The sequence below is a fragment of the Mytilus edulis genome, chromosome 3, assembly GCF_963676685.1.
Source record: "Mytilus edulis chromosome 3, xbMytEdul2.2, whole genome shotgun sequence".
In the NCBI taxonomy this organism is placed as follows: Eukaryota; Metazoa; Mollusca; class Bivalvia; order Mytilida; family Mytilidae; genus Mytilus; species Mytilus edulis.
In genome coordinates this window covers 594,980-722,362 of record NC_092346.1, presented here as the reverse complement: position 1 = coordinate 722,362, position 127,383 = coordinate 594,980, and the positions used below count along the sequence as shown (strand labels likewise).

The window sequence follows — 127,383 nt, the reverse complement described above, 5'->3', positions numbered from 1 at the left end:
GTATCATGTAGTTGTGAAAATATGACAGAAATATGCGGAGCAAACGATTGTGTGCTTGAATCATCCATTTGTGTTAAGCAGTTCACAAAAAACTGATAACTTGTACAAAATATCTGTACAAATTATAATTTGAAATATTAGCGTTTTTGTAAGGGTGAAATATCGTGTCAAATCTTGTAATGCCTTTGTGGTCTTTTGATTAGGAAAACCAAGAATTTGAATTTATAGGTCGTCAGTTTTGAAAAAGCACAATTTTTCGTGTCACTTGTAAGAGAATTATATAGATGTAACTTTCACTATTTATTCATATGTAAGTAAGTTTCAATGATTCCCGTACATTACATTAGAAATTAGTTTGTTCTGTTCCGCTCAGTATAGAAATTCCTTTGCTTTTAAAAAGAGTTGAGAAATGTATTTTTGTGTCAATTACAAAGGTGCTTTCCTGCTTGCATACATAGATATACTAGTATAAGAAATTGTGTTATGAGTGCCATTGAGACAACTCTCCATCCAAGTCATAATTTTAAAAGTAAACCATTATAGATCAAAGTACGGTCTTCAACACGAAGCCCTGGCCCACACGAACATCAAGCTACAAAGGGCCTCAAAATGACAAGTGCAAAACCGTTATATAGCGTATTTAGAATGTTTCCTTTGTCACCAACGTAATATGTCAGGGTATGTTAATAACCACTTGTTAATATATTGATCGTGTTATAGGCTCATACAAAGTCTTAAACAGAGTCTTATCTTTTCTTTCTGAATCAGGACTGAGAACTACGAGTTTGAACTTAATTCCCGAATCATGATCTTCAACCATATAAATATATAAAACTAACGTAAAGACATCAGACCATCAATCCTATATATTATCGTTCTTCATGCACTATACGAACAAACAGAAGATGGCCATGAATAACATGAAAATAAAAAAAATGAAAAATGAAATGAAGTTTAGAACAACAAAAAACACGATGACGCAAGTTGTTATGTGTTACACCTTTGTCCTTGTAAAAAAGGGGGATTTGCCCCAGAAAATATGTCTAATACCCGGACATTTTATGTGTCAGTCTATAGTCAGGAGCATGTAATTTAGTAGTTGTCGTTTTCTGCTGTACATCATTTGATATATGTTTTCGTTTATTGTTTGGTATATTAATTAGGTCGGTAAGTTTCTAGTTCAAGTTGATTGTGTTACATTTTTATCATTTATATCACGAATTGTGGAATATAATTGTTAATTGTTGAATGCTTTGATCTCTAGACATGTGAAGAGTTGTTTCAATGACAATCAAACTAGTCTCCTGCTTCTCGTTTTTATACAATCTGACTAGATTGTATGCGTACGAACAAAACGGTAATTTTGTACCGCCCGTTTCAGTAGCCGGACCGGAGGTACATGAAATGTAATCAAGTTGTCAAATTATTTTCCATCAACGGATTGTTCCTTGCATTATAAAACATTCTAAAGATTGTAGAAATTATATGATGACTCATTTAATGGACTACATGCAAATGAAACCAGAAGAATACAAAAATAACACTTAAAAAAACCCACGAAAAGCACAAGACGACACTGAAATTGAATCCACAAACGATATTTCGATTTCCTCACTATGGACACATTCCTGATGTTATTGACTTTCTAAGAACATATGGACTTATTCAATATCATACTGAATCTATCGATACGGGTAGTTTCCCATCAAAAAGTCAATGGAAATCGATTGTTCACAAAACAGTTAACGAACAACAGTCTGTCAACTGGTTAAACCGTATTGCGATAGATGTCAATTTTATACGTTTTAGAAATATTCACAAAACAGTTTCTATGACAAACTTCTGGAAAAAAGCACAATCGTTTGCAGAAATACGAAATTCATATTTTATTACAAAACTGTTAGCTGATTTACCAAATTCATCAGGAGATAAGTGCGGTGCATGCGAAAAGGACTTTAATGATGTCTATGTACATGCATGTTGTTCCTGTATTTGCACTACAGAGCTGCGCGACTTGTGGTGGGATATGATTATCGAGAACTTTTCGCTACAACTTTATTGTGGACTAAGTGAATATGATGATGAGGATATATAATCAAATTTTACTAGGAAGAATTCCATTGAATTTAATTGCCGAACATTCGGAGTTTGAGAGGCTATGTCACGTTCACGTGGTTCAGTGCATAGCAATTATCATATGGACGTTGTGTCAGGTTGGGCAATACATGATATGTCATCAATCGAGATTATATAAGGCCTTAATGCTGAGAGACTAAAGTGTATATATTTGTCTGTACAAAATGTATATGTAAAAAAAACTGTTTTTGTTCTGTTCCTATTTCGTTTATTCTTTTTGTTGTCTGATATTTTGTTAATTGTATGTATTCATAGTATCTCAATTATGAGGAATAAAGACATGAATGAATGCAAGAGAATTACATCTATTCATATGTAAGTATGTAAGTAAGTTTCAATGATTCCCGTACATTACATCAGAAATCAGTTTGTTCTGTTCCGCTCAGTATAGAAATTCCTTTGCTTTTAAAAAGAATTTCGAAATGTATTGTTGTGACAATTATAAAGGTGTTTTCCTGCTAGCATATATACTAGTATAAGAAATTGTGTTATGAGTGCCATCATATCACAGGAAAAATTGCAACATATGTTCTTAAATAATTCTAATGCAACAACGTTTGTAACGTTCATTTTGATTGGATAACGTCACTTTCTTACATGGCATCAATTGACAATTGATGCTATGGGACGTACGCGCAAGCGCAGACAGCATATGACAGATTTTAAATACATGTTTTAACGTTGTTTTCTGTCAGTTTCATTAGAATGGAGATAACAATATTGTATTTTAAGCTCCGACGGCATCAATTTGGGATTTGATGGTCGCAAATACCCGTTTACTGTCTCCGCTAACGCGTCGCCAGTAAACTTAATTTGCGACCATCAAATCCCCAATTGATGCCGTCGGAGCTTAAAATACAATACAGTTATCTCCTAAATGCATTTGAAAAATGAAAAATAAAAAAAAAACATTAAAAAAATATATATTTTGGACCAATATAAAAACATATGAAAACATATGTTTGGGCCGAACATATGAAAACATATGTTTAGGTCTGGGATGAAAACATATGAAAAACATATGTTTATAAAAAACATATGAAAAACATCTCAATTTTAAGATGTTAAACCACAGCCATTTCAGAGCCTCACACATTATACTATATATATGTCTCCGATTCAACCAAAGCTTTGCAAAGTACATTATTTATAAATACTTGTTTTAATAATCTATTTGTAATGTTCAAGTTAAAGACTTGTTTATCTTTATTGTGTGAACTTTTAATGCTTAGTTTTGCTGAAAGAGGAAAATGTTTACAGTTAATTATAATAATCAGAGTTATCTCTCTTCATTCACGAATATGACTTATATATATGTTGTGTACAAGATGTAAGTTTGTACAAATTATAATTTGTACAGAGTTTTTGTACAAGTTATAAGTTTTTTGACACACCTTCTTGCACCAGGTGATACAGTTTTATCTTCTAAAATGTACTAGTTTAATGTTTTAAATTCAAATTTATATACTTCAACCTAAGATTTAGTGCTATTCTCCTTGTCATCCAACTGGAAATGAGGATACCTGAATGGTTTTAATTTTAATTTTATTTTTCTCCTGATACCATATTCATATCCATAAAAAGTCTTTTTGTGGTCTTATAATGATTTTTGTATCAATGCTCAGTATTAGATTGTATCATGTAGTTGTGAAAATATGACAGAAATATGCGGAGCAAACGATTGTGTGCTTGAATCATCCATTTGTGTTAAGCAGTTCACAAAAAACTGATAACTTGTACAAAATATCTGTACAAATTATAATTTGAAATATTAGCGTTTTTGTAAGGGTGAAATATCGTGTCAAATCTTGTAATGCCTTTGTGGTCTTTTGATTAGGAAAACCAAGAATTTGAATTTATAGGTCGTCAGTTTTGAAAAAGCACAATTTTTCGTGTCACTTGTAAGAGAATTATATAGATGTAACTTTCACTATTTATTCATATGTAAGTAAGTTTCAATGATTCCCGTACATTACATTAGAAATTAGTTTGTTCTGTTCCGCTCAGTATAGAAATTCCTTTGCTTTTAAAAAGAGTTGAGAAATGTATTTTTGTGTCAATTACAAAGGTGCTTTCCTGCTTGCATACATAGATATACTAGTATAAGAAATTGTGTTATGAGTGCCATTGAGACAACTCTCCATCCAAGTCATAATTTTAAAAGTAAACCATTATAGATCAAAGTACGGTCTTCAACACGAAGCCCTGGCCCACACGAACATCAAGCTACAAAGGGCCTCAAAATGACAAGTGCAAAACCGTTATATAGCGTATTTAGAATGTTTCCTTTGTCACCAACGTAATATGTCAGGGTATGTTAATAACCACTTGTTAATATATTGATCGTGTTATAGGCTCATACAAAGTCTTAAACAGAGTCTTATCTTTTCTTTCTGAATCAGGACTGAGAACTACGAGTTTGAACTTAATTCCCGAATCATGATCTTCAACCATATAAATATATAAAACTAACGTAAAGACATCAGACCATCAATCCTATATATTATCGTTCTTCATGCACTATACGAACAAACAGAAGATGGCCATGAATAACATGAAAATAAAAAAAATGAAAAATGAAATGAAGTTTAGAACAACAAAAAACACGATGACGCAAGTTGTTATGTGTTACACCTTTGTCCTTGTAAAAAAGGGGGATTTGCCCCAGAAAATATGTCTAATACCCGGACATTTTATGTGTCAGTCTATAGTCAGGAGCATGTAATTTAGTAGTTGTCGTTTTCTGCTGTACATCATTTGATATATGTTTTCGTTTATTGTTTGGTATATTAATTAGGTCGGTAAGTTTCTAGTTCAAGTTGATTGTGTTACATTTTTATCATTTATATCACGAATTGTGGAATATAATTGTTAATTGTTGAATGCTTTGATCTCTAGACATGTGAAGAGTTGTTTCAATGACAATCAAACTAGTCTCCTGCTTCTCGTTTTTATACAATCTGACTAGATTGTATGCGTACGAACAAAACGGTAATTTTGTACCGCCCGTTTCAGTAGCCGGACCGGAGGTACATGAAATGTAATCAAGTTGTCAAATTATTTTCCATCAACGGATTGTTCCTTGCATTATAAAACATTCTAAAGATTGTAGAAATTATATGATGACTCATTTAATGGACTACATGCAAATGAAACCAGAAGAATACAAAAATAACACTTAAAAAAACCCACGAAAAGCACAAGACGACACTGAAATTGAATCCACAAACGATATTTCGATTTCCTCACTATGGACACATTCCTGATGTTATTGACTTTCTAAGAACATATGGACTTATTCAATATCATACTGAATCTATCGATACGGGTAGTTTCCCATCAAAAAGTCAATGGAAATCGATTGTTCACAAAACAGTTAACGAACAACAGTCTGTCAACTGGTTAAACCGTATTGCGATAGATGTCAATTTTATACGTTTTAGAAATATTCACAAAACAGTTTCTATGACAAACTTCTGGAAAAAAGCACAATCGTTTGCAGAAATACGAAATTCATATTTTATTACAAAACTGTTAGCTGATTTACCAAATTCATCAGGAGATAAGTGCGGTGCATGCGAAAAGGACTTTAATGATGTCTATGTACATGCATGTTGTTCCTGTATTTGCACTACAGAGCTGCGCGACTTGTGGTGGGATATGATTATCGAGAACTTTTCGCTACAACTTTATTGTGGACTAAGTGAATATGATGATGAGGATATATAATCAAATTTTACTAGGAAGAATTCCATTGAATTTAATTGCCGAACATTCGGAGTTTGAGAGGCTATGTCACGTTCACGTGGTTCAGTGCATAGCAATTATCATATGGACGTTGTGTCAGGTTGGGCAATACATGATATGTCATCAATCGAGATTATATAAGGCCTTAATGCTGAGAGACTAAAGTGTATATATTTGTCTGTACAAAATGTATATGTAAAAAAAACTGTTTTTGTTCTGTTCCTATTTCGTTTATTCTTTTTGTTGTCTGATATTTTGTTAATTGTATGTATTCATAGTATCTCAATTATGAGGAATAAAGACATGAATGAATGCAAGAGAATTACATCTATTCATATGTAAGTATGTAAGTAAGTTTCAATGATTCCCGTACATTACATCAGAAATCAGTTTGTTCTGTTCCGCTCAGTATAGAAATTCCTTTGCTTTTAAAAAGAATTTCGAAATGTATTGTTGTGACAATTATAAAGGTGTTTTCCTGCTAGCATATATACTAGTATAAGAAATTGTGTTATGAGTGCCATCATATCACAGGAAAAATTGCAACATATGTTCTAAAATAATTCTAATGCAACAACGTTTGTAACGTTCATTTTGATTGGATAACGTCACTTTCTTACATGGCATCAATTGACAATTGATGCTATGGGACGTACGCGCAAGCGCAGACAGCATATGACAGATTTTAAATACATGTTTTAACGTTGTTTTCTGTCAGTTTCATTAGAATGGAGATAACAATATTGTATTTTAAGCTCCGACGGCATCAATTTGGGATTTGATGGTCGCAAATACCCGTTTACTGTCTCCGCTAACGCGTCGCCAGTAAACTTAATTTGCGACCATCAAATCCCCAATTGATGCCGTCGGAGCTTAAAATACAATACAGTTATCTCCTAAATGCATTTGAAAAATGAAAAATAAAAAAAAAACATTAAAAAAATATATATTTTGGACCAATATAAAAACATATGAAAACATATGTTTGGGCCGAACATATGAAAACATATGTTTAGGTCTGGGATGAAAACATATGAAAAACATATGTTTATAAAAAACATATGAAAAACATATGTTTTTCATATGTTTACATGTATGAAAAACATATGTTTTTCATATGATTTTATAAACATATGTTTTTCATATGTTTAACATATGTTTTTCATATGATCAAAAACATATGTTTTCATGTCGGGCCTAAACATATGTTTACATAGGTTTTCAAACATATGAAAAACATATGTTAAACATATGAAAACATATGTCACAATTTTTCCTATGTACCTGCCAACTGTCACTATTTGCGGAGGATTTCCCCCATGAAAAAGCTCCCAAATGAAAATTTTAAAAGAACAATTGTGTCCACAATTATAACAAAACAGTTAATCTTACAATGGCTTTGGGCTTTTAAAAGTATGAAGAAGCCAAAAAAAAAAACACATCATTAAAATAGATTTGAAGGCCCCCTTGAAGGTTTTTCAGGACTATGAAAGCCATCTTGCACGTAAAACCCTATGGTAATTTTGAAAAGTTGGCAGGTATGTGCCATTGAGACAACTCTCCATATACATCCAAGTCATAATTTTTAAAAAGGAAACCATTATAGGTCAAAGTACGGTCTTCAACACGAAGCACTTGCCCACACGAACATCAAGCTACAAAGGGCCTCAAAATGACAAGTGCAAAACCGTTATAGCGTTTATAGAATGTTTCCTTTGTCACCAATGTAATATGTCAGGGTATGTTTATAACCACTTGTTAATATACTGATCGTGTTATAAGCTCATACAAAGTCTAAAACAGAGTCTTATCTTGTCTTTCAGAATCAGGACTGAGAACTACGAGTTTGAACTTTAGACCCGAATCATGATCTTCAACCATATAAATATATAAAACTAACGTAAAGACATCAGACCATCAATCCTATATATTATCGTTCTTCATGCCCTACGAATAAACAGAAGATGGCCATGACTAACATGGAAATAGAAAAATGAAAAATGAAATGAAGTTTAGAACAAAAATGAAACAACGACACAAGTTGTTATGTGTTACACCTGTGTCATTGTAAAAAAGGGGGATTTGCCCAAGAAAATATGTCTGATCCCCGGACAATTTGTATGTGTCAGTCTGATGCCAGGAGCCTGTATTATTCAGTGGATGTCGTTTGTTGCTGTACATCATTTGATATATGTTATCGTTTATTGTTTGGTATATTGATTAGGTCGGTTGTTTTCTAGTTCAAGTTGAATTGTATTACATTTTTATCATTTATATCTCGAATTGTGGAATATATTTGTTAATTGTCGAATGCCGTACGATGACCTATATAAAACAAGAAGATGTGGTACGATTGCCATATGGTTGTTTAATCATACAAAAACCACAAAAAGCGCAAGACGCGTACGACACTGAAATTAAATCCGTTGAAAAACGAGATTTCGATTTCCTCGTTTAACTCTTTATCGTTCATTCATTTGTATGCAACAATATTGCAAGAGCAAATCCGGCAGTTTTATACCGAAGGATTCTATGGTAATGTTGAGGAAAAGCGACTCTAGTTTAGATTTTTCGATGTTCACCTCTGTTCGTAAATCTTAGCCGTTGGAGAGTTCCCAATGAAGTTTAACATAAAAATTGACACCACAAGTCTCTATACTCATATTCGTAAAATCACAAATATACCCAACTCCGAGGAAAGCTCAAACATATCAAAAGAACGCATAATAACTGTCATGTTCCTGACTTGTTACAGGCATTTTCTTATGTAGAAAATGGTGAACCTGGTTTTATAACTAGCTAAACCTGTAACTTGTATGATAGTCGCATCAAGTTATATTATATTGACAACGATGCGTGAACGAAACAAACACACACAATAGTAAAAAACGTCAAAAATAGGGTAACAGCAGTCAACGTTGTGTTATAATCTTTTAAAATCACTATAAAAACAAACAAATATGTAACAAAGAAGCACAAAAAGGCATATATTAAAGGTAACAACCTCATTCATTTTATTTATCGTAATATTAGTATAAATGATTCATATGTATCTAAAGTTTATTAAATGGATAAAATCATCGCGAACAAATTGAACTTATAAAATGTTAAGAACAGGCAATGAATCATGATCAGGAAGGTACCATACATTTTGTTTTTGTAAGATTTTTTATTAAACCTCAGACGGGTGATTGGCAGTAAACCTTTTAAGCTTCCCGACCATTTCGTGGCATCTCATAGCGCTTGGAATGTCATTAGCCAATTCATATGCTCCCCTTAAATACTTGTAAGAAATGTATCGGAAATACGGATCCGTGACTGTTCGATTATTTTCTACAGCATCTTTTAAATCTAACACTGCCTTACAGCAACCGGAATTTTCGTTCGTACCGACATAACACAAAACCCTTTAAAAATGTACTAGAGTTTCTGGTGGACATGTTATGTACTGTTGCGATGGAACAGTGAAAAGCCAGCTTATTCTGTTGTCAAGATATTTGGTGACCTCTTTTTCTGGCGATTTAATCTGGATAAAAGACAGCATTGTGCATTGTCTCAATTTGCGAAAGAAATTGCCCCTGAACACCATATTCGTCTGAATATGTTGTCTTAAATCCGCCATCTTGAGATGTGTTCTCCACCAAATCATTATTTTATTTCTGGTACACTTTAAAAGGAAAAATTCCAAAACAGTCAATGCTTTTCTATATTGCCTATTGATATAAAATACCAAAGCAAGGCAAATCCACCCTGTAACTGCGTGGACATTTATGGTCCATATGGCTTCAAATTGACGCCGCCTCTGTTCTAGGTAGCTAAGTTTGTTATTTACTACATAGGAGGTGTAAAGTGTTGACCGGGCTCTCTCGTATATACTTCGAACTAAAAACAAGAGGTTTAGATTTTTCTCTTTTGTTGAAGTCGAATACATTAATGCTTTAATACATTTGTCCGTGATTTCAAGATTCTTCTCTTGTGGCTCAAGTAATTAGGATGAGAGCAGAGGCAGCAATGCAAAATCAAACGATGTCAACCCAATAGTGTCTAGTTTAAGTTTCAGGAAACCTGATATTGATGTACATTGTAATAAATATTCAAGTCCATTGGTGCTGATATCATCCAGCAAGTTTGACAAATAAGTAAGTGACTGTTCAGTAGCAGTGTACTTAATCTTATCTTACCTCCTATACATTTCCAGGAATATTATTGGTTAAAAGCGTCCGCGTGCAAACCGTGTATATTTGATATTAGGTTAGTAGGGAGGCGGGGCGTATCTCATACACGGTTAGTAGTGGAGTTACGTCCCTTTATATTCCTTATTAGGTAAGAAGGGGGCGGGGCTTATTTCATACACGGTTAGTAATGGTGTTATGTCCCTTTGTAAAAAACAAAACGGTACTGAGAAAAAATCTTAAAAGTTCCAACAGACGAAGAAATTGATGATTAAGATTGAAACAAATTCATAAAACACATTTAAACCTTACATGTCGCTATTGTTGGCATCTGTTTTTGTAGGATCAATGGAAGTATTTTCTTAGCGCTAACAGTATTTTAGAATTTTGAGAATCACTAGACAAGTCTTAATTTCACACGTTATGATAGTCGGTAAGATAAATTCGTTACATAGTGTGCTAGTGACGTAATACGGTATATATGGGGTCAGTAAATTCCATATGGGGATTCGAGCTTCGCTCTCACCCCATATGGAATTTACTGACCCCATATATACCGTATTAGGTCACTAGCACACTATGTAACTAATAATATTGCAATCTGGTATAAAATGGTTTGGAAAAAAAACGGAATTTGATGTAATACGAGAGCCGTTTGATACATTGCAGAAAACAAGTATACAGATTTTCTGGGGACCATACGATAGGATCAATTTTCTCCGATATCCATAATAATGAAGTTTTCACTAAATCTGATGTCATGATGTCATCGTTTAATATTGGCCTTATAAACTCTTTCAACTTAATTTTTAAACAAGCATAGCAAACCATTTGTACATGGTTCCACGAAAGTATCAGATCTGTCTCTGTCATGGTTAAAGATATTCTCCATTCATCAGGATGCACGTCTATTGAATCTGTTTTGTTTCCCACTGGAACAAGTAGTATTCCTCTCTCCAATTGTCTGGTTATCATTTGGTCTGTGTAACAATTGTACGGTCTTTTACGGGAAAACCAAGGCATTGCAGAATCAGGCCAGGATTGGCAAACTATGCTAAATGCTTGGTCAAGTCGATTGCTTAAAATACATGGTCCGGTCAGGTCGTGTCGCCCATCGTACAAATGCACGAATTATACCGCTCTAGTATTACAGACCTGTTTTCGCCTTTCATCCAATCTCTAAACTGGCTACTTGAGAATAAAAGTCTGTCATTGGCAATTTTTATCCATGGATCTCTTCATTGTGGGTGGTTTTTATCGTGTATCCACAGTCTTGCATATCCTGGTGATGACATCTCATGATCCATAAATAGAACTGCTTTCTTCTTAACGATGTTTATCACGCTCGTACCCAATTGATACGCCATAAATTTAAACATAGTCCGCACAACATCTAGGTCGCTTCCATTCATAAAAAGTCCCTCTGCTGTACTGCCACTTCACATCTGTGTGTGAATTTCAGAAAATGGAGGAGAATTAAATACTTCATCATGTATCTTGAAAAAAAGTCTTCTATGTTCAACAACTATTTCTGAACCAACTATTTCTGCACACATCAGTTCGTACAAGTCTTTAGAAGTAAGCTTCATTCTGAAAGTACAAACAATTATAATTATTCAGTTTGAAATATTAATCCATAAACGCTTGGTCAAATGTCAATAAGATTAAAACAAAAATACACAACTCAATATCCCACACCCCTTCCGTGGATGACAAAATATAATTTCGATTTCACAACCCTCTAACTAGTACATAATTACTTGTGTGGTTGATTCAGACAATCATGATTTATTTGTCAGCAAATAAGCTCATCATAGATACCAGCACACAGAACAAGCAGCCTTTATAAAAAAATATATTTTGTTCACATTTTCTTTTTTTGCGAAACAGGTATTAACAGATATTGATTTTTTCCGATAAAATTTTCTTTACATGATTTATTTGTGTGTTGTTGTGGTTTGTCGGGATAAATCTTTCTATGATTTACAGTCACATTGATATTTAAATGTTATCTTTTTTATTTAAAATTTCATCGGAATCGAATAGACAATGAACCTTTTAAAAAATTTTAAAAGTTGGCAAGGTCGGTAACTGAACTAGATTTGAAAAAAATTAATCTGAAATTTGTCAGGTACATCAACTTTTGGTATCAGTAGTTTTAATTATAACTGATTTTAAAAACTCATCAATCGATAAAGAAGATACAAATCAAACAAACACTGGGGCAATCGTATAAACTTTAAAGCGAACGCAAGCTGGTACATCGACAGGATAAGCATCTCTTGATGTGTATGCATCAACCGTCATGCAAATCATAACTCAGTCAAAAATGGAAATAGGAAACAATCGTTAGATTTACCGATTGGACGACTTTTCTGTTGCCATAGATATCTACTAACTTGAGGAAACAATAAAAGCACAACACTCTGAAGAAATTTCAAAATAGAAAGTCCCTAATCAAATGGCAAAATCAAAATCTCAAACACATCAAAAGAACGGATAACAACTGGCACAATCCCGTGTTATCGGTCAATTAATTTGTGATCGTAATCGTATATCTCAGTTTTCAATTTTCAAAGCTTTATTTAAAGTCAGAATGTCACATGGACAATAACATAAGCTATTTGAGCTTTGTTAAAGGTAACAGTAGTGTACTGCTGTTCGAAAGTCATAAATCGATTGAGAAAAAAAAAAATCCGGGTTACAAACTAAAACCTAGGGACACGCATCAACTATAAAATGAAAACAACGGAACAACAGAAACACCAAAGTGCAACAAAAAACCAAACGACAATGTAACACACACAGAAACGAACTATAAGATAACAACTGCCATTTCCTGACTTGGTACAGGACATTTTAAGAAAAAATGGTTTTGTGGCTAGCCAAACCTCGCGCATTTATTGCATTGTTAAATATAACACTTTAATGACAACATTACATGACAATACAAATAAATGTAAGAACATTCAGGACAGATATATACATGTACACAATATCAACAATAATAATATTAAAACATAGAAGACATAAAACATATATTTTATGCACATTTAGGCAAGGCGGAACTAGTTTAAATACTATATATTATTGTATAGCAATATAATATTCCCCACAGAAAGTAACCAAAAGTTAGCGTGCAATAAATTCTAAGATTGCACTAGTGCAATAAATCTTCAAAATTCATGACGTCATCAACGACCAAATCTTAGTTTAAACAAAGTTTTACTTTCAAATATTATATTACTATACAATAAAGGGGTTTTTGCATGAATATTGTGGAATATTGTCCCTCGTAGAACATATATTGCACTCACAAGCTCGTGCAATATAAAGTTCTACTCGGGACAATATTCCTCAATATTCATGCAATAACCCTATATTATATCATTTAAATCCACGAGCATTAATCTAAAGCAGCAGCATACAAATGAAAGCACAGCAATTACAAAAATGAGTTTGAACCGACCTTCAAACTATCCGTGATTCCGTAATGAGGAGTACCCAAATTGCACCCATGCTTAAATTCACATTATTAAAAATCGGATAACAGATGTTTTGTTTTATTTTTTCAAATATTTAAAACAATTTGACATTTGTTCAAGCTCAATGTTAATTTTTTTTAAATGAATGTTTGTAACATTTCATTTGTTTTTTTGTTTTTAAAAGATGACTTTTTGTGAACGTCGCATGTCGACGTTTTCGTACATTTTTCTTTTCCAGTGAAAGCTTTATCTGTTGAGATGAATTATGAACGTTTAGTGAAAATTTGAATATATTAACTATTTTGTAAGACGTGTATAATGTCAAATAATCCAAATACAAACTGTTAAGTCTCAAAGAAAACGTTTAAAAATTTCTCAGCTGTTTATGTTGAATAGGTGTAATTTGGGTACTCGGTGCAATTTGGGTACTGCGACGTTAAATAAAGCGGAGTGCTCTTTCTTGTGCTTTTTCATTTTTTTCATTGTATTGTTTGCTTCGCTTCAGGAATGCCAGGACAATGATCAAGAGTTTGACATAATGAAGGAGTGATATAGTGTTAATTTTCCCAGTTTGTTTAAGTATTTGCCAAGTTTTTTTCCAACTTAGAATCGATTTCAGCTGTTTACATGTTGGCACAGTTTTTGTGTCAGGGGAACAACTTAGTTCATAGATTTAACTTTACTAAGTGTGAACATAACCACAGTTTGACTGTCCCTCTGGTATCTTTCGTCCCTCTTTGATAGTTATGCGTGTGTTTCTCTGTCCTATATGTTCTCCCATTTATTTGTATTGTAGTCCTGTCATGTAATGTTGTCATTTTAATGTTATATTCAACATTGCCATAAAAATGGAAGGTTTGGCTAGCCACAAAACCAGGTTCAATCCACCTATTTTCTTAAAATGTCCTGTACTAAGTCAGGAAAATGGCCATTGTTATTTTATAGTTCATTTCTATGTGTGTTAACATGGTACCTTTTGATAGTTATTATGCGTGTGTTTCTATGTCCTATATGTTCTCCCATTTATTTGTATTGTAGTCTGATCATGTAATGTTGTCATTTTAATGTTATATCTAACATTACCATAAAAGGGGAGGTTTGGCTAGCCCCAAAACTAGGTTCAACCCACCAGTTTTTTTCTTAAAATGTTCTGTACCAAGTCAGGAAAATGGCCATTGTTATATTATAGTTCGTTACTTGTGTGTTACATTTTAATGTTATGTTTCTGTTGTGTCGTAGTTCTCCTCTTATATTTGGTGTTTTTCCCTCAGTTTTAGTTTGTAAACCGGATTTGTTTTTTTCTCAATCAATTTATGCATTTCGAAAAGCGGTTTACTACGGTTGTCTTTATTTAAATATTTTGTTGTAATTGATATTGTGACAAGGTGATGGCTGCTGTACCCCTATTTTTACAATTTTACCTATTATGTCGGTTGTTCACGCATCGTTGTAAATATAATGAAATTTGATGCGGCTGTCTTACAAGTGATAGGATAAACGCTATAAAACCCGATTCAAACCACTATGTTCTACATGTCTGTCCCAAGTCAGAAATGTGTTTTATCATTTGATTTGCCATTTGATTTGGGACTTTCCGTTTTGAATTTTCTTCAGAGGTCAGTATTTTTGTGATTTTACTTTTTACGATAACATCATGGCACTAAATTCTTTTCTCTCAATCATATCTTACACATATCTTATCTTATATCTGGAGCACCTGAGATCACCCCTAGTTTTTGGTGGGGTTCGTGTTGTTTATTCTTTAGTTTTCTATGTTGTGTCGTGTGTACTATTGTTTTTCTGTTTGTCTTTTTCATTTTTAGCCATGGCGTTGTCAGTTTGTTTTAGATTTATGAGTTTGACTGTCCCTTTGGTATCTTTCGTCCCTCTTTTACATTGTGCACACTGCTAGTAAAGCAACGAAACTGTAATATTATTAAAAAATATTTCTTCTGTTTTCTGGAAATTTTGTGTGTATTGCAAAAAATGCATCATGTAATTATACACCTTCATTGTTATAACAACAGTTATGCAGAGGAATTTTACTGACCCTGCTTCTACATCATACACAAGGTACCGAAGTTTTTCTTGTGTCCCATGCGATATTTGACCTTAATTTATTAATGGAGAGTTTCAATCATATACATGTACGTATGTTAAAATCATGTCCTTTCGAATCATTATTTTCATAGATACCAGTATTAAAATATGGTACGCATGACGCGGGTTTATAAAAGATTGATCAGTGATGCTAGAATCGAAAAAGATGAAGAAAAAAAGAAAGTCAAATAAAGTACGATGTTGGACTTTTACGACACAAATTCTGTAAATTTTCCAACACAGATATGGTAATCTCTTCCTTCTTTTGAATATAGAAGACTCATTTTCAAGGTTTTTGAAAGTGTTTTCTATACTCTGTGCAGTGGAAGTAAAGCCGATGGACTTTTCATTCACGGAAGTGATCTAGATATTGTGCGTACAATGGTGAAATTAATCGTGTGCAAATGTGGTACGAAAGAGGCAAACAAGGATATAATGAAAGCCGTTCTATTTATAAATTATGATTCAGCATCACCAGGCTATAAATAAAGGCAACAGTAGTATATCGCTGTTCAAAATTCATAAATCGATATAGAAAAAAACCAAATTCGGGTTACAAACTAAAACTGAGGGAAACGTATCAAATATAAGAGAACTACGACACAACAGAGACACAACACCGAAACGTAACACACACAGAAACGAACTATAATGTAACAATGGCCATTGTCCTGACTATGCTTTTCTATGGATACATAATTAAAACCATCCAGAATGGAGTTACTCTTGGACACTTTTATCAAGCATTATTTTTATGGTTCATAGGCATCAGAGATAGACCCGGTTGTGAACAGACCTTTAATGTATTTAATCTTTTTCTGTTAATGCGAATGATATTCACCATTCGTCAGGATGCGCATTTATTGTTTCCGTTTTGTTGCCAATTTGAACAAGCAGGTACTCCTCTATTGATTTGGCTTTTTTCATATAATGTGTAAGGCAACGGTTGGTTCTTTTACGAGAAGCCTATGTCATGGCAGATCTAGTCCAAAGATTACAGACAATGCTTAATGCTTGGTAAAGATGAGATAACATTGAATAGAATTCCAAGACCATGACTTTACATTAATTGTGTTTTATAAGGTCCACGAGCCCTCGATTGTGCATGAACATGAGTTATATCGCTCAAGAATTTAGGATTTTTTTACGACTTCAATCCATTCTTTAAACCTTCTGCTTGATAAAAAGGTGCCCATCATTAGTTCTAGTTATCCCAGATATATTTATAGGCTTTGAATTTCGCCATTGTTCGCTTAACGTCTAGATCACTTCTGCTTACCAAAAGTCCCTTGGCTTTACTACCACTGCCTTGTGTGTAAATTTCAGAAAAAAAGGAGGGGTGTACAAAAACATTGTCAACAACTTTAAAAAGAGTCTTCTATATTCAACAATTTTCTCCGAACTATTTTTTTCCTGACAAACCAATTTGAAAAGATCAACGGAACTCAGTTATATTATGAAAAGCTCAAAACAGCATTGTAAACTGCAGAACTTTCTTGGAAAACTGTATGCATCTATTTAAACTTATTTTAAGTTATAACATGAGTTACATAAAGTTATTATGTTAAAGTAGATTAAAAAAATGTAAATTATTACCCGACTTGATTTTTAGATAGCGAACCTTCTATTTCCAAGTAATCAGTTAGTGTGAGTGATATCGAATGAGTATAACAACAGATAACATTATAATAGTTCAAAGTTCCCTTGTGAATTTTATGCGTAAGATGCACGTAACTGGTTTGACTTATTCCATGAACGAAGTGATATTAAGTAAGTATGAACGTAAATTCTGTAGACAACTAATTAATACTATTGACACATAATTGACATTTTCTGGCGGCGAGTGATGTCTTTTTCGATTTCACTAGTTAGGGGCGTGATGTCACCATTCATGAAGAGAAAGAGACATATTGGTTGTTTATAAATGAAACAGTTCTGTTTTAATTCTTTTAATTTTATCGTAAAAGGTTTAATGAGTCTAATTGCTTAGTATTTATAATTTTACACGAATATTTCTACCGTTGCTCTTTTAACTAAAATAACAACTTATTTGCTTTCAGAATGAAACCTTCGTCCGAAGAATTGTACACACTTATGTGTAGAGATATTGTTGGTTCAGAGACAATTGTTAATTATAGAAGACTCTTTTTCAAGATTCAAGATGACGTATTCAATTCCCACCCATTTTCTGAAAATCGCATACAGATTAGTTGTGGCAGTAAAGCAGAGGGACTTTTTATGACCGGAAGCGACCTAGATGTTGTGCGTACTCTTGCTAAATTTATAGCGTATACACGATGGACGACCGAGGAAAACATCGATACGACAAAAGCAGTTGTTTATATGGATATAGAGAGTGCATCACCAGGATATTCCTTTCTGTGGATACACGATAAAGACCACCCAGAATGGAAAGAATCTTTTATGAAAAGAACCCATGATGGGTTCCTATTTTCAAGCAGCAGGTTTAAAGAATGGATGAAAGCCGAACAATGGTCTACGATACTCGGGCGGTATAACTCTTGCATGTGCACAAGGGGTGCTCATGACATAAGCGGCCCTTGCATATCAAGCACTCAACTTGATCAGGCATTCGGCGTAGTCTGCAAATCATGGCCTGAAGCTGCAATGCCTTGGGTATCCCGTAAACGACCGTATCAATATCCCACAGAGCAAATTATTACCAGTCAAACAGAAAGAGGAATACTTCTTGTTCCAGTTGGAAACAAAACAGATTCCGTTCAAGTGCATCCTGAAGAATGGAGAATATCTTTTGCTAGGTCAGAGAAAGATCTTATTCATTCTTGGAACCACACACAAATGGTTTGCTATGCTTGTTTAAAAATTATTTTAAGGGAGTTTATCAAGCCAAAACCAGAAAATTACATTTTGACATCTTATTTGATAAAAACGTCATTGTTATGGATCTCAGAGGAAATAGAACCAGTCGTATGGTCCCCAGAAAATCTTTACATGTGTTTTGTACAATGTATTAAACGTCTTTCGTATTACTTCAAATTCCGTTTTTTTCCAAATTATTTCATTTCAGAATGCAACATGATTAAGTCTACCACCACAGAACAGTCGCTTATCAATTTGTATAAACTGCTGGATGATATTAGCGTCAACGGACATGTGTATTTATTACAATGTCCATCATTGTCGGGTTCCCTAAAGTTGAAGCTAGACTCTGGTATTCCGGATAGGTTGACACCGTTTGATTATGCATTACTACCTTTGCTCTCGTCATACTTACCGGAGCCACCTGAGCCTAATTTATGGGTCCTATATAAATGCATTCAAAACATAATGTATTCGACTTCACCGCGAACGAAAACAACATATTTGATGCTTTTAGTTCAATGTGCTTATGAGCATGCACGATCAACAATATTTAACAATTTAGCATTAAAAAACAAATACAGTTATATGAATCAGAGGTGCCTTCAGTTTATAACCTTTCTGTCTACAAATGCTGATGCCGTTTCAGGCTGGATATGCCTAGCATTAGTTTTCTATATCAATAAAAGATATAAGGATACTTTATCAATTCTTAAATTTCTTCATTTAAAGTGTACAAGAAATAAAATTATGATTTGGTGGAGAACATATCTACGAATGGCAGATTTAAGAAGTCATGAGCAAAACAAGGTGATGTTCAGTGGTAATTTCTTCTGCAAATTGAGACAATGCATAATGAAATCTTTTGTTCAGATTCAATCTCCAGTAAAAAGTGTCAGTGCATATCTTGACGACAGAATGCGGTACCTTTTTACAGCTCCTCCACAACAATACATAACATGTCCACCAGAAACTTTAATCCACTATTTACGGTTTCTGTGTTTTGCTGGTATCAAAGATACACGTGGTTGCCAAAAGTCAGTGATAGATTTGAAAGATACCGTAGAAAATAATGGAACTGTCAAGGATCCGTATTTCCCGTACATATCTTACCAGTATTTAACACGAGTTTATATGCTGACAAATGACACAAAAAGTGCGCAACGTTATCGTGCAAAAGTCGAGAAGTTTGAACAAATTGTTAATAGAAATCTGTCTATAGCTTAACACACAAGTTATTGTAACCGGCTACAAACAAACTTCATGAATCGTTATTTACTTAAAATTTATATATGTATTTTGTAATTACACATCTTGACATTTTAACTTTTCGGGCTTTTGTTTAGTTTATAGTTTGTCAGTGCAAAGTACCACTAGTTTTTAACCGTTGACTCATCAACAGGTTCAAAAGCCGATGTTTTATGCATAGTATTCAGAATAGGTATGGTGACTTTCCTTTGCATTGGTTTCTCTCATAAGATTAACATAGAAAAAAAGACTAAATCATTTAATATTTCTTTTATATATAGATATCAACTTCACAAATACTACATGATGGTCTTGAAGTGTAGATTCTATGTATTGACGTTGTTTATCATCCTAATAACGTGTTGTAGTGTTCTTTTATTTTTGTGTTTGTAAATTACTATCATCACTGTTGAGTCCATTTTTTGTAATATTCCTTTGGCATTGCTCGGTGCTTGTGCATCCCGTCATTCTGCTGTGCTGTGGTGAATATTTTTTATGTTTTCGTCTTTCGCTCTTGCTTGTGTGCTTTATATGTGTGCCGATTTGTTGTTCGTAGTTGCCTTGTTTGTTAGTTTTTGCAGTGATTAAGATTTCTTAATCGTTCTTTCTGTGTGTGTTACATTTTAATGTTGTGTCGTTGTTCTCCTCTTATATTTAATGTGTTTCCCTCAGTTTTAGTTTGTTACCCCGATTTTGTTTTTTGTCCATAGATTTACGAGTTTTGAACAGCGGTATACTACTGTTGCCTTTATATATAACACAATGTTGACTGCTGTACCCCAATTTTTGAAAATTTTGTCTTTCCTGTCTGTTTTTTTTTTGTTTACACATCGTTGTCAATATAATGGAATTTGATGGGACTGTTATAAGGGTGATAGGTTTAGCTAGATGTGAAACCAGGTTGTATCCACCATTTTCTGCATACGGAAATGCCTTTACCAAGTCATTAATATGACAACTGTGTTCCCCTTGTTTGATGTATAAATAAAGGCATTAGTATTATACCGCTGTTCAAAAGTCAGATATCGATTGAGAGAAAACAAATTCGACTAAAACCGAGGGAAACACATCAACTATAAGAAGAAACAGAATGTATTTGAGCTTTTGATTTTGCCATTAATAAAGGGACTTTCCGTTTTGAATTTTTCTTGGAGTGAGGTATTGCTGTTATTTTACATTTTTTCTATGTTGTCTTTTGTATGCTGTTTTGTCTTTTGGTTCGTTTTGCAGTTAAAAACGTTCAAACCCTAGTTAATAATGTTCTCTGAAGAAAATGACCTGATACCAATCTAAGATTTTTTTTATTGTTTGGAATAAAACTGAAAACGGAAATGAAGAATATGTAAAAGTGACAACAACCCGACCAAAGAGAAAAAAACAACCGAAGACCAACAATGGGTCTTCAACACAGCTAGAACATCCCGCACTCGAAAGCATGCTGGCCCCTAATGTACTAGTTCAGTGATAATGGACCGCCATACCTAACTTCAAAACATATATATGAACTAAAATCAAAAATCATACAAGACTAACAAAGGTCACAGGCTCCTGACTTGGGACAAGCCCAAAATATTCTGCGGGGTTAGTCATGTTTTATGAGATCTTAACCCTTCCCCTATACCTCCAGCCAATGTAGAAAAAAAAAACCACAACAATACGCACAATAATACGTAGTTTGAAAAAGTCCAAGTCTGATATCAGAATAGGTAACACACAGTGAGGTAAAAAAAGAAACTAAGCAAAATTACAATACTACTTACAACAACAAAGGACTGACAGTTACTGACATGCTCGCTACAGACCTTAATTAAACTTCTATAATGTCTATCATAAAAACTATTATAATAATAATTGTATACTTCACCAAAATATATTTCCTTTGTTTGTATTTCTTTTTACTTTATTCTGCTTTTAAGTTTTTACTTATTTTAAGTGCTAGTAATTTTTAATGCTACATTATTGCTTGCTAAAATGAATTTTGTATGCTTTTATGCTAGACTACTTCATTTGTAAACTATTGTATTACTTTTGTCGTCATATTGTGTCTGCAAAAACTGTAAATAATATGCATGCATGTCTTTAATTTATTTTGTATGACGGTTTAACAGCTTGCACTAAGCTTCATAATATGTTGTAATTTGTGATGTAACTCGCTGACTTCAAATAAAACTTTTTGGGGTGTTTCAGACATCTTTTCAAAACTACAAGTCTTTATTTTATTAAGCCCTGTTATCAGTTAAAATAATCATTCTCTTCAATTATTCACATGAAACAACCAATAATTTGAAGAATACATTCATGTAGTAAACTGTAAAATTAGTGGATTTAATTCATAAAATATTATTAAGAAACAAATTAGCATGCACATTCAGAATGTACTATAATTTATATTGAATTATTAAGACTGAGTAATATCTGTAATTTACAAAATAAGGCACATTTGAACTTATTTCAAGGTATATATACAATACGCTTGTGAACACATTTTTAGCAAGAAACCATATTCTAGTCACAATGCCATATACTCTCATAGTGATTATTTAATATGCAAATTTTAAGATAGTATTATGTAGATAAACAGAAATTGGGGGGATCCGGTCTTATTGCAAAAATATTAACAAAAACAGACAAAAAAGAACAACGGAAATACTAAGGAAAATTGACAACAAAGAGACAACAGTGATAAACCAACAAATGTCTACTTCCAATTTTGACTCTATAACTATTTCATCTAAACCTTTGTATATATCAAAAGGTAAACTATAGTGTAATGTCCCCATTGCTTTCCCTTTGTTAAAAAATTGAAAACAACACGTTCAATTTGCACTTTTCAAAGCTTTGTTTCAAATAAAGAACTACTTGGCATGATTAAAGTCATATCCTGTCCAGTCCTGAAGTTTGAGAAGAATCATATATATTTCTCCAATTCTTTTTAATACGATTCATCCTTTTCCTGACATGTTGCTTATGTTTATTTAATCAACGTGTGGTTATTTTATGAAAAAATATTTTGACTGATAGCGTCGAAAAACTAAAACCCAAATGTTCGCGCATACCTTGTAGTGTAAAATTAAAAAAAATAGTGCTATTGATAGCTTTCAGAAACTGAAATAAAACAGGTCTGACTCGGACAAAAAACTGTAACCCCTCCATTGAAGTTAAATGGCGAGCCAACAAAGGCAATCGTTTACTAACTCGATCAGCGAACATTATCTTGCTAATGGTTAGTTTAACAAATCCTGGTATAAATCATCGAAACTTTGATTGATAATATTCATTAAAATATGAATTGCTAAATACCAAAAAAAATAAATATCTTGATATTTCTAGGCTAAATGTTATGACAAGCCTTATATTACCTTTATATCCTTTAAGATAGAAAAGGTGAAGTTAAATGTGATCTACATTCCCAATTCATTTCTTTTATTATGAGTTCTTTTTAAGATTACGATGTGGCCTGGTTTCGATCTAGCGAGGTCACTATACTACAAATTATCTATGAGGTAATATGTATGCAAGAAATAAAATCGTAAGTTTATCGGAGATAACCAATCAGATGATATTGGCGGTTTCCGCACACATAATGTCTGTAATTCTAGTCCAGAACTATATAAAATCAACTTTTTGACTCTCTGTTCTTCATCTTTGTAGTACCCACAACTGATTTATCTTCTTTCATCATACCCATTATAAAACCCTTAGAATCAAGATTAGACATGATTTCACACTAGGAATGTCCTAGTAAAAATAAGGGTATGCGGTATGATTGGCAATGATACCAATTAGCAACCATAACCAAATGAAGTGAATGTAAGCCACTATAGGTCATCTTACGGTCTTCAACAATAAGGAAACGTTATCCCATTATCCCATTCAATATTGTTTTGTATATCCATCTTAATTTTTGTTGATTGCCAAATGAACGTAAATAAAATGTTTGCCACTGAATTCGGTGCAGTAATGTTATCAAGGAATAAAAGGATCGAAAGAAGGACGTTGGGTGCACAACATGCATGATGACCATAGCACATCATTAATCAAGCCTGGTACCTTTGCTAACTTTTTACACCACTGGGTCGATGCCATTGCTGGTGGACGTTTCGTCCCCGAGGGTATCATAAGCCCATAGAAATCAGGACTTCGGTGTTGACATGAACATCAATCTTATGGTCATTTGTATAAATTAACTGTTTGCAAAAGTATGAACTATTCCAAATACTAAGGATTTTCTTATCCCAAGCATAGATTACCGTAGCCTTATTTGGCACACCTTTTTGGAATTGAAGTTCCTCAATGCTCTTCAACTTTATACTTTGTTTACTTTCTACTTATAGCGTCACTGATGAGTTTTATGTAGACGAAATTCTAATGAATTTTATGACAGAATTTTATCTGTAATTTACAAAATAAGGCAAATTTGAACTCATTTCTTAGTATATATACAAATTTTTAGCAAGAAACCTTAATATAGGAATATCGCTTTATACACTCATAGTGATTGACCAATATGCAAATTTAAAGATAATTGTTCTCGAACAGATGAAATCACCCTATAATTATAAAAAAGACATTTCCATTTGAATTACGTGAAATAGTCAATAAAGATACCAAATATATATGGAACGATCCGTTCTAACAAAATGTATTTCAAATATTTCAAAAACAACATATCAAATAAAAACAATGGAAACACTAAAGAAATGGACAACAAAGGGAAAAAAGTGACTCGAACATAAACGCAAATGTCTACTTCCAACTTTGACTCTACAATTATATCATCTAAACCTTTAAGTATCTTAAAAGGCAAGCTATAGTGTAATGTCACCATTGCATTCCCCTATAAGTCTTTGTTAAATTTGCACTTTTCAAATCTTTGTTTCAAATACTGAAATACTTGGCATGAGTAAAGTTAAGTCCTGTCCAGTAAATTTACATATACATCTCTCTTATTCTTTCACGATTTATCCTTTTCCTGAAAAGTTGATTATTTTTGTCGAGCATCCGACTTTTGTCGCAAAAATGGGACAAAGAGATCCTATATTCCGTCGATATAGTCGTCATCGTTCACAAATATTCACTCTGTTTTGGAAATTTAAATCACTTTCTTAAAATATTCTGGATTTCGACCAAAACTTGGCCTGACGCTTGTTTATAATCATAAGATAGTATCCAGCAGTAAATGTTGTCAAAAAACCCTGTTTGTCCGTATTTTACTTATAAATAGACTTGATTTTTCTGCATTTAACAGTTACATTTACTCTGCGGTTAAAGTTTTTTAAATTCTAATAATTTTCTTAAACTATCCTGGATTTGTACCAAACTTGAAGAGAAATTGTTTATGATCAAAAGCTTGTATCTAGAAGGAAATTTTGTATATTACTTATTAATGAACTTAGTTTTTTCCCAGTAAACATTGCATGCAGTCTGCTGTTATAGGTTTTGAACATTTATTAGATTTATAATCATTTTTTATTTTTACCAAACTTAGACAGACTCTTCTCAAAATCAAAAGATAGTATTTAAAGGGGAAATTTTGATAATCATGCCCCCAATTTTGGTGAGCCTGTGTCTAACAGAAAAGCTAGGCGAGACACGGGGTTCCGTATAACCCTTACTAATTTTTATTTAATCAAAGTGTGGTTATTTTATGTAAATCATAATAATATTTATCAAAATAGTAAATTGCTAACATATCAAAACATGAAAAATCTTGTTATTTCTATGCTTTATATTAATATTAAGGCTTAATCATTACCTTCAAATCCTTAACAAGAAAGGGCGAACTTATGTGAGATTTACATACACATTTTTTTCTTTTATTATGAGTACGTTATAAGATTACAGAAGTGCTCCGGTTTTGATCTAGCGAGGTCACTATACTACAAATTGTCTATGAGGTAATATACACGCATATTAAAAGTACACAGAAGAACTATCATAGTACTGAAGTACTGAACAACGGATGACTGCAAGTTCTTGTAGATGGTCACAAGCACTTGTCTCAGAAAGAAAATAAAAACAGTTCTTTTTCTGAAACAAGTTCGTGCGTGGAAGATGAATAAATGTCAGGAAATTCAACCTCACCGTAATAAACATTATATTGTTCCAGCGACATATAAACATTTAGTATATATGTCTCTGATTGTAGTGATTCAAATCAGTATACTCTGGTTTGTTGTTATATATTATTTTAATATTTGTATACAGTTACATTTAAATATAATTTTCATCCATTTGTGTATTATTCTATTCTACTATTCTAATAATAGTGCAGTTCAAGTGCATGGTGAACACTTTTATGCAATAATTCGATTTTTCTAATACATTGGATTTGGGTAGGCGTTCATATTTTCACGCAAAGCGTTCTTACGATATTCTCCGCATGCGTTAGCACAATTTTTCTGAACGTGTGCAAATATATTAATGATTATTTGATTATTTACTCATATATATATTTGTAACGACAAAACATTTTCCTATTATTAATTTATGTTCTAAAATAAAATATTTGTTTGAGTATTAATTGAAGAAATGAATTTATAACAAGCGATAAGGTTATTTTGCACTCGGTAATGTCCGCGTATTTATAGATCAGTTACCAGTCAAAAACGAAAGTAACGTCTGTAGAAATCTCTGTGGCAACGATTCATCGGAATGCCCTGACGGTCATCGTGATGTCAAAATCGTAAGTTGATCAGAGAGAACAATCAGATTATATTCAAAGTTTATACACACATGGTGTTAGGAATATTAGTCCAGAACTATATAAGATCACGTTCATTGTAGAGGATTGTTTTGGTGTTAATTAAATACTGAATCAAATCGGCTCAACAACTTAAGTAGGTACCTACTACACATTTATATTCTTTTATCATACCCATTATACAACCATAAGAATCAAGATTAGACATAATTTCCCACTAGGAATTTCCTAGTGAAAATAAGGGAATGAGTAGATATAGGAAGATGTGATGTAAGTGCCAATGAGACAACTCTCAATCCACATAACAATTTATAAAAGTAAACCATTATAAGTCAATGTACGGCCTTCAACACGGAGCCTTGGCTCACACCGAACAACAAGCTATAAAGGGCCCCCAAATTACTAGTGTAAAATCATTCAAACGGTAAAACCAATGGTATAATCTATATAAAAAACTAAAAATGAGAAGCACGTATAAATTATATAAACAAACGACAACTACTGTAAATCAGATTCCTGACTTAGGATAGGTGCAAACATTTGAAGCGGGATTAAATGTTTTAATGGTACCAATCCTTCTCCCTTTTTCTGAAACAATAGCATAACATCACAACATAGAAAAATACACGATAAAATATTAATTGTCAGACTTAACTCAATAAAAAAAACGTAAATTAACACACTATGAACGAATAAATTTGAGTTGCGATATCTGAATGCAAATTCACAGTTAATAAAATATTAGGGACAAACAATAAAGGGTTGATTGACAATGATACCAACTATCAACCATACCAACTGAAGTGGATGTAAGCCACTATAGGACATCTTACGGTCTTCAACAATAAGAAAATCCCATATTGTATAGTCATGTATTCAAAAACATCGAGATGACAAATGGAAAAATTATTAACGACCTGTTTATCCATTTTCCCGCTGAATAAAATATTTGGCACTGAATGGTTAGCAAAATGAACCTATTCGTTGCGGTAATGTAATCAAAGGAAAAAAGGGATCGTTGGGTGGAGAGCATGCATTATAATCATAGCACATCAACAATCACAGCTAGTTTAACCTGTACTGATGGAACATGCAGACGCGTGGCGATATAGTTTTAGATAAAGTTAGAAAAGCGGGAGGTTTGCCATGCCACAAAACCAGGTTCAACCCACCCCCCTTTTTTTTTTTATTAAAATGTCCTGTACCAAGTCAGGAAAATAACAATTGTTAAATTATAGTTCGTTTGTGTGTGTGTTACATTTTAATGTTGTGTTTCTGTTGTGTCGTATATTTGATGTGTTTCAATCAGTTTTAGTTTGTAACCCGGATTTGTTTTTTTCTCAATCTACTTATGAATTTCGAACAGCGGTTTAATAATGTTGCCTTTATTTGCTGTTCGCTTACGTTCGTATATCTGTATTGTAATGTCCAGAATAATTTAATAAAAAAATAATATCTAGAATTTTAAACTTTAGACAATGTAACTTGTATAAATGTTGATTGTACCCTTAATGTTTCTATATAATGGTATTTGCTCAAAGGTCAGAAAACACGTTTCTTGATATAAATCGGCAAATCAGTGAATTCATTCTTCTAATCTACTACGAACAGAAACGGAGTAAAAACTAAAGTAAAAAAAAGTAAATCTTATCATAATCGTAAACTGGTATAAAAATGCGTTTGTGACCTCAGAGGCATGATACGTATGTTAAATTTTTTAAAGGTATTATCATGAGCATTGCTGTGCAATTAATCCTATATCATTTATCTGTGCCATGTGCTACGGAATTTTGACATTTGTTGTGAAGTCAGAAGAATTGTGTGCGAACTTTTATTTCGGAATTATAAGAAAGAAGTGAAACCTCTTGAACCACTTAGCCTTAATGGGGTCATTTTTTTATTTTTTTTTTATAAATTTCCTGTTTACAAAACTTTGAATTTTTCGAAAAAAAACTAAGGATTTTCTTATCCCAGGCGTAGATTACCTTAGCCGTATTTGGCATATCGTTTTGGAAAATTGGATCCTCAATGCTCTTCAACTTTGTACTTGTTTGGCTTTATAAATATTTTGATATGAGCGTCACTGATGAGTCTTATGTAGAAGAAACGCGCGTCTGGTGTACTAAATTATAATCCTGGTACCTTTGATAACTATTAGCATGTGGAATTAAAACTCAAATTATAATTGAAAACTAGAATAAGGTTATTTGAGATCACAAATACAATCGCTTACATGAAAACATTTTCACAATAAAAAAAAAATAAAAATAAAAAAAAAAAATTATAACCAATTTGAACGTGACCTATATTATCTAAAAATCTAATAAAAAGCTTTTGTCAATCTGTCCTGTCATTAACAAAACTGAAAATCTAAAGGTAACTTAGGGCCATAACTTTTGGATATACATGTCATTACCTATAATCTCGAACACAACAGGTATTTTATAGTTTACATATAAGTCAAACGGTACTTCAATTACTATCTGAAAACCAAAGTAAATAAAATTGAGAATGGAAATGGGGAATGTGTCAAAAAGACAACAACCCGACCAAATAAAAAACAACAGCAGAAGGTCACCAACAGGTCTTCAATGTAGCGAGAAATTCCCGCACCCGGAGGCGTCCCTCAGCTGGCCCCTAAACAAATATATACTTGTCCAGTGATAATGAACGCCATACTAATTTCCAAATTGTACACAAGAAACTAAAATTAAAATAATACAAGACTAACAAAGGCCAGAGGCTCCTGACTTGGGACAGGCTCAAAAATACGGCGGGGTTAAACATGTTTGTGTGATCTCAACCCTCCCCCTATACATCTAACCAATGTAGAAAAGTAAACGCATAACAATACGTACATTAAAATTCAGTTCAAGAGAAGTCCGAGTCTGATGTCAGAAGATGTAACGAAAGAAAATAAACAAAATGACAACAATACATAAATAACAACAGACTACTAGCAGTTAACTGACATGCCAGCTCCAGACTTCAATTAAACTGACTGAAAGATTATGATTTCATCATATGAACATCAGGCACAATCCTTCCCGTTAGGGTTTTAGTATCATACCATCATAACATATATATCCCGTGTCATGCCAACAACTGTTTTTAGAATAAATGTGTTTAGTTCCGATGCAAAGACCTTATCAGTGACTCAATATTAACGCCAAAATATGCAATCTTTAATGACTTGACAACAGTATCGTAATTATATCCCTTCTTAATAAGTCTATTCAAAGATTTTGTAAGTATCTGAGGTGAATACTGACACCTTTGTGCTTTATAAAAAATATTTCCATAAAAAATTGGATGTGAAATACCTGAACGTATAAGAAGTCTGCATGTTGAGCTATATTTACGAATGATGTCTTTATACCGATGATAAAATTTAGTAAATGTTTTGACTAATTTGTGATATCGAAAACCCTGGTGTAATAATTTTTCAGTAATACATAAATTTCTCTCGTTAAAATCTAAAACATTGTTACATACACGAGCGAATCGTACAAGTTGAGATATATTAACACCGTAAGATGGTGACAAGGGAACGTCACCATCTAAAAACGGATAATTAACGATAGGAAATAAAAATCATCCCTTTTTTCATAAATTTTAGTATTCAGCTTTCCATTAGTGATATAGATATCAAGATCGAGAAAATGGCAATGATCATTGTTAGTATTAGCTTTATTTAAAGTAAGTTCAACAGGATAAATTTCATTAATATACATACTAAAGTCGTCATTATTGAGAGCCAAAATATCATCCAAATATCTAAAAGTATTATTAAATTTTGTTTATTAAATGCTTGTTATATATTTCGAGTTATCCAGTATATATTGAAAAAATTTAAAGTTTTGGGGATAGAATGCATAGCGTACATTATATATGGAAATTGAACAGCCGGTGCCGGATTTATAATTCAACTACGGGGTCGTTGTCTCTTACGGGAACAAAAACCCCTTTTCTGTCCAACAGTAAGTTAAATTCAGGCATTGAATTTCAATCTTCGAAAGTTCGAGTGAAGTTACCTATTTGTTTTTCAACAAGAAATTGATATAAAACGTGTAATATCGCTTCTTCCAATTTTATATTGAAATTGTAAATAACACTCGCTGGTTAAAAAAGTTCAGAGCATACAAAAACCTTCTCGTCCCCCCAAAAAAATATAACAAGAATGTGTTCAGAAGAAACTCATCATAGATACCAGGATTGACGCGCATTTCGTCTTCATAAGACTCATCAGTGACGATCGAATAAAAAAATGTTAAAAAGGCCAAATAAAGTACGAAGATAAAGAGCATTGGGGTTCAAAAATTCCTAAAATTTTGCCAAATACAGCTCAGATAATCAGAATCATAAAATGTGGATCTCAACCCTAATTTTTTATTTATCTTTTCTCATAATATATTCTTTGTAATTAAAATAATTAAGTCAAGAAAATTAAATTTGATTCAAATTGAAAGATCATTCGATTTATTATAGATACTTGAATAAGACGTCGTATGATTTTCTTTTCTTGATGAACTTTGGACTATATACATCAGACCATCAATAAAGCTGAATATGGTGCCATGTTCTCGTGTGACATTAATGGAGAATTCGGAACATCTCAAACGTTGTTGATTAGGGGAGGAAAGGCAAGAAATATTAATACTACATCATTGGTTTTTTTTTAATAATCAGTAATTAACATTTTACATTAATGTGTTTTCGCCTCAATTTTTTTATTTTTATATTTTAAAGATTAATCATATTGATACTGGTACAAATTTAGAGAGTGACAGCCTTTGTCTATCCCCACTTGACCTTAGAATGAACTCTCCCGAATACGACTATAAGACATGGCTGCTATCATCATAATTCTTTACTAACTGACCATACTTCCACTGGACATTCTACATTATGATCAAGTTGACAATTTTCTCTTGTGTTTTGGTCGCAGCTTCTGCTGTCGTCATTCATAACTATAGGGACTGTGGTATGTAACATATTTTTTTGCCTAAAATCGAATATAAACTAGTATATGTAGTATGTATGTACTTATTAAAAATATATTCGTATGTAAAATCATCAGATATAAATTTTGAACCGTTAACCTTTGTTAACTCAGTGCTCTGAAAATGCTCAAAATTCATAATTTATCTTCTAGATCTCCTTTCAATTGAATCATCAAGAAAATGTATTCCGCTCCATACAACCCCGTCTTAAACTCACATCAAGAGGATCTTGTCCAAAAGAGGCCGATATTTTATTTTTGTTAAAATCTTTTGATATTCTTCAAATTTTTGATTTCATAGTAGCATGTCCAATAAATATAAACCTAATGACATTCATTCTCTACATATAAGTCTCAAGATTCGATGTTGTGCCACGTATCTTATTAAAGATGGCTTTTTGTCTGACCTACAATTCATCTAAGAAATCGAGTTTCAGTGATTCTCATTTTATTTTTTCTAAAGATATGTTTTTGTTTTCATTATTGCAATTCAAACATCCCTCTTCTGATAAATTAACATTTCTATTTATCATTCGATGCAATATGAATTTCAAACTCTAATAAGTATGAGCAAATATTGGTAAATAATTGAAGCTAATATATCTTTATTTGTAATTTCTAAGTCAAACAAATATTTTTTTTTAATCGTCAAATGTAGCGAAATTATTGGCAGAGCTATAGAAAAGAGAAACTACTGCTTTTATTAATTATATTGTATTGTAAGTTTCGACTTTGGTGTAAGATTGTATCTGTGTATCTATTGCTTTAAGACCTGACACACATATCCGTGTAACAACACGTACAGCTGCAATCTACGTCACAATGCACCAAAACAAAAGTGTCATGTCAAACATTTGATTTTGGGAACAAATATACCGAAGTTGGTACATTAGCCTACTTTTCTCTATAGATAATGTATTTATGTGACTGCACCTAGTCAGTTTAATAGTACTTATTCTGCTTATCTATTATAAGGCATTACATTAAATGTAGGACAACAGTGTCAGTATCGAACTAGTTTTACATATAACTTCCAAATTATTCGACGACTACACAAACGTGTTCACGTGGAGAAACTATTACATGAACATGAATTATACAATAATTTAGTACATATTATTGATAAGTCACAACTAATGTCGAACATGACAATCTATATGATCATGTAATTATGTTACATGAAGCAAATGTGTGTACAAATAATGAACTGGCAAAAATTAATTGATGACTTTCGAACAACGGTACGTATATTACTGTTGCCTTTATTTATATATAGGTCGTTGCTTGGAAAATAAATGAAGTGAGATTTTTACTTATATTTTGTCTATACAGGTTCCCGAGATGGACTTGTCAAATCAATTGACATCAGCCCTTGTACAGCAGAACCTTGTAAATTGAAACGTGGAACAAATGTTACAGTCGCCATTACATTTACCTCAAGTAAGTTACATCAAATTTGATTGGTTGATACCACAACAAATACATATCGAAACACAGGTACTCTTTTGAAATTATTTGCTCCAATTTAACAAATAATGGGCAATAGGGGACAAATTCTAAATAAGGCCAACTATTGCCCAATGTTTGCAAGTGAATAGCACACCACACCCATTCTTTAGATATGAGCGTTACTGATGAGTCTTATGTAGACGATACGCGCCTGGCGTACTAAATTATAATCCTGGTACTTTTGATAACTATTCTATATTGAACAAGATCTGACAAAAAAGTTAACCTAATATATAATTAATTCATCAAAGTTAAAGGTAAAAGGGAATTGCAAAATAGACGCGGGTTATATAACAACATTTTTGCTTGTTAAAATCGAAAAAAAAAATATATATCGTTGCACTGTAGATGAAAGATAATTAATCATAAAATTACTTTGTTAGGGTTACGCGTGTAAGGGTTTCGGTGTAACATAAGCGGAATTAACTTTAAAATGACAAGCTTAAATGAACAGCAATATTCAGTATCATTATCATTCAGACGGCGTATAGAGCAAGTTTATACTCTCTATGCCATGTTCTGCAACATACTTATAGTATACAATGTTGTGATACTGGTCAGGACTTGATTTAAATTTTTTTATATAATTTATTTGGTTTTGTCAGGTTCTATGAATTCATACTTTTATGAATTTACCTTTTTTTTGTTAATAGTTTGATTATCATTGCAGAAGTCGACACAAGAAGTGTAACAACATCAGTTCATGGAATTCTGGGATTTATACCAATTCCTTTTGTGGGAATCCCAAAAGATGCATGTGCTAATAATAATGTAGATCATTGTCCAATCGTAAATGGCGAAACAATTGTATACTCAAACCAAATATATGTAAATCCCGTATATCCATTGGTATGTATTTTTAGATTCGAATGTGTTGTATTCTGATGAAATTGTACACTACATAATAGTTTTGTAAACAAAGGGAACTTTTACAAAACTTTTTGACATCACTTAACTTTCTCGAACTTCATTTTTTCGGAACTATTCTATTCAAACCAAATTAAATGCGCATCTGGTGCAGGAAAATTAGTACCATTAATGTTATTACTACCACTGGGTCGATGCCTATGCTGGTGGACTGTGAGTCCCCGAGGGTATCACCAGCCCAGTAGCCAGTACTTCGGTACTGGCATGAAAATACGGATTGTTTGTGTTATTAAAATTTGCTGTTACAAAATGTAAGAATCTATTATAAATTAAAGAATGTATCTCCCTCATGAAAAGCTCTGATTCCTTTCACGGATTTGGTTATACTTTTTGGACCTTTTGGAGTATAGCTCTTCATCTTTTATATAAGCTTTGGATTTCAAATATTTTGGCCACGAGCATCACTGAAGAGACATGTATTGTCGAAATGCGCATCTGGTGCAGGAAAATTGGTACCGTTAATGTTTTTAAGATGATTATTGGATTGTAATTTATAAATTATGCTTATGTCAACCAACATGACCATCTTTGTTAAAATATAACATAAGGATTAAAGAGAATCTACTAATAGTAAACAGAATTGCAAAACATGCTGAATAATATGTAAAAATTATGGTAAGCACTAACGAAAATCTACGAAAATGACTGAAACTATCATTTAACCTTTGTTGAAGTTTTGAAATAAGATGACGAAAGTTTAACAATTTTAGCATTTCAGTCTTTTTTCCTGAAAATTGTGAAAAACTATTACAAAATGATCATCAATACAACAAGTTTACAACTACAGAAAAATTGCTAGAATTACAAAACACATTGACACACTCATTATAGGAGTAAGTGAAGTTTATAAATGACGATTTAGCATTTTGTTTATCGTGAAAAAAAAAGTAATAACAGCTACAGAAATTAACAGCAAATAATATGAGTGTGTATGATAAAAACAATAAATATAAGAACAATGTCACTACCAACGGTTACTCTGTAAACAAATGACGGAAACTCACACTGATTTGTAACCATATAATAATTTTTTTTATGGCATTTGCAATAAATGTTGTATTTATTTTCAGTTGAGAGTAACAGTTGAGTTCGAGGTAAAGGATGAACATCACGATATGGTTTGCTTCAAGTTCCCAACAGAGATTGTCAACTAAAATAGCTATAGTGAATGACAGCCAAACAAAAATGTTAAATATTTTGTTATATTTCGTAAAATAACCATGTTTTCGAACAATTTCCTAGTTTTATTTCCAATAAACTCGTATATTTATTATATCTTTGGAATAGCATTCGTATGAGTCCATACAAAAGTGAATAGAACAAAATATTACTACAAACAATTAACTTCATATACAAGTAAAAAGTACATATTATAAGTATACAAGTTGACCAATGTGGCATAGTTTGGCAATAGCAAAAATTACTTCTTTAAGTCAAAAATAGTTGGTTAAAATTCAGATCCAGAATGTCCGGCCTTTTCATATTTTTTTTTATACATTTGCAACCATCCTCTATGTCCGGGAGAGTGTCGTGACAGTAAAGCATAAGAACAAACTAAAAAAAAATAGTTTGAAAATGGCTTGACCGGCTTATCATGTAAGCACAACACACTAAGATAACTCAATGAGAGACCAGAGAAAGAAAGTACGGGTCCACGATTACTCGCAGTTACTGTAAAAAAGTGCAAACCAAATTACTACTAATAAATAAATCATGTTCTCTCAAACTAAAGTATCAATCATTACACCGTTGGTTTTCCCGTTTGAATGGTTTTACACTAGTAATTTTGGGGCCCTTTATAGCTTGGTGTTCGGTGTGAGCCAAGGCTCTGTGTTGAAGGCCGTACATTGGTGACCCTCTGCTGTTGTTTTTTATTTGGGCGGGTTGTTGTCTCTTTGACACATTCCCCATTTCCATTCTCAATTTTACCTATAATGGTTTACTTTTATAAATTGTTATTTGGATGGTGAGTTGTTGGTGACCCTCTGCTGTTGTTTTTTATTTGGGCGGGTTGTTGTCTCTTTGACACATTCCCCATTTCCATTCTCAATTTTACCTATAATGGTTTACTTTTATAAATTGTTATTTGGATGGTGAGTTGTCTCATTGGCACTCATACCACATCTTCCTATATTTACATCCATAGGATTTAGTCAGGAGACGCAATATACAGAGAACATGACCTTGTTTACTGTGAAAATATACGTTCATTGTAAGACCATAAGTTTTCATATTGTATAGCAATAAAATAAAGAATGGTTATTGGGATTGTGTCAAAGAGACAGCAGCCCGACATAAGAGAAGAACACAGCCGACGGCTACCAATTGTTCTTCAACACAGCAAGAAAATCCAGCACCCGGGGGCGGGCTTCAGCTGGACCCTAAACAAAATAGTGTACTAGTTCAGTAAAAATGGACGTCATCCTAAACTCCAATAATACTTAGTTATGTTTTCATTTATCAACATCAGCAGCAATTTTAGTTCCGGGGATGGAGCATTGGAGAACGTAAAGTCAAGGTTTGAAGTTCAACTATTAATGAAAACGGCATTTATTAGCAGCCACCCGCTCCGAAACCCACACCAGAAATAATGAAAACTATTAAAATTAAAAATGGAGATGGGAAATGTGGCAATGGGACAACAACCCGACCAAATAGCTGAGAACAGTATTAAGCTATGAATGGGTGAACACAGAGAAGAAATCCCGCACCCGGAGGCGGGCTCCAGCTGCATGGCATTCCCAAACAAAAATGTGAACTAGTAAAGTGCAAATCAAATGGACGTCACGCTAAACTCCAAAACATATGAATTAATTAAAATTAAAAGGCATAAAAGACTAACAAAGGTCAGAGGCTCTTGCTTGGGACAGACTCAAAAATGCGGCGGGGTTAAACATGTTTGTGATATCTCATTCCTACAATCACACAATCTTATCAAGAAAAGTTTTCATATTTAATTAAATGATCTTTTAAAAAATCTCATTGTCAATCTATTTGTTGTAACTCGTTTGAATATAAAAAAGATACTAGTATGGAATAATTGCCAATTGGACAAATCTCCAGAAGAGCCCAAATGACACAGAACTTAACAATTATAGGTCACCGTACGGCTGGAAACAATTCAAACGAGAAAACTAACGCCTTATGTACAAAAGTTAAAGAAAAACAAACATGTAACATATCAACAAACGACAACCACTGAATTACAGGAGCCTTTTTTCTGTAACGAAAAAGGAAAGTTACGAAAAAGGAAAGTATGCTAGATATATACACTTACTGGAAATGTGAAGATATGATTGAAGCTTTAAATATTCTCCTGAACAACATATTTGTACGTTTTGAGGATATGGTGTATCGACAAGAAGTAGGTATTCATATGAACAATAACTGGGTCCCTTTAACAGCAGATATTATTACGGATTACAAATGTGTCGAAGTTTGTGATTGGATAACAACACAGATATGTCAGTATATATTCAGGAAACTGCCCCAATTGGAACCTCAAAAACGTCATCATAACACCGGTTACTATGTGACGTAGTCAAAAGCTATCAGACTGTCAGAGGCTCACAGAGGGAAAATAATGACGTGCTTCAGTCAATAATACATTTTTGATACAAAATCACGCATTTTACACTTTTAATACTTAAATTTAATGTTAAAAGTGTTATTATAAATTATTACATACACGATAAAATTATGTTCACAGCAAATTAGAAAATCCTTCACGTATGCCAAACATATCAGGTTGGGTTTTTCAATATATATGTGTTGTCAACAAATACCTGCACTGGAAAATAACATTAAGTCAGGGGTAATCCGTAATATATGTGTAATTCAGGTCTCAGAAAGGGTATATACTGTGACATTCCCGGCTTAGGGCTTATATCCCCTTCGCCTTCGGCTCAGGGGATATAAACTCTAAGCCGGGAATGTCACAGACTGGGTTTCCCCTGGGTCAATTATTTTTTTCGCCACCTCTTTCGCCAAAACAATATATTTTTCGCCACTTTATTATTTTTTTCGCCAAGTAACATAACTATATTTTTCGTTTAAAATTTACCTTTTTTTTTATACCCCCCCCCCCCCCCTTTTCCCCTTAAATGAGGTGATTTTGCCCCATTGTGTCTATGATTATTCTGTTAAACTTATTTTAGAGTCTACATTTAATGAATAAACACTAAACATTTACTTTAAAACAACAGATTTTGTTTTTAACATAAAAGTGAAAAATATTCATTGTATTTTAAACAACTTTTCTAAATGAGGGGGCCACTATACTTTTAAAATTACTATTGTCTATAATAAAGAAGATATAAGTCCTGGAATACACCCTGTCTGAGACCTGAATAACTAATCTTGTATCGCTAAGAATCTTAGTTTATTACCAAACTCAGTAAAGACCCATCATTGTTACATTTGGTTGATACATTCAACAATACCTACCGTTATCGTGGTGATATTTCTTTCGTTAGATAATCCAGAGTTCTCTAAATATACTAACGAAATTTATCAAAAGGAACTTACTTTAGCTTAATCTATCATAAATAGCAGTAGATGTTCCTTTCATAGATTTACACATTTCTATTTCTAAAGGCAAACTCTATACTAGAATTTACGACAAAAAAAAATGCGATTTTTCATTCCCTATTGTTAATTTTCCTTTTCTAGACGGCGATGTTACTTTGGCCCCATCATATGGTGATTATATATCCCAACTCGTTCGTTATGCTCATGTGTGTAGTGATGTCATAGATTTTGAAGAACGTAAACAATGCATCACTGGTTAATTATTAAGTCAGGGATTTCGTTACCATAAATTTCTTAAGCTATTACTAAATTCTTTCATAGATAGTATACAATACTGACTGTCCACGACGTTAAAATACTAAATTCCCTTGGATGTGTTTAAGTTGATTTTAGTCTCTGATGCATGATTTTTTTTAAATTATTTATTTGTTTTGTTTTTTACTAGCTGCCAGTAACTGCGAGCACTCTCAAATCGTATTTCTTGTTAATTTGACCTGGTGATACTATTTAAGGTCTTTCCTTTTTCTATAAGGAAAGACCTTACTGTATTTCTTCTGATTATTATTATTATTCTTTCCGCCAAACTTTAACGACATTTCCCCAAAAAAAGTACGCGACATGTTAAAATGATATTAGGTATCTAGTATCGGTTAACCAAAAGCTATCTTGTGGTGAGGGCACGACCCCGTTACATTTTCTAACACCGAAAACCTTGTTATCATTCTAACTCCGTAACCATAATAAGTAGAAAAAAACAAAGAGTGGAATTTGTTCAGGAACAGACCCTGATTCTTCGTTACATATGGATCGAAAAGATTCAACGACTCATTGGTAGGGTTATGCCCCTTCGAAAATTAACCGATGTCGGTTGGCCACTAAAACTCAGAAACCGTAAGTTGTAGCCACCTAGGATCTTCACCAATGATCATCAATTTAGGTGACTAAGAAAACTGATCTAAGGTCAAAGGTCAAGGTCATGACCTAGATTTTGACCTTAGTTTGTTATCGGATATACTCAATAACTGTAAAAGATGGCTGAAAAAATATAACAGAAAAAATGTGTGTCTTGTCCAGATCTACATTTGTTATGTTGGGTTCAAAATTACTGGACCAACTATTATGGACCTAGGGCACGAAAACTGTTTTTCGGGTCCGAAATGATTTTTTTCGCTTACAACTCTAAAGAGGTGAGAGATAGAAAAAAAACTTTGAATTTCAAAAATGTTCAGCATAATAAGATCTTTAAAATTAGGTCAAGGTCAGAGGTCCACGTCCCTAGCAACGACATAAAACACCTTAGCAACCATATATTTTTTTAACTTAGAAGGCTATGAATAATATAAATATGAAATTTTTAATACTGGAAATGACATTTTTGTCCCTAACAACGACATTTTTAAGTCCTTAGCAAATCACTTATTTTTTTAACTTTAAATACTATGAATAGTTTTATCCTTAGGAATGATTTTTGTCCTTAGCAACCACTTGTTATGAATATAAAAGTCCTTAGAAACCATATATTTTTTAATTAAGAAGGAAAGACCTTTCAATTTTTCATGAACAGTTGACTTTTTAATTGTTATTCTTTCTTGTTATTTGATGTTTAATTATACGGGGTTAGATCTCGTCTATATACTAGCTTTGAAAAGTGCATGGTATGACTATAAATTTTCGCTTCTTCGTGGTTATATTTATGAACAAACAAATATTTCCGTTCTCCATTTAAACTATATAACACACAACAAAATTATTTTCATTAACCTGTGTTTCTTATTGTATTTGGCGGATTTTTGTTCAATGTTATTGGTTCGTTTTTTTTTAATATTTTTTTATAAATCTCACAGCGGTATACAACTGTTGCATTTATCAATTCACTCCTTATCTTATTGATTTTGTATTTACATTATATCATAGATCGAATTTATTCGTTCAGTGTATGTTCACTTCTGTTAATGTCTTTTGATTGAGTTTAGCCATTTCAATTGATATTTTATAATGTGTCTTTCTATGTTATGATGTTACACTATTGTTTCAGATTATGAAAGGGCGGAGGTTGGTATCTATATTCTTTTGATATTTGCAAGACTAATACATTAATAGTTAAGGTGGCATTATGACACACGTATGGTACAAGCCGAAAGGTGTGTCTTCGACAGATCAAAGGTGAAAATAGTTTACTAAACGAATGATAAACTTTAAGCTTTTGAATCCAATCCTGTAGAGTGGTTTCCATAAATAGTCAGATAAAGTAACGGTTGATTAAATTCAAGTGTCTATTAGATAAAAATCCAAAGATGGACCGCATTCTTCCAAATTTAGATCTAATTTATATTTTATCGGAATATTATAAAATTACGACAGATAACGAACGACATATATTAAGAACATTAAAGAGTATCAATGCTACATTGTATCTCGCCAACCCTTTCTTTGAAAATAAAAATAAACAATTATAGATCGAGACGTCTGTAAATCCTAGATTGTGTTTTTGCTTTGTAATTGGTGTACAAAAGTGTATGCATTTTTATTTCCCCACGCGGGTCTCAACATACAAATTTCGCTACAGACGTCCGACTGGGGTTGAAACCCCATTTCATATATTGCATGATTTACGCGGAAATTCTTACTCATTCATTTAATTTATAGGGAAAAATCTTTACAAAAGATGAACATTTATGACCCATTCGCATATTTATTCCTACCCATTGATATATTACCTCCGTGAAATTGAACTACATTTATATGTTTGAAATTTTAAAATCTGACCGATACAAGCAGTACGTCTGTGTGTATATAAGAAGAGATCACCCTGTCCCCTCCTCGTGGATTGCGTCCTTCTTATCTTTCCTTTTATTTGAAAATATGATTCTACTGAGCTCTATAGGAAGACTATTATTAGTAGGTTCGCATACCTTAATTGACAACGTGGAAAAATTCATGTACGGGTGAAACGACAACAGGACAGCAAGCATACAATACACATGTACAATAGAGAGACACAAGTAGGTAAAAACTGGAAGAAAATTTTGTAATATTTATGCTTTGAATTCTCTCTATTCGTCAGTTTAACCGACCCCCCCCCCCCCCAAACCCCCTCCCCCCCCCCCCCCCCATTACTCTATTCTCTGAATCTATACCCAACCGTAATAGAGGAGAGCTTTGTTTTATGTTATTTGTATTCTCAATCTAAATAACTAGTAATATATAGTTGGCCAAAATGAATTATTTTTTTATTTCAATTTTTAGATTTTGTGTAGGTTCAGGAGGTACTTGTAAACCATTACTGATTTATAAAAATCCGAATTTGACAAAAAAAAATTCTACCGATATTTAAATTATTCTTTGATAGTGTGTTTGGTTGATTTTCGTGCATTTCTATTTACATGTACTTCTATCAAGGAAAAACTACAGTTTTCATTTTAGAATATTATATTAGATGAATAGATTTAACATTTAAATATTTTAGATCGTCACCAATTTTGACCCAATCAGTCTTCCATACACCCGAAGGTAATTGAACTATCCCATTGTGCATTCACGTGACTCAGTTTTATATAAAAACCAAGACAATGGCTTGAATTCTGATAATTAAAAGAAATCACGCGTGCAACGGCGGTCTTCACGAGTACTGAACAAAAATGGAAACCTCAACAACATCTCTCGTCCTTCTGATGCTCGCCGGGTTGACGGTAGCGATTGACATTCAATTCAAATACTGCAGTATGTATTTCTTTGTTTTATTTATTTATTTAAATTATATCATGAACTAGTTTAAAACATTTGATTGATTAAAATTGTATTTCATTATATAAATAGCTACTACTTTACTGATTACAGTGTATAAACTGATAATAATGTTGACCAACAATAATAGAGAGAAAGTATGGAAAGAAGTTTTTGTCATTATATCATGTACAGGTAAACAGCAGAACATTTTCATTGATTTTCTATAAAATAACTTTGTTCAAAACTAAAATCACAGGAACTTATTTCACTTTTTTTTTTTTAAATTTTAATATTGGAACAAAACTCATGGTGCTGTGATTTTTATTCCGGAACTTAATTCACACTTGATTAAAAAATTAGTTCCGGAACAAATTTTATAGTGCTGGAACATATTTTCTGTGACATAAGTTCTGGTGGAACATTTTCCATATGACATTTGGAACAAATGTCACGCCGGAACAAATATTTTGTTACATATACACGTTTGCAGTCTGATGCAAACGACATGACTTTCTGGGATAGCCTCTCTATTGTGGATCCAGGATTTTCCGTAAGAAGATCTGGAGGACCCCAATGAAAACGTTTTAAATCGTTTGCGGGTTTTTAGGGGGTGGGGGATAATGGGCCGGGGATAATATGAAAATTTCATCAAAAGTAAATTTATAGCATAAATCCCTCTTCCCTTCATATGTTTTGCTTCCACCAGGAAATTACAAATATACTAGCTCAATGTTTTGTCTTTCTTATTTTTTGTACTCTTTGAACGTCTTGCGGTGTTAATATCTCTAATTTCGTTCAAATTTGGACTTTATAACACTCGTGTCCTACATATTTATTAGCTTCGCATTTAACTTGAACAATTTTGTATCATGTTCCAAGTGCGAAACCAGGATTTTGAATTAGTCAAGAGTTCCCTATAAGTGAAATGTAACTGCAATAATTTGTAAATTGGAATTTGGCGCAATTATATTCAGAATTTGTCACGATTTAACTTTAAAAAAAAACGTCTGATATTCATTTTGGCAATATGCTGGACGACCTGAACATTTGATACTCTGTTAAGCATTGGAGACCTGTTTTCGTTGAGACTATTCGTGTTATTCCTGCTGGGTCCTTAAAGTTTTCCCTTCAGTTCCTACTAATTGTTGATTTCCAAAAGAGCCCTACCCCTTGAAAATCAATTGGACGTACGGTTCCTTTGTGTGTATTTGGTATATACTTATTATTTTGGTGTAGTCGTGAGGAATACTACATAAATTTAATGAGTGCAAATAGCTCCAAGTTGCCGTAGATGTGTCTCGTATTAGTGAGATTGAATTGTTAAGATATGAGTAAAGTAGTCCTTTTTCAATAGTCCGTCCCAACTGCATGAAAGATAGTTTAAAACACTGAACAAAACAATGCGAAATGAAAAGAAAAGATGGTAACAACAAAATCGCCTAGTACTATACTTGTAAGATAACTTATAGTTGTAATGTATAATAGTTTTAATTACTGATATTAAATTCTTATTTTCAGAGAATGGACCTCAGAACCTTAAAAAAGTCAATATTAGTCCTTGTGATAAACTTCCCTGTGTTTTCCATCATGGAGTTAATGTAACAGTCAAAGTAGATTTTGTTTCACGTAAGTATTTTATGCATGATTTTTATAAACATACTTGTGATACTGGTTTTGGTGGCACGGACATAAAAGACTGTTTCTGAAATTAATGAACAAGTTGTATCGAGATGAATTTTAGGAAGATCATAATAAGCCAAATTGTTATGAACAAATCATGAAGGAAAAGACTGAGGCTGATTTTTTTTTTAATTCATCTTTGCTTGACGGTTTTTATTCTTATTCATTAGTACCAATTCCTACTACAGCATGACGGTTTTTATTCTTATTCGTTAGTTCTAATTCCTACTACAGCATGACGATAGTTATATATTCGTATTCGCAGGTTAATTTTTATTATTTGTATTTGCAGCTGCAAGTTCTACCACGTTGGATGCCGAGATTTTTGGCATACTCGCCGGTATTCCTATAAAGTTTAACATGCCTAATCCTAATGGTTGTAATGAATGCGGAATAACATGTCCTATCAAACAAAATATGGAATATGTTTACAGCAGTGAATTTTTCGTCATGAAGAGCTATCCAAATGTAAGTGAAATTTTCTTTGCAAACAAATACATATTCTGTTTGTAATATAGGATTCTTTTATACTTGTATGCAAGCTTTGACACAGTGACATTCCCCATTTCCATTCTCAATTTTATTATTATTTGTGTACAATATAGCGGACGTAATTATGCGACCAAGAGAAAAAACTTTGAGACTCCTCTTCGCAAATCCTCAATGCCGACTCTTGTCACCGGCTGTAATACCATTGTCTAAGTAGGGCCGATTAAATTCTCAGCTGCCCGCGTCCAGTAAGACTGAGTGTTTTATCGGTGTCTCGCTCCCTGCATGATGAATAATTCCTACAACAACTATGAGGGTTCGAAGATGTCATGCGATAGGTACAAATTGGCCTCTAGTCCAACGTGCCATTATTTTTCAGTGGCAGTAACCCAGTTTAAATTTTCTGCCTTTCATCTCGATCGTGTCCTATAACAAGACGTGCATATTGTATGTTAATTAATTTGTTCTTACACATAGACATTTCACAAAACTGTACAAAATTATATACAATTTACACAAGAATGTTAATTAAATGTCACATTAATGCATTCGTTATTAAATTTTAGTTGTTACCATTACTTTTACAGATCCAGATTGTCGTACAATGGGACTTGAGGGGTGCCAACAAGGACTTTCTGTTTTGTTTTGAATTTCCAATGACTATTGTTGACTGATAATAAATGTAGTTTAACCATGTTGATATGTGTATAATTACACCGTCTTTAGTTTTAAGTACTATCTGTACATCATATAACCAAAGTAACTATTTATATGCAATCAATTCTTCTTGTAAAAGCTCGTGAGTAAAATATACATGACAGCCTCATGAATATAATTGAAGAAACATAAACTTCGGTATTTGATAAAAACCGTTAAATGATGGCATTTATAGTGATTTTTGTTTTCGCTTTTAACAATGTCATCTCGATGATCGAATGGTTTTAGGAAGTTCGTTTTCAGCGATCACAAGCCTGTCAAAACTTAGTTGGTTCGAAGACAGCTTTCATAAGGTGCGTTTCACTCCAAATTAAATTAGCACATTACAATAAAAAAGAAGAATGGTGTGGTATGTTTGCCAATTAGATAACTCTTCACAAGTGAAATGCCACAGAAATTAAAAACTATAGGCTACATTACGACCTTCAACAATGAACGAAACCCATACCGCATAGTCAGCTATGAAAGTCCCCGAAATGATATTATACTAGTTAAACATTTCAAAAGAATACTAACGGCCTAAATAATGTACATGCACAACAACAAAAAATGACCGAATAAAAAAAATCCAAAACGCACCAACAAACGATATCAACTCAGGCTCCTGACTTGGGACAGGCACATTTTTAATTTTAGTTTCTTGTGTATAATTCGGAGTCTAGTATGACGTCCATTACCACTGTACTAGTATACATATTTTTAAGGGGCCAGCTGAAGGACGCCTACGGGTGCGGGAGTTTCTCGCTACATTGAAGACCCATTGGTGGCCTTCGGCTGTAGTCTGTTCTATGGTCGGGTTGTTGTCAGTTTGACACATTCCGCATTTCCTTTCTCAATTTAACATGCACATAATGTGACGGGCTAAAACATGTTAGAGGGGTCAAAACCCTCTGCTAACCTGGGACAGTGGTGTGAAGTACAAAATAAAACGAACTACAAAAATCAGTTGAAAAGGGCTTAACTCATCAGATTGACACAAAGCAAAACGCATATTGCCATGGACGTGGCCGGGTACTTGTACATCCCAACAACAAAGTATATATTTCATCATCATATATAATTTTGATTGGCTAACAGCAATCTCGCATCATTCATTCTGAAACTAACCATAATTTCTAAATGAAATGTTGTATTCATGACACGAGGTTCCGCAATAAAGTACGTGGGTAAATAGATACGAAGTCCAGCTCAACAAAAAACTATTTTCACTTAAGTTCTGCGATACTGACAGTGATCAATGCCCTGAAGGTTTCATTTGAAACGGTAAGTTGTGATTTCGAAAATAACAATTTCGCAAGAAAATAAACGAAAGAGCATTATTCTCTCCGGATTCCTCCACATTAAAATAAAATATCAACCATTAGATATCAAAGATCTGGAAAGATGCGTTACACACCATCAAACAAACAGTTCAAATACTGCCGATTTCTATACCTATACTTGTAGCTGACATTCATGGTTTTGGCTATGTTTTTGTTAGACCATACACGCCAGAAGTCGAGGAAACATGTGTGAACAGGCCTGGGTAACACCCTCAAAATGCCACATACACACCCATTTGTGACAAGTTAAATTCTTTTAGAAAAATGATGATGGACTTATATTTGGATCAATTTTAGTTGTTGGTTTGCTATCCAGTGTTCCTTACGTCCCGTCTCCTTTTTATTCCTGCCTACCTACATACGTTTACCTATATCGTTCCTTCAACCTTCGAGTCTTCTTTTCCATTCACAGACTAGAATATCAATATTTTTACTCGGCTTAAATGAGAATGTAATTTTTTTAATTCTTAAATATATGAATTTATATTTTTGTTTTGACATTCTCTGACCAATGTTATGAATAAGGAACATGGTACTTAACTGGTTACGAAAAATAAATGCCATAGAAAAATGAATAATAGGAGGATTATTATTATATAAGCGACAAGACAAGTACCCAAGGACTCGCACAGTCATACAAATACAAATACTAGTAGTCTGCACACTTTACCACTCGGCCATTAGATCAGATCTGTACAAACCAAAACATCATTTCTAAATAAATTTCGCGTATGTGACAAGAATGGCACACCATACCATAATCTTTCCGATGCTGATTTGTATATTACTATATTGATAAAATAAGGTTCTAAATTTTGACCCTAAGTGGGCGTCCGAAGTAAACATGTCGACGGCTTGCAAAAAACTTGTAAATACTGTGGAAAGATGCGTTGATGAGAATTTAGAAGGACTTGTAGCGGTGAACCCAGGTCTTCGCTTGGTCGAGGGTCACAGAGTTGTGGTTCGCACTGACATCAACGATGCAATTGCCAGTGGGAAAGTTAGTCTTATATGTGGTGGTGGGTCCGGCCATGAACCTGCTCATGCAGGTAAGTGTTTATCTACTATGTTTACAATCAATACTTGAGTGTGTTAGTACACACACACTTATCGAATCCATTCATAAATATATACAGTACATCTAAATGGGATACAATTTACCACTGTAATCTGTCAACAAGTTAGGACTGGGAATGACTAAATTAAAATCATATGAATGATATTTGCATCTAGTGTTTATAATAAAACATATTTATTAATGTTTTATATCTATTTATAACGACATGCATTGATTAGATATAATGCTTTACATTTTCAGAAAGTAGAAACTAATTTTTGCAACCTCCGAAAATAGAATCGGTCCTACTAAAAAGCGCCCGGGAGCGCCCGGGAAAAGAAAAAGCGTCCGCGGAAAAGAAAAAGCGCCCGGAGAAGGAAAATTAGCGCCCGGAGAAGAAAATAAGCGCCCGGGAGAAGAAAATAATAATATTTTATAACAATATTTAAAAAAAAAAAAATAACTAATCATTGCTTGTTTTGTCCTTAATATAAATGGGGATATGTACGATGCTACATCTATTTTAGTGTTGTTGTACTTTTACATTTTAGATTTCAAAATTGTATATTAAAGTAAGTAAATAAATATAAATAAGAGTATATAGAAGAATCATGAAAGACATTGTCCTCGATCAAAATGTATATTTTGTTACTAAAAATAATCGGTGCCTGAGATCTAATATTTTCGCAACGGCATGGTGAACACTTTTTTATACAGATGCTGAGATAGATTTATTATATCTTTTTATAAAACTAAAACTGTTTCAATGGCTATGGTTATCAGGGTTTTAATGCTTAGACTTAAATTTAAACCAAACTTCCGCATAAACTGTGATCCATTATTATCAGTCTTTCGAAATAGTATTCATATATTATTGTTAAAATTGAAATATTCATACTTGTTTTTGTGCTTTATTACAAACGTATATATTATCTGAATTGGTAAATTACTTGTCTAAAATAAAAAATAAATCAATTTTCATAACTTAACAAAGGTGTCTCATGCCAATGAAATATAAATATATTTTCCCCGGGCGCTATATTTTCTTTTCCGGGCGCTTTTTCTTTTCCCCGGGCGCTCCCGGGCGCATTTTAGTAGGACCCAATAGAATTAGGGCTATATATATATTTTCTGCTTTATAACTATTCAAATCCTTGAATGTGTGTAGCTTTTTTTTCAAATCCTTAAGTGTGTAGATTTTTTCATAAAAGGTTCCATTTTAGATTAGATATAACATGTATACGCAAATCCCCATTTGTTTCTTCTTCTTCTTCTTCTTCTTCTTCTTCTTCTTCTTCTTCTTCTTCTTCTTCTTCTTCTTCTTCTTCTTCTTCTTCTTCTTCTTCTTCTTCTTCTTCTTCTTCTTCTTCTTCTTCTTCTTCTTCTTCTTCTTCTTCTTCTTCTTCTTCTTCTTCTTCTTCTTCTTCTTCTTCTTCTTCTTCAAACATCTGCACATTAATCACGAAAAAATTGTACTCCCTGAATTTTGTAGGGATTACTGCACGGCCGACACTCGGCTAACCGAGAGATAGGTCGGTTAATCTATATTGAGTATGCGGCTATATCGGCGGTTGGTCTGTTAATCGGGTTGGTTATACGTCTGTTAAGAGTAAAACGCACAATTTTAATATTAAAATCTATTTAATATACAGATTTTAGGTACATTATAAGAATCAATTCAAAAAAAGAAAAGTGTCTGACAAAATGATATATATCATAGAACATTTTCCAACTGTAAAAAACATTTCATAGTCTGCGCAGTTTTCAGTAAGACTAAAAGGCGTCGCGCAAGTATGTAGTATTTATGCTTATACGCATAGCAATTTTTGTAATGAAAGGCGAAAAAAACAATTTTAGATATCATGTAAAGGACACAAAATCGTACTTTGGTTCTGAAATATAAATTGAAATTAGTAAATATTTCATAATTGTAATTATAACGTGAGTAATACCACGTTTTAGTGAACATTATGGGAATAAAGTCTGTTAATGGGTTGGACAATTGAAATTGTGTCAGTTAAGAGTTATTTAGCCACTACAATAGTTGTGCTACCTTTATATTTCCCCTTTGAAAAAGTTAAGAATGAGATGCTCTTGAGTAAAAAAAAAATGACAATACGCTGCAACAGCATCCTTCTAGTAAGAACATTTTTATTTTGACTTCCTTTGCATTTTATTAAGGGGTGTGTCACTTCAATATATGGATATGGATTGCCTGCTGGAATATGCATAAATCTTTTATTAACGTTTTCTTCAGCCTTAATTTTTGTGTCTGTTCAAAGTAGCACGTTCTCAAATCCGTCCGAAAGTGTCTTTCTAATACAACACAGGGTACATATAACGTGTTGTCGTTCTCAAATGCACATGATATTTGTCACTGGACGCTAAAATTGTCAACATCATCCGATTGGTTCTTTTCTTCTATTACTGAATCATCTGTTGTTTACAAATCAGTCTAAAGAAGTAAATGGAAAGGAGCGAATGCAGCTACATTTGGTTATCTTAAGTTTTAATTCGTTTTATTCCGTTTAGTTCCTTTTACTTACTGATATTTAGTTACATTACGACGTTTATCTCTGATTTATATACTGGTTAATATCAATTTAGATACAAATTAGTGTTATCTATGACAACCTAAACAGAATCCACATAATATATGCGACCATTCTTGGATGAAATCAATATGTATAGATTATAACATGCCCTTTTCTATATTAGCCCTGGTATCATCCCGATACTCCCATATCGGCCTCGAGGCTTTAGCAGATCGAGGGATACCGATCTGCTCTATCACCCTCTCAGCTATGTGATATTTGATTTATTATAATGAATGTCCTATCATCATTTTCTTTAACAGATGAGTTTTATTATAAAGTATTTTCTATGTAGTCACGTACTTGACAGCGTAACGGGTATTTGAAAAATCATCAGAAGTGAAGTAAATAGACAATAGTAGTGCATTGACTTGACATATAAACGATACAAGGATTAGGCCCGAAACGGGAAAAAAGCTCTGCTATCAAGAAAAAAAATATTTTCAATTATTGTTATTTTGTTATTGTTATTTATTTTATTTAAATTTTGGGTAAATACCCCTTTCAAAAGGCTTCATATCTGGCTAAGAAATATACATCACAATGAACATGATGAAGTGTACATCACCAGTTGAAACCCATCGATGGTGAACGAATGCGTTTAATATCAACAATAAGCATAACACACAATGATTTATAGGTTTTAAAGTAAAAATATTAACAAGTGAAATACGTTTTTCCAACAATTGTAAAAGAAATAAGTTTGAGTCGTTCCACGCTTCGTTGTATAGTAAATTAGAACTTTAAGCATTGTCTATAAAATAACTTGATGTAGATTCAATTCATTTTCGTTTAAACTGCCGATTTTTGATTGGTCTAGCCGAGAGGGTAACATTCCAAAAAAATTGTCACCCGCTCAGCCATGTGATAGAGTAAATTAACACCTTCGTATTAGGCAATCAAAATATGGCATTTTAACATGATGTATAATAAAACTTTAATATTACACTTTTTAATATCAGTTTTCAATATTCATGGCCTAAATTCATTGTTCATGTCAGTGTTTCCGTATATATTATGTTTCATTGCTCATGTGTTGTTTCCGTATATATTATGTTTCATTGCTCATGTGTTGTTTCCGTATATTTTAGCCACTCGTCTTGAGCCTACCCATTTGATCTGATAACACCCCATACAGCAATAAAATTATACTTTTATTGCCATTCATAACTCTTAACAGACCAATTAACAGACCGGGTTTTATACATCCGACCCATTAACAGACCAGGTTTTAAATAAAGATTGATTTATGTCACCAAAATACAGATTTTTGTGTAGATTTTTCACACAATGATATCAATTTGGTTGACAAACATAATGCCTGTCTTTGTTCGATGTTCAAAATATCGCATGCAAGTAAATTCAACCAACGTGTCTTTTTGTGTACATTGTGTGTGTGTAAAATGTGTATAAATTTATTGATGAGTAACACGCCTTTTCATGTTATAGATCGTACACCAAAGCTAGAAAAATAATAATTACACCACTGGATTCAGTACATTGAATTGTTTTGTTAGACATGAATAATTTTTATGATAAACATATATTTAAAAAGTTATACAATGAAACATGCAGAATTTCCAATGATTTCCTCGATAACACCTGATTAACAGACTTTAGCCAACCCGATTAACAGACCCACCGCCGTTTAAACCCCCTACTCAATATAGATTAACCGACCAATCTCTCGGTTAGCCGAGTGTCGGCCGTGTACTGAATACATATTTATTATTGAGGTGTCCATAAACAAATATTTTGATACACCGTTTGAGCATGTCAATCCCAAATACTGTGCGTTACCATAATTTTGTCAATGTTTGTAAGACTGTTGTTTTATGCACCCATCTGGTTATATATTTTTATGTAGTTTTTATCTAATCGACATATATGATTAAACAACAGAGCTATAAAATAGCTTTTAAAATAGCTTATACTAATAATAAGATCTGCATCTATGACTATATGCATATTATTTCATTCATAATTGGAAGGTTTCGTTGGCAAAGGAATGTTGAGTGGTTCTGTAGCCGGAGCTGTATTTACATCACCTCCTCCACAAAGTATACTTGCATGTCTTAGAGCTGTCGCAAAGAAAAATTCAGGTAAAACTAAAATAAAATACTAAGATACCAAGTGTCAATGTGAATGCTTGAAAATTTAAGCACTGTATGATTACATTTATTATATATAGGTTTGATAATAGCTTGTTAACCTATAAAACGAATTTTGTCCTGAAAATGCATGAAATATTTGCCACTGGGCGTTGATCAAATGACAATCAATATAAATAGTTTTTTTTAATTATGTACGAGCATATGCATAATGATTATTCTCCCATGTTATATTCTTTAAGGAAAGTGTGATTTTTAAAATTTTTTTACCTACGTAAATCTTTAGATTTAATAAACTTTAAGAATAATTGTTGAAAAGTTAAATACATACACTTCTTTCAATATAAAAATAAGGAGATGAGGTAAAAAGGGCCAATGAGACAACTGTCCAGCAAAGTTCGAATAAAGTGGATATAAGCAATTATATATAGGCAACCATACGGCCTTCAACAATGAAAAGAGCCCATTTCATAAAAGCGTATGGTCATGATGGTCGGCTATAAAAGGCCCAAACATGCAAAATATGAAACAATTAAGTTGGGAAAACTAACGCAATCGTTAGACTGTAAGTGTAAACGTCATTTATGTTGCTAGAGAGTATGAAGAAGGCCAAAATAATACCAGTATCATAATTACAAGTAGTATACAATAGTTTGATGTATCATGATAAGACATTTAGATCACAATGACTCTTACGGAATACGTAAAGGGGTTAAACACTTTATTGGTCAATCAAAGTAAGAAGATACTACATGGGTATCAAAACAATAGCAAACGAAGGATGGCAACCAATATCATTGACAAATAGACCGAATGAAGAATCATAGCGCGCAATTAATGTACTGAAACTTAAGATTGAGCAATAGAAACCTTACAAAAAACTGGGGGAGGGGGACTCTCGACTAAAGTGTTTTTATTACTTTGGCCTTATAAGTTTTCATATTTAATGTTCTGCAGCTGGTTGTGTAATGGTTGTTACTAACTATACTGGGGACAGACTTAACTTTGGTTTGGCCCTGGAGCGTGCTAGACACGAGCACATAAACGTGGAAATGGTCATTGTTGGCGAGGACTGTGCTGTTACTAGCAGTGATAAAACTGCGGGGAAGAGGGGACTTGTCGGCACCATTCTTATTTTAAAGGTCGGTCTATGTCATGAAGAAACCACCTGCTAGTGCATGTATCCCATCCGCTCTAGTATTATTTCAGAAACCTTACTAATATCCGAAGCAGACGTTGAATTGTTTCTTCATAAAACTATGAACAGATTCATATATACGCGTACCTGTCTTTCCCTGGAACTCTTGCGATACTATTGTTTGACTAAAACTATAAAATTCCCGCTGCTTTTATGTTTAAAAGCAAAGTAATTTCGTTGCACAATGAACATCCATTTATTCCAGTGCGCCTTTTTCGTGTCCTCACAGTCCTGATTGTAAGGAACATGTAGCTCGTCGCATGGATGTATTTAAAAAATGTTGTTGGAAGAAAGAAGGAAATTGCCTCTATTTCAGAAATCGTTTTCGTAACATCCTATCCCCTTATGTTTTTGCTCCACATGTAACTGGGTTAATCATAGACATGCGCCTAGGTGCAATATGATCCGTCCGACCGTAGGACTAGAAATTGTACGCATGTCTTCTCGAAGACAATATGTCGAAAGCATGTAAGAGTAGACTTATCACGATCTATGTAAAAGATAAAAGTTCTTATGGGTCTTTTTAGTTTTGATTAAAAAGCCTTACGACGGAAAACTTTATTATGAAGTGCACGTTAGCAAGCGTGCTGATAACTAAATAGTTGGTCTTGATGGTACGTGCATTATATGTTGATGTAGTTTAAAATTGACCAATCTTGTATTAGGCGGTACAGTTGTCATCATAAAGAACTACACAGGAGACAGGATAAACTTTGGTTTGGCAGTAGAGAGAGCTAAACATGAAGGATATAAATGTGACATGGTTGTCGTTGGTGAAGACTGTGCTCTCAAATCCTCGGATAAAACTGCTGGACGGCGGGGACTCTGTGGTACCATTCTTATCGAGAAGGTTGGATATAACTGAATTTCTTTTTCTTTTGATATTTCACAATGTACGTCAAATCGATTTTGTATAGTTAAGCCTTTTTCTCCTGCTTGTCCATCCTAGTTGCTATTAGCTATAATGTCAGTACCTATTTTAGCTCGAAACCGTATATTGATCCTTCTTATATATAAAAACAGCAAGTTTCCAGTCGATATTTCACCCATCTTGCACCTATATTGCTCAATTTGCAGTTCATTAATTTCCCTCAGTACCTTTACCATCATTTGTTATTTACTAGTTTTGCACATTGGTTTACTACTGTTGCCTTATATAGTATTTATTTAGCACCACTACATCGTCATTTTTATAATGATAGTATCAGGTTAAAGTTTCCTTTTACAAATATCAATATCAAATATGAATTTTAAAGTAAACACGACCTACAGGCACACTTTAATCACAATTTCACTCGTTGTTAAAATATTGGACTGTACCAAAATGTTGTTAAATTGCAAGATATAAATAAAATGAATAAAAAGCTCACATTTAGTAAAACTTTTTTCTGGTTAAAGAAGTCATTTATATATCAACTGTTTCTTATCAGGTGATATCTTTAAGTTTTGACGCTATATTCATCTGAATATTTTCAGATATGTGGTGCTCTAGCTGAAGAAGGCAGATCATTAGAGGATATTGCGAGAATTGCAAAAGATGCAGTATTAAAAATGGGTAAGCTTGTTTATAACCCAGACACAAGTGAAAATTCATCATCAATGTTTTTTTAAAACTTATTTTGACAAAATTTAACCATACTGGCTGCTTAAAGCGAAATATTATTTCACTGTTTCTTTTTCATTAATGATTGAATAAAACAAATGATATTTTATATTTTTATATATCAAGTAGCTGGTAACCCTTTAAACGTTATGCTGAATTGTAGTGTTCTTTTCTTAACGTGTTTTGCATCCTACATGAAACAATAGAATAACATTAAGGGCATACGATACAGTTACAGGGGAGGTAATGACGTTGCTAACGTAAAATGCTATTTTCGCGACGTCAAACTGTGACATATCGGGAAAAGATGCATTTTTCGAGTGATTTTTATCATTCAAACTGATTTAATTTGAAAACGAGTGCATTGAGTCCTGTTTCTTAAAACGACATTTTGTTTCATTTTGCCGGGAGATTATGTGAACCAAATTTTATACAACTGTTAATAGTGCAATTTTTTTTTAATGTTGATAAATATACAGCAAAAAATTCCTTTTTTTACTCAATTCATGACCATTTGATAAATATGAGCTATTTCTGAATAAAAAATGCATAAGTTTTTTTGATACTTATAAAATACAGAAAATACAAATTATTTAACAAAAAACTATTTGTGTTTATCTTTTAAAACAAAAAAAGCTATGGCTATCTTTCGAAAGGGAAAATACGGCCACAAATCCGAATTTTGAGCAAATATACAAAATTTCGACCTCATTTAACTCAAAAAGTAGCACATGAAGGTATATTTTTTATTACATATTTGATTTAATCAGGCAAAAATTAGCCTATATGGAAATTTTCATCAAACTGTAAATACAGGATCAAAACTGTATCGTATTCCCTTAACATAACCAGTGCTTGATAAAAAAAAAAAGGCATGATTTCAACATTATAACGTACAAAATAGTAATATATTATTTGATTTCAACCTTTTTGTATTTCCAGGAACCATTGGATTAAGTTTATCGCCGTGTACAATACCAGGAGCAGGAGCAACATTTACTTTAGGAGCTGATGAAATTGAACTGGGGCTTGGTAATGTATATTGTTAATCTAGGGATAATACCTTTGTGTTGATAATAACTGAAACACATTCAAGAAAAAAACTCATCACAGATAAAGGGCTTAAATTTACTAACACAATATCAGTCAAAGGTAAATACACTAGTAGTAACAGCATCGAAAATCAATGCGGTTTTTGCACTTTTGAAATTCACTAGTAAATAGTTTTCATTCTAGAACTACCAGTTTTATCAGCGAACATTAATTTTATCAGATAATACGACATATCGGTAAACTTCCGAACAAATACATTTTAATTTGCATCGTCTTTGTTACGAAGCAGTACTTTGTTTTCACAAGATTGCAATTTGGAAACTTCTATTGCCAAGTTTGTTGAATAGAGGCGGAATGTATGCAAAGTAACTCATCATAGTTACTAGGATTGAGATTTTAAATTTGAGTCAGAGGTGCGTTTCCTCTACAAAAGACTCATCAGCGACGCTCGGAAAATGTAAAAAAAAAGGCTAAGGAAAAGTCAAATTCGTTAATCTAAAACGAATCAAATGCCATTCCAAAACATCGACAAAGAGATAAACAATAGAATATAAAACCCAGCATAGAATACTTTAAACTTCATCACGCTATCTTTATTGTGCGTAACATATTAAAGTTTGGTATTTTAGGAATTCACGGGGAAGCTGGAGTGAAGAGAACAAAGGTATGTGTCTTGTGTCAAATAATCAAACCTCTCCTGTTATCCTCTTAAACATACTTTATTCATGTAATTGGTTTTGATGTTATATTTGTTAATCTGATCGGATTTTGTCTAATGCTTAGTCTGTTTCTGTGTGTGTTACATTTTAATGTTGTGTCGTTGTTCTCCTCTTATATTTAATGCGTTTCCCTCAGTTTTGGTGTGTTACCCCGATTTTGTTTTTTGTCCATAGATTTACGAGTTTTGAACAGCGGTATACTGCTGTTGCCTTTATTTAATATGTGTGATATGTACATAACAGAAGACATATGTCCTGTAATAACTGATATCTTATAAGCATGGTACTTTTGATAACTTATTACAACATTTAAAAAAATCATTGTTTGTATCGTCTGGTTATTGTAGTTGGTGACGGCTAATGAAGCAGTGAGAATGATGATTGACCATATGACAGACCCGAACAACAACTCAAGACTAGAAGTCAAAGCTGGTATGTAGTTGCCCGTAAGCAGAGGTGGTGGCGGATAACTGTTTGATTTATGACTTTCGAACAGCGGTATACTACTTTTGCTTCTATTTTGCGTTAGTTTGGATTTCAGCACTTCACTTGTATAACGGTACAGTTGTTGGTGGGTGTCCCTTGTAATCTATTGATCAGATGTGAATGAAAGCACACGTTTACGAATTGAAATTGGGGTTAAAAAATTGTCCAAAATATACTACACATAAAGCTAAAGATTGGGTAAAACGACCTAACCAAACATTTGAGATTAACTCCAACGGTGTGAAATTGTGAAAGGGTAAACCAAAACTGACAGACTAGTCGTATTACTAGTATGTTATATGCATATACATATTCATGAATCTACAATCTGTCGATACCTGTAACTTGGCATTACACAAGGTCATGTTTTTCTCTGGCTGTTTATGACGTCTTTACACTAAATCCATTGGATGTTGGGTGTGTACGGATTGATAGTTTAGTCTTAGTTGCATGATTTTTTTATTAGTTGTTAGTGGCTTTGAACTAGCTGACAGATAACTGCGAGTACTCTCAGATCTGTTCATTGTGTCTTTTTGTGTCGGTATGTATAAGTACCGGACCACGTCCACTTGTATTTTTGTCCATCTGATGAGTTAAGCCTTTTTAAACTGATTTTTATAGTTCGTTCTTTTGTTGTATTGTTATACCACTGTCCCAGGTTAGGGAGAGGGTTGGGATCCCGCTAACATGTTTAACCCCGCCACATTATTTATGTATGTGCCTGTCCCAAGCCAGGAGCCTGTAATTCAGTGATTGTCGTTTGTTTATGTGTTACATATTTGTTTTTCGTTCATTTTTTTTTACATAAATAAGGCCGTTAGTTTTCTCGTTGGAATTTTTTTACATTGTCTTTTCGGGGCCTTTTATAGCTGACTATGCGGTATGGGCTTCGCTCATTGTTGAAGGCCGTACGGTGACCTATAGTTGTTAATGTCTGTGTCATTTTGGACTTTTGTGGATAGTTATCTGATATGCAATCATACCACATCTTCTTTTTTATAATTTCATGTTTGAATAACTATTAAAATGTCTATAATTTCCTAATTTTTACAATTTGATCTTTTATTTCATTTCCATCATTGAGTAATTTCGTATTTTGTTACCACAGGTGACAAGGTTGCTTGTATGATTAACAATCTTGGTGGTACGTCTGTGTTGGAACTAAATATCATTGCCAGGGAAGCCATCTTGTTGTTAGGTAAGTTATCATTACTGTATGACATGGTAAATTCTTTCCTGTTGTTTATTTACGTTGCACAATGAATAATATTACAAACAGCAATACACATCGACAGGAAAGCACATATAAAAATGATTTCTTGTTTATTCATTAATTTGCTTGTTTTTATTTATTATTCATTTTTGTCTTTGTCTATCTAAATATAAAATGGAAAAAAACGCGTTTTTGTTTTTTTTCTTTAAGTATATTCTTGAATGCATTTATTTGAATATAACTGAAACGAAAGATTTATTTCATGCAAACGTCGTTCATAATCTGAAGAAAAATAAAACTGGCATAAACGTTTGTCTTTATGTCAAAGCTTGCAAGAAACAACAACTGAAATGTCACATTCATATCTCGTTGCTAAGTTAAGAGAAAAAAGGTTTACATCAATACATGACTAACTCTCTATTTTGAAATCATCAGAATCGAGAGGCGTAGCAGTAGAAAGAGTTTATTGCGGATCTTTTACAACATCCTTAGAGATGGCTGGTATTTCTATCACTCTGTTGCATTTAGACGATACACTTAGGAATTGTTTAGGTGAGTACAACAATGAATTGTTTAGGTGAGTACAATAAGGAATTGTTTAGGTGAGTACAATAAGGAATTGTTTAGTTGAGTACAATTAGGAGTTGTTGAGGTGAGTACAATAAGGAATTGTTTAGGTGAGTACAATAAGGAATTGTTTAGGTGCTCTGTTGGTCGACAAACGTTACAATAATGTTATTTGATAACACATTATTCGTCCATGTGTTATTTCTTTTTTTATTGCAAAGCTATTTTTTTCATTAAAACTACTTAAAAAGGAAAATGTTCAGTTGGAACACATTATTTAGGCATTACTTTTTTAGGATACAAATAAAGAAATCAGTTACTAGTAAAACACGTTTTATAATTGAAAATAAAAATACTGATTTTGTAATTGGAGAGCATGAGCTATATATGTAATTCCCTAGCTCAACTGCTTCAACTGGCTAAGTATCAACTACTCAAGGAATCTTTAAAATGTTTCATCTCTGAACAATTATTTTCTTATAGATGCAGAAACAAGTGCACCAGGTTGGGTTCGTCCTTATTTACCCTGTGGCGAACGTACCAGAACAACTCCTCAAAAGGTTGTTACAGAAGATTCACACACTATCACAACACAGCAAGCTGTGAAAGACTTAGTCAGTGCAGGTATAGTAACACAAAATCAAAAAGCAGACATACGTCAAGTGCATGCATGATAAAACACAACAAAAATACACAACAAGGAGCCAATCTTTATATTGTAGATGCAAAGTACGATTCATAGACTTTTTTAAAAGACATAAGGATCGTTATCTTGAGTAGAACAATGTATTATAGTATTTTAGATAAAAGCATGTCCTACTGGTTTATAACTTTTTATATACACCTAAAGTTTAAATACATATTTAAACATCGATAAACAAACTCATTATTGATACCAGGTTTAGTAACTTGAAAGCCAGACGCATGTTTCGTCTACAAAAGACTTTTCAGTCACACCAGGTTAAAAAAGTAAAAAAAGAACAACAAAAAACTACGGAGTTGAAAAGCATTGAATACCGAACGCATTTTAGGTCATCCATGTAGAAATTACAGATGCATATATTGATCAAATGGGATGACTTATGAGAAAAGATCGTCTATTTAAGATATGAAGAAACTACTATATGATATAGTTAAAACGGCTGCTGAACAGCTGATCGCATCTGAAGAGAAATTAAACGGCCTAGATAAAGAAAGTGGTGATGGTGATTGTGGGAGCACCATGGCACGTGGAGCACAAGGTACCCAGTTCGATTAACATAAAGTTGATTTCTATGGGTAAACAGAAATGTGTATGCTATGTTGTACAACATTCACTAAGTATAGATAAAGGCAACAGTAGTATACCGCTGTTCAAAACTCATAAATCTATGAACCAAAAAAATCGGGGTAACAAACTAAAACTGAGGGAAACGCATTAAATATTAGAGGAGAACAACTACACAACATTAAAATGTAACACACACAGCAACGGACTAAGCATTAGACAAAATCCGATGAGAATAACCAATATAACATCAAAACCAAATACACGAATTTGGGATAGAAAAGTACCGTGACACGTCTTATAGTAATGTGAATTCACACTCAAATATAGGATAAAACAAACGACACAACGGAAACACAACGTAAAAATGTTACACACACTGAAACGAACTATGATATAACAATGGCCATTTAACGTAAAAATGTTACACACACTGAAACGAACTATGATATAACAATGGCCATTTTCCTGACTTGGTACAGAACATTTTTAAACATTTTTAGCAGTTTTGTACGTTTAAGAGAAATATATGTTGAATTAATTGAGCAAACAAATAAATCAAGGAAGAGTTCTTATAATATACTAGTATCCTCATAAGATAAGGTATAAATACAGAAAAGGCTTTTATTTATAATTGAACATGCTAACAGATAAATAACAGTAACAGTAGTATACCACTGTTCAATAGTCATACATCGATTAAGCGAAAACAAATCCGGGTCACATAACAAGACCGAGAGAAACACACCAACTATAAGAGGAAAACAACGGAACATAAGAAACACTGAATTACTACAAATACTAACGGCTTCATATGAAAGAACAATTTTCTGTTAATTCAATGATAAAAAAGAAAGAATAAAATCACTTGGTGATTTACAATTTTTAGAGACAAACAATAGATGCGTATATTTTGGTCAGAGTGTTTAATGTCCTATAAAAAAGAGTATTGGATGTTGTAGGAAAGAGGGTTGTTTATGTTTTATGACACAGGGTTTTCTTGGATTTTTTAGAAGACATTTTGTTGAATCATCAAAGATAACCGGCATACATTTTTGTACGTTTAAAAGTCATCAGCGACGCTCTAATAAAACAGTAAAAAGGACATCTATAGTACGAAGTTAAAGACCATTGAGAAACCAAATTCAGAAATGTTATATCAAATACAGCTAGGTTAATCTATTCCTGGGGTGTAAAATCTTTGGTTTATTAAAAATATGTCCATAACTGGGTTAAATACAGATGTTATGGGTATGTTGCTGTAATGAACCTTGAAATAACTGTATGTTTATAATTAGCTACGTAAATGTATTTTTCATAGGAAATAAAGATAAAATTCAAAATAAAAGGAGAAACAACTGTTGTTTTCTTGTGTTTGCCAAAGTACTGTAGTGCTATTTGTTTTATGAAAATATTATTATCAGTCATTCACGAAGATACTGGTCATGATATACTGTAGTGGTCAATGTACTATATGTACATGAAGGAATATTGATGTAAGTCATTAAACCAACAAATACTCATCTTTATAGAAGTTTTATCAGAACTAAATAGCAAAGACAATCCATTGCCTGTTGGTAATCCTGCAGAACTGGCCAAGAGACTGGGGAACATTGCAGAGGTGTCAATGGGAGGTTCATCTGGAGGGGTAAGTTACTCATTTTATATATGTAGAAAAATATAACATCATCTGATTGACTATTATTCCTGGTGGTAACATCAGCTCAATATGCAATGCCTCGATATAAACGTCGTCATAATCTATTCTAGTTTTAAATTATAAACATATATATTCCTGGTACATCTTTAATGAGATTCATTTTGTATGCTTTAAATATAACAAATATTTGATATTTTTTCTGTTTTTATATTTCACAGTTATACAGCTTATTTTTCACCACTGTAGCTGGTGAACTACAGAAGGAAATATCTCCTTTAGCGTGGAGCAGTGCATTAGCTGCAGGTGTTACAACTATACGGAAGTAAGACAAACATTATATTACATTTTATAATTGATGCATATTTCAACTCATTATATCATGAAAATGAGATTTCTTTCTAATACACTTTAAATTATTGTAGATTCACTTCATTGGCACATATTCAGATTTTAGACTTATAATACATGAAATCATTTCGTTCTAAAATAATTTTGAGTTATTGAAAATTTTGCAATTTTGTTTATTTGAGAATATGAGTTATCTTTCTTGCACTTGTCAGTTGGGAATAAAAAGTTAATAGAAATGTTACCCTTGTACTGTGTATGCTTCATTGATTTAATACATTATAGGTATGGTGGTGCTGACCCTGGGGATAGAACAATGGTAAGAATAGTACAATAGAAAATGTGTTTCCCTGTGTAGTATTGCTTCAAAATGTGTAACATTACTGCGATCATCGCCAACTAGTTGATTTGTTTAAGAGTGTACTAAAAATTATCTACTTCATTCTCTGAAAGACGGAATATGCTAGTTTACCCTCGTCCGTCCCTCCTCTCATAAAACTTTCGTCAAATTTTATTATGAAATTAACAAAGAAGCCTGAGACTCGTGAAAGTTTAGAACTATCTTGAAATTGGAACACTATACCATGTAATGCTTTTTCACACTTGTCACTCATCTACATTCCCTTCCTCGAACACTCGCGTATTCTAACACATAATATTCATGTATGAATTGCTTGTTGTTATTATCTTAAGTACCAATAATTAAAACTTATTTAAGTTTGGTGTAAAGCTTCATGTGAATTAATATCATCTATCCTTTTTCGTTTTAATCATTTTACATTTGTCTTTTTTGTGGCCTTATATTAATGTTCTATGATTACGGTGACGAATATTTGCTTACTTCTACGTCATTCGCGCTATGGATCATGATAGTTACTTCACTGGCCATCATACATCATTTTCGTAGTTTTATATATGGTATTCGTTTTATCGTGTAATGCGTTTTTACACCTCATCTTTTAAACGTCCTGTTCAGAGTATACTTAAAAATGGAATATAGTCATTGACCTATAACTAACACTTTATTTTTATTTGTCTGTACCATTAAACCGATTGCAGAGTGTAGCTATATACTAGTGGTTGTTTTCAATTGGTACTTTTGATACTATTTTCCAACCCGCAGAAAGAGCTCCTAAATTCGTTCATTCCGTTTTATTTTCATGAAAATCAGTAAGGAAATAAATTTGTTTTACTCCATGTTGGGTAATAATAATCGATGTCTCCTTAAATATTGATGATATGTACTGAAAGAGAGACGTAAAATACCAAACTAGACATTCAAACTCATAAGTCGAAAATATACTTACAATGTCATGTCAAAAAACGAAAAGCGACAAAAAGAATAAAGAACAGTAGACACTACAAAAATATTACAAGCAAACATCTAGAGCGTTTATATTTTAATTGTGCATACATCGTCAGATCTTTGAAACAATATTTATTTATTTACATTACTGCAAGGATATGAAAAAATAACGATAAGAGTCAGTATATCAAGAAAGTTCTGTATGTGTCTTGATATTTTTATTTCAAAATCTTAATCAATAGTAATCTTTTACAAAAATCTTCTCCTTTGAAACTACTAGGCCAAATTTAACCAAACTTGGCCACAATCATCTTTGGGGTATTTAGTTTAAAAAATGTGTCCGGTGATCCGGACATCCAACCAAGATGGCCGCCACGGCTAAAAATAGAACATAAGGGTACAATGCAATTTTTGGCTTAAAACTCAAAAACCAAAGCATTTAGAGCAAATCTGATGAGGTTAAATTGTTTATCAGGTCAAGATCTATCTGCCCTGAAATTGTCAGATGGATCGAACAGCTGGTTGTTGGGTTACTGCCCCTTAATTGGTAATTTTAAGGAAATTTTGCAGTTTTTGGTTATTATCTTGAATACTATTATAGATAGAGATAAACTGTCAACAGCAATAATGTTCAGCAAAGTAAGATCTACGCATAAGTCAACATGACCAAATTTGTCAGAGAACTCCTTAAGGAGTTGATGTCCTTTATAGTCAATATTGAACAACTTTTCGCCATTTTTGTAACTTGTACAAAAATCTTCTTTTCAAAAACTATGGGCCAAATTTAACCAAACTTGGCCTCAATCATTACTAGGGTATCTATTTTAAAAAAAGTATCAAATGACCCTGCCTACCAACCAAGATGGCAGACATCAGTAAATACAGTAACAGGTGAGCGACACAGGCTCTTGAGAGCCTCTAGTTTTTCTATTTTCTATTTATTTATTTTTTGCTTTAATTGTTACTTTTGTATAAAAAGACAACAATCTCCACCATGACCACTTAAAAAAATATACGTACATAGACGATGGACAAATTGTCACGACAGCCAGACTTTTTTACTACAAAATAAAGTGTGATAATATAAGCCTCATTTGTTTTAGTTGGATGCATTGTATCCTGCAAGCGAGGAATTATCATCTTGCCTAAAAGCCAACAAGTCACCTCTAGAAGCATTTAAATCAGCCGTCCAGGTAGGTTAAACAGAGGAATTGTACGATAATAGGTGTCAACTTTGTAGATATCAAAGTTATTTAACAAACATCTAAAATTCTCATTTTTAATACAAAACGACGCGAGGCTATAGCATGTCATAAGATTGATTGGTGTTTATTTAATGTCACGTTTCGGTGAAAGCCTAGTTAAGATACGATATACAAATTCAGTGATACATGATACGACCAACCAACCTCAATACTCCATCATAGGAAATAGTGAAACGGTTGATGTAACTGTCATCTTTTCTTTAGTTTAAAATTCAGTCGTTAAATTATCCTCTAGTGAACTGAATTTACCATTTAACGATCTAAAATGTGTTTCTTTTTGAATGTATCTTAAAACTGTTCTTCCTGTTACAGAAATGTACAGAAGGTGCTAAGAGTACAGCGACAATGAAGGCCAGGGCAGGACGATCTAGTTACGTTAGTCAGGACAGGTTGACAAATCCCGACCCAGGTGCAATCGCAGTTACTATCTGGTTATCGGCAGTGCTGGACATTCTTTCCAAATAGTTTACAGACTATGTATAAGTACTACAACTTAATAAAATTGTTTTTGCTACTTGATAAATCTCAGTTTAGAAATACCAATGCATTTCTATCTTGATTAATAATTCACGTTTTGTGTCTTATCTTTTATTTAGTACTTGTGATATAGGACCCTACAAAAGATAGTAAAAGGACAATCGGAAGGTGCAAGTTAAAAAGGTACAAACAACACATTAAGAAAAATAAAGCTGAATAAAAACACATTTCTATATTGCAAATAATTTTGAGCTAAATTTTCCACGGTACAGCGAGTCTGTTCACTTTGAGCAGAATCTTATGAAACAACTTGTATGCAAGCTTTTATCTTTCTGAAGCTGCGAAGTGTATCCAGGGTATTATTCAATCGGTAGTGTTCTGGGTAGTGTACTATATACTGTTTGTCTGTTCGAAGTATTTCTTCATTGTCATGGTGTAGGTTTTAATGTTTTTGCTTTATTCTTCCCTTTTAAACCATTTCATTAGAATTTAAAATCCTCAATAATCCTATAACGTCTAGCTTAAGAATCCTGTTGCTTAAAGTATTTGAAGATACCAGGTTTTCACTTTTGATAATTTAGCATAAACTAAACTTTAACATACATGTAAAAACATTTGTTATGCAGCCAACAGATATGATTCTAGCTCATGTGTTGTTTAGTGTTAGTAAAGTTAACAATGTAACACACCACCAAATGAGTCTTGCTACATGAACAAGTATCTGAATCACCATTGGCGTTTACTCAACTTTAAGATATTTCAGTCATAACACAATCATATTCGTCCTCTCTGGTATGTTGGTCTATGGTTTGACGAATAGAAAAGAACTTTCTTGTAAAATATTGATTACAATTATTTCCCTTTGTCGCAATGTTGGAGCTTTACATGCACAAAATCTTTCATTTATCAACCAAGTTCAACATTATGTACTGGTCGTTAGCCAATAGATTATTTTTTTTCGGAATGCCTTGTTGGTTAAGCCTTGTATTATTCATTACTACGATCTAGTTAGGATCTCTTACCAGACATGCTTGTATCATATGTTTAATTTGGGTGGTAAACAAAACTTGACCAGTTTGTCATCAAACGTAAAAACCAAGGGAAATAATTCTAACCGAACAAAAACGGTAAATAAACTCATCATAGATTCCAGGATTAAATTTTGTACTTACGCCAGACGGGCATTTTGTCTACAAAAGACTCATCAGTGACGCTCGAATCCAAAACAGTTTTAAATGCCAAAAAAATGATATTGGAAACTATCGATAAATCTGATCAAACTTACAGTGGTAACGAAAAGTCAGAAGAACATTCAGTCGAACAATGGCCTGTCAGTTGTATTGTAATACTTGATGTATCTGTTGGAAGGAATAAAGAGCATAATATATTTTTTTCATTTTATTTCTATTTACAGTAGTCAGCAAGATACTGGCATATTGCACTAACTTCTTCAAAACATTTAAGTTTAGATGAAATATCGCTATACATATAATGACATACTAGTAAAAGATGCAATTGACTGAAGTTTTATATGGAATGTATACAATCAACAGGCCAGAGAGATGTGGCAATTTACCAATGTATCATTTTCAGTCAGACAGCCATTATGTCAACGATTATATCAAGTTATAGCTACACTATATTTAAAAAAAATAGGATCCACTATAATCGTGAAACATAGTATGAGTAAATTACAACTCAGTAATTTCATGTTTTCATTACATCAAATTACTGGTACAGTTGATAAATATAAAATTAATTTAAGTAATAAAAAATGACCTGATAATATATAATATTTGTTCTAAAATTTGATTAAGATGCTTTAAAAATATCAAGTATTACCTCCCTTTCCATCTAAAATGACAAGACACATATTTTTTTCTATGTTTTTGGGATACGATTGTTTTCAAGCAATTTGTAGACTTATACCAGTGGCTCAGGACAATGCCCTCACGTCAACCGTTTTATTCTAAACATTAAGGACCATCTCAGATTCTTATGATTGTCTTGGTTTAAAAGGTAAAAACAAACAACGGGATTGAACTTATACCACTTTCCTATAATGTTCTTTTCATAATCTTCATGTTTAATATTTCCCTTGACTTATATGCGTGTTTTTAACAACACGGAAAATCAGAATCAAGCAGTATTTATATTTAGTGTTTTTATAAATTTTATAAAACATTTTACATGTGCAGTTGAATTAGTTTTGAAAATAATATTATCCAGCTACATGTGTACATGTGTCAATGAAAACAATGGCAATCGTATCCCTCAGAGCAATCTGCTCTTTGATTATATTATATAACATTTTAACCCGATTTAACATTTAATTCAATGTTTTGTTAAAAATGTACTTCCTTTTCCTCTATAATACGTAAAATTGTAAAAGAAAGTCTAGTAAAATTGCAGTTTTGAGTGATCCTAAGCTTACACATAACAGTTTAGTTTATCAAAAGGTCACACCCATATATTAAAGCAGCAAGAAGGTTGTTTTTTTGAAAATTTAAATTTGAGAACAGATTCAAAGACTCTTTGAAAATTACTATTCTGGTGAAATGAAAAGAGGAAAAGTATTTTCCCCTCTTTTGCATTACACGTGTTTAAAATAAACACACTAGTATCGGCTATCGGTTATGAAGATACAATACGTAACAAATTTCAAAATCTGCTGTATACGATTTTGCAGAATTCATTGTTTGCAATGCATTCAACATAGCAAACTGTATTTGATACAATAAAAACATTTTTAAAGTGAAATCCAGGACACAGATCCTATTGATTCTGTCGTAGTTAAAGTCAACAAAAGAGGGTGAAAATCAGTATTATAAAAACATTATTATCTTATTATGTTAACATTCTTGTACTATTGCACAACACAAAAAACCCAACCTGATAATATCAGTACTTTCATACTAATTTAACCATTGTAGCATACATATATATTACAATCAAACATCCATATGGCAATACAAAATAATAAATAAAACATCAATGAAATATAACATAAAAATGATTGTAGTATCAGTTCCAATAACTTGGAGATTTGTGAACCGCTTTCGGTAACGAATTGTAAATGAAAAACAAGGTTGCTATTTAAGAAAAGTATAGAATTTAGAAGAAAAACACATAAACCATAAACATTTAACAATCTGTAAAGTGGACATGTCTTCTTCCCAATATGTCTTTACCTATACTGTGTACTTTCTCAGCCTCAATAGATTTATTATACTTTTATTTTGATTATCTCTTTTAAGTTTTTTAATTGAAAATTTACTTTGTAAAAAAAACACCTTATATTTCACAAGAAAATGTCCTTTATGTAAAAATCTTGTGTGGTCTGTCCCTGCTTCTTTGACATTTTAGGAGACGAGAAACAATATTTTGATATAAACAAAATATGGTATAAATAATAAGTTAGTTAGTTGTAAGGTCAAGACAATCATTGTTTAATCAAATGAAATATATGATAATATGGACAAACAGTCGATCAAATATAATTTGAAGAGATGGGATACAAATTTCTCAAAATGGGGGTTCGTAGCGGGTATGACTTCGAAATATTTTTGTTTTTTAATACAAATGACAATATTGTGTCCTGAACATATGTTCCTGCATCTTTATTTACATGAATGGGATATTTAAAAAAAAATATGATGTCAACGGTTACCCTACGTCACTTTACTCTATAAATTAATAATTATGCAATAAATGGTGAATGGACGGAGAAATTCAGAGGTCAAATGATTACGATCTAAGAAGATCAGAAGATTCCACTGTGTCAGAAAAAAATGATCCATCAAATGAATTATCACTACATTCCTCCTCCTCTTTATCATTTTCAGTCTTGTTCAGGGCCTGTAATAATCTGGCATTGTGCTCCTGCGCTTTGGCCCGAAGTTGAGCTATACTCTCAGACCGGAAGTCTGTATTTTTATTGTCCATGTTATCAACGCAATCTTCTTCTTCTTCTCGTATTTTCTTTGAAGCTTCTAACGATTTCTTGTGCATTCCTAAAACAAGAAGAACATTGCCACTTAAAAAAAAATTAATATGTGTAAATTTTTATTGAGTTATTTAATGTGTGGGACACAGACTGGTAATTTACGAATGGGCAAATATACATATTGACAATGATTATTCTGTCATTTCTATTACCTTTGACTTTTGTAATCCCATTTGGCAGGAAAAGAAACTTAATATAAGGAGGAAACTTCTTAAAATTATTTTACAAAATATAACTTCAGAATTAACTGCACAAATGCTTTGTTTACGCATCAATGTAAATATAACGGAATTTGATGAGACTGTCATCAAAGTGAGATGGTTAGCGCTATAAAACCAGGTTTAATCCACCATTTTCTACATTTGGAAATGCCTGTACCAAGTCAGGAATATCATAGATGTTGTCCATTCTTTTTTGATGCGTTTTGTTGTTTGATTTTGCCATGTGATTGTGGACTTTCCGAATTGATTTTCCTCTAAGTTCCGTATTTTTGTGATTTTACTTTTTGCATCTTCTCAATGACCGAAAACAAAAACCGTCATACCTAACAGCCATGGTGCACTCGATTTCTCTATTCCTTTATCAGCTGTATTAATAATTGATTCCGGAAGCGGAAGGGCGTGTCTAACCATAGCACCATAGAGACCATACTCCGCCATAATGCTGCTCTTTCCCCATCTCTTCTCAGTTTTTCTCCATTTGGCTCTCTTGTTTTGAAACCAAACCTATCAAAACAATAAACATACCTATAACTATAGTGAATGCATATAAAAAAAAAGAAAGAAGAATGTGTGAGGACACGAATGCCACCGCTGAAGCTAATGTGTGAGGACACGAATGCCACCGCTGAAGCTTTGCTATTTAAAAAAACTTTAAGTGCTAAAAAAAAAACAGGTTCAATCCACCATTTTCTACATAAGAAAGACTGTACTTAAGTCAGGAATATGACAGTTGTTGTCCATTCGTTTGATGTGTTTTATCTTTTGGTTTTGCCATTTGATTAGAGGCTTTCCGTTTTGAATTTTCCTCGAAGTTCAGTATTTTTGTAATTTTACTTTTTTAAAAGGACATAGAACGATTACTAGCGACTCGCTGCCCGAATTCAAACTCAACTGTCTACTAGTTTTGGTTTTAAGCATTGTGGAAGCTTTGAGTTTCATAAAATTTAGATTGGGAATTTAAATAACACAAACAAATTAAGTTCCAGTTTGATAATTTCATAACTGAGAAAAAATATAAGAAATTACAAGTTTGAAATTTGAAGACAGATACCCATTTCAAATTACAAGGTTTAGAAAAAGTGAACAAATGGGCAAAATATATAAAATAAAGAACAAGATCAGGCATCCATTTCATAAGATATCAGGGAGCGTGGAGTAGAAAAAAAAAGATATCCACGTAAGAGTTTCATTCATTCCTATTATTTACAAAAGGTATGCATGAGAGCTAGTGATTTTAATTAGTACTTCTTTATTTTACTCAAGATAAACATTTTACACTAGAAGACATATTTATCCGTCATAATTAGATAAAGGTTTTACTTTTTTAAATTGGCCGTGAAATTAAAAAAAAAAGATTTATTATAAAAAGATGCAGAATATGCTTTTTTGTTATCAGTTTCGACAGAAACACAAATAATTATAAAATGTACAAATAAAGGTCACATTAGGGGTCATCGATAAAATAGTATATTGATGTTCGGTGTTTATTTTCCAAACTAGCTAGCATATTTTGGCATGTTAGTTTCCGTTCCTTATCGCTTGTGACATGCATGCACGTGCCACTATCTTCGATATTGTCGGAACAATTTTGATTAAATAAATGCAATGTAAACATAAGACACAGCATGGTGCAAGAATAACAACTCTACAATTTCCTCTCTAACTTTCAGAAATAATTTTCAGTTCGCTTCGTACATTCTTTAAAGAATTTTAATCAGGTTACGAAGAAAACTTTCAAAATACAAGGACGACTGTTAAATAATGTTAGGATTAAAAAAAACTGAGTTTTATTTTTCAAACAGTACGGATGGTATAAAGGCAAAAATCTTCATCACTTTGTCCGATTTCTTGTTACTTGATTGAAAAGAAAATTAAACATTGTAAGAACGTTGGTTAAAATTTAAAAAATATAATACGACGATAAGCAAAACCTAAACAAATGTACTTGTTAGTTTGGCGCATCTTTTTTTTTCATCATCCAGTCAAGCATATTTTTTGCATGAAACGAAAATCATCTGTATCAAGTTGAATTCAGTATTTTCTGCTGACGTACATTGGTGAAAAGGGTATGTAGTAAATTCCAACGTTTTCTTCATAAGGATAGGTCTGTACAAAGTTGTTTTCCATGCATTTAATGTGATTGTGCTTTGGATTTTTTGCTATTTCAAAAAGCAGTTTCCGTTTTGAATTGTCCTTGCAGTTCGGTATTAAAAGGTTAAATTGTTGCTATTGGTGTTCTTACCTGTATTCTGTCTTCTGGAAGATCTATTTTTAGAGCTAGAACTTCCCTGGCATACAAATCCGGATAATGAGATTCTTTGAAAGTCTTTTCTAGTTCTTCTATTTGGTAGCCAGTAAAAATTGTTCTGCAAAAGTACAAAATTAAATAACTTTGACATTGTTTTAAGATTTGAAAACGTCACTTATTATATGTGAACCAATTCATTTTTTTTTTTCATAGACATGAACTCTTTTTTCACGATTGTGTGGAAATTATTGATTAATAGCATAATGCTGATGTGGTAAAAAGATACATTTAATAATGTGTACCAGTGTTTTTTAGAGAGCAAATAAATTGCACAACCCTTCCTTCCGATTTTTTTATTTACCTGACCTTGGCTGGCCTGAAACCATTAATGTAACTTTATAGTTTAGACAGTGATATAGTTCCTATTTTAATTACAATGGAATAGTATATTATAACATTAGTTTGGTAGCTGCTATGGGTGAAATGCATTTCAATCATTTTAGATGTTGAGTTTTAAAGATATACAGCTATCTTTTAACCCGCAATAAATTACTACACTTAGTGACTATATAGCGCTCCTGTACATTTTAGACTGTACATGCATTTCATTTCTTAAAGAAGCGTATCTCAAAGATACATATCCATATATGGAATAAATACAGCATTTATCAAGATGCTTTGTGAAAATAAGTCGTAATTGCATACATTAACTTTTCTTTTCCATGTTATTCCATGTTTTAACTTTTCTTAATAGAAATAATTTGGGCAGAAGGAAAGGAAACTACATTTGAAACGATCCTGATTTTTTTCTCATTTGTGAATTTCAAATAGCTTTATGATTAATGGCCGTCAGTTTCTGAACGTCTCCTGTCTTGTTTTGTAACTTATGTTGAATTCATATCCAGATTCCGTTTGCCATTTCTTTCTGTTTAAGCAAAGGTAATGAAGATAGAAACATAACAAGCAATTATTTGTTCAGTTCAAACATTATTGGCAGAAATGATTAAATTGGAAAATGAAATAACTACTCCTTCCTTTTATTTTCAGTAACTATCCTTAATTACTGAAGACCGGTCGATCTTATAACGTTAATAAAGAAGCAAATTTGGACATTAAGCATTCTGGAAGAACTAATTGACTGAGCTGGAGCGAAAATGATTAGGTTGTTTATTTCATGGTCATGACATCCAGTCAATCACATTACTGCTAGGAAAGAAACATAATATACAACGCACATGCCTCGCTTATTAAATTTTGAATTATTCTCCGGTTTTGCTTAATTTGAAATATAATAATAAAGCATTGTACATCAATTTGCTGATATGACGAAATTCGTTTTTCCAATTAGATCGTTAAAGAAAAATCATCTTTTAAAAAATAAAAATATAAGATATTGGATGATTGTATGTAGAACGACAATTTTGTCATATAAACGCCAGATTCGTTTAAATAATTCCAGTTTTGTTGAGGTGTCTTATACAAAATGCACAAGGTCCTTTACAAAATGTGTGCTAATGCGAAACAATGCCTACTTTTCCGCGGTTGAACAATCCCAACTATCCTCCGTTTGATAAATAGGTGAATGACGATGACTACATATTCTTCTTCGATGAAACATTCTTCCCCCAAAATAAACACGTAAAAAAACTTTTCAAAATTAACCAGCGAAAATATACCCTCCATGACCGTGTAATGGATATATATAAATTCACTAATCAGGGTGTGACCAGGAAGAACATATAATAAAGTAGTACCTACGCATTGCTGCAACTTAATAAAAATAATAATATTGGATATTTTTGTTATTAATTAGTGACTGAAAGGCCCGAGACCATTGTCCTTGTATGTAGTAAAAAAAAGTAATGGACATTACAAAAAGGGAATAAACAAATTACGGAAAGATAAAAATATGAAGAAGAAATAAAATAAAGATGAGAGAAAATTTGCTTTAAAAATTAAAGAATATAGAAGTATCGCCACCCCAACTGTCGTATAACAGACCCTCTTAAATAAAGGTAATCTTGGGAAGCATCATTGAGAGAGCAAGTCTTCAATAAAAGAACATAAAGTTGGTTTGAATTTAATACCTGTGTCTTCGTCGCTTTTTCTGCTTTTTATTTAACTGTTGTTCTGTTTTCTCAAGATGAGCACATTCTGGTCGTTGTAAACCTGAAAATACAATCAAAATAAACATATGTATATAACATAGAAAAAAATCATAAATACTTAACCAAATGCAGTCAGGAAAATATATAATTGGAATTAGTGATTCATAGATTTAAGAAGATGTGGTATGAGTGCCAATGTGACAACTCTCCATCCAAGTCACAATTTATAAAAGTAAACTATTGTAGATCAAAGTACGGTCTTCAACATGGAGCCTTGACTCAAATCAAACAGTAAGCTATAAGTAATCGGCCTCAAAAATTACTAGTGTTAAACCATTCATTTCAAACAATCTTTCAGGTATAGTTGGTTTCACTAATGTTGACCGACATCAAAATTCTGGAAAGCCAAAGGTGATCAATTCATTGGGAAAGTTCATTCCACTTGCATGTCTACAGATCTTAAATGTTTGTCAGTAAAAAGAGATAGTTTGTTTACACCCCCTCATTTTACCGGAAGTACTTCTGACTGACAAATGACCACATCAATTTTACATGCAAATCTATTACAAGCCACTTTATTCATAGGGCCTACAAAATGTCGAAGGTCAAGAGAAACCTTAATATTGAATTTAAATTGTAAACAAACGTACTTTTTGCTTTCTCTTAAGTAAAAAATAAAGTGGTATTTTAAATAGCTCTTCATTATATTGATTATGATAAAAGAAAAACAAACAAATACGATTTAAAGATCGTTAAAGGACAGGAAAAGGCACTGACTACGACACAGAACATGGCGCCCAGTGTCATGGCTGCCAAACCGATTGTGTCAAAAACTTGAGATAATCTGTGGTACCAGTTAAGCACTTAAGTATACTTTAATGTGACTAAGACAAGACTGTGCAAATAAATGGTAATATCTGAATACACAAACTCGAGAGCCGGTAGAACGGACGCAAGTCTTTCGGATTTAACATTCCGAACGTTGTACGATGTTGGTATACAGCTAGATACGTTAAAAGTTAAATTTAATTAGCGGGACGTTGACACTGGTAACTCATTTTACATGTAGTATTACATGTAATAGAAAGATAAATGTGAATCGGTAAGAGGGAATCGAAAGAACCTATCAATATCTATCATTCTCAACACGATTGGAAATGCATGCTGTCTAGTTCGATTCATTATAAATTAAGATGTATTATCACGAATGAACATACATTGTAAAATACATGGTACAAATTGTATTACTTGTAGTCTAAAATACAGATTTTACTTTGATTTAATTTTTCTGTTTAATTTGTTTTTGAGAAATAGTCATAAAAAGGTGAGCGATACAGCTTTATGTGAGAGTAATACAAGTAGAAGGGGCGGAACCAGAGAGCGCTTATTGACAAAAAATATGGTTTCTGCGAATAGACAAACCGTATGAATTCAAATTATCATGTTCGCAACTGTAAACACGATATATTGCCCATTTTGAGCAAACAATGACGTTTCCAACAACCAATTTTCCTTCTTTACACCCGGGCTATCGGAAATGGATTTTCTGTGTTTAGACCTGATAAGGAAATTCCAGGTGTTATGGAGCCCGATTCGACGGAACAAAGTTTAACATTTACTGAAGTTTTCATAATGTTAATTTATTAGAAAACCGGAAAATACAGCATGTAACTGTCATTTATTTGAGGAAAATTAGGTTTCGATCCTAAGTCAGATCAAATTCACCTGCCGAAATAGCGCTTGAAAAATTTATCTGCAAGTTCCTAGCATTTTATCCGTAGCTTCATGTTGAAAGTCAGAGACAAAGAAAACATCTTATAATTGTCAAGTAGACGTGACAGTTTTAATCATCTCTTGTATTGATTGAAATAAGATAACAATTGATACATTTATTTTAAATAGAGTTTAATGTTTATCAGACCTTCACATGAAATTATCGTATACATCCGTCAACAAAGAAATACATCATAATATATTTGCAGTTAAAAAAAATGTGCAAACGGTAATGTGTGTAATCTACAAATGTATGAAAAATATATTTATTAAAAAGAAGAGATGTAGAAATGTATGCTCTTTATGTTTGGAAAATGGAATTATCACATAAAAAGTTTAATATTGGCCAATGAAGCTCGCGAAGTTTTATTAGCTAGAGAACTGACGCTCTCGAAATCCTATTTAATAGCGAAACATAAGGCACTGTCGCTCGCGAAATCTTATTTTATAACGAAAAATATAGAACACTGACGCGAAATTCCATTTTTAGAATAACAAAACGTAGGGCACTGACGCTCGCGAAATCCTATTAATTAACGAAACATAGGGCACCGACGCTTGCGAAATCCTATTAAATAACGAACATAGGGCACTGACGCTCGCGAAATCCTATTAAATAACAAAACATAGGGCACTGACGCTCGCAAAATTCTATTTTGATTAATAACGAAACACATGACATTGAAGCACGCGACATGTACATGCTCTCCCTCCAATTGAAACACTAAGGGGAGAGTCTGGTGGAGAAATTTTACGGGACGTGGAAGAAGTAAAAATGAATAACAAAATTATCGAACTCCGAGGAAATTCAAAACGTAAAGTCCCTAATCAAAAGACTAAATCAAAAGGCCAAACACATCAAACGAAGGGATATTAACTGCCATATGCCTGATTTGGGACAGGCATTTCCTTATGTACATAGAAAATGGTAGATTAAACTTTGTTTAATAGCTAGCTAAACCTCTCACTTACATGTATGACAGTTGCGCACAAAATACATGAAAAGAACATTGGTAATGCATACTTAACTTGCTTCAAATGGAAACACTCAGATACTACCCATTATTTTACCGTGCAGAAATTCAATGTTACATATTCGTTGAATATTTAAAATCATAGAAATAAACAAAACATACCAAAAGAAAAGAACAAATATATAAAAATAATAATAAAGCCTTCATAAGTAATTCACTTATATAGTTTCTTTCAAAAATAATTTTTCTTCGACTAATAATAAAAAGGCAGTTTTATATTTTAATTTTCACCTACATACGATAATCAAAATATTATGTTAAAAGTTTTAACGATCTTGACCCCTTAAAAATGTCAACAACCGTACCGGGAAAAAAAGCAAATATTACGAATTTTACAAACTACTTGACCAGTTTTTTTTCCTTTTAATTAAAATGCACCATTTGACGTGAACACCAGTGCAGTAACATAACAGGTTACCATGACGTTTGTTCCCATCATGAATTAGCTGAAGGAGCGATCAAGTGCCGCGTAATAAATGGTCGGTGTTTATACGTCCAACGTGAAGATGTCATCAGGTTATAGTGTTAATTGTATTGTCATTTTGTCCGTGTTCACGGTACGATATCACCTCCGGTACAAAAGATCGCACTAGACCACGACGTCCCGTGGTACTCGCACAAAACATCATCTCTGCCCAATTGGCCATCTTTGTACTCATGTCAATAAGCAAATGGCAACCGTGTCGTTACCGACTTGTTTAATGACAATATCGGCTCGGGTAATTGGAAGGCTAACTGAGCGAATTTTGTCGGTTTTAATCTAATAGACAAATCGTCAAATTAGTTTGTTTAATAAGTTGTTATAACGTGTGAATTATAACACGTTTTCCTCAATTTTACTTCCTAAATCAAGGGATACATCAATTTCTCAGAACTTTCTTATTTTAGTTTTGATAACGAAGTAGTTATGTCACAAATTCAAACATTTATTGAACTAATGTGAAGTTTTTTCATTGAATTTGAGAGCCCGAAGTACCCCGGGTATGAGTCGATGTGACAGCAATCTGACGACAATATTAAAGTAACACATCTATAGAGGCACATCGTAAATATAAACCTTACATATAAATTACAAGAATTTAAAACGTTCACACATATTTACTGTCATCGAAAATTTAATGCATTTTAAGAACAAAATGACAAATAGCTGTTTCCATTTGCGTCTTCTCCGTCTCTTGTAGAAAATTGTCTCATTGACAATCATGTATACCACATCTCTTATATTTTTGTAATTTTATAATTGATTTATGTCAACCCCCGGTCGTGAAATTTAGTTTCAATTACACATAATCATGATTTAGCGAAGACAAAAGTTTTAGAATAAGCAACAAAACGCCAACATGTATATTTACATAACTTCAACGTAGTTTTACAAATACTCCAAAATTGTTCATTGATAAAATTCTCTCATTTTTACAGGTATGAATAACTTAATCCCTTCCGCATTACAGGAAATAAAAACAAATTGTATTAGTTGATGTTAGGGTTGTAATCCTCCTTAAACTAACAAATCATTCTTCAATGGATTTACAATAATGCGATAATTGGCTAAATATTGACTCGTAAAGCAATGAAAATACTGATATCTGCTTGTAACTGTTCCCGTTAGAAACAATGTTTGAAAATAAAATATACAAAAAATCTGATAAATATCAGGTGAAATAAATTAATTTTGATAAATAATTTGTTTTCTTTCAATGAAATGCGATGAAAGGGAAAAAGAATAAAATAACATGAAATGTTAAAAAATAACAGAATAAAATACTAAACCCATTAAACTGATTACATCTACATTTTAAAATATGAATCAATTTTAAAATTTTAAATGTTTAACATATGGAATATAAGTCATGCGGTTTCTGTTTTTATTGCATAGCAATATAATATTTCCCACAGAAAGTAACCAAAAGTTAGCGTGCAATAAATTCTAATATTGCACTAGTGCAATAAATCTTCAAATGACGTCATCAACAACAAAATCTTAGTTTAAACCAATTTTTACTTTCAAATATAATATTACTATACAATAAAAGGGTTATTGCATGAATATTGTCCCTCGTAGAACATATATTGCACTCGCAAGCTCGTGCAGTATAAAATTCTACTTGGGACAATATTTCCCACTATTCATGCAATTACCCTATAATACTTATTATGTAAAACTATTTGAATGCAAAACTATATTTTTTTTATGATTAGAGAAGGGAAAACTGAGTAATTTAATTCTAATTTAGCTTTTTCAAACAAAAATAAATAATATGTATAAATATATCAATAATTATCTCTTAATATTAGCTTCTTCAAAAAATAAACATTTGGTTAATTTTATTTTTTATTTATACATGTATCATATATTAAAAAAAATGTTTTTTCCAAAAAATGGTTAGAATCTCACTGAATATAACATTTCTTCTGTGAAACATCATAAACATACATTTATTTTAATAAATTATAATACATGAAATATTTGCCGCTGGCAGTTTAGTAACCCACATGTATTTAAATGAATTGAATTTCGTCTCAAACCGAAAGAATCGTTAAACAAACAAAAAAACTTTTATGTAAAGCATATAATGATACAGATATTTAAAAACTTATTTCCTTCGTTTGATAACAATATTGAACTAACTAGTATTATCTATAGTCCTTTAGGTTTTAAAGAAACTTATCTATAATCCTTTTTTCCATGTATTTGTTTTTGTTCCATATTTTGTGATGCTGAATATATAAGCATTTTATTGCATGGCACCTTTTTCTTACATTAATTTTCTGTTGTTCTTAAATCGGTTTTATTAGACAATTTTAGTTATTCATTTCCTTGTTTAATTATCATTTGTTTTTCATTAAAACAAAGACGAATTTTAATTTAATTTTTTTTATTGTCAGATAAATATCCCCCTCCAGAATATCCTCCCTCCAGAATAACAAAACCATAAAGTACAAAAATAAGAAAAGACATATTCGGAACATGCTTAAGAAGAACGAATGTGAAAATAGAAAACTGTGAAAATACAAACCGGACGTTAGGGAAACATCTTGATCATTTTATCTTGATCATTTTAACATTTTAACAAACCAAGGGCATGACCCGTGTTTATAACTCAAATCAAAACAACAAAACATGTTAACAATATGTTAAGACAAAGAAAATACCAAGTTGTACCAAAAAGATAATTGAAATTCTATATGAATGAATTAAAAAAGTTATAATGTATTTATAACATGTATCTGCTTAAAATATCACATCATATAGAAAAAAGGGGTGTCATTTGCCAAAAAAGTACTGAGGACCCGGAAACGTTCCTCCGTAATGTTCGAAAACATTTTAGACAAAAGAAAATCCTCAAACCTACTGGAACCAACAACATTTGTATCTGATAATTCACATAAATTCTTGTTATTTATACGTATGAATTATAAAACATATTTTTATATACATGTATGTTCCGTTTAACTTTTTATTTAAAGAAACTTCTTAAATTTATTTTCATCTATTAAGTAAAGAACTGAACAACAGACCAAGCAACGAATATTCAATGCATATCTAAAAAAAAGTCCACAATTTAGTATTATAATTTTGGAGCAAACTTTAAAGAATTTTTGGTTTACAAAAGAACAGTCCCATTTTTTTGTTGACACCATCGATGGAGAGACGAAAAGAAAAAATAATCATGTCTTCAATATATGATATTTTAATTAACTAATAAATGTTTTGTATTCTCTGAATTGTGATAGATTGTAAAAATCCTGACGTTATAAATATAGCTTATACAACATTTAATTATAAGTGTTACTTTTTGTAATTTATTTTGTAGAAGATCGAAATGAAAATAAAGAAGATCAGTCAAATGATGTATGATTCCAAACAAAACTAAAAAGAAAATGCAAGTCGTCTGAGATTTAAATTTTGTCTGTCTTTACTATCCATCAGTAATTGTTGTTTAAATAATATCAGAAAAAAGTCATTTACATCTGACTACGTACGAGACATATTTTTTTAGAGTCAAAGTTCAGAATTAGAATTTCTTAAACAAAAATCAGGTTCATTTTCCTCTCTGAAAACTTAAACTTATTAGTTTGACAACCTTACACTACAATTGACAATAATAATAGCTGTTAATCCAATAACTTCATATCCCTAAAGTGCAGAAAGAACGTGAACTCACCTTCGTCCAAGGCCGGTGCCTTGACTCCGTACCCCATGTTGTCTGTGTACCGTGGTGTACCAGTGGTATATGTTTGGGCTGTAACTGTCCCCGTTTCCAGTCTCCATGGACAAAACGAACTACTTGTACCTTGTGGAACAGTTTGGTCTCTGTAGAAACTTTGTGGCTGTGTTTCGAATCCAACATTGCCTGTTTGGTATGGAGACGTCGGTGTTAGACCTGGTACATATGATATGTTAGTGTAGCCCTGGGCATCTAGAAAGTCGGGGCTCTGGTTCTGTCGACAATTTGGCAGTCCTAGAATTTCATGGATTGCAAAAGACTGTCTCTGTTGTGGTGGACTGTAAAGTGTCCCATTATTGTACGGGGTCTGGAAGCTCATTGATTGCTGTGTATTCATAGTCCAAATAAACTTTGTAAATGTTGGTAATTAATTGTTCACTTATGCTAATTGTTGAGGAAATCAGTAAATTTGTCAGTCCTTAGCAGGCCAATTTAGAACTGTTACAATTATATTTAACTTCGCTAATTATATCCCACCATTATGATGCACACAGACCAATGGGTTCTCTAACATTAATATTTGCATATTACAGATTTTATTACCTGTTAAGAAGGTATCCACCCCATCACTTTCAAAGTCACGTGGTCATCACATCCTAATTACCTTTTTGTTTTTCGTCACTATCTCCTCCCATTTGTTTACACAAATATCTTGTATTTGTCAATCACTTGTGAGATTCGACAGGTTTAACAGATTAACTGGCGATGAAATAAACACGAACCTTCGCAAAGGGGCGCCTAACTATCCGTCCTTTTTACACATTTAATGCAACAACCTTTATATTCAATTTCTGTCAATTGCTTGGATAAATAATGATTTGATATAAGTTAAAAAATGTGTATTTGAGATTTCTAGTACAATTAGCTTTTATTAAATGGACAAATGTTTTAACTATAATTGGCACTTTGAAGGACGTCCTGGTGGGGGAGACGAACCAAGTGATATAATGAATTGGGTAACACTTCAAACTGGCCTAAACAAAATGTCAAAAAGAGAAAGTTCGGAACAAAACATACTTTTCATGTGAAATTTGACAGTTTTTTTTACTTACACCTTATTTCAACCTTAGTGTTTTTATGATAATATGATGAACAAGCCATTTGTATTCTATTTAAAAATCAGAAAACGTGGCTTGATTGTCAATAAGACAACTCTTGTCAGAGACAAAACTGCGTAGACCCTCAACAATGAGCAAAAACAAAACCGTATATTTATAGTGACCCAGAAAATGTACTGACATGACACAAAATGATAAGCCAGACCAGAATGAACAACCATGGTTTTTACATTTACAGTTTCAATTCATTGCCATTAAGATTGAAAGAAAGAAAAAAAATTCATATAAATGAAATGTGTGATGTAATTTAAGTTAATTTATTCAAATTGAGAATAACATGATTTATATTAATTTATCGTTATACACTATTTTGTTATCATTTTTTCTTCAAATCTATTTATTATATCAAAAGGTTAAAAATCAGTCAAAGAAGAATGACTAATAAAAAAAATCATGAACTTTGTGTGATTTGTAAAGTCTTTACATTTTTAAATGGTAATTATAAGTTTATAAAACGTTTATTTTTAGATATTTAACACATCATCTGCATGGTAGTGATTCAAAACGAACTGATGCATGTCTTATTCTAAATTGTCAAAGAAATGCGAACTTACTAACGAGAAGCCATATATACATACCGGATAAAATATCCAACAGGGGGCACGTATAGTAGTTCAGTTTTGTTCTTCTATGTTACTGCGGCCAGTTTTGTCGTCTAGGTATTATTCTTATTAACATAAATAATCACACCTCCCTTTTTAACCGCCAAAAGATGTGAACATAAAAAAAGAAGATGTGATATGATTGCCAATGAGACAACTCTCCACACGACACCAAAGGCAAAGGATACATAAGTTATCAGCTCTGTCACCACACCACACCACACCACACCAAAGGCAACAGATACATAAGTTATCGGCTCTGTCACCACACTGCATCAGTAATAAGCAAAGCCCATATCGTATAGTCAGCCATAAAAGTTCCCGAAATGAGAAATGTATAACAAGTCAAACGAGAAAACTAAATGACTTATGGGCTTTGGTCATTGTTGAAGGTCTTACGGCGACCTATAGTTGTTAATTTCTGTGTCATTTAGGTTTTTTGTAGAGAGTTGTCGCACAATCATACCACATCTTCTTTTTTTTCGAGCCTGCGACTTTTGTCACAGAAAGCACGACACTAGGATAGTGAACCGGCAGGGGGCAGCGGCGGCGTTAGTTAACTTCTTAAAAGCTTTATATCTTAGAAGGTGGAAGACCTGGATGCTCCATACTTTGTAAATGGATGCCTCATGTTACGAAGTTTCCGTCAGTCACATGTCTAATGTCCTTGACCTCAGAGACACCTGAAAAAAAGTTAAGATTTTTGGTAATGTTAAATTCTCTCTTATAAGTAATATTTGGTATGTGCGTACCTTGCAAGGTACTCATGACCTTTAGATAGTTTTCACTTGACCTCGAACTCATTTCATGGATCAGTGAACACGGTTAAGTTTTGATGGTCAAGTCCATATCTCAGATACTATAACCAATAGGTCTTGTATATTTACTGTATGGAGGAACTGTAAAGTGTACATGTCGAACTGGCAGGTGTCATCTGACGTTGACCTCATTTTCATGGTTCAGTGGTTATACTTAAGTTTTTGTCTTTTGGTCTGTTTTTCTTATACTGTATGCAATAGGTGTACTATATTTGGTGTATGGAATGATTGTAAGGTGTAAATTTCTAGCTAGCATATGTCATCTGACCTTGACCTTATTTTCATGGTTCAGTGGTTATAGCTAAGTTTTATGTTTTGTTCTGTTTTTCTTATACTGTAAGCAATAGGTATACTATATTTGGTGTATGGAATGATTGTAAGGTGTACATTTCTAGCTAGCAGGTGTCATCTGACCTTGACATCATTTTCATGGTTCAGTGGTTATAGTTAAATTTTTATGTTTTGGTCGTCTGTTTTTCTTATACTGTATGCGATAGGTCTACTATATTTGGTGTATGGAATGATTGTAAGATGTACATTTCTAGCTAGCAAGTGTCATCTGACCTTGACCTCATTTTTTTCATGGTTCAGTGGTTATAGTTAAGTTTTTATGTTTTGATCGTCTGTTTTTCTTATACTGTATGCAATAGGTCTACTATATTTGGTGTATGGAATGATTGTAAAGTGTACATTTCTAGCTAACAGGTGTCATCTGACCTTGACTTCATTTTCATGGTTCAGTGGTCAAAGCTAAGTTTTTGAGTTTTGGTCTTTTTTTCTAATACTAAATGCAATAGGTCAACTATATTTGGTGAATGGAAATATTTTATGATCTATATGTCAGTCGCGCAGGTTTATTTGACCTTGACCTCATTTTCACGGCTCATTTTTCAGTGTTGAGTTTTTGTGTTTTGGTCTGTTTTTCTTACCTATAAGCAATAGATCAACTATATTTGTTTTATGTAAGAATAATTAGCCGTACATGCCTGCCTGGCATGGTTCATCTGAACTTGACCTCATTTTCATGGTTCATTGGTCAATGTTTAGTTTTCTTGGTTAATGTTAAGTTTATTTGACAGTTGTAATAAATCGTTATATTTAGGACTATCAACATTATATCAATGATTAGTAAAAGAAGGCATTTGACATTTCAGCGTGTGCACTCTTGTTTTATATTTAAAGGTATAATTAATGTTCAAAACAATGAACGAAAAACAAATATGTAACACATCAACAAACGACAACCACTGAATTACAGGCGCCTGACCTTGGACAGGCACATACAGAATGTGGCGAGAATAAACAAGTTTGAAGGCACCAGCCCTTCCCTTAACTTGGGACAGTGGTTTGATAGTACATCGTAAGAACAAACTTTAGAAATCGGTTTAAAAAAGGGCTAACTCATCAGATGGAAACACAATTACATCTATAACAAAAAAAAACCAGAGTTAACGTGGATGGGTACTTGTACATCCCAACAACAAAACGACAATATAAGTTCAAATCTTAAAGCACTTACAGTTACGGACAGCTATAGTTATTAGTTCAAAGCCAATAACAACTAATAAAACAAACCGCTTGAATGATAATTCATATTTTTAGATGTACTATCTGACATTTATTTTGACTGTTTGAACATGTTCACGTATGCAATTATTCTATTCGCATTATTTTTTCTTACAATTGCCTTGAACCTTCCAGGTTATTAGGTTTTGTGTGGTTTTTTCCTACTCCTTGTCAAAAGAACCAGTATGAATAATTGTAATCACGGTAAACTATCCCTAGGCTATCATGTATACCCGAAAATAATTTGACCAATAATGAATTGAAACACATGTTTATAGTAATCATAGTTTTTTTTACATTTAAGGTAAATATGCTGCTGGTAACTGGTCCTGAAGATGTCCTACATCCTGACTAACCCTTTTATATAGGTCAATTTACAGTAAATTTTTCAAATTCAAATTCAAATTCAAATTTTGATTGCCATAAAACTACAAATTTATAGTTTGTGACACAACATAACAAAATGAAAATAAAAAATAACAACAAAATCATTAATATACACAATAAAAGTACATATTGTAAGAATCCCCTGTCCTCAGTTCAATAGACTGTTTTAAAAAGGATCCTAGTTTATTTATTTTATCTATGTCATTTAAATTTATAAAGTTGATATTTTCATTTATCAAAAAATCAAAATAAATTTTTCTATTATTATGGTTTCTATTACAATATAAAAAGAAATGAATTTCATCTTCAATTTGTTTACAGTTTTTGCATAATCTTTCTTCTCTTGGTATTCTAAGGTATCGTCCCTTTTCTATTAATAATAAATTATGGTCAGTTATTCTAAATATTGTTATCAGTTTTCTGAATTCAAGTTTTGAGCAAGTTAAATATTTTTCGTCTGTATTATTTATTTTTACATGTTTATAAATAGTGAGTTTGCTGTTATCCTTTATATCTGATAGTTTATCATTTACTAGTTTTTCATAAAAATGCTTCTATCTTAATTTTATTTCTTCTCTTATATTTTTAGTTTTCTTTTGTGAGGAATATGTTACAGATTTTTAATATTTTCTATTTATTTTTAATTTTCAATTGTAGACAAATATTAAACTTAACCACTTTTAATCATCGTGAATGTTGTAAATCGCAAACTATCAGATAGTATATATATGACAGCTAAGATTTGCTTTCTTTTTTTTTCTTTTTTTCGTGCATGACAAAACATGGACGTACATGTAGCTATATGACAAACTAAATACTTGGGAAATTTGACAGACATTTCAAATATTACAGTATTAAGTATGTACAAATGTTTTTTTCATACTGCATGGACACATTAAGTATGCTTAGACTTTACAATACCAAGGCTCGTACAGGACCTTGACGATTAGAAAATTTGTCATTTTATTGCACGAATCAAAATTTGACAGTCGGATTGAAACATGTTACAAGCATTGCTCAGACATTCTCATTGTTTTAATCATCGCATTGTTACATCTCATATGTAAATATTTACCTTCAGTATTACCTGAGAATTAGTTAGATTTACCTGCCCTTATCTCCTGATAGATTACGGTATTTTTGTTTTACACCTCATATTTATTATTTATTTGAGGACGAGATCAAGATTAGTATTTTTTCCGACAAAGAAAAGATTTGTATACTAAGAGAAGAGACAACAAGCCAAATCCTAAGTAGATCTTCTTCATATAAAAAAATACAAAAAAATAAATATGTCACATTATGAAAAAAAATTAAAAAATTCAGCACTTCATAAAATTGAACCATTGAAAATCCTGCCTCTTTATTAGAAACTATATCTCTTGCAAAAATATTTTCTTTATTTTCTTTTTTTTTTATATTAAAAACCTGTGTGAATGATACAATTGTCAATTTCAGGTAAACTATTTATAGATAGCTTTACAATATAGAAAAGAAGATGTAGTATGACTGCCAATGAGACCAAATGACACAGAAATTAACAACTATTGGTCAGTATACGGTCTTCTACAATGAACAAACCCATGCCGCATAGGTCAGCTATAAGAAACCCTGAAATCACAAATGTAAAACAAATCATTTAACATTTTAACGTGAAGACTAACAGCCTAATTAATGTAAAAAATATTAACAACACTAAGTACAGATCTGAGAGTTATTTATTTTTCGTAGAATGAAAATTTCATTTCACGAAATATACTAGTAAATATATGAAACAAAATGGTAGAATTTCGTTCTTTTTAAAGTTTCAATGACAATTGTCAATGATGTTTTTATAATGATACTGATGGAGCTGTTTTATTTTGTTTTCTTTCTTTAAATTATTTTTATTTTAATTTACCACCAGTACGTATACGTAAAGATTTTTAACGACATAATTTCTCCATCAACTATATATTAACTTTTAGGAACCTGTTGTTCAGTGGTTGTCGTTTGTTGATGTGGTTCATATAAGTGTTTCTCGTTTATTTTTAATTTAGATTAAAACGTTGGTTTTACACTAGCCATTTTAGGTGGTCCTATTTAGATTGCTGTTCGGTGTGAGACAAGTTTCCATTTTGAAGGCCATACTTTGATCTATAATGGTTTTTTCGTTTACAAATTGTAACTTCGACGGAGAGGTGTATCATTGGCACTCATACCACATCTTCTTAGATCTCTTTGTACAAATTTTAGAAAAAGAAAGTTAAAAGAATTTTCATTGTAACAATGACTAATAAAAATATTGAGCTTGTCTTTTATTTGCTTAGCTCCAATTGCAAATTATTTCATGCGTAGCCGGTTATAGCTGACAATTCGTTGAGGGTTTTAAGTCCCATGTGTGAAGGCCGTATGGTGACAATTGTTGTTATCTTTTACATCATTGAATGCAATCAACTTAAATTCCCTAACTGGATATAAGAAGATGTGGTATGAGTGCAAATGAGACAACTCTCCATCCAAGTCACATGTTTCAAAAGTAAACCATTATAGGTCACATTGACTTGGTTGCTTTTGTATACAATGTGTGCAATGTACCGCGCTCGGTCATTAAAGAGATCTTGGCGCTCGGTCATTTTAGAGATCTTGGTCTTCGGTCATTATAGAGATCTTGGCGCTCGGTCATTATAGAAATCTTGGCGCTCGGTCATTATAGAAATCCTGGCGCTCGGTCATTATAGAGATCTTGGCGATCGGTCATTATAGAAATCTTGGCGCTCGGTCATAATAGAGATCTTGGCGCTCGGTCATTATAGAAATCTTGGTGCTCGGTCATTATAGAAATCTTGGCGCTCGGTCATTTTAGAAATCTTGGCGCTCGGTCATTACAGAGATCTTGGCGCTCGGTCATTATAGAAAACTTGGCGCTCGGTCATTATTGAGATCTTGGCGCTCGGTCATTATAGAGATCTTGGCGCTCGGTCATTATAGAGATCTTGGCGCTCGGTCATTATAGAAATCTTGGCGCTCGGTCATTATAGAGATCTTGGGAATGTCTCAATCTCATTAATCTCTCTGTTTGATTTTTTTTTATAATTTTTATCGAATAACATAACACCGTTTTATTTTTATGACGCTATTATTTTTATAAAATTCTTATTCCAATTTTTGATTTTAGGAGAGAGCACCGAATTTATGTATTTGAAAATCATATAGATATAATATGAATTGATACGAAAGTATAATATTCAAAAATGGAAATAAAGTTAGCCTTTCCCTAAAATGATAAGAGAAATTAGAAAGAAATTACGTTAAGCCCAAATCCCACTAGACCACGATCGCACCACGCTCACCGCGATCTAAAATAAATTTAGATCGTGGTGAGATCGCGGTATGAGCGGCATGAAAATGTTAATTTTCGTTGCTTTTACGATGCTACTACGTCCTAATTACGCTTCTACAACGATCCCGCTACGATTAAACCACGTTCTCACCGCGCTTATTCTGCGACCTCACTACGCTTATAAAGATCGTTCTACGCTCTTCACGCTCTCACTACGACCATACCACGAGTTATCCGATTGCAACACGATCTTACTGCGATTATAACACATTCTTACCACGATTATACTACGTTCATAGCGCGATCTTACTACGTTCTCAGCAATTTAACGTCAACATTGTGTTCCATATCAATACAGTTCAATTCCTTCTATTTCTGATTAAATCGTAGATTTCTCGGAAAAAATACAGTCATGCCACCAAAAGGAAGATGTGATATGAGTGCCAATGAGACAACTTTTCATCCAAGTAACAATTTATAAAAGTAAACCATAATAGGCCAAGGTACGGCCTTCTACACGGAGCCTTGACTAGCATCAATCAGCACGTTATAAAGGACCCAAAATATTACTAGTGTTAAACCATTTAAACGGGAAAACCAACGGTCTAATCTATATAAAAAACGAGAAGCATGTTGAGCCGTTAGAGCAAATGGATAATTACATTCAAACAAACAAAATCTAGGGAGCTTTTTTATATATTTTATGTGAAAATGACAATGAGAATGATGGTCGTAGTGTGAACGTAGTCAGATCGTAAGAAGAGCGTGCTAGAATCGTACTATGGTCGTGAACAGCGTGGTATAGTCGTAGTGAAAGCGTAGTTGGGTCGCAGTGAGAACGTGATGGTCGTAGTGAGGTCGTGATAACGTCGCTGTACGATCGTAGCGCAGTCTCTCCGAATAGAATCACGCTTTCGCTACGCTCTCGCTACGATTGTACAGCACCCTTGCGATCTTACTACTATCTTAGTGCGCTCTCACTACGCTTCTATATACTACGACCTGATTTCGCCACGACCGCCCCACGATTGTTTTGAACATGTTCAAAGTTGGCCACGCTCTTCACGATCTTGAAGACCTCACCACGACCGTGATACGACCATACTGCGGTCTATACGATCGCACTACGATCATCAAAATTTGCGTTTTTTTCACAGATCGTAGTGCGATCGTGGCCTAGTGGGACTAGGGTATAAGCGAAAGTTAGCTATTAAAATGAAACCCCAACAACAACGAAGAGTCACATTATCGGGTATTTGTTTCACTCACCAATATGCAAATGAAAACAAAGATACTTTTACTTATACAGTTGATGTCTTAAATTGGTGCATTGTTATTTTTATTCTTACAAACAATGATAATCATTTATGATTTTTAAAAGAATGTTATATAAATTAACAAATATATACTAAAGAATTGTCTTATTCACTGATCAGGGAAAATTGTCAAAACTTCTTTAATTGGTGTGATATATGTAGAAAAGTTTTACATTTAGCCTTTGTCAGTTTTGAACCTGGAAAAATGGTTTTAACAAACAAAACTTTCTGCATAAATATCTTGCCAATGGTTTTCTTCGTAGATCTTTGTGAATGTAATACAATGGACAGGATCAGCGCACATCGGATGTCGTATATTTAACTTTTTGCAGCTATCTTTCACTGAAACACAAAACAAGCAACGGTTTTAACGAACAGAAAATGTATATTAGATGGTTGTATGATAAACTAGTATGAACTATATTACCCCATGTAGTCCAGTGGTAGCCATCACTCACATTTGTTATTTTAACTAACAGTCTGGGCAATTTGACACTAGTTATTAAGCCAGTTACAAACACACAAAGTTTTTAGTTACCTGATAACACAAAATAAACAATGCTGCTGTGTTTACTCCATTGATGTGAAGTTTTACAACATGTGAATTTCAAACTAATTGAGGACATCAAGTTTATGTAAGAATTTTTATCAGATTTTATATTTTTATCATAAAGTACTCAAAAATATATTTAAGTTATGAAATCAAAAATGATTATTTCTGTTTCATATCGTTTACGTGAAAGTCGACGAAGAACCATTGGTTGCGCAAAAAAAAAATGGATGACTTCAAGCTATTAAACAAATATCTTGATTCTTTCCTTGTTTGAATTGTGTCTTTTTCTGAACATTTCGATAGTTGGTCCTCCCTCTTATGCTCTTTAACTGCGTACTTTGTTAGGGATTTTAACATTTTTTTATTCGAGCGTCATTGGTAAGTTGTTTGTAGACGAAACGCGCATATAGTGTACAAAATTACAACCTAGATATCTATGATGAGTGTTTTACAACTAGATTGCCACACATTATTTTGACAGAATTATGCATTTAAAAAAGAAGATGTGGTATGATTGCCAATTGCCACCTCTACACAAGAGTCAAATGACACAAAAATTATCAACTATATATGTCACCGTATGGCCTTCAACAATAAGCAACACCCATACCGCGTAGTCAGCTAACAAATGCCCTGAAATGACAAATGTGAAACGATTCAAACAAGAAAACCAACGGCCTAATTTATTTACAATTAATGAACGAAAAACAAATATGTTAATCATAATCCAACGACATACACTGAAATACAGGCTCCTTAATTTACTTGGGACAGGCACATACATGCAGAATGTGGCGGGGTTAAACATGGTTGCGGAATCCCCCCACCCCCTAATCTGGGACTGTGGTGCAACAGTACAAAGTAAGAACGAACTATAAAAATCAGTTGAAAAAGGCTTGACTCGATCATCAGATGGATGCTAGTATATACAAATAGAAATACATCTAATAAAAACACAGAGTGAACGTGGCAGGGTACCTGTATATCCCAAAAACAAAAAGACACTACGTACTGATCCGAGAGTATACTCGCAGTTACTGACAGCTAGTTCAAAGCCACTAACAACTTTAAAAAAAATATGCTTCTAAGACTACATTTTCAATCCGTACACATCCAACATCCATAGTTAATTATCACTTATATAAAATGAGATGTGGTATGATTGCAAATGTGACAACCAGAGACCAAATGACGTGGATATCACGCTGTATTCCAGTAATGAACTGATGTAGCCATAACGATATCTTTTAAAGAATTCCGCTCAAAGCGGTGGTAGAAAATTCGTTTTGAACTTCTGCCGCGATGTATACGTACAATGTACTATAGTGATATCGGCTCCGATGATCCTGGAAGTCTTATTGTGATAGAGTGATCCTGGAAGCCTTATTGTGATAGAGTTGAATGCATGGTAAAAACAATAAAACCACTGTTGATTTGCTTTTGGCTTTAAAAGTTGTGTCTGTAGTTTTGTGTTATATAATACACTATATCCCATTTTTCTATTGACCGGAGTAGTCTCCATTCGGAATGTTATTAGTACGGTATAAGTAGTATAACAAGGTGTATATACATGTACATAGGAGATTATCCGGTACTAAAGATTTAACCTTCAAAAGAAATCTGATCATGTTTTGTTTATCATCATCGTGTATTAATCAATAATCTCTTACGATCAGAGACATTTAACATATTTTGGGTTTCTGTTTAAATTATATAACTGTGATTTGAAGGAAGACTACCTTTTTTTTAAGAAGGGACGAGTCAAAGAAGAAATATTGAAAGGATGGATCAGTCTCTATCGGAAATGTGTTCACTATGTCCATTTCTTAAAAACTGTAGTGCCGAGGCGAAAGTGTCTTAATATATTTAAAAAGATATTAATACAACCAGGCCAAAAATATAGAAAAATACAAACTATAATATACTATTGAATAAAATAGAACTGCATAAGACAAAATCATAGCATAAGCAGATTGTACAACCAAGCCAAAAATATAGAAAAATACCAACTATAATATACTATTGAATAAAATCAAACTGCTCCCAATCTAGTTTTCGAGAATAAATCCCACTCAGGACATAGGTATTACTTATGTACACATTTTGTGTACTGGATTATCCTTATTTACTGTGTAGAGTGGTCAGTAAAAGTTCAAAGACTTTTGTGTATGCTTTTAACTTTTACTATAAAGAAGACGTGATTTCTATGATTGTTATACATGTAAGTATTCTACATTTTTATTACAGATCCTGAGAACCCACATATATTCAAAATAAAGTTACAATGGAAAAAATGTCAATTAAAACTATCCATGCATGTCTTAAATATTGTGTTTGAACAACTGGGAAATTAAAATAAGAATTTATATGGAGAGGATTATGCGCCCTTAAACCATTTTAACACATTATGTGTGGCCCAAGGAGACTGTGAATCAATGGATGTATGTATATGTATAAGACTGCCAGTGAATGAACTATCCATTAAAGGTTAAATCAAGTACGCAATCATTAGCAACTGTACGGACTTCAACAGTGAGAAAACTCATACCGTGTAGTCCGATATAAGGGATACGTTATGAAAAATATGAAACACTCTATCCGAGAAAAGTTTTTACTATAACAGCCGAATGTATAATATAACAATTTACGAAAATAAATATGACAAACAGGAACCATCAGCAAATACTGAACTATACACATGGAAAAAAGTATTGCAACACCTTGATTTTTTAAAATTTGAAAAATGAGCCTCTTTTTTTGGATGAAATATAATAAAATATGTGTACAATATTATTGAAACATAGTTTATGATAACATTGGCATTGAAACGAACAAAAAATGTTTGAAAAAAAATAATTTATATAACCACAATTTTAATACCAAAATGGAGTGTTTTTTGTACCAAAAAATGCATTTTACAACTTTTACTGTAGTCGAACTTTACAATGTCAGACATTTCAAAATTAATCCTTAGATGACTGTTCATATCATGGTTGATCGTTATACGCCAAAGAATTAGTACTTTGTGCGCAGCCTCCATTCAAACGGATAACCGCATCTAAACGTCTTCTGAATCCTGCCATAAATCGACTAATTTGTTGCTAAGGTAGCAGCAACCATTTCTGATGTGGGCATTGTTTATTTCATGATGTGTTTGAACTGGGGTGTCCTGTCGCGCACTTTCCGCCCAATAGTGTCCCAAATATGCTCGATATGGTTGAAATCCGGGCTACGATCGTGCCATGGAAGATAAACCGAATTCAATTTGAACATTGAATCTTCCTCCACGATGCTAATTTCCAACTTTGGCGAGCTCTGCACTACATTGGATACGGAAAACTGTGTGTCTGTTCGTTAGCAAAGGTCTCCGAAAGGGTCTTATCGCACGTTCACCAGTAGCGATGAGTCGATCTCGAACAGTTCTTGTTAAAAAGCTCCTGTATGGCCACCACTCTCTTTTTAGGATTGTCCTGTATGCAATGGGTTTCCTTCTGACCAACCTTCATTATGCTTGATTTTCCTTAGCAAATGGTATAGGGGGTCTTCATTATCTTGAAATGTCTTTAACAGCGTTTATTGCCTGATTTATTCTCAAAACGACTTATACATAGTGAAATGGTGATGACCAACAATACGTGCAGTTTTTACATCGACATCCCTGCTTCCCTTGTGCTGATAATCTGCCATCTGGCTGCAGTTAAGAGTTGTCAAGGACCCATTATAAGGTGTCAATCACATAACTTTAAAAATTTGGTTATTTAAAGGGTTGAAAACAAAGAGGATAAAAACAACTGTTTTGCTGTTTACGGGTACAGTAGCTGCATGTGCAGATAAAAAAATATCGAGTCGATATTTATTGATTAAACTCAGGTGATACTTAAATAATGTTTAACTAGTTCTATTTTACCAAATTATATCCCAAAAAAATGAAAAGTGTTTTTTTAATTTCAATTTCAATTTGGTGTTGCAATACTTTTTTCCAACTGTATACATATAAAAAAAAAAGATGTGGTATGATTGCCAATGAGACAACTGTCCACAAGAGACCAAAAATGACACAGACATTAACAACTATAGGTCACCGTACGGCCTTTAATAATGAGCACAGGCGCGCCCATACCGCATAGTCAGATATTAAAGGCCCCGATAAACAAAGTAAAATAATTCAAACGAGAAAACAAACGGCTTTATTTTAAATAAAAAAATGAACGAAAAACAAATATGTAACACAAAAACAAACGACAACTTTGGTTGATAAAAATAAGATTATGTCGGGCTTTTTATATATATAGCTAATTATAACTATATAGTATGAATTTTGCTCCATCCTGAAGGTCGTATGATGGGCTGTACCTGGTCATATCGTCTGTTTGATAGTTGTCACAATGAAAACCATATTACAGGATCTTTATTTATGACTGGGAAAAAATATTGAATGAGACCAATAATGTTTTCTAGCCGTTCGCTGCTGAAGAGCAACTACATCTACTGAAATTGTTATTAAACCAGTAAGTTATAAAGAAAAGTTCCAATAAGCCCGGCTTACACAAGAATAATATAGAACAAATATTAACAGAAGAGCACAAACTATATTATAACGTCTTTACACTAAATCCATTGGATGTTGGATGTGTACAGATGATAGTTTAGTCTAAGAAGCATGATTTTTTTATTAGTTGTTAGTGGCTTTGAACTAGCTGTCATATAATTGCGAGTACTCTCAGATCTGTTTCTACTGTCTTTTTGTTGGCGGGATGTATAAGTACCTGGTCACGTCTACTTGTATTTTTGTCCATCTGATGAGTTAAACCTTTTTCAACTGATTTTTATAGTTCGTTCTTATGTTGTACTGTTATACCACTGTCCCAGGTTTGGGGAGGGTTGGGATCCCGCTAACATGTTTAACCCCGCCACATTATTTATGAATGTGCCTGTCCCAAGTCAGGAGCCTGTAATTCAGTGGTTGTCGTTTGTTTATGTGTGACATATTTGTTTTTCGTTCATTATTTTATAGGAATGAGACCGTTAGTTTTCTCGTTTGAATTGTTTTACATTGTCATATCGGGGCCTTTTATAGCTGACTATGCGGTATGGGCTTTGGTCATTGTTGAAGACCTTGCGGTGATCTATAGTTGTTAATGTCTGTGTCATTTTGGTCTCTTGTGGACAGTTGTCGCATTGGCAATCATACGTATCACATCTTCTTTTTTATATTAGATTTGTCTAAATTGTCTGTTTCTTTCGCACTTTTCTCGCAGGTCTTTCCTAAGTATACATTCTGCCCCGAATACGATTCTCCAGATTATCCCGTTCTTTTTTTATCCTTTCTAGGTATACACTTTGCCAGACTTGAAATCTGATATGACCTACATGTACATTTGTACATCGTGATCCAGATTGTTTTCTTGAATATAACTGAGACACATGTCAAGGTTTAAACAATCTACTGTTAAGTATAATGTACCAGTAAGAAGCTGCATGCATCTCCTTATTAAAGTGTTTTCACATGAATATCCTATAAAAAAAAGTTGCAGAAAAAAGACATTTTGTAAATATTACTTACGATGGTGGAGTTAAGTTTGAATAAGAAGTGGGACATAGAAGGTAGCCACAAATGATAAGGACCGACAGTTATCATAAAATATATACAAAAAAAATCCTTATTACAAAACGAAATCACGTCCTGCTGACTATGCGGTATGGGCTTTTCTTATTGTTGAAGACCGTACGGTGACCTATAGTTGTAAACTTCTGTGTGATTTGGTCTCTTGTGGAGAGTTGTCTCATATGCAATCTTTTTCTTTTTTATAAAGGAAATTTAATAACTATTTTTTTTTGTGAACAAAATATTGCTTTCTTTCAGTTCAGTTTGCTGATATATATACATGAAACATCTTCATGCCTTATATATCATGTTCTGTAGTACGACGCTTGATTAAAACTAACGTAGAAAGGTAACACCAGGCCACCAAAAGCTTCATGGTCTAGCGCGCCAGTACCAGTGCAGGCGAATCAGTGTCAGGTGTCACGATATCTCAGAAGCATGGGTTCGAATGGGCGTATGACATTTGCGCCGATTTTGAAAACTTCCATTCTTTCATTTGCGCCGATTTCATTTTTTCATTTGCGCTGATTTTATAATTTCTCCTAATTGGATTTACAGGTAAAAATAAGTTAATACTTTTACATGTACTATAACTTGACGGTTTATTGGTATATCTGATTATAAACTTTGTTCACTTATGTTTAATAGATATAGGAAGATGTGGTATGAATGCAAATGAGACAATTCTCCATCCAAGCTGATTGGAAGACTATTTATGAAAGTAAACCATTTTTAAGTTTATTTTGATTCTAATTGTTCTGGAAATTCGTTGTAACACGATGGACATATTGTAACGACCCGATGAGTCAAAAATAACATATCTTGCCGATGTACCATTAAATCGTGTAAAGTCAGAGTCACAACGGATTCTGATTGGGAGACTATTGTCAAACCAAAACACAGAAAGAACATAACCATGTGGCAGTTGACCGAAAGACCGAGGCTGAAGATCTACGAGTACGGTAAAGAAAAAGTCTGGAGATGTATCTTCAAAGACTGGGATGAAAAGTTATCTCATTGGCACTAATACCATATCCTCTTATATCTGTTTACCTGTAATTTACCTGTAAAAAAATCGGCGCAAATGAAAAAAAAAATCGGCGCAAATGAAAGAAAAAATCGGCGCAAATGAAATGCAGATCGGCGCAAATGCAAAACGCCGGTTCGAATCCCGGCGATAATAGTTTGTACCACAAATTGAAATAGATTACTAGACATTTTAATGTTAAAGTAGACCAGCTACAACTAGTAAGAACATAACATGTAAATGTAGAAGTTAAAGGATTAAGTCGTAGATCATGTTTGAAACATAATAACCATGCAAGGAAATAAAAACCGAAAACAATCTACAACGCACTACAATAAAAGGTCACAATCCCCATTTGTTATTGGTTGTTGCTCGCTAAAAGTATCACACTAGAAAATGAATAAATAAATTATTTGCACACAAATTCTAGTGAGAGATTCCGTCCTGACTAGGAAAAAAACTTAGTTACATACACATGTATAATGTTTTTGGTCATTTTCACTTAAACAAAATCGAGAATAACGCCAATATCAAATTGCGCAAAAGAAATATATAAAATGTTCAATTGGATCAAAATATGATCAATAAAAATAACAGCAGTGTGGGAAAGTTGTTTGTGCCAATTAAATATTTACACTATATTAGATCTGTAGTTACGACACACACCCCTTGTCAGTTCAGCCACACCCTTTTATCTGCTTGATTATCCCTTATTCTGCATCAATTTCTAAATCACTTATTAACAACAAATATTTATGCACGTTGTAAGAGAGATTTTGTTTGGACGTCAATTTTATGAAGTTGCACCATGTTGTAGTTTTTGGTAATTAGGGAGCCGGTTTAAAAGCAACTGAGTTAATGACAATGATAATTAAAGGCCAGTCAGCATTTTAAAGTTTTCTTCAAATTTATTTGAAATCAAGGAGATGTTTAAATTGAAACATTGTTATACATGGTAAGGCTAAATTTGTGTTTTCCATATTCTTGGTTCTCCTTCTAGCGAGTTTTAGATGGTCCGAGTAAAAAACAAAGACAAATATTTGAAAAAAGAATTTAAATTGAACTTTTAAATAAACTTAAATGAATTGTTTTTTTTTTCTTATTCAAAATTCGGTTTAAAATATAGATAATCAACCAATGTGTAGTTTGCTTGTTTGAACAGAAAAATTGGTACCGTTAATGTTATTATGTAAGACTTTTTTGAAATTGTCAATTCACATTTTAAAGCTAAATTTATTTGTGGTCGGTGCATATGTAGAAGATTACACACATAAGCTCCATAGGGCTTTTACAACTGCAAAAATATGTACATGCATGTACACATTTGAGTAAAATTGAGAACGGAATGTGGAATGTTTCACAGACAACAACCCGACCAAAGAGCAAAACACAGCCACCAATGCATGGGTCTTCAATACAGCGAGCAAATCCCGCATCCGGAGGCGTGCTTCAACAATCAGCTAGCCCCTAAACAAAAATGTGTACTAGAGTGTATTTATTCGGAGGTTATGTTTTTTTCTTCCTCTCTCGGTTGTACTTTATCAACAAGTAACGTGCATAAAACGTTTAAAAAAAAAAACAAATAAAAGGCCTTAATTTCAAGCTTAATGTTTCAGAGGTAGGTCTACATTAGCTTCATACACTGAGGAAAAATAAAAAGTAATGCGTTTAATATAAAGTTGCTTAAGGGTGTTTTTCCTTATAAAATGTATTTTCCAAATATTTTAAGAAAAAAATTATTGATTAAATAAATGGATCAACAACAAAAACGAACATAATAATTTAAACCATTTTTAGTTGTGGTAAAATCATACACTGCGATTTTAATTTGCATTGGATTGTGTGAAAAGAGTGACAACTCATTTTTGCCATTTTAGAATTTCATACGATCTAAGGGAGATAACTCTAGAATATTTTTTAGTATTAATATGTATCTAACTTTTCTTTAAATAATATCAGCACTGATTGACGGAGTTAGTACCACAGTACTGACTACCGAAATCCAGAAGCGTTATCGATCTAGTGCTGCAGCAAATCTTTCTTTTAACAAGTACATATGGTTTCCGACAGAGTTTCGAAATGATCCAGTCGATGAAATAGCATCGCAGTCACACAGCAGTAATTTAATAAAAATGGAAAGTTTCACCAAAAGTCTTGTCTACAACTCGCAGGGATTAAGCTTTACACATTGTATATACCGCTTTATTGTTGAAGGCAGTATTCTTCCCTCTCTATGTCTCTGGTTTGTGGCATTTAATTGCTGTTTTATTGGCGAATACCTAATATGTATCATGAAATTTCTTATAATTCGATAAATACTGGTTTTACAGATGCATTTTATGTCAGTTAAAAAAAAGGTAGAAAAACATAAATCATTTTACAACCATAGCTAGATTGAATATTACATTGTTCTTTGTGCAATCCTTTTCTCTCGATTTTAATTGTTCTAAATTAAACATGTTTGTTGTGTTCAGACGACAATAAAAGTTTTACCAACACTTTTGAAAACTAGCAATAAATGTGCATTGACTGAATCATATTTCTAATTATCATAAATTTTTGCATGTATGCCAATTTTTGCCAGCACACACAAATTTTCACACTGCCTAGATCCTTCCCTGCTTAGCTTTGAATATGCTAAAGGTGGAATTAATATATATATATACTTAAAAACGTATTAATTAGCGTTTAACATCAATGTTTAAAAAATACAAATTAATATTGCAAATGATATTTAATGGTCATGTATATAGCAATATAATCAAACAATAATATTTATAATATAGATATAATGAGAATAATAAAAAAACACATTAAAACAAAATATAACAATAAATGTATGACACATATTTATTCAACATCAATCTCGTCTTGTGAACTTTCACCCAATGAATCCTTCCCAGGTTCCTCGAATCTGCTTTGGTATGTACCATAGTGTTCATGTTCATTAACAGATTTCGTGTCCTCGTGTTCAGATTGATCACAGTTAAATTTGGCACTATGTTCAAAAGCTTTGGCTCGTAACGTCGCGATACTTTCCGAACGCATTTCGTCTTTGTCTTTAGTACTCTTGCCATCATCAGATGATTGTTCATCGACGTCTTTAAAGGTCTTGGCTGCTTCAATGGACTTCTTGTGCATACCTGAGGACAAATCTGAATGTAAGTGTTCAGAGTACTTTAGTTATATGATATTTAACACTTGTGGCATGTCTTCGCTTCATTATTTCTCTACTGAGTTTAAAGTCTGTGTAATTGTTTTATATTTGTTTCAGTTGTCTTGTTGAGCTTCCTCATACACGAAGCATCATTTCAAAGTATAGGAGACCACACGATATGCTTTGACTTACATATCTATCTATTGTCTCTCTATTTCGTTTGCTTTCAACGAGTGGGTCTCGAGAGTATCTAAACAGTTTCTTTTAGAAAGCATATGTGCACTGAATTTGGAAACAGTTAGTGCACATAGGTCATGGATCAGTGTGTGTTTTATTGGTATTTACACTATAATATGTGTATATATATGTGTATGGTTGTTTTGTTTGTTTGTTTTTTATGTTGTTCTTTTTTGCACGACATAAAATAAAACATAAAACGTCAGTTTCATTGTTTGCTCCTCTATATAGTATAATAAATATTTACTTGTAAAAAAAATGATTTTTAGCATGTCGTTCTTATATTCAAAATCATAGGCTATAGTGATTACCTAAAACGTTTAATGGTATTCACTTAATATGACAGTGATCCTTTATACGAACTTTTGATTGAATGTTATTATTGATATTTTTGTATATTTAATTGCCTTTAAAATGTACAATGCACAGAAATATGCAAGTTAAAAAAAACTTCAAATAAACTCACTTAATAACCATGGTGCACATGAATCCATCACTCCACGTTCAGCACTTTTAATAATGGTTTCCGGAAGCGGAAGTGAATGCCTAACCATGGCTCCATAAAGCCCATACTCTGCCATGATACTACTTCTTCCCCAAGTTTTCTCTGTTTTTCTCCATTTAGCTCTTCTATTTTGAAACCAAACCTAAATAAGAAATAACAATTTTAGTTAACTTCACATTTACTTTATTTCTAAAAAAAACCTCAGGCTTATATAAAGGTAAAATATATAGCTCATTTTATTACTAAAATGAAAAGGAAATAAAGAGGAATGTACATAGAACCTAACTGGTATGTGACATGGCTATGATTATACGTCTGAATCCTTAAAGGGCATGGCTGTAAAGTTACAATTTGGGCATGTGCAAGAGTTGCTCAAAATATACCTGCACAATTTGTCGCTGGACTTTTATGGTCCATATCAAGAAACAATAAGTGTTTGCTTGATAACGTCTAGTAAAAATACAAAGCAGGGCATATTCAAAAGATGTCCGGGTTATTACTATATTATTAGCCACTAAACGTTCAAAATCCACCAAGACATGAGAAGGGTTTATCTCACAACGTCATGTCCAGTATAGAAATGCAAAACAGGACATATTCAAAAGGTGTCCGGAATATACATGTAGTATTTGCCACTGGACGTTTTAAATATGTTCTAAAAGGACATGTGTTTCCTTTATAACGTAAAGTGGTAATACAGTGAAAACATTATTGATTTGATAAGTGATTTGGGATAGAGAAAACTACGTGAGGCATTTGTTGAAAAAAACCAAATATTATTGTCAAGTTATGTAAAAAAATAGTGTTTAATTCATATGTACAACAACAAAAAAGCATTCTTCAACTATCAGTACATATATACAGAGATAAATAATGTGTTTTTGTTTCTTTATAATTCATAAAAACTGGTGCTATATAGACAAGTAAGATACTGACTGTCTAGTAGCTGCATCATAAAACAACACACTGGTCCTAAATCATGCAACAATTATCAGAAGCGTTTAAAAAGCCCCACTAACAAACAAATGTGCGCAAAATCAACGTTTTTACAACCCTATAAAATAATAAAAGGGAGCTTTTTATTCTTTTAACTACATTTTTGCTTTTTAATCATGAAATTGAGACATCATTCGTAAATATAGCTCTACATGCAGACTTCTAATACGTTCAGGTATTTCACATCCAATTTTTTATGGAAATATTCTTTATAAAGCACAAAGGTGTCAGTATTCACCTCAGAAACTTACAAAACCTTTGAATAGACTTATTAAGAAGGGATATAATTACGATACTGTTGTCAAGTCATTAAAGATTGCATATTTTGGCGTTAATATTGAGTCACTGATAAGGTCTTTGCATCGGAACTAAACACATTTATTCTATAAAAACAGTTGTTGGCATGACACGGGTTATGTTCTTCTCATATATGTTATGATGGTATGATACTAAACCCCTAACGGGAAGGATTGTGCCTGATGTTCATATGATGAAATCATAATCTTTCAGTCAGTTTAATTGAAGTCTGGAGTTGGCATGTCAGTTAACTGCTAGTAGTGTGTTGTTATTTATGTATTATTGTCATTTTGTTTATTTTCTTTGGTTACATCTTCTGACATCAGACTCGGACTTCTCTTGAACTGAATTTTAATGTGCGTATTGTTATGCGTTTACTTTTCTACATTGGTTAGAGGTATAGGGGGAGGGTTGAGATCTCACAAACATGTTTAACCCCGCTGCATTTATGCGTCTGTCCCAAGTCAGGAGCCTCTGGCCTTTGTTAGTCTTGTATTATTTTAATTTTAGTTTCTTGTGTACAATTTGGAAATTAGTATGGCGTTCATTATCACTGGACTAGTATATATTTGTTTAGGGGCCATCTGAAGGACGCCTCCGGGTGCGGGAATTTCTCGCTACATTGAAGACCTGTTGGTGACCCTCTGCTGTTGTTTTTTATTTGGTCGGGTTGTTGTCTCTTTGACACATTCCCCATTTCCATTCTCAATTTTATTAGTTATATATCTTTTTGTTTTTGCAATGCATCATTAACATACATGCAGTCATAACTGTACTTTATACCGAAATAAAATACGATATTGGAGTGTTCGCGATTGTTACTGGCCAATCAGAATCATGGATCCTTATAAAACATATTATATGTAATGAATTATATACAAGAACCACTTTAAAATATGAGTTATTAAACATGCGAAATAAGAAAAATAGAATACAGTAGTGCTAAAATGCACTTTGATGTTGAATATTTGAAATAATTGTAAACGTTTAACGTTCATCAGGGATTTTGATGTAGTTTAGAAATTCTTCGTTCTTCTTTTGAAAAAAAATATAGACGAAGGAGTTACATAAAATATTTCAATTTCGTATATTTATTTATTCAAATATATTTTAATTTAAAGGAGAATCAATTATAAAAAAAACCCATTTCAATCGATTTGAAAATAAAGACTAACCATCATTTTTCAAATCCCGTCCGCTAAAATCTTTATACTGATCTTGCATATTTTTATGCATCAACATTCGTTGAATTACTTAGTATCTCATTAGTTAGCTACAGTTCACATCAATTTAGTTATAATTTTCCGCTGGTTGGCTTATTATCGTAAAAGAGTTTTAAATATCCGCAGTGCCGGTCTATTCCATATAGAAAATATAGTTCCTTTGTTAATATTCAATAAAACAACAAAATGAGTCTAACTGATTTAAGGCAGTTGACCGGATTCGTGAGAAGAAAGAATTTATCTGAAATACAATGATGCATTGACAATATAATTAGAGGAAAATGCATTACATCGCTAATATCCCGTTTTCCAATTGGAAACCTATTAATTGATGTGCAAACACGTGCTTGTTCGCGGTAGAACGTGTCTAACGGGGTTGTCAGATTCAGTAGGTGGTATTTATCTGATCTTACACTCTATACAAGGCAAACTTGAAATATCTGATGAAACAAGTCTATTAAATACAATATTGACAACCAAAATATTTCGAAATTTATTACAAATCTCCAATAAAAGTTTTATGATCTTATATTCGTATGAATTTAATTTACATTTTAGATATCATAGATATGGAATGATTTTATGTTTAACTGTTATGTATTGTGGTAAGGGATGTTTACATGTAGAAATTGGATTTTCTAAATCGCATTATTCGTGAAAATTTATCTGTGCCTACATTTGCCATTTTTTCAACTTGTGTACTACAACCGATTAACATTAAACCGTTGAATGATTAAACTCATGATTTTATATTCGCCAGTATTAAAGAGCAGTTGGTTATCTTATGATTTCTGTTGTTGGGTTACTGCAACATTGACGTATACATCATGTCTCCTTTTTTCATAAACATAACAATTGTATCAATGATTTGAGAAAGAAAAAAAATCAAAATTTAAATTGGCATAAAAATAATGTCTTTTAAAAGTGCTTTCATAATAAAAAATGAATCACTAAATAAATATGAATGAAGTTGATGCGACAAGCGGTTACGGTATACTCCAACGAGACAGCAATCTTACAATTCAACAAATCCGGAAGAATACGGTCATCAACATTAGACATCCATTTAAATATTAAACCGAGGCTATCAAATTTCTACCATCAACACAACATTCCAAATATGACAACACCATAAAAAACGAATTACAATCACTGAAGAGACTCTTTACATGGAAAATATGTGTACCCCTACATGTTTTATCTACACAAAATGAAAATAAAACTGAATAAATTTTGAAGAGCTTTTCTTGATTACCTTCTTCAAGTATACGCCAAAACCTAAGCATTTGAAGGTTAAGGCTAAATGACCTAATGGGACCTATATATCGTTATTTTATCGTAAATCAAAATACGATATTGTCGGAAATAAATCAATATATAAATTCATGAATGAAGCAAAAGCAGAACTTATTTTTTTTTATCGACAACAACTTCAAAATATGAGATATGTCATATTTATTGCACTATGAGACTTTTTATTTAGAATATATGAGGGAAAAAATGAAAACAACATGTTATAAATTCATGCGTACGAATCGCTTTTCTGATAATGAACCTGAATATGCCGTCCCATAATGACGTACTGTTGTAACTTGTCAGTAGGTCAAAAAGATTTGCATTTTTTACGTAGATCTAGATGTTGAATACCGACTTCTCAATTGATTTAACATTTAGTCTAAATGTGTTATATAACTTGTGCAAATAATCTTTAAATTAAGAAAGGTATTTTAATGTCCTAAAACAACACGGTGCTATTCCTCTGTATAAAGTCAAAAACCTTATAAATTTTACATTTGAGGATCAGGATGCCTATATAATTATGTAGAAACCGGAAGAACGGTATGACAAAAATAAAAGATAAATTTCATCACCTTTGTCTGAGAGATTTTGGACCTCAGTTTCTTAATTATTTTCTAAATTAACCAACACAGTTTTATAATATATAGAATAAATAGGTTACGATATCCCATTATAATCCATTACATCAAAAGCTACAGATAAAATGTGACAAACTAAACTAATTAAATCTAAGTTAGCAATACAGAGAGAATGGTACAAACTGTTCGAACTGAACAAAACCTAATAGGGTGTAACAAGGAAACAGTCACGCTTTAATGAACACAACCGTAACAGCAAGATGTTAATGTACGCTATTCTCATTGTGCTTTAATGAAGAGTACGAGACCGGTTTGAACTATTAAGATAAAATCTAAAACCCGGACAATGATCGACCTAGCATTCGGAAGACAGCAGTGTAACTATACCAGTTAATAAATACGATACATTGTTTCCAATTTCCAAACCGGATCTAACACCAATGAAAAGCAATATGGCTACCTTGCCGCGTGGTGATCACTGCAATTAGCTTTTAATTGAATATGGTCACGACAGATGAGATTGGAGTGCTATAACAAATCTATTAATTGGAATCACATAATTGTTAAAAGATTCATTGGAGAATACAGCTAATCTATTAGATAAATTGAAAATTCTAGACATCATTGCACTCGTTGGGTTTCAAATATTCTGCTTAGCAAAATACAATTTGACAAATTCGTCTCCTGGGGTGTTTATTTCGACCTTATAGAAAAGATAATAGTTCTAACGTGATATTCTTTATTCTGTTTTAACGACTATTAATTATCCTGTACAATGTTATTGGACGCACTTGTAAATGAAATGTCCATATTGTCGATGGGTTTTCTTCTTCAATGACAGATAAAAGCTAATAAATGGAGGGAAAATATATGCATGTTTTACAGATATATCGAATATAGATACATCACCGAAAAAGAAACCAAATTGCTTTATTCAGCTTATTTAAGTTAACATTCATTATATTGCGCAAATTTATAGAATTTATAATTCCGTATCTTATACAACTATATAAATTATGATTTTATCAAATGAATGCTAACTTAAAATCTACGTGCATGTAAAACTAGGTTGATCATTTGGATACATTTTATGACCACACATATGATAAATTTTAGCCAAATCTATTCGGAATATTATACAGTATTTTCTCCTTAACCCACCATTAAAACAGATTCACTACTTAACCTCACTATGAATGTTTTTATGCTCTCTCTAAATTAAAAAATGCCCGGCCTTTTAATTTTTAGAATATACATCACAATAAACTTAATTATTTTTTGGTTGTGGTGGAATGTTTATTTGTCCTAAATGGTCTCCAAAATTTTATACTATACAGCACGACAGAAGATCCTCTTCTGTATGCTCGATTTATAGGTAAAACCACTGGTTGTCATGAACAAGAACTTAGGTATATATATATATATATATATATATATATTTCACTTTTGAGATGAGTCACATCGTGTATGCTTGCATTGGCCTCTTATCGCTAACTATACGCTGACAAAAAGTTACAAGAAAGAAAAAAATGCATTTTTGTTAAAAATGAGGCAATGTGACATGATCACAATGAGACAGCTATCCACCGGAGTTAAAATGAAGAGGTACATACATGTATATATAGTAAGCAATTAAAGGCGACCATACGGCCTTCATCAATGAGAAAAAAAACTTAACGTATGGTCGACTATAAAATGCTCCAACATGAAAAAATGAATCAATTCAAACAAGTTAACTAAACGGCCTAATGCATAATAAAATCATTTACAAAAAAGCATTTACAGAAATAAACAAATGACAAGCAATGCACTATACAGGCTTCTGACTTGGTAAAATGTCATCGCTTTCAGAAATAACTTGTCACACTTGCCATGGGCACTCATTTACGAATATTCCCTCAACTGCTGTATTTTAAATGGTACATGTAGTTTATCATTGTACATAAGATATATCATAGAAACAAGAAAATACCGTCTCCCTGTCTAAAAAGCGTGGATAAAAACTGCTCTTTATGTCTTCATTCGGAGATTGAAAAATGATCTGTCCAAGTTTGGCCAGACTCATTAAAAAGTCCAACAAAAAACCGCATGTACACAAATAAATATATCAATACAAACAATCCCAATCAAACCTTCTTTACATTATTCTTATACTTTTTCCGTAATCTCTGAGTCAAGCTATATTGCAGAAAAACATACTAAAAGAGTATAACGCATGCGCTTGACAAAAAAATGTACACAAACCTGAATTCTATCCTCGGGGAGACTTGTTTTGAGTGCTAGGACCTCACGTGCGTACACATCCGGGTAGTGGGCCTCTTTGAAAGCTTTTTCAAGTTCTTCAAGTTGATAACTTGTAAAAATTGTTCTATAGAAATAAAGCAAAATAATGTTACAATTTTATTATTAGAAAGTAAATGATAATTCATTTGAAATTACTGTATATGTGCATTCGTTACATGTATAATTGTGTTTTGACGTCGATGACATGACCTAAAATTAAACTTATTAATCGACATTTTCTGTTACAAATTTGATAACTTTGACAAGTTAATCTATTTATTGCATGGATTAACAAAATAATCTGTTCATCATTTTAGTGAGAAGAACATACAGAGGGTTATTTTGTCATTGAAAACTCATTAAAATAAAAAATCATCACTCAAGTTTCATGTAATTTGTCTTGACAACTTATACAGCCATTTTGAACACCAAAAAGTATAAACCTTAATTGTTAATTTGCTAAACATTCTTTCTGTGTCATTTGGTCTCTTGTGGAAAGCTGTCTCATTGGTGATCATACCACATCTTCATTTTTATATTTGAAATTCTTTAAGGCAAATATATAGTATACAATGTAGATTGTATGGAATGCACTTGGAAAAGTTACAACAAGAAAGACAACTCTCTCATCTTAAATTTAATTTCTTTTTAACTAAAGACTCAGGACATGCATACACGTGTATGTTGATATATACATGCTTGATTAATCATTTAAAATGATATGCAATTATAAAAATTGAGATACGTTTCAAAAAGGGAGAATAGATACAAACGAGGCTGCCGGTCTACAAATATATACATTTAAAAAAAAATTGGTATACCAATTTCCAAAGATAAAAGACAAAGAGATATATCGCAGTCAGCGACAAAAGACAAAGAAATCATGATATGGTGCAACTATAAAAACCAAGGGTGGACTCCTGGGATTCGGAAGGGTAAGCATTTCTAGCTATAGTATATGATACCACGGTCGTGACCTACGAGATACATGCAGAGAAAATATAAAAGCAAACGCTTAAATATAAGTTTAAGAAAGAAAATGTGATCCTATCGAAGAAGAAATGAAGGAAAATTTATATATTTTTTCCATTTAACAAAGGCTGAAATCATGAAAAAATAAATAATCCCTAATTTGTCTTCTTGTCTTAATTTAGTGTCAAAACTAAGAGTATTATATCAAAATTATTGTTAACTAAATTTAATTCCCGAGAGATTTCCATAGCTACAAATCATACTTTCCCGAACAAAAACAAAACCGCGAAACTGAATTATCGCGATAATTCTGGTTTTGCATTTAAAGTATAGGGGGGAAATGATTATCGCAATAATAGAATGTCGCGAAATTATATTTCTTTAAAGTAACTAAAAGTACACCTAAATCAGACTATGGACTGTGATAATAAAACAGTTTCACAAAAAACAAGTTTGATGGAGCGTGCTTTGTAATACAAATGATATACACAAAATAAGTTAATCCTAACTAATTAAAACAACATCCTGTAAAGTTATAACAGAAAGAGTATTTTCGTGTAAGCCTTTGAATGATACGTGAATAATGTACTTTTATCTGTGGCGGAAAGTTTAACAGTTTCGAATTATACCAATTGATAAAGGTTACTCAGAAAATTAGCTAAAATTAGACAATTTACCAATCGAAATTGATAAACGAATCAAGCAGACAACGCAACAATTAGAAAAAATGTCATCTCATTGTTTGTTAGGGACCGGGAACAATCGTAGCATTTACCGTGCTAATCTGTTAATGCTTCTCTATTGTATTAACAATGTGTAAAATGCAAACGAATGCCTCCCTGGGTATACTTCAATTATGGCTGTCATTATCATATCGCACGTCAAATCCACAGAACAACAATATACAACTGACTTGACAATAATTAGGTTATTATACCAGGACGGCAATTCTGGTTTTATATTTCACAAGTTTTCATGGCATAAGCATAGACACGCGATGGTTCTGTGTTATACAGCTAAAAGGATGAACATAATATTTATTAAATTGTATTTTAAACTAGCCGTATTTATTGATTCTAGGAAGAGAATGATATTCTACAAAATTACCTTAACAAATTATTATCTTCTCAATTTTAACTAATTAGAAATTGTCATGATACGACTATAAGAGAACAATGATAAAACCTCGTTTATAAAATTTACAAATGTTAGGGAAAATTCCAATACTTTTGAAAAGGTATGGATCTAACAAAGGTGATTTATGTGAGCATCTGGTTCTATATTAAGCTATTTAAAAGAGAATTGGATATTCCACATTCCTGAAAAGAATCATCAAATTTCACAGGACAACACGTAAAAAGTATTTCTGGAAATTATATATGATAAACTGCCTCATATTGCATTGTATTAAAAATTGAAACATCCCATAAACTTCTCAAAATAAAACTATAATAGATGCTTATGTAAATTTCAAGACCTTATCCCATAAAAGTTTTACATAAACTGTTTAGTTAACAGCACGTATATAAACGACGCACTCATTAAAATTACGGTCCGGATTAGAATTTGGGACGTGCCATCACGGATTTATACTGATAAGTACGTAACTTGGCACTCAGTGAAGTTTTGCAGCTAGTAGCAGAAAGTTAATAATCCACACTTAAGATTGGATATAAAAATGGTAAACCTACACGATGCTTTTTTGAAAACGTCTTCAGTCACCTAATTTATTGCCGTTACAGAGGCAAAATCTAAGGATGGCGATTTAAAGAGATTTCATAATTTTATCTAAAGGAGAGCAGAGAACAGTTTCAGCACTTGATGCAAATAGTGGACATACAAGAAGCTAAAGAAAAACTTTTATGTTATACTGAAAGTGAATGGAAATACAAATCTGCTTTATCACCGAAACTACGAACATTTGTGACCTTCAAAGAAAATTACGAACTAGAACAGTATATCACATCAAATCTGTCTAAACAAGAACGATCGGCTCTTTCCCAATTAAGATGTGGGATTCTTCCTATACGCATTGAGACTGGAAGGTTCCGTAACGAAGCGCTACCAGAACGAATATGTGTACTGTGTGAAAAGCAAGAGATCGAAGATGAAAAACATTTTATTTTAAACTGTCCATGTTATGACAAACTTAGACAAAGGTTTCTACCTATGGCCGCATTAGACAATTTTTGTGACAATAACGAAAAACTTATCCATTTATTAAAAAACTGTCAAATTCAAACTGCAAAATTTGTAAATTCGGCTTTTATTCATAGAAAAAAACAACTTTACGTCTAATTCTGTATTTTTATTTTGTAAATTTTTACGTTTTCGGATACGATATTATATTGCTTAAAGTGACATATAGGTCCAATGGGCCGGGTGTAAATATTAAATTGCTATGTATATAATTGTATAAATGTATGTTGTGATACACATGTCACTATAATAAATAATTACTTACTTACTTACTTACTTACTTACTGATGTACTAAGATATACAAAACAATTGTCTAAATGATGTACAAAGATATACAAAACAATTGTCTAAATGATGTACTAAGATAATACAAAACAATTGTCTAAATGATGTACTAAGATAATACAAAACAATTGTCTAAATGATGTACTAAGATAATACAAAACAATTGTCTAAATGATGTACTAAGATAATACAAAACAATTGTCTAAAGAAAAATTTATGAAATTGGTACAGAATAATAGACATAGATATTGTTTTATATTGTCAGAATTATAAAATTACACAGACCTATGTCGTCGCTTCTTCTTCTTTTTCTTTCCTCCAACCGTCGTTCCATCTAGACTGTCAACACTTCCTTTATCTCCAATACTATGTTCTAAATCTAAAAATAAAAAAAAAGATATTAAATAATTTTATGATCCGTAAAAGTAAAGTTAAACAAAAAAAATAATTTAAAAAGCGTCAAATTGAGAGATTCAACTTTGAATATATTTTTATTTTATTCTTTGTCCATGAAAGTATTTATATATTTTCAAAACACGACCACTATGCATATAGTTATATAGTCTGTTGAAATATTAAGTTAGCAACAGATGCCCATTAAAACATTGAATGTCTCTTCAGTGATACTTGAACCACAATATTTTTTGAAAGTTATTAACCTGACACAAACGTCGAAGAGCTGATGAAAAAAACGGACAAAAAAGCCAAACTCGGACAAGGAATCCGAGCTATGCTTAAAATATAACAGTGTGTTTGCTTTATGATATTTTTCGTCATCTGTATATTTGTATAGCTTAATTGCGACCAATTTAATCAGAGAACTGACTGTATATAGTTTAATCACTTGTACACGAAATTTGTTTCTGGTATATGGACTTGAGGTCTTACTGTAGAAAAAGTACATGCAATCAATTACACGGACTATGTTTCTGGTATATGAACTTAAGGTCTTAATGTAGAAAAAGCACATGTGTCCAATACGTTGTCTTTAATCAGAGACATATAAATTATATTATATGTCTCTACTTTAATATATAATTTATAATTCAAGGTTGCACACTTTGTTCCGTTTTAAACTTTCGTCTATTCTGCGATTATGATATTTCATATCTTTTATTTTTTAATTATAGTAAGACTTAATGAATTTTGAGAATAATAATGGTACAAAATGTTTTAAATCTGTCGGCAATTAAAATTATATAAATAAAAGATTTAATATTGGTTTTATTTTCACGTGATAATTCAAAGAATAGACTAGAAATATAGTTCAAAAATTCCAACCACAAATAGATATGTAAAAAACGAATTTGTGAAGTCTTATGTTTTTGATTTTTTTTGCTTTAAATCAACTTATGTATAATACGCAAGAATCGAAGTAAAAACTTGTAAAAGTATTGTGTCTTCAAAATTCAAAGTAACATATTTATTGAAGCGAAAACAAACGAAATTACAAATATCATAATAATTAAGAATTATATCTTAAATAATTTCCTATTAGACGTTATACAATATGACTAATTTCAAAAGTTTTAAAAGTTTTTTCTTCTGAATGATTTCATTGTTAGTAAATTCTGGATTATTCCTTTAGGAAAAACCACAACTTTGTCATCTACAAAATTAAATGTTATCTTTTCACGTGCAAGATGATAATTTTGAAAGTAGCGTTTCCTGAGTTTACCCGCGAGTAGAAAACAATCTAGTCCTCTGTGCGTTTGAAGTGTATATAATGTGACACTCGAGGACAAACACCGGTGAATCCCGGAGATCCAGCACGTGCTTACCTGTTTTAAATTAATTGAACAGGTAACCGTAATATCCGAGAAATATGAATAATAATTTTATTGCTACATCTTTTGTCAATCAGCCAAATGGAATAACTAGCGATAATAAAAAGTTAAATTAGCAAATTAATATTTGATAATGAGTAATATGAAGATATTTAATACCTGAATACACTTTGAAGCCCTGCAGGGATTGCCATTCTAGAAATTATCTTTTTGCAGGTATAAACATTACGAATGCTTTTGAAATTAGTTCATTTTTTTTTATGATAGCATTAATACAAAATGAAAACTGTTGATAATTTAATTAAACGTATTTTATATGTATATTATCAGAAATATAGATCGCTCAAACTGGTACCATCGAAATGGCTTCAGGTTAAGGTTGGCATCCAGTGATCTTATCTCGGACAACAGGCTTTTAGAAAATTGCCATCGTTACTATTAATCTTGGTTTGGCTAATGAATGTTTATTTGTTATAAGGATAAACCCCAGTAAACATAGGCAGCGATGTGTCAATTGTTAAGCCTATTATTTCAGAAACCGTTAGCATTATCAAAATGACAAGCAGTGAAGATTTCGCTGAAATATACAAAAATCAGTATATTTCCGCGTGAAATAAATTACAATGTAAATGTCACTAATAACATAAAAATCACAAAATAGAAATTGGCTTCAGATTTACGGTGTTTTGATGAAACAATTGTTTTTTCGTAAAATTAAATTGCAATAAATCATTATTATTTTTTCCATGGGTTTTTTATATTTTACAAAATTACCACAAATTGTATTGCATGCAGCATTGATTTAGCGTATTTATTCATAAAACAAACAAAAAAGAAAGAAAAGAAAGAATGAAATACAAATATATATAATTTTTAATTTAAATATTATATTTGAAAATACAACATTTTAGACCCTAAAACTGTTGTATATTTAAGCACTCAAAAATAAATATAAAACCGAACTATCTCCAATGCAATAGTGGAGCATACACTATTTTTTGTATTGGTTTACGATAATTAAGATATATATATAAACAAAAAGTGTCTTTTACTTACTTTCTTTTATTAAATTTCATTCTTTTATATTTTTTCCATTAAAAAAATATAGTTTAAAAAGAAACAGAAATATGACAAAGTCGTTTTTTTACAATGAGTATATTTTATTGTGCTTGTACAAAACACAATTGCAATTTTAAATTATTTATTTACAATTAAATATTGAAATTTTCACTTACTTGATTTAATATCGCCTTTTGGTAAACCTTGACCAGCTCCAATGCCGAATACAGTTTGTGCTGAGCTATTTAGAGCATTTATAAATGTCGATCGCCAACTGGAATAAGGGAGGCTAGCAGCAGATTCCTTAAGCCCCGGACTCCCTAAAGGTGCCAGGGAGGTAGCCAAATACGCAGAAGGAGAAATCAAAGCGTCACTGTGAGTTGTCCTTACTTTTTCTTCATCCTCACTTCGAAGTCCTAAAAGTTCTTGTATAGCAAATGAATTTCTAGAATGTGAAAATGTTCGGTCTGTGTTTTCGGCAGTGTGTAGATTATGTGAAGCAAAATTTGCCGAGAATCCTAAAGAACTAGCGGCTGTCATCCCGAGCGCGGCAGCATAGCTTGGATGATGGGCAAAATTCATCATTTTCTCAAAGTCTATATATATTATTTTAAATATATTTTTATGCTTTCTAAAACTCTATTTTTTCTCGGTTTTTGTACAAGAAAAATTAGAAAAAATGAAACATATAAGCGACTGAGTCTCTGTTCTCTCAAATTACAATAATAAAACAATTAATCCATTTGCAGTATTTTAGAAATCTATAATAAACAGATTCAGAAAACATTAATTTATTAGCTTATATCTTTATGCATATAACTATTTAACGCCCATTCTAATTGAATATCAATACAAATAGCTGTCAATCTCTTGTAATAACCAATACAATATCGGGACGGATTAGCTGATACGTTGAAATTGACTTCCCGCATTAATGAGATGTCTTGCGGCGTTCAGCGAGCTCGCGATACTAGACTTTGAGTAGCTTTCAATAGATTTTTTTATCAATTTGTAATTTTACCATATTTTCAATTTTTGTTCTAAAGGAATAAAATGGACGAACGTGATGCTCAGAAGAATAGAAAATCAAGTCCACTTAACTTTGTCTTCCCGGGGAGGTTAGGCTTTAAACTGTGACAGCAAGAAAAACAATTTGTTGATTACTTCTTAACTAACTAATTTAGCATAACGTATGACTGCTTGTTAAGAAAACATCTTTTGCCATTTTAGATTTTAAGAGTTTTGACAATAAAGTTCATGGTACAGGGCGAGACGCGTTTCTCACTTTGATCATTGCTTTTATAAGTCATTATAAACTACAGATGGTGTATAAAACGACCAAAAGTACCACTCATAGTTGTTAGACCTCAGTTTTAAAGGTTTTAGGCTTCTCGAAGAAAAAATATTGAAATTCAATATATTTGAAAAGAGAGAATTCCATTATGAAAACTAATCTACGAAAGAATAATAAGAGAAATTCATCTTAAGTTTGTTATGAAAAAGATCAAAGATAATAAATTGAAATATGTTTTCTTATATAACATTATGCAAAAAGGAATTTGAAAAAGTTAAAGTAGAACTAACTAAGAAAATATACTACATTTAGTGATAACTATGGACTAATAGATAGCTATTATTGTATACTTTTCTGGAATAATCCTACAAGGGAACGACCATTGGACTTCAAGGGGAAAAAAGGAGGGAGGGTTATGTTTAAAAAAAAATGTTTTGATCCCAAATAGAATAAAAAAAAATATTCTGAATCCAGTTTTTCCACATCCCTTGTGGTGTGAATTTTTTAAAATAATAATTTGATTGATAGCGTCGATAAACTTAACAACACTTTTTTTTAATTTTTTAAAACAGAACAACGCAAATCAACTTCTTTTTCATTGAACAACGGTATGCATATAGTTGTTTTCTACCCGGAGACCCTTTAGTAGATAAATGAATAAAAATATGAAGCTAGCAACTACAATTTAATGATCCGGCTTCAAGAAATAAATACTTTTCTTTTTTAACATTGTTTTAATAAATAAAAAAAATTGTTTGATTTGATACCGTCACGGTTTTATTCCAGTTTCATAATCTGCTTAACACTTTTTTCATAGATCTTATTTGTATACAAGCCTTTTTTAAAATTTTGAAAGTTAAATTCTTGAAGACTAATTGTTTTATCTTGTCTTTCTAACGACCAGTGGCAAATGTTTCATGTAAGTTAAAGAATCCATCAATACATTGACACTAAAAGGGTCAACCATGATAAAGGTTGGAAAAATTAGACATCAATAGAAAGAAGGCACACAGATTAGATTGTTACCCTGGGCTTTCTGTACAACTCATGCAGTTGACAAACATATAAACACATCCAATATTAATTTACTATTTTAAGTTGATGTTTGGAGAATCCTGTCATCACTTCTATTGACTGTTTTAAAAAGGAACCAATCGTATTTTATGATTTTATGGTTCTCATCCTGCCTGGAACTAAATGTATTTGATTTTTATAGAATGAAGATAATAATACCTATCTGAACTTTTTTTTAATGTTTCCTTTTATTATATATAAAAATGTTTTTCTGTTACAAATCATGATGTATTGTTCTATGTGTACATGTTATGCTGCCCATCAAGGGCCCTTGATTGGAATAATAAAATATTCTTATTCTTATCTTATTTACCCCAAAGGACAATACAGGGTTCAGGATTCTAGTATCTGTCATTTTATCTATATGGAAAAATTCACAATGGCAGTAATGGTGGCGTATACAACCCTTTGCTCGCAATAATATATATTTTTTTGGCATAAATTTATCAAAACTTTGTTTACATGGATACGCTTGTTAATTTACAAATACTATGTTCAGTTTTAGAGAATTAAGTAATCCTCAAAAAACCATATGAATTGCATGTTTCTGGTTTAAAATACAAAATAAACTTAATACAGTTATTTACACTTATTCCTAAGAAGCTTTAAGTTAACAATTTATAATTTAATTTTGGTCACAGAATTTCAACTATATGCCAACTATCACTACCCCGGTACATATATATATATATATAATTTCTATATCACTGAAGTCGCCTCATGTTTGCTCAATAAAAATGTCTATAAAAATATCATTGCTTAGTTATATCCAATTTAGTTTTATAAATGCAGACTCCTTTTCTTCAGCACGTGCAGGTTCCCTTTTTATTACTATTATTATTTTTTTTATCTTTCCAAAACAGTGCAATTAAGAAATCTAAGCTTTAATGAGCGTTCGAAATCGTCCACCCAAAGTCCAAAGCGAGATTTGGTAAGGAAGCTTACATTTATTTTGTTTGCTTCAATATAGGATGACGTGAACATTTTTTAAATATTTATAAATTTGTATAGCATGGACGTAAATTATAAATGAGAAATAACGTGTTCAAAATTCTACATAACCATTTCCACACTATCAGTTTAATTATTTTCTTTAAAAAATGATTTTTGAAAGATATAGTCTTAATGATGTAAAAAAATCAAACTGTCCTTCCATTTGATTGCAGCGTATATTCATGATTCAAAATCAACTTCTGGTTAAAAATCATCCTCTTATTTCCAAATAAGCGTTTGGCTGCAGTCTTTGATGGAGAGTTGTCTTATTGGCACTAATACCTCATCTTTTTTTCTATTTGAGAATTAAGCAGTAAAATGTTTTATTGCATAGCAATATAATATTTCCCACAGAAAGTAACCAAAAGTTAGCGTGCAATACATTCTAATATTGCACTAGTGCAATAAATCTTCAAAATTCATGACGTCATCAACGACAAAATCTTAGTTTAAACCAATTTTTACTTTCAAATATTATATTGCTATACAATAAAAGGGTTATTGCATGAATATTGTGGAATATTATTATTACAATGTTATATATATATATTGAAAAGACATGTTTATCTTGTGTACAATCTTGTGTACAATTGAAGTTTAGTATGGCGTTCATTATCACTGAACTAGTATATATGTTGTGTACAAGATGTAAGTTTGTACAAATTATAATTTGTACAGGGTTTTTGTACAAGTTATAAGTTATTTGACACCTACCTTCTTGCAACAGTTGATACAGGTTTAACTTATAAAATGTACCAGTGTAATGTTTTAAATTCCAAAAAATATACGTCAACCTAACATTTAGTGCTATTCTCCTTGCCTTCAAACTGGAAATGAGGATATCTGAATGGTTTAAATTCTAATTTTATTTTTTTCCTTATACCATATTCATATCTATACAAAATCTTTGTGAGGTCTAATAATGTTTTTGCATCAATGCTCAGTATTAGACTGTATCATTAAGTTGTGAAAATTTGACAGAAATATGCAGAGAAAAAGACTGTGTGCTTGCATCATCCATTTTTGTTCAGCCGGTCATAAAACACTGATAACTTGTACAAAAATTCTGTACAAATTATAATTTGTACAACATTACAACTTGTACACAACATATATATTGTTTAGGGGCCAGCTGGAGGACGCCTCCGGGTGCGGGAATTTCTCGCTGCATTGAATTTTGTGTTAATCAGTTATTCGATTGTCCTACAATCTTACAGATTTTAAACCGATTTAAATAAACATATGTAATCCCCCAAAAATATGAATATCGATACATCGGTTACCGGTACATTATTTTTTTCATATTTTATTGTAATACAAATCTTCTTTAAATTTATGCCACCACGAAATCAACTAATTATATTGTAATTTTCGACGTGTCAGAGTCAAGTTTAGTCCATAGTGACCAAAGACGTTTGAAGAACGGACTCACTTTTTTTTTTATATATATATATATTTTCGCGTTTTTTGTGTGTTTTAACCAACAAAATAAGAAAGAGAGGCATCTAATATAAACAGCTGTTATTATAATATCGTATGGATTAGAGCGAAATCACATTGAACAAGTGAAAATTGGTAAAAATAGTAAATTTTGATTTCACCTTTTTTTTCTTCGGAATAGAGGGTTTATTCCCGAAGCGCCTGTGTGAGTAACGGACAAAACGATTGTAGCCTCTGATAAGGAATGTCAATCGAACATCACATGGTCAAACCCACTACGTGATGCTTAGCCGTAGTTATGTCCCCTACAGTTAAATCCGTTATGTCCCCTACAGTTTAATCCGTTATGTCCCCTACAGTTTAATCCTCTCAGTATATTTACAATACTTATATAGGCACTGATAGGATTATGATTGACATTGACTTTTCAAGTTAACTAATGCATTTAAGGATTCTCTTACTGTTTGGGTGTAGGTGCATGATCTGATCAATAGTGTATATATTAAAATAACTTCATGTTTATAAACAAGAGTTTTCTAAATTTTCCACGAGGGTAACTATAGGCAACGTTAGAGTATTGTAATCGAAAAAAAAAAATCATAAAACTCTTACTTCCGTTAAACAAAATATAACTCACACAAAAAAACAATAAAAAAAAGTATTCAAAAAAGCTGATCACAGTACCGATATTAATAAGAGTCCCCGCTCTTACTTAAAGCTGGTATATACCCAACTACAATTAATAAACAACTGATGTTTAATATCCAGACTAAATCTTTATGCTGGTAGCTTGGTTATTTTTTCTGAGTATTCCTCACTAAAATGTCATTTGAGATTTGTTACATTTCACTACTTTTTGACCCAATATTACGGCTCTTTTATGGCTGGAATTGACAATTTCGTGCTTTTGACTTTGTCCTTCATATAGAAAATACACACAGGCGTATAAACGCTGAAAGAATGACTCGTTTTCGAGTTTCAGAGCGGCGTGTTTTCGTTCTGATTTCATTTTTTGAATTTTAAAATTTTAAAAATTTCCAAGCCGAATACGAAATGGCAGCACCACAGGTTTTATTTCACAGCACTTTTAGTATATTTTATTATATATATATAGCTCCATTTGTGTTTGAAATTTGTTCAATAATCTGCACAGATCTAAGATTAGTCAATTTTGTTGCGATACGATTTGCGAAAACTAAAATTAAAAAATAAATAAATCTATAAATACAAGAAACCGGCGTCCATTATAAAAATCCAAGACATTATCTATAGCGAGTACTTCCGGGACTCACAATGGTTAAATTTCATGTGATATGTTTTTTTCAGGTTGTATTTTTTGTAAAATATTTTACATATATATGGTTTTATCGTATTTGCACGAGTCTCATATGATTGAAACTGATCTCTGAGAATAGTATGCCAGTCAAATGGTGTTTTAAACATCATTTATTTGTGGATAACTGATATATTCGTCCTTGGACTTTTTTCATCCGACAATAAAAACCAAAGCTTTCGTTCTGGTATGTTTAATCCGCTGCTCGGTCAAATTTGGGACGTTGCATACCATGCTTCACGTAAAGCGATCTTTGAACGTAAAATATACTCAAGAAAAATGGTAGAATCTGTATATTTATAGGATTGTTTTATCGTAGTTGTGCTGGTCCTTTATATACAAGAAATATTCACAACAAGACGTTGAACAAACAAATAATAAATCAAACATAAATTCGCAGCTTTATAGGTTTTGTACGATGAACCCCTCTCCATGCCTTTTTTAAAATGGAAATTCGAAAGGAATACAGTTGTATATTAAGAGATCGTCGAGGTTTGAAATGTTATGGTTCTTTTACATCATTGGATTTCAAATATTTGGTTTGAGTGTATACCCGATGAGGGCAAATCTAGAAAATCACTTCAGACGCATGCAATGTTATTTTCATTTTTTACATAATTCAATGTAATTTCAAAATTCGTATATCGTACTAATCATGCAAGACGTATTTGCCACTGGACGTTTAGCACTTACAATTAATCAAAGAAGTTACGAATGTTGGGAATTATATACAAAACATGCCCTTTCAGTGATTAAGCTCATATTAGTTCTTATTTGTCTTATCATATATACTAGGCAAGAAAAGAAACGTTACATTGGTTTTTAATTTGAGAATATCATATATATTAATTTCAAATATTTTCGTGATTAAAACTAGTAACCTGAACAATTTATCTATCAAATTTACCCATTTATAAAAATATCGGAAATGACGTGACGTCATTTTTTGATATCAAACAAATAACCATTTTTTCAAAACTTTACCTGTATAGAGTTGGAATCGAGTTGTCCTTTTTGTCATTTATTGTGTCGAACACGATTGTTAACAAAAGGTCACAAATTGAAAAAGTTTCGCGTAAAACAATGCCCCGTCTACGCCAAAATGAGAGAGAACGAGCTATTGGAATGTTGGCAGCAGGAATGACTCAAGTGCAGGTTGCAAATCATTTTAATGTCTCTAGAATGACTATTGCAAGGCTTAAGACTCGTATTAGAGATACTGGCACAACAAATGATCGCCCTCGTAATGGCAGGCCACGTGAAACGACATTACGTCAAGACAGGCACATCCACATCAATCATCTCCGGATCGATTTGTAAACGCGCCACAAACTGCACGACAAACCCACGGAAGACATAACAACAGAATATCTGCTCAAACAGTTCGTAAACGAATGCGTCAAGTTGGTCTAAGAGCTCGTCGTCCATTGAAGGGACCTATCCTTACACAGCGTCACAGGATGGCGCGACTTCAATGGACACGGGTACGAATTCGATGGAATAGGCAAACATGCAGACAGGTTAATTTTAACGATGAATCTAATTTCAACTTGAAATTTAGCGACGGCAGAGCCAGGGTCTACCGGAGACGCAATGCACGATTTTCTGATGCGTGCGTGCAGGAAACAGATCGGTTTGGTGGTGGCGGAATCATGCATGGTATGGGGCGGAATTACCTACCAGGAACGCACCGAGCTCACAATCATCGTTGGTAACCTAAATGCAACAAGGTATAGGGACGAAATTCTGGCTCCAGTTGTTCTCCCGTTTCTCCGTAGACATCGTTTTAACCACGTTTTTCAGCAGGACAACGCCCGTTGTCACGTAGCACACATTTCGATGACCTTTTTGGAGAAGAACAATATTCGTGTGTTGCCTTGGCCAGCAATGTCTCCAGATTTATCACCAATTGAACATCTTTGGGACGAACTTGGAGGACGTATCAGAAATAGCAAAAATCCACCGGAAACACTCGCCCAGCTCCGAACAGCACTTTTCAGGGAATGGAACAACATCCCTTAAGACTTTATTCGACGTCTTATTGATTCCATGTGACGGAGGTGTGAGATGGTCATAAATGCAAGAGATGGTCATACAAGGTATTGACATGTCAACCCGAATTCTGTACTCGTTCTGTTAAAATTGTCCGAAAATGTGCAATATTGTTTTCAATAAAGAAAACTTGTTATTGTTCTGTTCAAAATTATGTTACCTAACTATTCCATTATTTTTTTTGTTATCAATTTCATGTTATAAAAAAATCAAATGATCTTATAAGCATGTAACGTTTCTTTTTTTGCCTAGTATATAGTAATATATAGGAGCTCAGGCATTGACAGTTCGGGATATCTTTGTATCTTGCACCCTGTTTTTTTCCTTTTTAAAAGTTCTTGTGATGCATAATTACAAATCAATACCATTTGAAGTTGAAAATAGGCAAAAACTTAAAAGAAATGAATCGCAAATGAATAAATACAAACCCCCATTTCATTTACATGACATGCCATTCATAAAGTTATATACATCTTGTGTTCTACTATATGTACATCAATTGATATCGAAGGAGAAAACACAGCAAGTATAGTTTAATTTGTAAATTGGATATATAAATAGTGTTAAAATTTTTATTATTTGCTTTTCAATTTCGTGAAATTGATCAAATTTCCATATTTGACCATAATTTAAAAAAACAAATGGTAATATAATATAACTGAAATAAGAAGTATAGGTACATGGTGTGAATTGATTGGTGGAAAAAGGTATAGACATATTTACCCACAATTTATTTCTTTATTTGCTGTTGGACGTTTTTGAAAACATCCTTTAAACTTGATAATATTTACAGAATTACATCTTCGTGTGTATCTATCTGCTTGAACACGATGAAATATTTGTCACTGGACGTTAAGCAACCAATAATATACCAATGAGCGTGTGTATATTTATGATGTGAGCAATATACTCGCGTACCTATAACGCTGTCACAGAGCGGAAATATTATTTTTATCTAAAAAGTGTTGCAAATCTTAAGTATTTTTTTCTCAACAATATAAAAATAAGAAGACCATTTTTAACAAACCATGAGTGCATTCACCGTTAGATAAAACTATTTATTTTTCTCTTGATATAAAGTATTAATGTCCATCGCTTTTTTAAAACTCTGCAAATAGAATCACTATTAGATTTAACAACCATATATAAACATGTATGTATTGTTGTATGAACTCTCGTTTTATAGATCTATATTTGTCCTATTTTTGACGATTATATGAGTATATTGTGTTGGCTCTGTAATTATTCACGTGCACATTTTAGCAGTTTTCAATATTGACCCTGCGAGTAAAACTTTTCAAATACAGGGGCATTGGCCCTATACGTCTCTTCAATGAATACAGCTTTAGAAGAATGTAATAAACTAAAGTATTTATAAACGATATAAACTAGAATTTGGTTTTGAAAAATACTTAGATTTTCATTGTAATGTATCTATATTAACAAAACTACGTAGCGGCACACTTAAATTAAATGTTGAAGTTGGTCGTTATCTAAATACTCAAAGAGAAAACAGAATTTGTATGTGTTGTAATATGAATGTTTTAGAGGACGAGTGTCATTTTGTTTTATCATGTCCAGCGTATAGATCTGTGCGTATAGAATTTTTACCTTTATTCTACTGTTCTTGGCCAAATCGGCACAAGTTAGATAATTTATTACAAGCTCATTCGAAATCTCTGACAGTAAAACTATGTAACTATTTAAATGCAGCTTGGAAAATTAGATCGCATATATTGTCATAATATTATTGTATACTCTGTAACTACTGTTCTCTGCTGTCTTTTGTTTGTCATATATTGTATATATTTTCGTTTGCCATAGCATGTATATGCTTCTTGCAAATAAAGTATTCATTCATTCATTCAATGAAGTACTGTTATTAAAATGTTCTTTTTCCTCTTTTCGAATACATTATAAAATACCACTCGTTAAAATAAACAAGAGAACAGTATCTCTGAAGTATAAACTATGGGGACATATTCGATAGAAGTTTATATTGTGTTACAATAATCTTTTAACTTTTATTTGGAAAACATTTAATAAATTTTAAAACGGTTTCAAAATCATTAAGATGACACAATTCTTAACAACTACCAAAGGTTAAGAAAGGAAATCCTTCCCATTTAATAACAGTTCTTTGTGAATTTAAATTAGGCCCTGTCAAATTAATCCAATTGAGCATAAAAGTAAAATGTTTTCCTGTTCTTAATTAAGATTTAAAAATTTGTAAGCCAGTATTCTGACTTCTGTGTTTAAAGCTGAGTGATTAATTTTTACGGCAATTAGTCAGTTCTGTTAATGAGAAGAAAACTGTTGTTTGATATTTCTTTAAGGACAGGTGACTTCACTGACAACGGCTAGACCGTGCTGTGATTTACTTGGTAGCGTGTCTTAATAACCACGCCCACTCCCTATTGCTATGAATCTCCCGCTGAACGAAATGCCGCAAACATTATTCTCGTTAATTTATCCAATAATTAAGCTCTAATTATTCTAGAAATGCCACCAGTCAAGTAATTTATATTTTCCTGTAACGGTATAATGATTAGTTATAAACACCAACATTTTGTAGTAACGATATTATAATGATGTCATCTAATTACGGGATCCGTTCAACGTTTATAGTCTTACTCGTTCATCGCTCGTTAGAGACATCGTGTTCCCAGTCCTTCTTGTCCATCGTTACAGATATACGGGTATAAATGTATTGTATTACAGTATTAATGACTTCTTAAACATCTTACTATAACTTTGAATGTCTCTGATGGTAGCTATAAATATATTAACCCCAAAAAGTGTTTGATAATAACTACATAATGCTAAGTCCAGTTTTATATGATTTCTAATTCATTGTTGTTTTTATAAGGAATTACACAAGGAAGTGAAACCCTCATATTTGCATGTTCCATGAAACTGCTTTAATTTTAACGAAGAGAGCTTAATTTGTTGTGAGATTGAAAATCAAGACCGGGATCTCCGAATAAAGTATCAGTCCACTCTATATAACAATTGTATAATTTTCCAAAAATAGATTCATGCGAATAAAGCTAGAATTAACGCTTCCAACTTTAGAATGGTGTCCCTCAGAATGGTGTCCCTCGAATAACAGTTGAGCGATGGTATATTAATGGTTCCTCTCACACGGTTTGATCATTGAAGTAGATTGACTTGAAAACATACACCGCCGATCATCAAGTTATCACCCTTTACAGAGTTTAGTTGTGTGCATTCCACAAAATTACAATATTAAGTATATCACAGATTACCATTGATATAAAGCAAAAACCTGTAAGACGCTAGCGGAGGCCATTTTATGGACTTTAGCAGAAAGTATGTGGACTTTAACGGCATAATGGACTTTTGCGGAATCTGTTGTGGACTTTAGCGGTTTTCTGAACTTTAGATGAAGTGTTGACTTTAACGGTGCCACAAACCTTGTTTAGCTTTTTTTGCAATTTTTTCATCAAGTTATGTTGAAGTATTGATTTTTTGTTACATGAAATTTATAAAAATGACCATATAATTGATATTCATGTCCACCAGCAGTGGCATCGACCCAGCGGTGCAAATAGTTATCCAAGGTAACAGGATTATAATTTAATACGCCAGACGCGCGTTTCGTCTTCACAACACATAAGTGACGCTCAGATCAAAATTGTTATCAAGCCAAACAAGTACAAAGTTGAAAAACATTGAGAATCCAAAATTCCAAGAAGTTGTGCCAAATACGGCTAAGGTAATCTATTCCTTGGATAAGAAAATCCTTAGTTTTTCGAAAAATTCAAAGTTTTGTAACAGGAAATTTATGAATAACAATGACCGTATATTCATGTCAACACCAAAGTATCATTTTATTAAGAAAAAAGATATGCAATTCACTGGCATGGTTTATTGTAAGTAACTATTATCACTATATAATGATCAATAAATCAATCGAGCAATCAATTAACCAATCAATCAATCATTCCACCCTTTGTAAATATCATACGATACGCAAATATGTTCTTATGTGTAAGCAACGTAACAATATAAAAAACAAGAATAAAAGAAATCTAAATTTTAACATAATTCGTAGACAGTTGTTTTTAGATGTGATGACAGTATAGTCAACAGAGACTATGCATTTACAGTATATGTAATTATATAGATATTATTTCATAGAGTCGAAAGAACTTCAAAGCATTTCGAAAATAGGAAGAAAACTATGCCTGTGACATACCTTTCGTTCTTATGTAACCTCAGAAATATATATGCAACTTTCGATAAAATAAAGAATTATATTTGAACTTGAATGTAATCAATTTATAATACAATTATTGTAGATTTTGTTTAAACGTAGAAAAAATGTTTTCGTAAACGGTAACCCCAGCCACAGTTATATGATTTAATTAACAAAATCTAGAACTTTTTGGACTCGCAAAATTATAACTTTTTGTACATTTCATCCAGATTTTGTTCAAACATGAAAATTGCTCTTCAAGAAAAGAAAAGAAATTTGAAAAATGATGATACGATTATAAAAGAGTTGATCGAGCAGACGAAGATTGTATTATTGTTGAAATTACCATTTATTTGTAATGTCGTAGTTATTATTTGATCATATTGAATTAAGTGAAATTAATTTAGCCACTACAATGTTACAATCATTTTCTCAATGCCGAGTAAATTGACACGCACTTTGCATTTTACCGAATTATATCCCATATAAATTTGTTTGAAAAATAATGATTCTTTGAAAAAGGTATCTTGACCCTGATGAAACACGACTTCATCAGACATCTTAATGCTTCAATCAGCCAATACGTTTGTTAAAGAAGACCTTCTCGAGAATTATCTCGCGGAGTGATCAGATTAGCGGCCACTCACTGCAGATTACAACTCATTATAGGTCACGCACGAGGCTTCCGCGTACACTCTCGATTGGGTCTTCCGTTAATAAAACACTTTACTCTTCCAATCTTAGTTCAAATAATGATCTTTGAAAAGGCGATAAAACGTAGTTATCTGTGTTTAAACTGTTGGATCTAATAAGTAATCAATTTGCCTGGCACAAGTTAGCAATTTTGTTTAACTCGTGATTACTTATATAGGGTTTCTGTTAACAGACTAGTTTTGTTAGTAACAGGGG

General features: G+C 32.4%; 4 protein-coding genes across 6 annotated transcripts; 2 read left to right on the top strand and 2 right to left on the bottom strand.

Annotated features, from left to right (window-relative positions):
* Window positions 1-31,320: 31,320 nt before the first annotated feature.
* Window positions 31,321-44,993, top strand: LOC139518194 (uncharacterized). The gene is made up of 9 exons (XM_071309879.1): window positions 31,321-31,416; window positions 32,767-32,874; window positions 33,614-33,792; window positions 34,941-35,023; window positions 36,112-36,276; window positions 42,035-42,120; window positions 43,645-43,752; window positions 44,099-44,274; window positions 44,883-44,993. The coding sequence occupies exons 1-9, from the start codon at window positions 31,341-31,343 to the stop codon at window positions 44,967-44,969; spliced, it is 1,068 nt and encodes a 355-aa protein (XP_071165980.1). The 5' UTR covers window positions 31,321-31,340; the 3' UTR covers window positions 44,970-44,993.
* Window positions 44,994-47,021: 2,028 nt separating this feature from the next.
* LOC139515581 (triokinase/FMN cyclase-like) lies at window positions 47,022-65,344 on the top strand. 2 transcript variants are annotated; one of them, XM_071305159.1, is made up of 16 exons: window positions 47,022-47,383; window positions 51,977-52,087; window positions 53,960-54,144; window positions 54,771-54,849; window positions 55,840-55,929; window positions 56,580-56,614; window positions 57,017-57,101; window positions 58,264-58,353; window positions 58,804-58,920; window positions 59,419-59,559; window positions 60,042-60,176; window positions 61,735-61,850; window positions 62,081-62,184; window positions 62,493-62,526; window positions 64,617-64,706; window positions 65,091-65,344. In XM_071305159.1, the coding sequence occupies exons 1-16, from the start codon at window positions 47,179-47,181 to the stop codon at window positions 65,241-65,243; spliced, it is 1,770 nt and encodes a 589-aa protein (XP_071161260.1). In that variant the 5' UTR covers window positions 47,022-47,178; the 3' UTR covers window positions 65,244-65,344. The 2 variants fall into 2 exon arrangements, with proteins under 2 accessions (XP_071161260.1, XP_071161261.1); XM_071305160.1 differs by lacking the exon at window positions 53,960-54,144 and adding an exon at window positions 53,054-53,238.
* A 3,480-nt stretch (window positions 65,345-68,824) lies between these two features.
* LOC139514756 (visual system homeobox 2-like) lies at window positions 68,825-81,377 on the bottom strand. Its single transcript, XM_071304396.1, has 5 exons — window positions 80,812-81,377; window positions 73,818-73,899; window positions 71,725-71,848; window positions 69,806-69,986; window positions 68,825-69,268 (listed from the first exon to the last, which is right to left on the bottom strand). The coding sequence occupies exons 1-5, from the start codon at window positions 81,209-81,211 to the stop codon at window positions 69,003-69,005; spliced, it is 1,053 nt and encodes a 350-aa protein (XP_071160497.1). The 5' UTR covers window positions 81,212-81,377; the 3' UTR covers window positions 68,825-69,002.
* An 18,530-nt stretch (window positions 81,378-99,907) lies between these two features.
* Window positions 99,908-114,838, bottom strand: LOC139514755 (visual system homeobox 2-like). 2 transcript variants are annotated; one of them, XM_071304395.1, is made up of 5 exons: window positions 114,243-114,838; window positions 111,506-111,599; window positions 107,725-107,848; window positions 101,049-101,229; window positions 99,908-100,331 (listed from the first exon to the last, which is right to left on the bottom strand). In XM_071304395.1, the coding sequence occupies exons 1-5, from the start codon at window positions 114,649-114,651 to the stop codon at window positions 100,039-100,041; spliced, it is 1,101 nt and encodes a 366-aa protein (XP_071160496.1). In that variant the 5' UTR covers window positions 114,652-114,838; the 3' UTR covers window positions 99,908-100,038. The 2 variants fall into 2 exon arrangements, with proteins under 2 accessions (XP_071160496.1, XP_071160495.1); XM_071304394.1 differs by having other exon boundaries at window positions 99,908-100,343; window positions 114,243-114,771.
* Between the last annotated feature and the right edge of the window lie 12,545 nt (window positions 114,839-127,383).

What these genes read in the sequence shown, in the direction of transcription:
- LOC139518194 (XM_071309879.1), top strand. Translation starts at nt 31,341, where the DNA reads ATGATCAAGTTGACAATTTTCTCTTGTGTTTTGGTCGCAGCTTCTGCT. An exon ending in CCAACAGAGATTGTCAACTA is followed by an intron (nt 35,024 to 36,111) that starts AAATAGCTATAG and finishes CATATTGTATAG; the next exon opens with CAATAAAATAAAGAATGGTT. An exon ending in CATTCAATTCAAATACTGCA is followed by an intron (nt 42,121 to 43,644) that starts GTATGTATTTCT and finishes TCTTATTTTCAG; the next exon opens with AGAATGGACCTCAGAACCTT.
- LOC139515581 (XM_071305159.1), top strand. Translation starts at nt 47,179, where the DNA reads ATGTCGACGGCTTGCAAAAAACTTGTAAATACTGTGGAAAGATGCGTT. An exon ending in AGATGCAGTATTAAAAATGG is followed by an intron (nt 54,850 to 55,839) that starts GTAAGCTTGTTT and finishes TTGTATTTCCAG; the next exon opens with GAACCATTGGATTAAGTTTA. An exon ending in TACACTTAGGAATTGTTTAG is followed by an intron (nt 58,921 to 59,418) that starts GTGAGTACAACA and finishes ATTTTCTTATAG; the next exon opens with ATGCAGAAACAAGTGCACCA.
- LOC139514755 (XM_071304394.1), bottom strand. Translation starts at nt 114,651, where the DNA reads ATGATGAATTTTGCCCATCATCCAAGCTATGCTGCCGCGCTCGGGATG. An exon ending in TCCCCGAGGATAGAATTCAG is followed by an intron (nt 101,230 to 107,724) that starts GTTTGTGTACAT and finishes TTTCTTATTTAG; the next exon opens with GTTTGGTTTCAAAATAGAAG. An exon ending in ATGTGCACCATGGTTATTAA is followed by an intron (nt 100,344 to 101,048) that starts GTGAGTTTATTT and finishes ACTTACATTCAG; the next exon opens with ATTTGTCCTCAGGTATGCAC.
- LOC139514756 (XM_071304396.1), bottom strand. Translation starts at nt 81,211, where the DNA reads ATGAATACACAGCAATCAATGAGCTTCCAGACCCCGTACAATAATGGG. An exon ending in AAAAAGCGACGAAGACACAG is followed by an intron (nt 71,849 to 73,817) that starts GTATTAAATTCA and finishes GTACTTTTGCAG; the next exon opens with AACAATTTTTACTGGCTACC. An exon ending in GAGTGCACCATGGCTGTTAG is followed by an intron (nt 69,269 to 69,805) that starts GTATGACGGTTT and finishes TTCTTGTTTTAG; the next exon opens with GAATGCACAAGAAATCGTTA.